Source organism: Sorex fumeus, unplaced genomic scaffold (assembly GCF_029834395.1).
Source record: "Sorex fumeus unplaced genomic scaffold, SorFum_2.1 ptg000178l, whole genome shotgun sequence".
NCBI classification, from domain to species: domain Eukaryota; kingdom Metazoa; phylum Chordata; class Mammalia; order Eulipotyphla; family Soricidae; genus Sorex; species Sorex fumeus.
Window position 1 is genome coordinate 2,365,359 of NW_026606235.1, and position 144,179 is coordinate 2,509,537.

The following is a 144,179-nucleotide window of genomic DNA, read 5'->3' on the forward strand; positions in this document are numbered from 1 at the left end:
TAATTGTCATGTTCATTTTATTTTTTATTTTTTCCTTTTTTAGAATTTTATTTATTGAATCACTGTGAGAGTAGTTACAAAGCTTTCAGGTTTAAGTCTTGGTCATACAATGAAATACATACCCCTTCACCAGTGCCCATTTTCCACCACCAAAAAGCCCAGTATACCCCCCATCCCACATCCTCACACTACCTGTGGGGTAGATGATTTCTACATTACTCTTTCTCTACTTTGACTATATTCAATATTTCAACACCAGACCCACCATTATTATTTGGGCTTTTACCCCAACACTCAGATCTGCCAAAAAGGCAATAGTAGACAATTTGTTTTATATTGCTGGTTATGAATAACATATGATGTCATGTGGCCAAGGGGAATAGGCCAAGGCACGAAATGTATTCCCACCTGGGGTGGCCCAGCACCTGTAACATACTGCAGGGACTGAACGCATTTCAGCCAAAAGCCATTGGGTTTTGAGATTTGTTTCTAAGTCTCCGGGATCATGGCCATTAAGCAGTTCAATCAGGAACCAGAGAGGCCTTGTTTCTAATTATATAGCTGAGCCAGAGGTGGTTTGTGGGTGTGTCTCCCACATACCTCATTTTTGGCTGTTTACTTTCTTGGTAAACTTTGCCCCCAAGTTTTTGGGGTCTGGCTAAAGGCACAGCAGCAATTTTGGTATATCTGGAAGTCTGAAGGCGCCATCAGGCTGCTGATGCACTCACCTTGCAGGTACAGATTGACCTGCAGGCAGCACCATACTCCCTTCCATATTCTTTAGATTGCAAAACCCAGTAAGGAAAGAAAGACATTGAGGTGGTAACAGCAGGCTTTGAAAAAATAGCTGTGGAAAACAGTTCACTTTTCAATATTTGTTTATTCAAGAAAAGGTCCCCGTGTGTGTCGTGGTGTTGGTCTCCTTCTGAAGTACCTTTCCTGGGAATAAGGGCATCTATTGAGAGAGGGTTCTGCACATCAACAGTTTCCTAGGTCTTGACTCCCATTCTTCATCACAGTACCCTGAAACAAATGGTTCAGAGAGAACAAAGATTACTCAGAGCAGCTGCTACTGGATTTCTCAATATTACTCCCAGATGAGATTTGCTTCTGTCACATGTCCCCATGATCAAATATTCTAGAGAAGGTCTCCAAAGAGCCTCCATGCACTTTCATCTTATTTATCCCCCTTCTCCCTGCGCCTACAACTCTGTGACTATCTCTGAACACCATTAGCCCAGCTTATTTCCCAGGACTCATATACTTCTTACATTTTGGGAATCTATTAGAAAAATTCACCACCTCCTAAGGATTTTGAGAGGAGTGTATTAATGTTTCTTATTGTCACCAGGGTCCTGGCCATGTGTGATGTGCAGGTGGCCCCGTCTGCTGACTTTGCCTTTCATGCAGAGCTCTTGGCTTGTCTACCATCCCTACATCACCGCCACACACTTACAGTCAGATCCTTGACTTCTTGTAGATGTAAATGGCAGAAACACCAAGAACCAGCAGCACTTTGGTTCCAATGACGCAGCCCAGGAAGTAATATATGTGTGATGAAGTGGGCAGGTCTGTCTCTGGGCCTGGAAATCAAGAAACAAGAGATTTCTTAAAGGAACCATCAGAAGTCAATTCTGAGGCAACCTGCTTTCTCCATCTGTAATGCCAGGACCCTTAAACATTCTGAAGCTTTTGAGCTTGACTGCTGCTCTAGTTTAGGATAAATTGAGAAATCAAGGTAAAGAAGTTCCTAATCTTTAATCACCTTTGGCTCTTTCCAGACTTCTTGGTTGTCCTCACTGAAAGAGGGGAGGAGAGATAGCATAGTCAGTGAGGAGAATTTGGTGTTTGATCTACTGACTTTATTCTCAGACTCAAGGGAGTGAGTCTTCTCAATGGGTTCCCTTACATGGGTGGTATGGCACGTGAAGGGCACTGGAAAGGCACAGGGCAGAAGCTCCATTCTTTAGCTAAACCCACAGCAAAGAACTTACCAAAGACAGAAATTGTTAAACAGGTCGCTGGAGCAATAGTACAGCGTGTTTGCCTTGCAAGCAGCCGACCAGAGTTCAATGCCCAGCATCCCATATGGTCCCCCAAGCACCACCCAGAGTAATTCCTGAGTGCAGAGTCAGGAGTAACACCTGAGCATCGCTGGGTGCTATCCAAAAAGAAAAAAAAAAAGAAGAAGAAATTGTTAAACAGAATGAGCTCACACTGAGGGAATCTACTTATTGAGAGTCATTAGTGCAGTACTCAGGTCTTAGAATGGTGATTAAGGAATGTTAAAATCGATCAGAAAAAAAAGCAAGTGAAGTTCAGCATAACAGCCCCTCAAAGATGTAATAAGAAAATAGTAACTGTACTAACGTTGTAATATAGTGTGTTAAGTAAAGTAAAGTAAAGGCCCTCCCGTTGATCATCGATTTGCTCGAGCGGGCCCAGTAACGTCTCCATTGGAGACTTTGTTGTTACTGTGTCTGGCATATCGAATACGTCACGGGGAGCTTGCCAGGCTCTGTCATGCGGGCGAGATACTCTCGGTAGCTTGCCGGGTTCCCGTAGAGGGGCAGAGGAATCGAACTCGGGTCGGCCATGTTGGCTGCGTGCAAGGCAAACGCCCTACCGCTGTGCTATCGCTCCAGCCCTAATTAGAGTTTATTTTATTGAGTTGTGATTTATAAAGTACTTGAAAGTATCTAGCAGAGTGCTTGATTCCTGGTTTATGTGTACAATGAAAAGTTTGGGTGTAGCCAACATCCTGAGTTGGTAATGACTGTTGGAAACTTTCCCAAGGTCAGAGGAGGCGTTTCTAGAGGAATTGCAAGGGAAGCAGTGCCACAGTGGGCTCCAGGAAGCTAATCCAGTAGTCTATCCAGAGGGCTTGTACTGGTACCCCTAGTTTCTACCTGAAAAATGGGACAGCAGGCATTTCTCCTTTCCAGGTCTGTAAGGGAGCAATGAATCAAGCAGTAGAAATATTTTGCTTTGAAATAAACAGAAAATGCTTCAGAAAATGAATGAATTAAGCCCCTCAGCTACTCAAACGCATTTCTGTCCAGCACTTTTCTCTTAGTCACTTATGAATTCACTCTTGCCTTTCACATGGCCAGCTCAGGTTTGAAACTGGCCCCACATTTGGTCCCCTGAGCCCTACCTGCAGTGATTCCTGAGCTCAGTCCAGGAGTAAGTCTGAGCATAGTCAGATGTAGCCCAAAACAAAAACAAACAAATTGATCAGTGTGCCACTGTTTTACATTGCTTAAAATTTTTAAATGAGGAAATTAAATTTTAATCTTATAAATGTTCTATAAAACAAAGTTAATAGAGTAAGGAGTTTGTCTATAGATCTGGCTTATGTAGGGGAAAAGGAAGTAGATGAAAGGGATCCTTGGGACATTGGTGGAAAAAAATAGCTACTTCTGTGGTGGGTGTTGGAAAAGGTAAAGGTAAAGGTAAAGGCCCTCCCGTTGATCGTCGATTTGCTCGAGCGGGCCCAGTAACGTCTCCATTGGAGACTTTGTTGTTACTGTGTTTGGCATACCGTTTGGCATATCGGTAGCTTGCCGGGCTCTCCGAGAGGGGCGGAGGAATCGAACTCGGATCGGCCATGTTGGCCGCTTGTAAGGCGAACGCCCGGAAAAATATATCATTAATTGCATTTTAGCTCATGGTACTGCACTGAAAAGAAAAAAAATAATAGGACAATTTAATTATGGGCTCCAATTTTAGCTGGATATACAAACAGAACTGTGCTCCTGTGGACACAACCAAATAACTTCCATGAGCATATTTTTAAAGGAAATTTGCTCATTTCCCTGACCAGAGGAAGAAGACAACACTAGAGGAGATGCTGGATTGATGCTGGGTTTTTGAAAGTGTGTGTGTGTGTGTGTGTGTGTGTGTGTGTGTTTATGTGCTTTGAGCAGAGTTCTCCCAATAATCTGAGTTGATTTGCCTCATGTTGCATGAAGAAAATATAAGATGTATTTGCTCACATAAACGGATAGTGCAAGTCCTTTAATAATGCCACCATAGGGAAGCTCTTCTCTATCCTAAGGGTAATAATCCCTGCCTCAGGAACTCAGGTGACCTGGATTACCTTGGCCCAATCACCTGGTCTAAAGCAGGAAGTCTTAAAACACTCCTCCCTCATTGTTCTTCAAGTATCTTCTGTAAAAGTCTAAACTCAGGGAATGATTGAAGCAGAAAGGAGATTGTAGATGGGAAATAATTTCCAATGGTAAATGTGTGGTACGGTGGCGATAAATGCAGTTACATTGTCACAAACTAAGGACACAGGAAATTCTTGATTCCAATCACCACACACAGGTAACCAGTGAAACTCAACTAGGCAGGGTTTCCTCTGTCTGCACAGACAGAAGGTTCAAGTGTCATCAGGTGATCTTACAAAACAGATAAAATAGTTGAAAAGTTTGGGATGGAATCACGACTAAGTAGGGTTAGAGAACAGGTGGAGGTGAGTTGACTTTATGGTGAAGGGAAACACTCTAAGGAGAAGCAAGTGGGAGGCAGGACCCCATGAAGGATGGGAACCTCAGTGGTTGAACCTTTTCTGAGACTGCAGTGACAGGACTTGCTCTTGAACTCTGCCCTGACTGTGATGAGCGGCCTCTGGACGTCAGATTTCAGGGTACACTTGACCAGTAAAGTCAGAATCCAGGTGGAGCTGAACGTGGGGAAGCTACTCAATGTTTTCCACATTGTTGTAAAGAGATGCCAGGGCTGGGGGCGGGAGGTACCTCCTACCCTCACCTCACATCTATCTGAGATCCGAAGAGGAGAGTGATTGCCTGAAGTCCTTTGTCTTCAGCTCATCCTCGCTGACAGGCAGGAAGCTCCCTGAACTAACACAGCTCATGTGCTCCACGTCACTCATACCCCAGTGCATGTAGCTATGCAGTGAGGAGGGACCATCGCTGACAGGAGGACCCTGACCCCGTATGGAGTAACAGGTGAGAGGTCACAGACACAACCAGGCAGAGCAGGGATGTAGTCCAGGCGAGCGGCTCACCCAGGCTCTCCTCCAGGGCTCAGTGACGCTAGTGATGCTTCCATAGGACTTTCTATGAACTAAAGCCACCACTTCACTGATGAGGAAACTGAGGATTCCAGACACTGAGACATTCACAGCTTTGGGATGACAGGACAACTGCTTATCTGCTGAGGACCAACCCCATGAAGAGAGTGCCACTGAGGATAAAGAAACAAGACAGAAATGAGAGTAGAGCGGGGTCACAGGGCTTAGCGCCCTTTGGACTGTGAGCTGCATCCATTCCCTGTGGATCACATTTATTGCCTTACACCGGGATCCAGAACTGGGGAACAACATTCTTAGCGTGGGAACAGATTCTGAGCCTTGGAGGGGAGCTTGGGTGAGCCGCCTGCCTGGGCTACATCCCTGCTCTGCCTGATTGTGTCTGTGACCTCCCACCTGTCACTCCACACGGGGTCAGGGTCCTCCTGTCAGTGATGGTCCCTCCTCACTGCATAGCTACATTCACTGGGGCATGAGTGAAGCGGAGCACATTACAAGCACAGTTACTCTCATAAGTGCTACTGTGGGTCTGTTTTCTCATACCAAGGCAGTTTGGTCAAGATGGAGCACATACAGGACCATGCCTCAGTGCTTTTCCACATAAGGTCGCACCAGCATTCTGACACAAGTTCCCATTTTTCTGCCCCGCAAAGATCCTTCCTCATCCTGTCTAACTTAACCCTTAGTTCCCAACACCCATCTGTTCTCACTAGGCTCATTGCATCTCGGACCTTCCCAGAAAGATTGGTGGGTTTTAGTCACCTTCTATGTGTAAGGAGACTGATGCACAGGAGGAAGCTGGTTCACAGAACCTTCATCTAGCCCCTGGTTTGGGTCTACTCTGTGATTCTGGGCAACGACATCTCAGATCCTTTCAACTCTCCTAAATGGAGTCAGTTATTATTGCCATTTTGGAGATGAGAAGACTGAGACCTCTGAAGATTGTCTCATGACTTCCCATCATCTCATCAGGCAGCCCTGACTGAGGAATTTTCCCTGGCTGAGACTTTCCAAGGTCTCCTGCTCTTCTCAGAGCTTACAGTGACTATGTGAGTTTCCCTGAATCATAGGAGGGTTTCCTGACAACCCTCCTGAAAGTGGGCAGCCATGGTGACTGTCAGCCTGAGCCGACAATCTCTGCCTTTTAGGGATGCGTTCTCAGTGATGTTTCTCAAACAAAACGAAGTGCAGTCCTGTTCTCTTGCCTGGCTCCTCATAGGAGAGAAGAGGATTTAATCATTTTGGAAAAGAATCTTTCGTCACTGTGATAACCCTTGTTTCCACTGTACTCAGAGCAGAGCTGGGCACATAGTGGGTGCTGAGGAAAGAGAAGATGCTCCACATTGAGGGGATACTTCAGAGAGCTCCCCCCAGGTGCAAACTGCAGGACTGCTGAGACCTCGGTGTTCTCAATCTGCAAAGGCAGGTGAAGTAAACTGTCGCACATCCAATAATGAATACCAAAGCCTCACCTGCCCTTAATTGTTCTCATGAGGGCTGGTCTTTCTGACTGTTGTCACATAAGAGGACAAAGGGCCCCCAAGAGCACTCATCACTTACTGTGACACGGGTGCCTGACCCAGATGTGTTCACCTCTTTGTCAACATTATATTTCCAAAACCTCACACAGTAGTATGTTCCTGCATCCACTGGGCTTATGTTAGAGATTGGATGGAAAAGTCCTTCTTGTCACTCCCAGTGGCATCTGAAGCATTGGGCACTTGTGGGTGTTGGCTGCCTCCTCTGAAGTTATAGATCTCTTCCCAGCTCTTGGGAACCACTTGGTAGTGCCCTCAGGACGCACGGAGTTCATGGAGCAGTGCAGAGTGGCGGTCTCTCCCAGGGCCACCCACACTGACTCAGGCTGGTTCACCTGCAGCTACTGACCACTCCTGAGGGAAACACAAGCAGCTCTTCACACATCCTTGTCAGCCTAGCGGTTTTTCCAAGAGTCTGTAGCAACCAACACCAGTGACTGAGTGTTCAACTTGATGGGCCTTGGGTTCAGCACATTGTTTGAATCTTCACATATTTTTCCCACCATGATCAGCTTGCATCACAGCTTGAGTGTGATGCAAATAAGGAAACTAAGGAACAAGAAGGTTAAGGACATGGCAGAGGGAGAAGTTTAGAAGCCTTCTCTGGGATGTCTGGCCTCAGCCAACACTCCTGTTTCTCCACTGTCTATCTTCAGGGAGTGTTAGATTTTCTCTTCCTTGTATTGTGAGGAACCATGAGACTATTTTGATCAAAGAGTGTGCTCAAAGGGATGGAGGTGCCCCTGGGATATCACTAGTCGGGCAGGGTCTCAGTAAATGCACCCTCGTCTTCCCCAGATGATGCTCCTGGTGGTGTCTGCCCCTTAGCCAGAGTACTGAATGAGAGGAAGGTATAAATTCTAAAATACATCAGGAGATTTGGTTGAATATGGTTTCAAGTCCCTGAGCTTTTCTGCTTTTTTAATTGCCTGATCAGTATATATTGGTATCAGAATTCTGCTGTGACAATTATCCAAAGCTTATTGCCTTAAATAATAGAATATTTTATCAACAGATAAATGAACATAATGTGGTATGTATACAAAATGGAATATTTTCATCCCTACTCATTAATGAAATTCTGATCCAGCCTATAATACTATAATACAATACAAATGAACTTAAAATTCTATGTTAATTGAAATAAATCAAATGTAAAAAGAGAAATATTTTTCTACACATATGAAGTACCTAAAATGGGCAAAATGTAATAGACGATAAAGCCCCTTGAAGGTTGGGAGTGGTAAGATAAGGGGAGTTATTTGGGATACACAATTTCTGTTTAGGTTGTTGGAAAGTTCTAGAATGGTGTGGTACTGATGATTTCACCATTTGAATGTACTGGATTACCACTAACTTTTATACCTTTAACAGGCTAGTTCTTGTTATGTATAATTAACACAATAGCAAGTGTGTCCTAGAAGAAGGCTATTAGTCTTCTGTTTGGGCTAAATGACTTAAGGAAAAAATATATCATGTGTGATACCTGGGAAAGGTAGACTTCTCATAAATGGGTATTTGAATGTGGAGATAGAACAGGCAGGCAAGAGAGCAAGAAAGAGCAAGCTTCAAATTTGTGTTTTGAAAAGAACAGAGTTCTTAGCTTTGCTTGGACAAAATAGCTTAAGAGTTGAGGGACCGTGAGTCATCCATGATTTTTCATACCAAGCGAAGGACTTCCCAGTTGGATTGCCTTCCCAAGGACTAGGCATGAACTGGAATCATACAGAAACACAAAAATGTTCCTTCTGATATGAAGTATCTCATGATTCGGGTAGCAGATCTGCAACAGAGGATCAGACTGTTGTTGGACCACGAGTAAATTCCGTGTTCTTTTTCTGTTTCTTAGACGCTGAAGAGGAGAGATTTGTGGTTCCCCTCTGTATGTGTGAGCTGGTCAAGTGCACCCACCTAGCACATGTGTCACCGGCCTGGCTCCTAAATGGGTGCTGCTCTCACAGGGCACACCAGGCTTGTTACTGTGGTCAGGACCTCTGTCAGTTTGGATTTGAGTTAGGAGAAGATTAGGGACTGCAGAAATAGTACTGGGTACTAGGCCCTCTGCTGACTATGGTTCAATACCCAGGTACTGCATATTGTGCCCTGAGCATTCCCAGAAGTGATCCCTGAGTACAGAGCCTGGACATCACCAAATGTGGCCCCAAACCCAAAACTTTAAACATAAAAATAAGAGAAGATGATTGGACAATGGGAAGCTGTGTGACAAAAGCGACTGTTTATGTGACAAAGTGGGAATAATTATGACTGAACCTTGGAGAGATCAGTAAATTGAATAGTGGAGAGAGGGAAGAAGAGAAACCAGAAGGTTGACAGAAACCAGGCAATGGAGAAACTCTGCCCTCTGTGTATTCATAATTCTCACATTCACACTCTAGGCCAGACCTTTCCCCCCAAATCGGGACTTTGGGTACGAATCTCCTGGGCCTTGATTCTTAGTTGGAAGTAAACATCACACAGTTAACATCTCCAACCTGAATTTCTCATTTCCTCTCATGTTCTCACTATCAGCTTGATTCTCCCAGATCTCAGATAGCAAGCCCTTGGGTTTTTCTCTCCCACTCCAGCACTGTGCACCAGGAAATCCTGTTGACTCCTCATCAGCACGCGTGCCAGAGCCGAGCTCTTCACTTTGTCTTTACCAACTACTGACTTGTCGCCGTCAACTTGTTCTGTGTGCATAAACTCATTGACTTCTGAAATTCTCTAGTTGTTTCTATGTCTTGTCTAGTCCATTCTCAGTTAAATGCAGAATAATTTCATACTCATCTTGGAACAAGTGTCTTCTCTCTGCAAAACCTTGCATTGTCAACCTCATTTTTTTAACACTGCAAAAACAAATGAGCAATATCAAAGCAAAATCAAATTCTTGAGCATAACAGGAAAAATTTCTTCTTAGGGTCCTTGCAGATGTTATTCCCTCTCTCTCTCTCTCTTTGTTTTTAAAAATTTTTATTAGTGAGACATCATGGTGTACAGTTGCAGACTTACACATTTTTGTGCTTGGGTTTCAATTATACAATGATCAAATACCCATCCCTCCACCAGTGCCCATTTCCCACCACCATGGATCCCAGTATCCCTCCCACCCCCCATTCCCCCCATCCCACCCTGCCTCTGTGGCAGGGCATTCCCTTTTTTTCTCTCTCTCTTATTGGGTGTTGTGGTTTGCAAAAGAGGCAATGGGTGACCATCATGTTTGGTCTATAGTCTACTTTCAGCATGCTTCTCCCATCCATCCTGGGAGGATCCTCCCAACACCCTTAACTTTGCCCTCCCTTTTTTGTCTGAGCTGTCTTTTCCCCTAGCATATGCGACTGGCCTCCAAGTCATAGAGTGAACCTCCTGGTACCAATTTCGGCCACTCTTGGGTGTTAGTCTCCTATTTTGTTACTTTATGTTCCCCAGATGAATGCAATATTTCTATGTCTATCCCTCTCTTTCTGAGTCATTTCATTTAACATGATACTTTCCATGTAGTAGAACTTGTATGTAAATTTCATGACTTTGTCTTTTCTAACAGCTGCATAGTACTCCATTGTGTAAATGTACCAAAGTCTCTTTCTTTCTTTCTTTCTTTCTTTCTTTCTTTCTTTCTTGCTTGCTTGCTTGCTTGCTTGCTTGCTTGCTTGCTTTTTGGGTCACACCCAGCAATGCACAGGGGTTATTCCTAGCTCTGCACTCAGGAATTACCCCTGGCTATGCTCAGGGGACCATATGGAATTCTGGAAATCAAAACCAGGTTGGCCACATGTAAGGCAAACGCCCTACCCGCTGTGCTATCGCTCCAGCCCCTATTGCCTCTCACTTTCCCACCCCAGAAATCCTCATGGTCCATTCTGTACAGACTTCTGAGCTTTGCTCAAATCTGCCTTTTCCATCATAACTATCAACTGTTGTTTGAAACACATCTCATCCTTCTTAGTCTTTTACCCCCAAGTATTTTGTCTGAAGTACATTTATATAAATAAGTATGTTTCTATATATAAATAAATATTTACATTTGTATGTTTTGTATAACAAATTATTTTTAAAAATTTATTTACTGGGTCTATGTCACAGTGATTCAATAAAAAAGTCTAAAAATTATTTATTCTATTTTTAATTGAATCACCATGAGATACAATTACAAAGCTGTTCATGGTCATGGTTCCGTCATAAAACATTCCAACACCCATCCCTCCACCAGTCCACATTTCCCACCACAAATGTCCTTCCCTAATTTCCCACCTGCCCCTCTGCCCCTGCTTCCCAGCCTCTCTCTATGATAGACACATTCCTTCTCTCTTCTCTCTCTCTGGCTCTTGGTCTCTGTCTCTCTCTGTCTGCCTCTCTATCTGTCTGTCTGTCTGTCTGTCTGTCTCTCTCTCTCTCTATCCTTTTATGGTTTACATTACAGACAATGAGAGGTATTATGTTTGCTCCTTGTTTTCAGCACACAGTTCATGTCCAGAACAATCACTTTCTTATATATCAGTTTAGTTATCTATTATGACTCTTTTACTCTTTTTTTTATTGAATCAAAATTGATTCATCGAGACAGCCTGCAGAGTGTTCTCCTCAGATAAAAATGCAGGACTCAGTAACTTCAACATCTTTGATCTCTAAAGGCAGGCAAAATGGACTGTGAAGCCAATCCAAGGACAAGCACCAGCTCCTCACCTGGCCTAAGTTCTTGCTCTCGGAAGCAAGGTTGGCCTGACTGACCGTGGTCACAAGCAGGACAACTGACCCCTAGAGCACTCACCTTTTACGGTGACCCGGGTGCCTGAACCAGACTTGAACTCCACATCTTCCACATTCCCCTTCTGGAACTTCACGCAATAGTAGATGCCCATGTCAGCCGGGCTGATGTCACGGATGCGAATGGAATAGTCTAAGTTGTCTCTCTTGGTGGTATCTGAAGTACTGGTCACTCGGGGGTCGTGGCCTTTGCCACCGAAGTTGTAGATCTCCCGCCGGCCACCCACTTTCTCCAGGAACCATACCACTTGGCCCACTGGAAGCAGGGAGGTCACAGAGCAACGCAGAGTGGCCGTCTCTCCCTCAGCTACTGACACGAACTTGTCAGGCTGGATCACCTGCAGCTCCACATCCTGCCCAGTCACTCCTGAGAGAAACATAAGCAGCTCTTCCCTCATCCTTGTTAGTCTGTAGGTTTTCCTAACTCTCTGTTAGCAACCTACACCAGTGACTGAGTGTTCAGCATGATGAGTTCAGCACATGGTGTAAATCTTATATTGCCTCACCATGAACCTCCGAGTGTGAGTGTGCTGCAAAGGAGGAATGTAGGAACCAGGAGCTTAAGGACATGGCATAGAGGGTAGTTTAGGAGCTTTCCCTGGATTGTCTGGAATTAGCAACTCTCCTGTTCCTCCACTGTCTGGCCTCGGGGAATGTTGGACTTTTTCTTTGCATTCTTAGGAACCATGAGACTAATGAGTGTGAGCAGAGGAATGGTGGTGCCAATGAGATATCCCTGAAATATCAGGGCCTCAGTAAATCAATATTTCTCTTCTTCTCTGGTGTCTGCCCTCAGCCAGAGTACTTGGAGGAAGGTGTAAATTCTAAAATACATATAGATATTTATAGGAAGCTGAACATGGTTCCAAGTCCCTGAGATTTATACCTTTTAAATTGCATGATCAGTATATGTTGGTGTCATAAAACTGTTGTGACAATTATCAAAAGCTAATTGTCTTAAAGTAATAGACTATTTTCTCAAATCTCCATGGTCCATCCTATACAATCTTCTAAGCTTTTCTCAAATCTGCCTTTTCCATAATATATCTCAAACTGTTGTTTAAAACACATCTCATCCTTCTTACTCTTCTACTCCTAAGTACTTTGTCCATAGTAATTTGCATTTTTAATTCACAAATTACTTTTTTTCATTTAATTTTTATTAGTGAAACACCATGAGGTACAGTTGTAGACTTACAAATTTTTGTGGTTGGGTTTCAATTATACAATGATCAAATACCCATCCCTCCACCAGTGCCCATTTTCCACCACAAATTACATTTTAAATATTAATTTATTGAGTCTATCTCACAGTATTTCAATAAAAAGTTTAAAAATTATTTACTTTTTAATTAAATCACCATGAGATGGACAATTACAAAGCATTCATGGTCACGTTTCAGTCATCAATATTCCAAACCCATCCCTCCACCAGTGCACAGTTCCCACTACCAATGTCCTTCCCCAGTTTCCTTCCTGCCCCTGTGCTCCCGTTACCAGCCTGTCTCTATGGCAGGCACTTTCCTTATCTCATGTTTCTTTCTCTCTCTGTTTCTCTCTTTGTCTCTCTCTCTCTCTTTGTCTCTCCCTCTCCTTCTCCCCTTTTCTCTCCTTTACAATACAGGTAATGAGAAGTTATTATGTTTGTTCCTTTACCTGTTTACAGCACACAGTTCTTATACAGAACAAACAAATTTCTTATACATAAGTTTAGTTATCTATTGTATCTCTTTATTCTTATTTCCCACCAATAGATAACTCTATAAAAGCAACTATTTTCTCTCTATTATTCACCTGTACACCCCAATTTATTTAACAATTCCTGATACATTGTGTTCGATGAATAAATAACTGCATGTTTACAAATGTGAACAATATGACACTTCCTTGATCCTTGGGGTTTTATTTTAATGATAATTTTAGTGGTGATTGCATAAGAAACTGTTTCCCAAGTAGATAATTTGGTACCAAACAAATGCTGCTTGCATGTGGGCAGGAAATAGAGGGCCACAGGGAGAGAGACCTAGGAGCTTTCTTCTCTACTCTTCACCCCCATTTGGGCAGCAGCTGTAGAGATAACAGGGGCTGAAAGTATCTGTGTAGACTGATGAGTATTGACAAGGGTTAGAGTTAAACTGTGAACTCTAGAATCAGACTGCCTGAGTTCAAGTCACAGGTCTCCTTTTACCTTAAGTGACCTTGAACCCCTATGTTCCTCCTCCCTTTTTTCATCTGTGGGTTAGGGGGGATAATGTTGTTTATTTCAGAGATCATCATTCTAGGAGAGAATACTGTGGCATTTCCAATCGGCAATTCGTGAATGTTCAAGAATGTGAACATGTATCAACATTGTATTTCCTGTGGTGGTGAAGCTTCAAGTGACATAAGAGGATGTCACTATAGATACAAAATTGTTTTTAATAATAATTATGGAAATGAACTGCAAATGGAAATGTAAAAAAATTTTGCACATATTAAATTGTGGAAAGGGATGAGTAAATTTAGAAAAGCAGAATATGAGGTAAGGAAACAGAGAGAGGAGCAAGTAAACCTCTTTTCATGTAAACTGAGAACTACTTTAGTAGAGGCTCAGGGACAGAGTTCTAGTAGAGCGTTGGCCTGTGGTGTGTGAGACTCTGTTTTCAGTCCTTAGTTTTGTAGAGGATGGAGAGGTCAGGGAAAGGGGAGGGGAAGTGGGAAGGAAGAAGGGGAAAGGGATGGGGAAGAGGAAGTGAAGGAGAAGCAAAGGGAAGGGGAAGGGGAAGGAGGGAAGGAAAGGGAACGTCAAGTTAGGAAACAAAGTTTTTTGGGGGATATAAAGAAAGTAGCCACTGAAATTCAGAGCTCAGTAAGAAACTTTCTGTTCTCTACAGCAATATAGACTCCTGTGTCTTTTGAACAATTGTATGAGTTATTTCAGTTAAAATGTGAAACTAATGTTCTTTTTTTTTTGCTTTTTGGGTCACACCCGGCGATGCTCAGGGGTTACTCCTGGCTCATGCACTCAGGAAGTGCTCGGGGGACCATATGGGATGCTGGGAATCGAACCTGGGTCGGCCATGTTGGCTGTTTGCAAGGCAAACGCCCTTCCCACTGTGCTATCGCTCCAGTCCCCCAAATTAATGTTCTTTACTTTGAAAAAATCCCTATATATTAAAGTGGAATTATAGTACCAGGACTAAGTCACTGGCCTTGCATGAAACCAACCCTGATTTGATCTCTGACACTACAAAGGGTCCCAAAATACAGCCAGAAATGATTTGTGAACTTAGAGCCTAAAATAAGCTCTAAGCACTGCCAGGTGTGGACAAAGTACATCCCCACAAAAGTGAAGAAGTTAGTATATATAAATAAGTAAACAATAAAATGTAGGAACAAAAGTATGTGAATATTCAGAGCTAACTGTGATCTTTGGGGATCTCAATTATGGTGGTATCTATTGTTCTTCTTTTCTTCCTGTATTTTCTAATTCTTCTGCTTTCCTCTGAAAGCTAAAGAGAATAAAAAGATGATCTAAATTCAAACAAGATCTGAATCTTCACTACCTGGACTTGATTCTTGACTGATCTACTTACTGACTTAAGTGTGTGTCAGTGCAAAACTTACTTCCACTCACCATCTGCAAATCATAGTCAGTGGTCATAGCATTTGAAAGAAATGGTGTAGGATTACAGAAGGTAACACACACAAAACTGTCATGTTATTTTAGTTGCATTATCTTTTTCACCATCAGTGTTAAAAACTGCAGGCAATGGGTTCACAGAGAAACAATTCTGACCCTTCCTTTCTATCTGAGATAACAACCAGTTCATGACCTTCCTGTGAGTTTAATAAAGACTTAAACATCCACAGAGAACTTTGATAATGGGGACTACATTAGAAGTTGCTTACCTGAGAGTCCCAGCAGTAGAGTCAGCTGCAGGTGGGCAGGATAAAAGTAGAACCAGAAGTCCAGGACTGGCATTCCACCGACCCAAGAAGTCTGCAGTGTTGAGTGTTTTTTTTTCTGGCTTGACCAAATCTGCCTGGTGCAGAAAAGTCCCTCCTTCCCTGACATGAGAGGAAGTGACTCTCACCAGTAAAATGACTTCAAGACAGTAATTGCTCTACATCTAAGCATTTCCTGCTTTGTCATTGTGAAAGAGGAGTCAGGCAGAGAAAAGGGTTGATCCTGAGAAGTTTCAACCAAGTGTTCTCAGTGAGATTTGCTCAAGCCTATTACAGATAATGCTTCCTCCTCACCTTTGGTCCCCTGCTGTCTCCACTTGAACTTTTATCCATCTTGGAGTCTTCATGGAGATTTTCACAATCAGGAGCTCCCAGGTCAAGATTGATGTCTGGCTGTGAGTTTTGTCCCAGACCCTCAAGCTTCGGGATCCTGACTGTGATGCGCTTAAGGTTACATTCTGCACCAGCAGGCATAGTTCAGATTTGAAGAGGATTTAGAGGACCCCCCAACAACTTTGGGATAGACTCATACAGCTTCTGAAAAGCCTCCCTATTCCAACCATTTATTAATGTCACCGGCAACATTTAGTGTTGATGTAACAGTGCAACCTGACTCTAATATTCCAGTGTTCCAAACCGGTGGTATAGGAAGAACCATGAGAATTTCTGGGGGGAAAGTTTTTCTGATCAAAAACAGCAAGTGCTTCATTTTCTCCAAGGTCAGAGGCAGCAGGTTGCAGACGGACCAGACATTGGGATGGCAGCTCCCTGTGTGTGTCTTCCTCTACTGAGCTATCACTTGTCTGTTGTTCTCACTCTACTCTTTCCAAAGGGTTTAGCACTCACTTCTGTTGTTCATCGATTTGCTTGAGGGGGCACCAGTAACATCTCCATTGTGAGACTTGTTGTTATTGTTTTTGGCATATTGAATACGTCTTGGGAAGCTTGCCAGGATCTGCCATGTGGGCGGAATACTCTCGGTAGCCAGTATCAATATAGGTGAAGAGCTTGGAACAATTGTTAAAAGTTCTTCTCTTTGCCTTCTCCCTGGAGGTTCAGTAGCTCCCTTAGGTGTTGAATATGCTCCTTCTGCTGGGAAGTACTTGCCCAGTGCAACCCTGATTAACAAATCCCCAGTTTCATGATCATCAGCAATTTCTCTTCAAGTGGGAGAAATTCAATGGGTCTGCTTTCTCATATAAGGAAGTTGTATGTAAATTCTTCAATTCTGGGCCCTCTGGTGTAGTTTCAGTTTCTCCCTTTGGTTAGAGTCTTCTTGTTCCCATCAGTAGGATCCTCAGGGGGCCTGGGACCAGCTCAGGTGAACAAGGTTGAAGAATGAGTGCCACCATGGATTAATAAGCAAAACAGAAATGAGAGTAAAAGGTGTGGTGTTGGGGGCTAAAAGTTTCCCGGACTGAGAACCCATCTGTCCTTGTAGAAAGTTGTTTGTTGCTTTCCATCAGGAAACCAGAATGAGGAACAACAGTCATTGTTGGTTGGGGAAGGGGACATAAAACTTTGACTCTAAGCATAATTATTCTTTCTTATAAGGACTATTCTGAGCCTTGCTCCTCCATTACTTCATGCCTTGGCAGTTCAGGACAAACATTTTCCTACGGGTCTGCTTTCTCATACAAGGAAGTTGGGCCACAATGGAGCACATACAGGACCTTTTCCTCAGTGATGAACCAAGTCCACCAGCGACAGTTCTAATCACTAAGTCCCTGTTGTTCTGTCCACTCAATCCGCTTCTTTGACTTATCTAAGATAAGCCTTACATTGCAGCACAGATCAGCCATGTATGAACAATAAAAAAAAAGATTTTGAACACTTTTCAATTCTTAAATGTTTTTCAATTTCATGGCAGAAAATTGTTTATGTTTTCACAGATCAGCCATGTATGAACAATAAAAAAATAAGATTTTGAACACTTTTCAATTCTTAAATGTTTTCCAATTTTATGGCAGAAAATTTCTTGTGAAATCACGTTTCTATGATATCAATTTTTCTTAAGAAATTTTTTCATTTCTGAACTGAATAATGGGAGTGACTTGTTTTTGTCTAGGAAAAATTTTTATGCCCAGTTTTATTTTATTTCAATAAAGTAGCACTGTAGCACTGTCCTGTAGCACTGTCCTCCCGTTGTTCATCAATTTGCTTGAGCTGGCACCAGTAACGTCTCCATTGTGAGACTTGTGATTACTGTTTTTTGCATATCGAATACGTCATGGGTAGCTTGCCAGGCTTTGCTGTGCGGGTGGGATACTCTTGGTAGCTTTCCAGGCTCTCTGAGAGAGATGGAGAAATCGAACCTGGGTCAGCCGTGTGCAAGGCAAACGCCCTACCTGCTGTGCTATCGCTCCAGTCCTTCAATAAAGTAGTTCACAATGATTTACCAATTCAGTATTCCAACACCAATCCCGCCAATTACTACCTTCCCACTGCCTTAATTATCCACCACCACTCAAGCCTGTCATGTGGAGTAATGTATAAAAACTCCAGGAATCTGAGATTTTAGATAGGGTGATACAACTTGTCACTCTCTTGAGAGATTTATTTATGAGTCTCTGGATCATGGCCATTAATGAGTTTAAATGGCACTGTAGGTGGTTTGTGGGCTCTGGGAAAACAGGAATATGGGTTGAGGTTGCCCATTCACAATTCCACAAGAGTCTGTAGGTCACATAAGCTGCACACCTGAGGTTTTCAGCAGATTCATTGTTATGTGTGAGGGTCTCAAATGAAGCCTGTGGAGATTGGCCTTAAGTATGGTGGCGATTGGGTTCTGGAGGTTTTCAGCTGCCGGGTTTCTGTTTAGGATGGTGGAAGGTACTCTCCCACCCCATCCAATTGTCCCAAATGAAGTTCAGCCTGGCATGGTATCTGGGGTCATCTCTGCAGCTGTGGGTCTCTTGTGAGATTGTTTGTTTAGTCAGAAAACAAATTTCTTTTTTTTTTTTTGACAGATTGGATCCTGGTTGGATTAGCCTTTTGTATTAGTTCTTTATCTTTTACATAATTAATTTCTAGTCAAGGTTTTTCTTATTTATTCTTGTGCTTAAGTTGGATTTTATATATTGTTATTTTTCTAGTTTATTGGAGTGTGAGGTTAGATTGTTTCTCGTTAGCTTCTTTTCCCTGATAAACAAAAGTATTGATAAGAACTTTCCTCTACTAGAAGAGTAGTGTGTTCATTAGGTTAGGCTAGCTTGTGCTGTTATTGTCACTCATTTTGAGGAATTTTTAATTGTCTTTGAAATCCTCTTTGATCCGGGAATTATTCGATAATGCTATTTTCCAAACATTTAAATTTCTTCTTGCTCTCTTTTTGTGGTTAATTTGTCCCTTTATAACACTATGATCTGAAAAGAGATTGAAGAGCATTTCTGTTTCTGTGACTTGTCTATTTGTCCTCATATACGATCCATTCCAGAGAGATCCCTCTGTGATGAATAATAATGTGTAGTTACATTTTGGGGTACTTGGATTAGATGTGAAGAACCCTGATATCTATTCACAATAAATATTCCAATTCTTCATTGAGGACTTGTGTAGTTATTTCATCCCTCAGAAGCTTAAGACACATTATTTTCCATTGTACATAGGACATTCTCCAAGAAAGACCATGTGATGGGCCACAAAACATACCTCCATAAATTAAGATGATAGAAATTATATCAGCCATCTTTTCAGATCATATGCACTGAAAATAGAAGTGAATCACACACAGAAATAGAGAATCTAATTAAAGATCTGGAAATTAGACAGCTTAATGTTGAATAACAAATGGGTCAGAGGAAATCAAAGAGGAAACTGAAAGATTTCTGTTGACAAATGAGAATGAAGACACAAGCTACTAGAACTTGGGAAATACAGTAAAAGCAGTATCAAGAGGAAAATTGATAGATCTGCAAGTGTTCATCAGGAAAGAAGAAAGGACCCACATCAATAACTTTACCTCACAGCTTAAAATCTTCAAAAATAACCAACAAAAGGAGCCCATACCAAACAGGAGGAAGGAAATAATAAAATATAAAGCCGAAATCAATGAGCTGGAAACCTAGAAAACAATCCAAAAGATCAATGAAACCAAGAGCTTTCTCTTTGAGAAAATAAACAAGATGGATAAACCACTAGTTAGACTCACAAAGAAACACACAGAGAGGAATCTAATAAACCATACCAGAATTGCAAAGGGAACATAACAACATACACTGAAGAAATTCACAGGATTATCAGAGATTACTTTGAAAGTCTTTCCAGCATTAAACAAGAGTACCTTGAAGAAAAGGACAAATTCCTGGATTCTTATACCCTCCCAAGCTGGACCGCGATGATTTGGAATACCTGAACAACATTGAGGAAATTGAAATGGTAATCAAAAGTCTTCCTCCCAAAAAAGTCCAGACCCAGATGGATTCACTGGTGAATTCTTTCAAACCTTTAAAGAGAGCCCATTGTTAATCATTTTCAAGCTTTTCCAGGAAATTGAAGAAACAGAAACACTCCATACAGTTTTTATTAGGCAAAAATCATCCTGATACCCAAAGCTGACAGAGACCCCACAATAAAAGAAAATTTCAAACCAATATCCCTGATGAACACGGATACAAAGATCACCAACAAAATACTAGCAAATAGAGTCCAGTGATTCATCAAAAAGAAAATACACCATGACCAAGTAGGATTTATCCCAAGGATGTAAGGATGGTTTAACATTCGCAAGTCAATCAATATAATATGCCATATCAAGGGGAAAAAAAGAGAGAAATGATCATATCATATGATGCAGAAAAAGTTTTTGACAATATCCAGCACCCATTCAAGTTAAAAACTCTCAACAAAATGGATTTGGAGGAACTACTTCAATACACTCAAAGTCATTTACTGCAAACCCTCAGCAAGCTTTATTGTCACTGTCCTCCCGTTGTTCATTGATTTCCTTGAGCAGGCCCAGTAACATCTCCATTTGTTTTGAGACTTGTTGTTACTGTGTTTGGCATATTGAATAGGCCACGGGTGGCTTGCCAGGCTCTTCGAGCTTTATTATCTATGGGGAAAAAACTAAAAGCCTTCCCTCTAAGATTGGGGACAAGACAAGGTTGCCTGCTATCACCACTTCTATTCAATATAGTACTGTGTAGGATAACATTGCCACAGGGATCTTATTGGTTACACCCATCACAGTGCTCCCTAGTCACTCCCATTCCTCTGTTTATCTGTAAACTCTTCTCTGTGCTCTCCTCCCCAGCCAGTTAATCACCTTTTCTCCCTAATCAGATTCTGTTAGCTTGTAACATCAGATCCTTCTTAGGACACTGAACTTGTATTGTAAGTTATGTCCTTTGCATAGTTTACCTTAAAACAATGTCCTTTATGTATGAACACAGAAAGACAGTTAATATTATGCTTTGTAAGTTGGGAGTTGATTGACTCTGAATAATACTTACTCCTGGGCATCTGCTTTATTGACTCAGTTGCCCTTAGTTCCTAGTACCCCCAAAACAGGATCCCGACAAGGGACTGAATGGACACAAGGAAAGCTGTGAGCTACCCTGGCATTGAAATGGGCCAGGCCAAAGTGCCACGATACTCAACTACAAGTTGCGGGCATGATCATGGACAAATGCTGTCATGATCCAAAAGTAAGTAACAAGACTAGGACCCTGCTGGGGCTAGGAAGACTAACCTGGCCTGAGGACTGTATATATATATATATATATATATATATATATAGAGAGAGAGAGAGAGAGAGAGAGAGAGAGAGAGAGAGATGTCCTCAGGAAGAACCAAACTGTAAGTTTATCTCATACTTTGCTCATACAGAATGACATTGCTAGAAATATTGGAAGTAGACTTACTACAACTATTTAAGTAGATTACTATCTGAGGAAAGAACACACCCTTGTTGGGATCCCACCCTTGAGCAGATCTCCTAGTAATCTGGAATAATCTCTTTAGATGAGATTTTATCCTTGAGTTAATCTCCTCGAGGAGTGATCTTACCTCTCTTTGCTGATTTGTTAATGCAACCCACTTTTTTGCCACCACCCTACGTGATTGCTATATAAACTAAGACTGTAAGATCTAAGGGGGCTTGGGGCTCAAGAGAGCAGAGACTGAGGCTCAGGCTGAGGCTCGGGCTCGGGAGCTCAGGCTCCAGAGGGCAGAGTCAGAGGTGAGAGTGAAGATTGGAATAAACTACAATTGATATCGGCCAGCCTGGCCCTCGCTCGTTCCTTCGCCTGCCCATTGCCATCGACCTCGCCGAGGTGGGGGGAAATGACTCGAGACTACCGAACATGGGTGGCAGGAGAGATAGAGTACCGCCAGACCTTTTGAAAACACACAGTACTGGAAGTACTTGACATAGCAGTTATGGAAGAAAAGGATATAAAGGATATCATATAAGAAAGGAAGAGGTCAAACTCTCCCTATTTGAAGATGACAGAATACTATACTTAGAGAACCCTAAAATCTCTACCAAAATGTTCCTAGAAACAATAGACTTGTATAGTGGAGTGGCAGGTTACAAAATCAATACCCAAAAGTCTATGGCTTTCCTATATGCAAACAGTGAATGAGAAGAAAGTGATATTAAAGAAACAATCCCGTTCACAAAGTGGCACAGGAACTCAAGTACCTCAGAGACATCTTAATTAAGGAGTTAAAGAGACTGTACAAAGAAAACTAAGAAACATTACTTCAAGAAATTAAAAAGACAGAAAATGGAAACACATCCTCTGCTCATGAATTGGGAGAATTAACATCGTCCAAATGGCAATACACCACAAAGCACTATACAGGTTCAATGTTGTCCTTCTAAGGATACCCATGACATTTTTGTAAGAAATTTATCAAACACTCCTGAAATTCATATGGAAAAATAAACACCCACGAACAGGTAAAGCAATCCTTGGGGGAAAAAAGATGGTGGCATGACTATCCCCCACTTCAAACTCTACTACAAAGTGATAGTGATTAAAACAGAATGGTAATGGAATAAAGAAAGAACTGTAGACCAATGGAACAGAGTTGAACTCCTGGCACAGACCTTAAAATATACAATCACCTCATCTTTGACAAGGAAGCAAGAAATATGAAGTGGAGCAAGGAAAACCTCTTTCACAAGTGATGCTGGGAAAACTGAACAGCTACATGTATAAAAATGAAGTCTGACCTCTACTAATGCCATACTCAAAAGTATGATCAAAATGGATTAAAGATCTCAGTGAAAGTCATATTATGCAAAATAAAGCATATTTATTGTCACTTAAAAATTAAAATAAAAATCATTGGTATAAAATAATGATAAATATAAAAATTAATCCTTAATTGTCAATAGGGAACCCCAATAAGTTTGAGGATGAGGGAAGCCAGATCAGATAACTCTTGACTATAGATCAGGGCCTCCCCAGTGCAGTGAATAGGCAATATTTGGAGATGAAAAGATTTGTCTTGTTTTTCACATTCTAATGATTCTTGCTCATGTTCTAGAGAGAGGTCAGGAGTCAATTCTCTGAGTTTGCTCCCATGAACATTGTTCTAAAGTGTGGATGAAATAAAAAAAAAATAGGGTCATCAGGATGGAAGGAGGGTATCAGGGTCTTGTGGATGTCTCAGGAGAGGGAAGGCATTTAAAATGGATTCTGAAGCTTCTTTTCATCCCAACTTCTTTTGGTCACACCACTCAGAAAGTGAAGGTGGTTGCAGAGACTAAGGTGGTAACAACAGGATTTCTAGGAAATAGCTGTGTAAAACAGTTCATACTTCAGTATCTGTTAATTCAAGGAATGCTCCTCTGGTGCTGGTGTCCTGGTGTGGCTCTCCTTCTGAAGTACCTTTCCTGGATATTTGGGCATTTCTTGAGAGAGGGCTCTGCACATCAATGGTTTCCTAGGTTTTGCCCCCATTCTTCATCACTCCCACCCTGTCAGAAAAGGTTTCAAGAGGATCAAGATTAAACACAGCATCTGAAATTGGATTTCCCATAATTATTCTCTGTGAGAATTTCTTGTCTCAAAATATTCTAGAAAAAGTCTCTGATACCCTTCATGCACTGCTCCTTATTTTTATCCCTTTCTTCCTTTGACTAGAACTCTGTGTCTATCTCTGAACACACTTAACCCACTCTTATTCCAAGGACTCATCGTTTTCTTGGATGTTGAGAATCTATTAGAGAACTTCACCATCACCTGAGAAATTTGAGGGCAGTGTGTTGTTGTTTCTTAACTTCACATGGGACCTGGCAATGTGTGACTAGCAAGATGGCCCCTTCTTTTGACTTTTCCCTTGATGGAGATATCTCTACTCTAACATTCCCTCCACGACTTACAATCAGATGCTTAACTTCTTGTAGAGGTAAATGGCAGACACACCAACCACCAACAGCACCTTGAGACCAAAGAGGAAGCCCAGGAGGAAGTGTATGTGGGAGCGATTGTACACGTCTGTCTGTGGCCCTGGAAATCAAGCAACAAGACTTTCTTTAAAGGAACTATACAGAAGTGAATTCTCAGGAAACTCTAATTACATTTGTGATGGCAAAACCCAACAAATTCTGAAACTTTTGAACTTGACTGCTCTTCTGGTTCAGGATCAATTAAAAATCAAGGTAAAGAGTTCCCTTATATTGGGGCCAGAGCCATAGTCCAGGGGGGATGATGCTTGCCTTGCATATAGCCAACCTGGGTTTTATTCCTGGAATTCCATATGATCATCCAAGTACCCCTAGGAGTAATCCCTGAGTACAGAGGAAGAAGTAACCACTTCTGAGAATTTGTGGTTGTTATCCAAAAGCCAGAAAAAAGAGGTTCCTTTATTTCATCACTCACAGGCTAAATTTCCAAGGTTATCTTCATTGAAGGAGGGTGGAGAGAGAGAAAGCATAGTCAGATATCAAAATTCATTATTTAATCTACTGATCTTATCCTCAGACTAGAATGTGAATCTTCTCAATGAGTTCCCTAACATGGGGGATTGAAAAGTCTCCATAGTGGGTGGGTCTGAAACTGCACAGGGTTCAAGATCTGACCTATGAGCAGACAGATCCTAGGGAAGAGCTCCATCGTTTAGGCAATCCCACGGCAAAGGACGGAACAAGGAAACAGAAATTGTTAGACAAAGTGAGCTCACACTGAGGTAATCTGCTTATTGAAAGAGTCACTAGCACAGTGCTCAGGCCTTAGCAAGGTGATTAAGGAACTTTATCGCCTATCAGGATAAAAATGTGAAGTCCACAATAACAGTCCCTGAAATGTAACAAGAAAATAGTAACTGTACTAAAGTATAGGATTCTCTGTGTACACAGAGGAGCTTAACTCTAGCTGGTTTTCTTGAGTTATGAATTATAACGTACTTGAAACTACCCAGCACAGTGCTTGACACCTGGTTTATGTCTACTTGTCAACCCAATGGAAACAGTTGGGTGTAGCCAACCTCTGGAGTTGGGAATGACTGTTGGAAACTTTCCCAAGGTCTGTGGAGGCATTTCTAGAGGGATTACAATGGAAGCAGTGCAACAGTGGGATCCAGGGAGCTGATCCAATGGCCTATACAGAGGGCTGGTACTGATACCCCTAGTTTCTACCTAGAAATGTGATAGAAGGCCTTTCTCCTTTCCAATCCTGTGGAGGAGGAATGAACCAAGTAGTAGAAACATTTAGTTTTGAGGTAAATAGAAGATGCTCCTCAAAGTAAACCAGATCTAATTGGCTCCCTAAATCTACTTCTATTCAGCATCTTTCCTCATACACTTATGAATCTACTCGTGTCTTTTTCACAGCCACCCAGGTTTGATCCTGACACCTCCTATGGTCTCCTGAGCTTCTTCAGGGTACGTTAGGAGCATTGTTGAATGTGGCCCCAAACCAAAACAAATTAATGATTGATGGGTCACTATTTTACATTGTTTAAATTTTTTAAATGAGGAGATTAATTTTTATTACTGTGCATGTTCTATAAAAAAAGTTAATAAAGACTTGATCCATAGAACTGTCCTTATGTAAGGGAAAGAGTAGGTGGATGGAAGGATTTCTTGGCCAGTTGTTGGGAAAAAGTTTCTACCGTGGTATTGAGTGATGGAGCAATATATCCTTACCTTTATTGTAAATTATGGTACTGCAATGAAAATGGAAAACAATATAGGATAACATAGCTATGGGTTCCATTTCTAGCTCGGTGTACAAATAGGACTGTGTGTTTGTATTTGTGTGTGTGTGTGTGTGTGTGCGCGCGCGCGTGTGTGTGTGTGTATTTCAGACAGTTCTCCCAAAAACCTTACTGAATTGGCCTCAGGTTACATGAGGGAGAAACAAAATATATTTATTCACATGACCAGACATTGCAAGCCCTTGAATAATGCCATCACAGGGAAGCACATATCCAAAGATCACACATTAGATTTCAAGGCTACAGTCCCTGCCTCAGGAACTCTTGTGACTTGGATTACTTTAGCCCGATCACCTGGTCTAAAGCAGGAAGTCTTAAAATGTCCTTTCCTCATTCCTCCCCAAATCTCTTCTGTAAAAATTTAAACTCAGGGAATGGTTGAAGCAGAAAGGAGATTGTAGGTGGAAAATAATTTCTAATGGTAACTGTGCAGAATGGCGGTGATGAATGCAGGTCCATTGTTACAAACTAAGGACACAGAAAATCCTTGATTCCAATCACCACACACAGGTGCCCAGTGGAACTCAACTAGGCAGGGTTTCCTCTGTGTCTGCACAGACAGAAGATCCAAGTGTCATCGGGTCATCTTACAAAACAGATGAAACAGATGTAATTCTGGGATGGAATCAAGTCTCAGCTGGGTTAGAGAAAAGGAGGGAGGTGAGCTGAGATGGATGGTGAAGGGAACTGCTGTGAAGAAAAGCAAGTGGGAGTCTGGACCCATGAATTATGACTGTCCTGCTTCCCCACTTTATTTCTTTGTTTTTTTTTTTTAATTGTTGTTTGTATGTTTGGAGCCACACCTGGCTGTGCTCACACCTTACACCTGACTCTCCAGTTAAGGATCACTCCTAGATATCTTGGGGGTGCCATTTGGATTTTATCAGATCAAACATGAATCAGTTGAATGTAAGTCAAAGAGCTACTCATTGAAGTATAACTCAGCCCCTCCCCACTTTATTTTTTAATTTAATTTAATTTTAATTCTTGCTTTTTGAGTCTATCTGGTGATGCTCAGGGGTTAGTCCTGGCTCATGCACTCAGGAGGTACTCCTGGAGGTTCTTGAGGGACCATATGGGATGCTGGGGATTGAACCTGGGTTGGCCACGTGCAAGGCAAATACCCTACCCATTGTGCTATTGCTCCAGCGCCACCCCCCTTTATTTCTTAAGGTTTACTTATGCCAAAAAGCTAACACCAACCTCATCCTAGTGGTTCTTCTTGAAATGCATGATGGAGGCAAAGGTTTGTATAGGCCTGTATAGTCAGTCACTGTCACTTTCACTGTCCTCCTGTTGTTCATCGATTTGCTCGAGTGGGCCCAGTAATGTCTCCATTGGAGACTTTTGTTGTTACTGTGTTTGGCATATCGAATACATCTTATAATATTTAATATCAAAAGTAAGCTAAAGCTGGTGATCTAGATCGGTAGATTTGCACGCCTTACTTACCAGGTTGTTTATTTGAGCCCTGGTCCTTCTGGGATGCAGACACCTCCAGGGTGTATGATTTGCTGAGTGCCGGCTGCCCATCATGCTCCACCTGGCAGGTGAACACCACTTTCTGCTGGTGGTCACAGGAGTTCACCATTAGCCAGCTGGTCCGGTTAAAGGTCCCGTCCTTGTTCTCTAGGAGGAGGAATGTCGTTTCTGTCCGGGACACATTTCCGTTCTCCAGCCAGGTCAGCTGTAGGTTCTGGGGGTAGAACTTCTTCACTTGGCAGGTGAGGTTCACCTGGTTGCCCACCGCAGGGAACTGGGAGACTTCCAGGGTGGGTGAAACTGAAAAATCCCAGGACAGAAGCTCTGATCTCCAGGGAAAGACAGGTCACAGAAGCTGGGATCCAGCAGTTAGATCCCAACACACAGCAGATTCACCTCAACAGCCCCAGGCACACAGAGCTAGCTAGGAGCTTCCATACTGAGAGAGCTCTTTGCACAAGAATAAAACCAATAGCACAGTATCTCACACAAAGTAGGTGTCAGGCAAAGCTTCTATTAGGGGAGAAAAATTTAATGAGCAAAGCCCCTACTCTGCAGTGTGAACATAATAACTACCACCAAAAAGTGAAATAAAGAATGCACATGAGGGTGGTTGATATTAGGTAATTAGGAATTTGAGCTGTTTTTATAAAAATAAATGACATTCTGTACAGTGTGAGAATACAGGTAGGTAGGTTTTCCATGGGAAGAGGCGTGTGTGACGGGCACATCCAGCATGCTGGCAATCGGGACGGGCGGAAGGGAATTAGATTCCAGAACAGTAGAGCAATCTCAGCGGGGCAGGAATGGGACATGAGACGTGGGGGCTGGGGTGAGGGTGTCTACCTCGGATGCTCTCAGCTAAGTTGGCCGTCCCACGGAGAGGAGAGCCCCTGGGCAGGGTGATGTGGGTGACCTCACAGATGATCTGGGAGTGCACGTCCCCCGAGGTCAGCGGCACCCTGGCTGTGCTGGAGATGCTGTAGGAGGTGCTGTCCCCCTGGGGGTCCACGCTGGTCTGGAAGGCCGAGAGTACCTTCCCGTTTTTGAACCACCGCAGGCTGATGTTTCTGGGGGAGAAGCCGTGGGACTTGCAAGTGAAGCTCACTGTGTGCCCGGGCAGGGTCCTCGTCTTGGGGCCTGAGACCTCAGGAGGAGAAGGTCTGGCTACAAGAGAAGTGTTTGGACACAGTGAGCACAGGGAGAGTGTGGCACCAAGGACAAGCACTGTCTTTAGCACATCCTGGCTTACAGGTAGTAACCTCCCTCATCTCACAGAGCTGGAGCACTTCCCAGTGGTCACTTCCCGGTGCACGCTTTTGTGGAGTGAGGAGGGAGTACTGCTGACAAAAGAGGACCCTGGCACTGTTCCTGTCACCCACAGACGGAACGTCAATCCGTCCTCCCAGCTTCCGGTGTTCTGTCAGTTCTCAGCAGTGTTCATCGCGCTCTTCATCTCTGTGGGACCCTGAGCACAATGCTGCGAGGGCTACAAAACGGTTCCCGTTATAGACTGCAGAGTTGCACAGCCACAGTCGAGGGTCTCCGCCTTTACACAAGGTCCCGCAGCCGTATCTCAGGCTGCCCCAGGTTTCTGAACGGCCTCCTCCACTTCTCCACATCTCCAGCTCCAGCAATCCCAGCAGTCCATCGGCTCCCCCGTAGGGAGCTGGCACTGTGTGGACTACACTTCTTACTGAGACTTCTGGAGTCCTGCCACCCTCTGGCCTTCCTCCCTCTTCTTATTCCCAGTCTCAACACTGCAGCCACTTCTGCCCTCTCTGACCTCTCTTCACAGACACCAGATCCCTATATCTTGCCCCAGTTGTGAACCTCAACAGACACCTTCCCTCCCTCCCTCCCTCCACCCTTCCTCCCTACTTCTTTTTCTCCTGCCCTCTAAAAAGAAAAAAATATAGAGAACCCTGACCCCATGTGGAGTGATAGGCCAGAGGTCACAGAGAAAAGGAGGCAGAGCAGGGACATGAACCCAGGCAGGCAGTTCACCAGGCTCTCCCCTGGGGCTCAGTGATGTTAGTGATGCTTCCACAGGACTTTGTAGCCATCTCTATACCTCACAGACCTGAACTAAAACCACCACTTCACTGAGGGGGAAACTGAGGATTCCAGACACTGAGATGTTCACAGCTTTGGGATGACAGCACCACTGCTCATCTGCTGAGGACCAGTCCCATGTAGAGGGTGTTGCCAAGGATTAAGTAACAAGACAGAAATGAGAGTCGATTTGGGTCAGGTGGTTAAGCTCTGTCAGACTGTTAGCCCCATTTTTCCCCCTGTGGATCACATTTATTGCCTTACACTAAGAAACCAGAACTGGAGGACAACATTCTTAGCATGGGGACAGGATGCTTTGATTATGAGCACAACTGCTCTCAGAAGAGCTGCTCTAAACTAAGTTAGTTCTAAGCTAAACATCATGCCTGGTGCAATTCAGGGTGAATACCTTTCTTGTGGACTCTCTCTATGGGTCTGTTTTTTCATACCAAGGCAGTCAGGCCAAGAAGGTGCACATACAGGACCATGCCTCAGTGCTGTTCCACCTAAGTTGGCACCAGCGTTCTTACCACAAGGTACCATTTTTCTGACCCCTAAGGTTCCTTTCTCATCCTGTCTAACTTAACCCTTATTTCCCAACATCCATCTGTTTTCTCACCATACTTATTGCATCTCACATCTTCCCACAAATATTGGTGGATTAGTCAACTTCTCTGTGTAAGGAGACTGATGTGTGGGAGGAAGCTGGTTCACAGACCTTTGGTCTAGTCCCTGGTTTGTGGTCTACTCTGTACTTCTGAGCAATGGCATCTCAGATCCTTTCAACTCTCCTAAATGGAGTTGGTCACTATTGCCATTTTAGAGATGAAAGGACTGATCCTCTAAAGATTGTCTCATAACTTCCCATCATCTCATCAAGCAGTCCTTTGTCACCTAAGAAATTTTCCCTGGCTGAGACTTTTCAAGGTCACCTGCTCTGCTCAGAGCTTTCAGTGACTGGTGAGTCTCTGAACCACTGTAAAGTGGGCAGTCCTGGTGATTGTTAGACTGTCAGACTGAACAGAATGAGTGCTTCTTATCACCTTTTGTCAGTGATGTTTCTCAAACAAAACCAAATGCAGCCCTATTGCTGGCACCTTGTTAGAGGGAATAGGATTCAGAGATTTTGGAATCTGGTCATTACGATGACCCCCTTATCCACTGTGCCCAGAAAAGGACTGGGAACACAGTGGGTACTGAGGAAAGAGAAGATGCTCCATATTGAGAACAGCCCTCAGAGTGTTCTCCTCAGGGGCGAACTGCAGGACTCTGTGACTCCAACATCTTTGATCTCCAAAGGCAGGTGAAATGGACTGTGAAGCCGATCCAAGGACAAGCATCAGCTCCTCACCTGGCCTTAGTTCTTGCTCTCAGGAGCAAGGCCGGCCTGACTGACCGTGGTCACACAACAGGACAAGGGACCCCCCAAGAGCACTCACCACTCACAGTGACCTGGGTGCCTGGCCCAGACATGAACTCCACATCTTCCACATTCCCCTTCCGGAACTTCACACAGTAGTAGGTGCCCGTGTCAGCCGGGCTGATGTCACGGATGCGAATGGAAAAGTCTAAGTTGTCTCTCTTGGTGGAATCTGAAGCATTGGTCACTCGAGGATTGTGTTCTTTTACTCCGTAGTTGTAGATCTCCTCCCGGACACCCAGTCTCTCCCGGAACCACTTGATACGGCCCACTGGAAGCAGGGAGGTCACAGAGCAGCGCAGAGTGGCCGTCTCTCCTGCGGCCACTGACACCAACTTGTCAGGCTGGATCACCCGCAACTCCACTTCCTTCCCGGCCACTCCTGAGGGAAAGGCAAGCAGCTCTTCACTCATCCTTGTTAGTCAGTAGGTTTTCCCAACTCTCTGTCAGCCACCTACACCAGTGAACGAGTGTTCAGCGTGGTGAGTTCAGCATATCATGTGAATCTTATGTTGCTCCACCATGAACCTCCGAGTGTGAGTGTGATGCAAAGGAGCAATCTAGGAACCAGGAGCTTAAGGGCCTGACACAGAGGGTAGTTTAGGAGCTTTCCCTGGAATGTCTGGAATTAACTTCTCCCCTGTTCCTCCACTGTCTGCCCCAGGGAGTGTTGGACTTTTTCTTCTCTGCATTTTGATGAACCATCAGACTTTTCTGATCAATGAGTGTGAGCAGAGGGACGGTGGTGCTAATGGGATATCCCTAACCTGCCAGGGCCTCAGTAAATCCATCCTTCTCTTACCCAGATGATGCTCCTAGTGGTGTCTGTCCTAAGCCAGAGTACTGTGAGGAAGGTGGAAATCCTAAAATACATGTGGAGATTTATTGGAAGCTGACCATGGTTTCAAGTCCCTAAGATTTATATTTTTAAATTTCTGATCAGAATATATTGGTGTCATAATACTTCTGTGACAATTATCAAAAGATTATTGTCTTAAAGTAATAAACTATTGGTGCAAGCCCCCAGGTGTTCCCCAGTGTGCAAGTCCCCAGGCGTCCCTCGGATGCTCGGAGACAAAGCAGATCTGAGCCTCTCTGCCTCTCCCTTTCCACCGCCCTAGCCGAGCTGGTCTCTTCTCCCCACCCAGTCTTTACTCTACAGACACACACCAGGTATCCGTGGGGGTGTGCCACTTTAGAAGTGGCCGTGGCTTTTAAAAAGTGGGCATGGCCTAATTTGGGGCCACAAATAGTTTACTCAAACCAAGAAATCTAAGCCCTACACTTACACACCAACATGAAGAAACAACGCAAATCCTCGCCACAGGGAGACAATGAGGAAACAAGTCCAGAAGCCTCAGTAGGTGCTATCCACCTTAGGAACCTCCTTGACAAGGAATTCAGATATGAAGTCATTAAGATGTTCAATGGACTCAATGAAACAGTCGGACAGATATCCACTAAATTGAAAGAGGACATGAAAGAAACAATCAATCTCACAATCAACAAAATACAGCAAGAAATGAGAGCGGAAATTGGAAAGCTTCACACAGAAAGGGCACGGATCAGAGATTCCATAGATCAAATAAAAAACTCAGTCTGTGCCCTCAAAAAAAGAATGACCACAGCTGAGGAAAGAATCAGTGAGCTGGAAGATCAGCTGCACCAAGCCAACACGCAACAACAAACAGTGGCAAAGGACCTCAAAATAGCTCTACAGAGAATCAGAGTCCTACGAGACGATTCCAAAAGAAACAACATTAGAATCATTGGACTACCAGAAGCTCAGGGAAACAATTCCGATGAAAAAACCATGCTTAAACAAATCACTGCCGAGAAATTCCCAGAGCTCCATAATACAGCCATTCAGATTCAAGAAGCCCGAAGGGTGCCAGCTAAAAGAGACCCTAACAAAAACACTCCAAGACATATTATAGTTAGAATGATCGTTGCTGCCGATATAGACACAATACTGCAAGCAGCAAGGGCAAAAAAGGAAATCACATACAAAGGAGCACCCCTGAGATTCACAGCAGACCTATCAGAGGAAACCCTCCAAACCCAAAGGCAGCGGCGAGATATAGTAAAAAAAACTCAATGAAATGAATGCTTCACCAAGAATACTCTATCCGGCTAAACTCTCAATCCAAATTGAAGGAACGGTACACTATTTTCCAGATAAACAGCAGCTCCAGAACTTCATAGATTTAAAACCAAACCTAAAACAAGGCCTAAAGGGGCTACTATAAGACAAGACAAACCCTACAACCGCAACACACCCTTATAGAAAGATGACACAAAACCCCATACCCATACTCTCTCTCAATGTCAATGGTCTAAATTCACCACTTAAGAGACACAGAGTGGCAAAATGGATACAGAGACAGAACCCAACATTCTGCTGCCTACAAGAAACTCAGAGCAAACACAGACTCAAAGTCAAAGGATGGAAAACAATGCTGCAAGCAAACAGCTCCTGCAAAAAAGCTGGGGTGGCCATACTAGTATCTGACAACATTAATTTCACCTTGAAAAAGATTCGAAGGGACAGTGAAGGCTATTTTCTTTTCATCAAGGGATACGTACAACAGGAAGAAATCACACTCTTAAATGTATACGCACCTAATGAGGGAACAGCTAAATATTTAAAACAACTGCTAACAGATTTTAAGGAGGACATTGCTAGCTACACAACAGTACTTGGAGACTTCAACATCGCCTTATCACCTCTGGACAGATCAACAAGAACAAAACCCAACAAGGAATCATTGACTTTGAAAGAAGAAATAGAAGAGAGAGGGCTTAAAGACCTATACAGGGCTTTACGCCCCAAAAAGAAAGAATACACATTCTTCTCCAGTGCACACAGAACATTTTCCAAAATAGACCATGTGATAGAACACAAAACATACCTCAACAGAATCAGAAAGATAAAAATAGTATAAGCCATCTTTTTAGACCATGATACACTGAGGATAGAAGTGAATCACACACAGACACGGAAAACCAAATAAAACACCTGGAAATTAAACAACTCGATGCTGAACAACGAGTGGGTCAGGAATGAAGTCAAGGACAAAATCAAGAGATACCTGGAAACAAATGAGAATGAAGACACGAGCTACCAGAACCTATGGGATGTAGTGAAAGCCGTATTAAGGGGAAAATTAATAGCTCTGCAAGCATATCTTAGGTTTGTAGAAACGATGCACAGAGACAACTTGACCTCACAACTCAAGATCTTAGAAAAGGATCAACAGAAAGAGCCTAAATCAGGCAGAAGGAAAGAATTCATAAAACTTAGAGCAGAAATCATTAACATGGAAACCAAAGAAAAATCCAAAAGATCAATGAAACCAAGAGCTGGTTCTTCGAGAAAATAAACAAGATAGATAAACCACTAGCAACACTTACAAAGAAACAGAGAGAGAGAACCCTAATAAACCGAATCAGAAATGAGAAGGGGGATATCACAACAGAAACCAAAGAAATCCAAATCCAAATCCAAAAAGAGCATCAGAGACTACTTTGAAAGAGTGTATGCCACGATACAAGAGAACCTAGAAGAAATGGACAAATTCCTGGACTCCTATAATCTCCCAAAGCTGAATCAAGAAGATCTGGAGTATTTGAATAGACCTATTAACATCAACGAAATCGAAACTGTAATCAAAAGTCTTCCCAAAAACAAAAGCCCAGGTCCAGATGGATTTAATAGCGAATTTTTCCAAACATTTAAAGAGGACCAGCTGCCAGTCCTTCTCAAGCTTTTCCAGGAAATTAAAAAAAAGGAAACTCTCCCAAACAGTTTCTATGAAGCCCATATCTCTTTAATACCAAAAGGAAACAAAGACACCACGAGAAAAGAAAACTACAGGCCGATATCCCTGATGAACACGGATGCGAAGATTCTCAACAAAATACTAGCAAATAGAATTCAACTACTCATTAAAAAGATCATACACCATGACCAAGTAGGATTCATCTGGGGGATGCAAGGCTGGTTTAACACTCGGAAATCAATCAACATAATCCACCATATCAAAAAAAGAAAAGATAAAAATTGTATGATCATATCAGTAGATGCAGAGAAAGCATTTGACAAGATCCAGCACCCATTTATGATGAAAACCCTAGCCAAAATGGGGATAGAGGGGACTTTCCTCAATATAGTTAAAGCCATCTACCACAAGCCTACAGCAAGCATCGTCCTCAATGGCGAAAAACTGAGAGCCTTCCCTCTAAGATCAGGGACGAGACAAGGATGTCCACTCTCTCCACTACTGTTCAATATATTACTGGAAGTACTTGCAATAGCGATTAGGCAAGAACAAGATATTAGGGAAATCCAGGTAGGAAAGGAAGAAATCAAGCTCTCACTATTCGCAGATGATATGATACTATATTTAGAGAATCCTAAAACTTCTACCAATAAACTTCTAGAAACAATAGGCTTGTATAGTAAAGTTGCAGGCTATAAAATCAATACCCAAAAGTCCATGGCTTTCCTATATGCAAATAGTAAAAGAGATGAAAGTGTCATGAAGAAAACAATCCGTTTACAATTGTGCCCCAGAAAATCAAATACCTAGGAATCACCTTAACTAAGGAAGTAATGGACCTGTACAAAGAAAACTATAAAACGCTACTTCAGGAAATAAAAGAGAATACGAGGAAATGAAAAAATATCCCCTGTTTATTGATCGGGAGAATTCTTGAACATTCACTAACTGCCAGATTGGAAATGCCCCTGCTATTCTCTCCTAGGGTGAGGATCTCTGAAGTAGACATCTTTATCCCTGCTAATCCACAGATGAGAAAAGGGAAGAGGAACTTAAGGGTTCAAGGTCACTTAAGATAAAAGGAGACCTGTGACTTGAACTCAGGCGATCTGATCTTCAAGATGAGAAAAGGGAAGAGGAACTTAAGGGTTCAAGGTCACTTAAGATAAAAGGAGATCTGTGACTTGAACTCAGGCGATCTGATCCTCAAGTTCAGAGTTTAACTCTAACCCTTGTCAATACTCATCAATCTACACAAATAGTTTCAGCCCCTATTTTCTTTTTTTTTAATTTTTATTAGTGAAACACCATGAGGTACAGTTGTAGACTTACAAATTTTTGTGCTTGGGTTTCAATTATACAATGACCAAATACCCATCCCTCCACCAGTGCCCATTTTCTACTACCATGGATCCCAGTATCCCTCCCCCCCACCTCCCATCCCCCCCAATCTCACCCTGCCTCTGTGGCAGGGCATTCCCTTTTGTTCTCTCTCTCCTTTTGTCAGTCCCTATTTTCTTTATGTCTTTGCCAATGGGTGTGAAGAATAGGAAAGAGAGCTCCTGGGTCTCTCTTTCTGGGGCACTGTGTTTCCTGCACACATGCAAGCATCATTTGTTTTGTACCAAGTCATCTACTTGGGAAACAGTTTCATGTGCAATCACCACTGAAATTATTACTAAATCAAACCCCAAGAATTAAGGAAGTGACATATTGTTCACGTTTGTAATTCACCACACACTGTGTGTCAGGAATTGTTAAAGAAATAGGGATTTACTGGTGAAAAACAAAGAGAAAAGAGTTGCTCTTATAAACTTGGTTATTAGATGGAAATAAGAGTTAAAAGAGACATAACATAACTATACTGATATATAAGAGAGTGGTTTGTTCTTGACAAGAACTATGTGCTTGCTGATAAAGGTAAAGGAATAAACATAATAACCTCTCATCTGTATTGTAAACCATTAAAGGAGAGAGAGTCAGTGAGAGAAAGAGAGAGTGAGAGAGAGGTGAGAGAAGGAAAGTGCTGCCACAGAGACAGGCTTGTAAGGAGGTCATGCACAGGGGCAGAGGAAACTAGGGAAGGACGTTGGTAGTGGGAAATGCACACTGCTGGAGGGATGGGCATTGGAATATTGACTGAAACATGACCATGAAGAGCTTTGCAACCATTTATCTCGGACTGAAGCAATAGTGCAGCGGGTAGAGCGTTTGCCTTGCATGTAGCCAAGATGGCTGACCCAAGTTCAATTCCTCTGCCACTCTCGGAGAGCCTGGAGAGCTACTGAGAGTATATTGCCTGCACGGCAAAGCCTTTCAAACTACCCATGACATATTCAATATGTCAAACACAGTAACAAGTCTCACAATGTTACTGGGCCCGCTTGAGCAAAATCGGTGAACAACAGGAGGAGAATGACAGTGAAGTATTTTTAAAACATTTTTATTGAATCACTGAGATAGACCCAATAAACAAATATTTAAAAAGTAAGTTGTGATTCAAAACATGCAAATTACTATGGACTAAATACTTGGAAGTACAAGAGTAAAAAGAATGATATGTATTTTTAAAAAGTTTGATAGATATTATGGAAAAGGCAGATTTGAACAAAGCTTAGAAGACTGTACAGAATGGACTATGGGGATTTCTGGTGGAAAGTGACAAGGAGCAGTGTGCAAGGACCCTGAGAAAAAATTCTTCCTGATTTGCTCAAGAATTTGATTTTGCTCTGATCTTGCTCATTTTATTTTTGCAGTGCTAAAAAAATGTGTTAGACATTGCATGGTTTTGCTGAGGGAAGCCACTGGCTCCAAGATGAGTATGAAATTATTCTACATGTAACTGAGAATAGACGAGGCAACAGAGATAGAAAAAACTAGAGAATTTCAGAAGTCACTGAGTTCATGCACACTAACCACATTGACATCAACAAGCCAGTAGTTCATAGAGGCAGAGTCAAGAGCTCAGCTCTGGGACGTGTGCTGATGAGCAGTCAACAGGATTTCCTGGTGTACAGTGCTGGAGTGAGAGAAATACACAAGAACTTGGGATCTTCTATCAGAACCAGGAGACACTTCAAATCAGAGAAAACTTTTAGCATTTCTATATTGTTCCAGAACACGACTAGTCTTTGGGGAAGCAATCCAACTGGAAAGTCCTTCACTTGGTGTGAAAAATCATGGATGATTGACGGATCCTCAAATTATAACTTATTTTCTCCAAGCAAAACTAACAGTTTTTTTCTTTTTAGAAAATGAATTTGAAGCTTGCTCTTTCTTGCTTACTTGAATTCTGGTTTCTCTTCACATTCAAATAACTATTTATAAGTAATTTACCTGCCACAGTATCACATGTATTGTATTTTTTCCTAAAATCATTAGTTCAAATCAAAGATTAATGACCTTGTTCTAGTACACACTTGTTACTATGTTAATTATACATAAGATGAACCAGCCTGTTAAAAGTATAAAAGTTGGTGGCTATAGAGCACATTCACAATGGTGAAATCATCAGCAACATACATTTCCAGGACTTTCCAATAAGCTAAACAGAAGTTGTGTACCCCAAATAACTCCACATATCTTTCTGCTTCCTGAGTTCCAAGGTGTTTTTTCCTGTATTAATTGGCCTATTTTGGGTACATTATACATGTGGGGAACTATTTCTCATTTACATTTGATTTCTTTCAATTAACAAAGTATTTATTTTAAGGCTCATTTGTGTTACAGTCTGGATTAGAATTTCATTAATGATCAGGGATGCAAATATTCCTTTTTCTACACGTACAAGATTATGTTCATTCATTTGAGTTTTTTTTTTTTTTTTGCTTTTTGAGTCACACCTGGCGATGCACAGGGGTTCCTCCTGGCTCTGCACTCAGGAATTATTTCTGGCGGTGCTCAGGGACCATATGGGATGTTAGGAATCAAACCCATGTCGGCCGCGTGCAAGGCAAACGCCCTACCAGTTGTGCTATCTCTCTAGCCCCAATTCATTCATCTGTTGAGGAAATAGTTTATTACTTTTTTTTTTTTATAGTGAGACATCATGAGGTTCAGTTGCAGACTTACACATTTTTGTGCTTGGGTTTCAATTATTTTTTTTTCATTCATCATCCTGTTATTTGTCGATTGCCTCGAGCAGGACCCAGTAACGTCTCTTTCATCCTAGCCCTGAGATTATATTCAAGGCTCTTTAGGAGAATGAGACCCATCATTGTTACTGGTATTTGGCATATTTGGTACGCCATGGGGAGTTTGCCAGACTCTGCCCTCTGGGCAGGCAACATTCGATAGCCTGCAAGTTTGTCCAAAGTAGGAATGAGATAATAAGATGTCATAAAAAGATGTCCTAATAAGATGTCACGCAGCCGCAAACGTGGCCGCGCAGTTCCGGGAGCTGGATTTTATAGTCTCTGAGTCTTGGCCGTTGATGGGATTACACGGCGCCAGGGGGCCAGTTGGTGGGTGTGACCCCCGCCTGCTGGAATTTGGAGGATCTGGGTGGAGGATGCTCGACTCCAATCTGAGTAGGCTTGGAGATCTCGGCCCCGGAACCCACGTGGCTTTGTCCCTCTGTCAGTACCTTCATGTGTGCGGAGAGTGGTCTCAGCATGGTGGTGGCTGGTCCTGGAGGTCTTCGGCTACCAGAGCCCTGGTCGGGGCGGGAAGGAAAGCTCAACCCACTCCACTCCAAGGGGCCCCAGCGAGGAACAGCCAGACTCGGGGGCAGGAGACTGCACTGGTCTCGTCCGGGAGCTGAATTTTATAGTCTCTGAGTCTTGGCCGTTGATGGGATTACACGGCGCCAGGGGACCAGTTGGTGGGTGTGACCCCCGCCTACTGGAATTTGGAGGATCTGGGTGGAGGATGCTCGACTCCAATCCGAGTAGGCTTGGAGATCTCGGCCCCGGAACCCGCGTGGCTTTGTCCCTCTGCCAGTACCTTCATGTGTGCGGAGAGTGGTCTCAGAATGGTGGGGGTCCCGGGTTCTGGCCCCTGCCCCCGACTTAGAGTGTCAGGCATGATGTTACACGGCCCGGGGACCCCACCCTTTTCTCCACCTGCCAGTGGAAAGTACTACAGAACCTGAGGCCCCGAAAGGAACCGGTTTTCTACCTGAGTTCGGCTCTCCACACTCTCCTGTCCATCCGCTCTGGGACCCTCCGCTGCCCCACCCCATGGCCCAGAAGCCCAAGGTTGACCCGCACGTCGGGCGGCTGGGGTACCTGCAGGCGCTGGTCACGGGTTTCAATTATACAATGATCAAATACCCATCCCTCCACCAGTGCCCATTTCCCACCACCACGGATCCCAGTATCCCTCCCAACCCCCCATCCCCTCCATCCCACCCTGCCTCTGTGGCAGGGCATTCCCTTTTGTTCTCTCTCTCTTATTGGGTATTGTGGATTGCAAAAGATGCAATGGGTGACAATCATGTTTAGTGTATAGCCTATTTTCCACATGCTTCTCCCATCCTGGGAGGATCCTCCCAACACCTTTATGTGGTGTTCCCTTCGCCATCTGAGCTCCCTTTTCCCCTAGTATGTGTGGTTGGCCTCAAAGCCATGGAGTAAAATTCCTGGTACTAATCTTGGCCATTCTTGGGTGTCAGTCTCCTATTTTGTTACTTTATGTTCCCCAGATGAATACAATCTTTCTATGTCTATCCCTTTCTTTCTGAGTCATTTCGCTTAACATGATATTTTCCATGTAGTACCACTTGCATGTAAATTTCGTGACTTCGTCTTTTCTAACAGCTACATAGTACTCCATTGTGTAAATGTACCGACGTTTCTTTAGCCAGTCATCTGTTCTCGGGCACTCAGGTTTTTTCCAGATTCTGGCTATTGTAAAGAGTGCTGCAATGAACAGACAATTGCAGATGTCACTTCGACTATACTTTTTTGCCTCTCTGGATATATTCCCAGGGGTGGTATTGCTGGATCAAATGGGAGCTCAATTTCTAATTTTTTGAGAATCGTCCATACTGTTTTCCAAAAGGGCTGAACCAGTCGGTATTCCCACCAACAGGGAAGGAGTGTCCCTTTCTCACCACATCTGCGCCAGCACCGGTTGCTTTTGTTCTTGTGGATATGGGCCAGTCTCTGTGGTGTGAAGTGATATTTCATTGTGGTTTTGATCTGCATCTCCCTGATGATTAATGATGTGGAGCATTTTCTCATGTGCCTTTTAGCCATTCGGATTTCTTCTTTGTGAAAATTTCTATTCATTTTATCTCCCCATTTTTTGATGGGGTTGAATGTTTTCTTTTAGTGGAGTTCAACCAGTATTTTGTGTTGAAGCGTCAGATGATGTGAGAGGATGCCACTATAGATACAAAATTGATTTTGATAATAATTATGGAAATGCATCCGTATGGAAATGTAAACATTTTCTTGCACCTCTTAAGAGACTGAGGAAAGGGATGAGTAACTTTAGAAAAGCAGGAAATGAGGTAGGGAAACAGAGACAGGAGCAAGTAAATTTCTTTTAATGCAAACTGAGAACTATTTTAGCAGAGGCTCAGGAACAGAGCTCTAGCAGAGTGTTGGCCTGTGGTGTGTGAGACTCTATCTTCAGGTCTTAGTGCTGTAGAGGATGGAAAGGTAAGGGGAAGGGGAGGGGAAGTGGGAAGGAAGAAGGGGAAAGGGATGTGGAAGAGAAAGGAAAGAGGAAACAAAGGGAAGGGGAAAGAAGGGGAAAGAAGGGAAGGAGAAGGAAGAAGTTAGGAAACAAGGTTGTTTTGAGGATGTAAAGAAAGCAGCCACTGAAATTCAGAACTCAGTGTCTTTCTGTTCTCTACAGCATACTGACTCCTGTATCCTCTGAACGATTGTATGAGTTGTTAGAGTTGTATTTGTTATGTCTTATCATGGTTGTTTAAAAGTAGAAAATGCAATAAATATTCTTTCCTATGAAAAAATCCATATATATAAAAGTATATATATATGTATATATATATATATATATATATAGAGAGAGAGAGAGAGAGAGAGAGAATAGAAGAATGAAGGCACTTGCCTTGCATGAAGCCAGCCCCGATTTGATCTCTTCACCACATAGGGTTCCAAAAGCACAGATTTCTGAATTCTGAGCCTAGAATAAGTGCCGAGCACTGCCAGGTGTAGACTAAATGCATCCCCAACAAAAATAAATTAATATATATATATTTAAAATCAGTAAATAATAAAGTATAAGAACAAAAGTATATGAATATTCAGAGCCAACTCTGATTTAGGGTATATCAGTGATGTGTATCTATTGTTCTCCTTGTCTTCCTGTATTTTCTGATTCTTCTGCTTTCCTGTGAAAACTAAGGAGCATCAGAAGGTTCCAACATGATCTGAATCTGCACTCCGTGGACTTGATTTCTGACTAATCTAGTTACTGACTTAGGTGTGTTTCATTGGACAATTTACTTCCTCTCCCCATCTGCAAACCAGAGAAGTGGGTATAGCAATGACATATGATACTGTGAGGATTACAGAAGTTAACACACACAAAGCTGCCAGATTCTATTACTTGTGTTGTCTGTTTCACCACCAGTGCTAACAACTGCAGGCAATGGGTCCACAGAGAAACAGTTCAGCCCCTCTTTTCCTACTCCAAGATAATGCCCAGTAGAGGACCTTTCTGTGAGATTATAAGAGACTTAAATATTCACAGGCAGGTTTGATAAAGGGGACCACCAAAGGTGGTGCTTACTTGTGAGTCCCAGCAGTGGAGTCAGCTGCAGGTAGAGAAGAAGACGGTACAGCCAGAAGACAAGGATTGCCATCCCAAAGTTTCCAGGAGCCTGCAATGTTGAGTGTGTGGGCCTGCGGAACTCTGCCCTATGCAGAGAAGTCCCGCCTTCCCTTACATGAGAGGAAGTGACTCTCACCAGTAAAGTGTTTGCAAGACAGTAAAATGCTCTACATTCAAGGCATTTCCTGTTTTTTCATTGTGAAAGAGGAGTCAGAGAAGCAGTTAAAGCTGAGAAGTTTACATATCAATTTTGTTTGTTTGTTTGTTTTTTAGTGAAACACCATTAGGTACAATTGTAGGCTTATAAACTTTTGTGTTTGGGTTTCAGTTATATAATGATTGAGTACCCATCCCTCCACCAGTGCCCATTCACCACCACCAATGATCCCAGTAGCCCTCCCACTCCCCCCCTCCCCCCGCACCTCATCCTGCATCTGTGGCAGGGCATTCCCTTTTACTCACTCCTTTCTTTAGGGTATTGTAGTTTGCAGTAGAGGTATTGAGTAGCCATCATGTTTGGTCTATAGTCTACTTCTAGCATGCATCTCACATCCCAAGAGAGTTCTCCAAACTTCCTTTAGTTGGTGTTCCCTTCTCTTTCTGAGCAGCCTTTTCCCACAGCATGTGCTTCTGGTTTCCAAGCCATGAAACAGAACTCCTGGTACTTATCTCAACTATTTTTGGGTGTTTGACTCCCATTCTGTTACTTTATATTCCCCAGATGAGTGCAGTCTTTCTATGTTTGTTCCTCTCTTTCTGGCTCATTTCACTTAGCATGATGCTTTCCATGTAGAACCACCTGTTACATAACAATGTTCTCAGTGAGATTTGCTCAAACCTATTAGAGATAATGCTTCCTCCTCACTTTGGGTTCTCTGCTATCTCCACTTGGACTTCCATACATCTTGGAGTCTTCATGGTGATTTCACCACCTCTGGCTCAGCTATACAAGCTCATTTATTTGCCTAATTTCAGAGAACCATAATAAAACTCAAAAGAGGTCAAAGGCCACAATTAATCCAAACCTGTGCATTGCTGAACACTCTGGGTAAATCAGAGGGTGGCAGGTTGGCCTCGTGACCCACACAAGCAGAGCCCCCAGCAACCACTTGCTTCCACAATTCAAAATTCCTACCATACCTCTGGCCTGAATCCACCATCTCAGGAGGGATCTCACCAAGGTATAATCTGTTGGAAATCCTGGTATATGGGTTTTGTGACTGAAAGCTCCAGGTTTTCTCAGAGTTTGGGTGGGCTTCCTATCCCCACTTCCCAATACACATGGAAGCACTGGCAGCTAGCCCCAAAAACCAACTCCAGCGCCACCATGTAAGCTCTACTACTAGTCTTGCTTCAGAGACCCATAAATAAATCTTGAAAGAGATCAAAAGGCACAGTTAAGTTCAGACCCGTGCATGGCTGAACAGACTGGGATAAATTGAAGCAGGGTGGGATGGGCTACCTCTCCCCAGCTCCCTGTATTTCTGGAATCCTTGGCAGTCATATCCACACCTCAGACCTTCCACCCAATTGAAAAGATACACAGCGGGTAGGGCGTTCGCCTTACACGCAGTCAACATGGCCGACCCGAGTTCGATTCCTCCGCCCCTCTTGGAGAGCCCGGCAAGCTACCGAGAGTATTCGATATGCCAGACACAGTAACAACAAGGTCTCCAATGGAGACGTTACTGGGCCCGCTCGAGCAAATCGACGATCAACGGGAGGGCCTTTACCTTTACCTTACCATCCCAATACAAATAAAGAATGCCTTGAACAAACACCATGACCTCTTGGCACCTGTATTGCAAATCATAATGTATAAAAAGAAAAGGAGAAAGAGAGCAAGAAGGAAGGTGCCTCCCCTATAGGGAGGCTGGGAATAGGGGGTGGGGAGACTTTGGAATGGTGTTGGAAAAATGGGGAACATTGGTGGTGGGAAATATGCACTGGTGGAGGGATGGATGCTGGATCATTGTATGACTGAAACCCAACTATGAACAGCTTTGTAATGTTCTGTCTCACTGATATCCAATTGAAAAAAATTTTTTAAAAAAGTAATGTGGAGTTCATGCCCAATTCAATCAGCTTAATCAATAGAAGAATAAATAGCAAGTACTCCTACATTTTTTAAAAAAGGAAACAAATAGAAACGAGATTATAGAGAGTGGTATCAGGAGGCAAACTCCAATTTCTTTATAGGATCAACAGTCAGTTTCTTTATTGACTCAGCTTATAGTACAGCAAGTAGGGTATTTTCCTTTCACACAATAGATTCAATCCCTAACACCAAAGAGTAAGCCCTGACTACCACAGGGAATGGCCCCAAACAGGAAAGAATACCAAAAAAAAAAACCTTTCAGCTGACTTATGGTCCAACAAGGTCTGAGAAAACACAGAAAAATCACCCAGATTTTTAAAATTGCTGGGTTCACATTGATGTCGGTGGGCCCCACGGGTGACTTATGTGAAGCGGGAGGAGAAAGATGGGTCACTTTCTCCCCAACCACCTCTGCCACCGGGGACCCAGGGTTACTGGGTTCTTGTCTCGCCTCGCAGAAAGGAATTTCAGGAGTAGACAAGCAGTGAAATAAATAGATTTTATTTGGAGAATTTTTAAGGTGTGTATGTGTGTGTGTGTGGGAGAGAGAGAAAGAGAGAGAGAGAAATGTACTCGAGAGAACACAGGCTTGTCCAAGGACTGAGAGAGAGCCCCTACACACATCCTAGCATTAGACACGAAAGCATGAAAGTACACATTTCAAGAGGGGAGATGCGGGCAACACATGTGCTCAGCCCTCATGTGCTTGGCCACGTGGGCGCAAGCAGCACATGGGCTCAGGCAGCATATGTGCCCCCTTCCTTTGTTCAAGGTGGCTTATAGGGTTTCTCCAGCCTGCCCCCACATGAAGCTTCTTCCCAGGTAAAAGTCCATTGCTAAGGTTACCTTGGGGGTTGGGAGTGGTGATGGTCTTTGGGCTGAATCACTAAAGTTAACTGGATTAAAAGGGAGGTCCAATAAGAGGAACTTCATGGGGAGGAGGCCTATATCCTCAGGGTCTGTAGATGGTCTTATCAGGTCTTTGTTTTCTGTATCCACAAGGTGGGTCAGTCTTAGAATTCTTCTTCCAGGAAACTTTGTGAATGGAGTTTCATTCCCAAGGGCCTTTCCCTATCTACCTGCCTACATCATCACTGTAATCTGATGGTGAAGTGATAGTCAAGCTGGTCCTGTTTGTTGACTGCCCAGCCCAGGTCTGTACCTGAGGAATCCAACTTCTAATTTCAACAGGTTCTCACATTCCAGTGTTCCACACAGGTGGCACAGGAAGAACCATGAAAATTTCCGGGGTAAAGTTTCTGATCAAGAAGAGCAAGTGCTGCATTTTCTCCAATGTTAGAGACACCAGGTTGCTGAGGGATTAGACAGATATGGGGATGGCTGCTCCCTGTGTGTGTCTTCCTTAACTGAGCTATCACTTCTTTCTCTTGTCTTTGTCTTTACCCTTTCCAAAGTGGTAGCCAGTATCAATGTGGGTGAAGAGGCTGTAACAACTCTGAAAAGTTCTTCTTTTTCCCTTTACCCTGGAAGTCGCAGTAGCGCCCTTAGCTGTTGAATATGCCCCTCATGCTGGGAACTACTTGCCCCAGTGCTACCCTGATTAACAAATCCCCAGTTTCATGCTCATCAGCAATTTCTCTTCAAGTGGGAATTTCCTTCTTCAGTCTGGGTCCTTTGGTGTAGTTTCAGTTTCTCCCTTTGGTTAGGGTCTTCTTGTTCCATCAGTCAGTCTTCTTGCTCCCATCAGTGGAATTCTTAGGGGCCTGGGACCAGCTCAGGTGAACAGGGTTGAAGAATGAGTGCCACTAAGGATTAAGAAACAAGACAGGAATGAGAGTAAAAGATGTGGCGCCGGAGGAGGGGATTGGGGATGGGGGACGGCTAAGACTGAGAGCCCATCTGTTCCCACAGAAAGTTGTTGGTTGCTTCCATCAGGAAACCAAATTGAGGAACAGTCATCAAGGGGGTTGGTGGGAAGACATAATATGTTGATTGTAAGCATAATTACTCTTACAAGGACTGTTCTGAGCTAAACTACTCCATCACTTCATGTCTCGACAGGGGGACAAAACCTTCCAATGGATCTGCTTTCTCATATAAGGAAGTTGGGCCACAGTGAAGCACATTCTAGACCACTGCCTCAGGTCAGTGTTCCAGGTCAGTCAGTGCCAGTGTCCTTGTTGTTCTGTCCACTCAACCTGCTTCTTTGTCCTATCGAAGATAAGCCTTACTTTGAAGCACAGTGCAGCCGTGTATGAGTAATAAAAAAGTAACATTTTGAACATTTTTCCATTTCTTATAGATCTCCAGTCATGACAGATAGTAGTTCATAATTTCTTGCCAAGTTAAATTTCTGTGCTGTGAATTTTAACTTATGCCCTTTCATTACTGTCAGATTAATTGATGTATCATTTCTTTTGTTTGTCTGTTTGTTTTTGGCGTATGAACAAAGTGTTTACTTTTTTGTATTTTTTGACAGATTGGGTCCTGGTTTCATTAACCATTTGTATTATTTCTTAATTTTTATATCATTGATTTCTACTCAAGTTTTCATCATTTATTTACTTGTGCTTAAGTTGAATTTTACACATTGTTCTTTTTCTGGTGTATTGCAATGTGCAGTTAGATTGCTTCATTTTAGTTTTTTTCCCTGATAAATGAAAATATTGCTAGGAACTTTTCTCTTACGTAGCTTTTGGTGTGTCCCCTACATTTGGATAGCTTGTGCCTTCATTATTACACATTTTAAGGATCTTTTAAATGTTTTGACATCCTCTTCGATCTGAGAATTATTTAATAATGTTTATTTTTCAAACATTTGAATTTTTCTGGCTCCCTTTTTATAGTTACTTTCTACCTGTATATCATTTTGATCTGAGAAGAGACTGCAGAGCATTTCTATTTTTGTGGCTTTAAGTATCCTTGTCTTTTGTACCAGCATGTGTTCTATCTTGAAGATACCTGTGCACTGGATAATAATGTGTAGTTATATATTTGGTACTTTGATAATAATGCGTAGTTACATTTGAGGCACTTGGATTAGATATGGATGACTGTAATATACATTCACTATCTTCTTCCAATTCCTCATTGAGGGCTTGTATATATATATATATATATATATATATATATATATATAATTTCTATCTGATTTTTTTCCACTGATGAGAGTGAGGTAGTGCAGTTTCTCACTTATTGTATTGACATAAATTGTCTCCTCAATCTAGTCGAGTTTCTGTAGTTACTGTTCCTTCATTGGGTCCTGCATGTTGGTAAGAGTTAAGTCCTCCACAAGGACCAGGAATATTGCACCATAGTTGGAAGCCTGTCTCGTGATCTGGGGGAGAAGGCAGCTGGAATAGAGAAGGGATCACTGAAACATTGAAGGTTGGAGGAATTGTTGGGGGTGGGAAATGGGTGCTGAAAGTAGATAAAGGACCAAACATGACCGGCCTCTCAGTATCTGTATTGCAAACCATAATGCTCAAAAGTTCAGAGGCAATATGGGGCAAATTGTCTGCCATGGAGGCGGGAGGGGATGGAAAGTGGGGGTATACTGGGGACATTGGTGGTGGAGAATGTGCACTGGTGGAGGGATGGGTGTTTGATCATTGTATAATTGGAACTCAAATATGAAAGCTTGTAACTGTATCTCACAGCAATTCAATAATAAAAAAAACAGTTAAGTTTTCAATATACTGATCCTTTAGTCAGGATATACTATCTACCCCTAGTTTGAATTAACTTTGGTCTGGCACAAGTATGACCTTTCCTGCTCTTTATGAGTTGTCATTTTCACGTATAGATGTTTTCCAACCTTTTACTTTGAGATTGTGTTTTTAGTGAATTTTTAAGTATGTTTATTCTAAGTGGCAGACATTTTTGCTTCCTGATCTATTCATTCTGTTCCTTTTGAAGAAGAATCATGCCTTATATTCTCAAACTGACTGATTGGATTCCACGGGGTGTCAAAAGACCGCGTGGCCGCCCACCTACCAGATGGTCAGACTTCTTCGTCAAGATCATGAACGATCGGTTTGAGGCCCTTCATGTTCCCGGAGCGAACAGATGCCATTGGGCTACACTAGCACGCGACAGGGACAAATGGAGACGTTAATGGCGCCCGCTCGAGCAAATCGACGACTAACGGGAAGTTAAGTGATTAAGTGATTCTCAAACAGCCACTGTGACCATTGCAGTGGCTTCAGAAGAGAAAATTATATGTGACCATAAAGGAGTAGTGAGTTGGGTTAAGAAATGGGTGGATTTTAAAAAAAGAAAGAAAGAGAGAAAGAAAGAAAGAGGAAGATTATATGCAGATTGTGTGGACATGACCACAGACAGAGATGCACACATATACATATATGTGTTTATATATTTAGCTATCTAGCTCTCTCTCTCTCTCTCTCTCAACATATATATATGGAGAAAGAGAGAGAGAGAGAGAGAGAGAGAGAGAGAGAGAGAGAGAGAGAGAGAGAGAGAGAGAGAGATATACAGGAAGGCATGCAGACAGACACAGACAGGAAATGTCTTTCTGAGTTTGAAGAGCAGAATGCATAAGCATATATGAAGGAGGAAAATATTTCTTTAAAAATAATGATAAAAATAAAGATTAATAAAAATGTATACTTAAGAGTCTTGAGGATGAAGGAATCCAGTTCAGGTGACTCTTGACTGTAGATCAAGGCCAACCCAGAACAGAAGATAAACAATATTCTGAGATGCACAGATTTGTCAAGTTTCTCATATTCTAGAGTGATTGTTTCTCATATTCTAGGGTGATGTCAAGAGTCGATCTGAGTTTGCTCCCATGAACCTTGCTTTAGACTGTGGATAAAGTCCCAGAACTGGGCACATCAGGGTGGGAGAAGGGTATCAGGGGTTTTTGGAGGTCTCAGGAGAGGGAAGTCATCTGGAGAACATTCTGGAAGCTTCTTTTATCTCCATTTTCTTTTGATCACAAATCTCAGAAAGGAAAGGAGGCAGCAGAGACTGAGGTGGTAACAGTCGGATTTGAGGAAATAGCTGTAGGAAACAGTTCACACTTCAGTATCTGTTTATTCAAGGAATACTCCCCTGTGTGTGTCCTGGTGCTGCTCTCCTTCTGAAGTACCTTTCCTGGGAATACAGGCATCTCCTGGGAGAGGGTTTTACACATCAACAGTTTCCTGGCTTTGACCCCCATTCTTCATCACTCCTACCCTGTCACAAGTGGTTCAGGGAGGACAAACATTCCTCAGAGCAGCTGCTACTGAATTTCTCAAAAATTACTCCCAGATGAGATTTGCTTCTGTCACATGTCTCCATGATCGAATATTCTAGAGAAGGTCTCCAAAGAACCTCCTTGCTGTTGCCTCTTATTTATCTTCCTTCTCCCTATGCCTACAACTCTGTGGCCATCTCTGAACCCAGATTATTCTACAGGACTCATCTACTTCTTGAATCTGGAGGATCTATTAGAAAAATTCACCATATCCTAAGGATTTTGAGGGACATGTATTTACTTTTCTTAATTTCACATGGGTCCTGGTCATGTGTGACCTGCAGGCTGATCCCTTTTGTTGACTTTTCCTTCATTGGAGAGAACTTGGCCTGTCTACTACTGCAACATTCCCCCCACAACTTACAGTCAGACCCTCAACTTCTTGTAGACATAAATGGCAGGGACACCAAGCACCAACAGCACTTTGGATCCAAAGAAGAAGCCCAGGAGGACATGTATGTACGATGCAGTGCACAGGTCTGTCTCTGGACCTGGAAATCAAGAAACAAGAATTTCCTTTAAGGAACTGTATGAAGTCAATTCTCAGGTAACTCTACTTCTCCCATCTGTGATGTCAGGGCCCATAAACATTCTGAAACTTTTGAATTTGACTGCTGCTATAGTTTAGGATGAATTCAGAAATCAAGGTAAAGAGGTTCCTTATCTTTAATCATTCTTAGGCACACAGAGCTACTTAGAAGCTTAAACACTGAGAGTGCTCTTGACACAAGAATAAAATCAATAGCAAAGTATCTAGCACAGAGTAGGTGCTTAGGCACAGTTTTAATTAGGGGGAGAACAAGTTAAATAAGCAAAGGTCTAGCAAGCAGTGTGAACAATATAACTGTAATCCAAAAATGAAATAAATAAACCCTTGTGTGGCAGCTGGAACCCAGATACATGGCAGGGTAGCTTTGACAGTCACGCATGTTAACTGAAGCAGGGAGGGCCTCGGGTTACCTTGTTGTGTATCTGGGTCCCAGTTGCTGTTGCAACACACACACTTTTCTAAGAAGGGTTTCCTAGCAGGGAAAGTTGGGTTTGATCAGGGTCTCCGTCTGTTCTTTTCTAGTCCAAACCTTTGGTTGGTAGTGTGCTGGTTTTTGTAATGACGAAAATAACTTGGGACTCCAGTGAGCAGTCACTTCCATATGCACTTCCAAAGTGCCCAAAGTCCCAAAGAGGTGTCTCTGGTGCAGCAGCGCAAGGTAGCACAATTTTCAGTAGAGGGCATCTCTATGATGCTGCAGTGACATTCCTCTTGACTGTGATGAGCAGCCTTTGGAGATCAGATATTCAGCTGCCCTGGCCACACTGCCCAGTTCAGTCAGAATGTGCAGGTGGAGCTGAACCTGGGGAGGTTAGTCAGTGTTTTGCACAATGTTGTACAGAGAAACCAGGGCTGATAGGCACCTCCTGCCCTCACCTCACATCTACCTGAGATCTTTAAGGAGGAGAGTGACTGTTTGATGTCTTCTGGCTTCAGAACATCCTGGCTGACAGGCAGGAAGCTCCCAGCACCCACACAGCTCATGAACACCCCAGTGGTCAGTCCCCAAATGTGAAACTGTGGAGTAAGAAGGGAACATCACTGACAGAGGAGGACCCTGACCCCATGTGGAGTGACAGGTCAGAGGTCATAGAGACAAGGAGGTAGATCAGGGATGTATCCCAGGCAGACGGCTCACCAGGCTTTCCCCTGGAGCTCAGTGACACTTGTGATGCTTCCACAGGACTTTCTACCCATCTCTGCACTTCACAGACCTGAACTAAAGCCACCACTTCACTGATGTGGAAACTAAGAATTCTGGACACAGCTTTGGGATGACAGCACCACTGCTCATCTGCTGAGGACCAGCCACGTGAAGAAGGTGCTGCTGAGGATTAAGAAACAAGATATAAATGAGAGTAGAGTGGGGTCAGGAGGCTAATACTCTGCTATTTGGTCTCATGTTTTCCCATCATCTCATCAGGCAGCCTTTTGTAACCTGACTGTGGAATTTTCCCTGGCTGAGAACTTTCCAAGGTCATCTGGTCTGCTCAGAGCTTTCAATGGTTGTGTGAGTCTTTCTCTGAACCCTTGGAGAGTTTCCTGACAGCCCTCCTATAAATGGGTAGCCCTGGTGACTGTCAGCTTGTCAGACTGAAGAATGTGTGCCTCTTAGAATTGTCTTGTCTTGCTCCATAGTTGGAAGCCTGCCTCATGTGCAGGGTTAGAAGGCAGCTGGAATAGAGAAGGGATCACTAAGAAAATGATAGTTGGAGGGATCGGTTGGGATGGGAGATGTGTTGTGAAAGTAGATAAGGGACCAAATATGATAACCTCTCTGTATCTGTATTGCAAACCATAATGCCTCAAACTACAGAGAGAGTATGGGGGATATTGCCTGCCATGTAGGCAGGGGGAGGGTGGGAAACGGGGTTATACTAGGGAGATTGGTGGTGCGGAATGGGATTGTAGGGATGGGATGGGAGGAATGGGTACTTTATCATTGTTTGATTGTAACTCAAACATGAAAGCTTGTAACTGTATCTCACAGTAATTCAGTAAAAGAAAAAAGAAAGAAAGAATAAAAGAAAGAAAGAAAGAAAGAAAGAACTGTCTTGTCAGGCTGTTTCTCAAAAAACAAAACAAAACAAAACAAAAAAACAAAAACCAAAAGCAGCCCTATTGCTGGGTCCTTGTTGGAGGAAAGAGGATTTAATCATTTTGGAGAAAAACCTCCAGTTATTGAGCTGACCCCTGTTTCCGTGAGCCTAAAGCAGAGCTGGGAACATAATGAGTGCTGAGGAAAGAGAAGAAGCTCCACTTTGAGAAGAGCCCTCAGAGTGCAAAGTGCAGGACTTGGTGACTTCAACATCATTTGATCTCCAAAGGCAGGTGAAGTAGACTGTGAAACAGATTCAAGGTTAAGCATGAACTCTTCACCTGCTGTTAGTTCTTGTTCTCAGAAGCAAGGCTGGCCTGACTGACTGTGGACACACAAAAGGACAATAAATACCCCGCACCGCCCCACCCCCCCACCCCCCGCTGCCAGAGTACTCACCACTTACAATGACCCATGTGCCTAGCCCAGACTTGAACTCCCTATCTTCCATGCTTCCCTTCTGGAACTTCACACAGTAGTAGAGGCCCGTGTCGGCCTTGTTCATGTCACGGATGCGGATGGAAAAGTCCAAGTTGTCTCTCCTGGTTGCATTTGAAGCACTGGTCACTCGAGGGTAGTGGCCTTTGCCTCCAAAGTTGTAGATCTCTCCCCGGTCACCCATTCTCTCCCTGAACCACTTGACAGGGCCCATGGGAATCAGAGAAGTCAGGGAGCAGTTCAGAGTGGCCGTCTCTCCTGTGGCCACTGACATGAACTTGTCATGCTGGATCACCTGCAGCTCCACATCCTGCCCGGCCACTCCTGAGGAAAACACAAGCAGCTCTTCACTCATCCTTGTCAGTCTGTAGGTTTCCACAACTCTCTGTCAGAAACCTACACCAATGAGCATGGTGAGTTCAGCACATTGTGTGAAACTTATGTTGCCCCACCATGAACCTCCACAGCATGAGTGTGATGCAAAGGAGGAAACTGCAACAAGGAGGTTAAGGACATGGCAGAGAGGGTAGTTTAGGAGCTTTTTCTGGAATATATGGCTTCAGCCAACACTCCTTTCCCTCCACTATCTGGCTTGAGTGACTGTTGGATTTTTGCTCCATGGCATTGTGGAAAACCATGTGATTATTCTGACCAGTGAGTATGAGCAAAAGGATGGGGGTTCCAATTGGTTATAACTGATCTGCCAGAACTTCAGTAAATCCACCCTCTTCTTCCCCAGATAATGGTCCTGATGGTATCTGCCACTCAGTCTGAGTACCAGTGAGAGGAAGGTGCAAATCCTAACATATATATCAATATTTATAAGTAATGAACATGATTTTATTTTTTATTGCCTGATCAGTACATATTGGTGTCATAATTCTGCTATGACAATTATCAAAAGTTTATTGCCCTAAAGTGAAAGAATATTTCATCAACAGATGAATGACTGAACATAATGTGATATGTGTACAAAATAGAATAGTTTCATTTCTACTCACTAATAAAATTCTATAACTCAAATAAACTTGACATACATATTAATTGAAATAATTCAAATGTAAAAGGAGAAATATTTCCCCACATTGGCAAGCTACCGAGAGTATCTCGTCCGCATGGCAGAGCCTGGCAAGCTACCCGTGATGTATTCGATATGCCAAACACAGTAACGAACAAAGTCTCCAATGGAGACATTACTGGGCCTGCTCGAAAAAATCGATGAACAACGGGAAGACAGTGACAGTGACATATAAAGTGTAAAATCTTATCACGCCGAAGGTTGTGTGTTCACGGATTCACTGTCTCACCACCTGCGTTCGGTGCTCTTGAGCCACTGTGTGTGGCCTGGATCGGAACGGCTGTTGGCCAAGGGCAGACGGAAGAAGAAACGAGGGCCAGGCCGGTCTATATCAATAGTAGTTTATTCCAATCCTCTTCACGCCTGTCTTTCTCTGTCTCCTTCTCTCCTGGGCCCCAATCTTGGAACCTCTCTCCTTCTGACTCTGACTCTGGATCTCTGGAGCCCGAGTTCTCTTGTTTCTGACTCTCCTCTCTCCAAGCTTACTGTCTTAGTTTATATAGCAGTCACATAAGATGGTGACATAAAGGTGGGTTGAATATTGACGAATCAACAAAGAGAGGTAAGACCACTCCTCCAAGGAGATTAACTCAAGGATGAAATCTCATCTACAGAGATTACTCCAGGTTACTAGAAGATCCGCCCAAGGGTGGGATCCCAACAAGGGTGTGTTCTTCCCTCAGTTAGTAATCTACTTAAATAGTTGTAATAAATCTACTTCTAATACTTCTAGCAATGTCATTCTGTATGAGCACAGTAAGAGATATAAACTTAGTTTGGTTCTTCCTGAGAACATCTCACTATACATTTCGCAGTCCTCAGGCCAGGTTAATCTTCCTAGCTCCAGCAGGGTCCTAGTCTCGTCGTTACTTACGTTTGGATCATGACAGCATTTGTCCATGATCATGCCCTCAACTTATAGTTGAGTATCGTGGCTCTTTGGCCTGGCCCATTTCGATGCCAGGGTAGCTCACAGCTTTCCCTGGGTCCATTCAGTCCCTCGTTGGGACCCTGCTTTTGGGGTGCTAGGAACTAAGGGCAACTGAGTCAAGAAATAAGATGCTCAGGAGTAAATATTATTCAGAGTCAATCAACTCCCAAGTTACAAAGCATAATATTAACTGTCTTCCTGTGTCCACACAGAAAGGACATTGCTTACAATACAAGTTCAGTATCCTTAGATGGATGTGACCTGACAAACCTAAGCTACCTGAGAAAGGACAAAAGAGTGTTATCCTACAATAAAGTACCTACAAATAACAAATTTATAGAGGGAAAGGCAACTTGGAGCTAGGGAGTGGTAAGATAAGGGCAGTTCTTTGGGATACACAATTTTTATTTAGGATGTTAGAAAGTTCTGAAATATGTGGTACTTATGAACTCACCACACTGTGAATGTGCTGGATTGCCACTAACTCTTAACAGGCAGGTTCATGTATAATTAACACAATAACAAGTCTGACCTTGAACAAGGTCATTACTCTTTGATTTTCATTAAATATTTCAAGGGGGAAAAAGAAAATGTGTGGTACGGAAGGCAAGTAGATATTTTAAAAATGAATGTTTTAGTGTGGAGAGAGACTAGGGAGGCAAGAGATCAAGAAATAGTAGGCTTCAAATTTGTGTCTTGAAAAGACAGAGCTATTAGCTTTGCTTGGACAAAATAAGTTATAAATTGATGGACCATGAGTCATCCATGATTTTTCACACCAAGTAAAGACTTTCCTGTTGAATTACCTCCCCAAGGACTAGGCATGTTCTAGAATCATATAAAAACACACGCACAAAAAATGCTCCTACTGATTTGAAGTATCTTATGTATATCTCTGATAGCAGAGACCTGTTGCTGAACCACGAATAAATCCTGTGCTCTTTTACTGTTTCTTTGATGCTCAGTAGGAGAGTTGTAGTTCCACTTTGCATGTGTGAGCTGGTCAAGTGCACCCACTCAGCATCTGTATCACTGGGCTGACTCCTAAGGAGGCGCTGCTCTCACGGTACACACCAGGCTTGTTACTGCTCTCACAGTACACACCAGGCTTGTTACTGTGGTCAAGGCCTCAGGTGGGTTGGGTCTTAAGTCAGGAGAAAAAGATTGGGGGCTGGAGAGACTGTTCAGGGTTCAATGCCCTGGCACTGCATAGAGTCTTGAGCACTGCCAGGAGTGATCCCTGAGCACAGAGCTTAAACATCACTAGACGTGGCCCCAAGTCCAAAACTTTATATATAAAAATAAGAGAAGCTGTTTGACAATGGGAAGCTGTGTGAAAAAATGACTGTTTATGTGACAAAGTGGGAATCATTATAACTGAATCTTGAAGAGACGAGTGAACTGAATAATGGAGAGAGGAAAGAACTGAAATAGAGGGCGAATGAAGAAACTCTGCCCTCGTATCCAAAATTCACACATTCACACTCTAGTCCAAACCTTTCCTACAGATTATGGACTTTTCAATTCTTCTAGGCTGGATCCTTATTTGGAAGGAAACATCACACACTTAGTACCTGAATTCCTAATTTCTTCCCATACCCTTGCTATCAGCTTGATTCTCCCAGATGTCAGATACCAAGCCCTTGGGTTTCTCTTTCCCACTCCAGCACTGTGCACCAGGAAATCCTGTTTACTCCTCATCAGCACTCGTCCCAAAGGTAAGCTCTCAACTTTGTCTCTACTAACTACTGACTTGTCACAGTCCACTTGTTTCATGGTCATGAACACAGTGACTTCTGGAATTCTCTAGTTGTTTCTATCTCTGTTGTTTTGTTTATTCTGAACTAAATGCAGAATCATTTCATATTCATCATGGAGCAAGTGGCTTCCTTCCTTAAAACCTTGCAATATGAAACCTATTTTTTTCAACCACTGCAAAAAAAATATGTGCAAGATATGTGCAAGATCAGAGCAAAATTAAATCTTTGTGCACAACCGGAAGAATTTTTGTTCTCAAAGTCCTTGCAGATGTTGTTCCCTGTCACTTTTCCCCCAGAAATTTTCATGGTCCATCCTACACTGTATTCTAAGCTTTGCTCAAATCTCCCTTTTTTGTGAAGTCCATCAAACTGCTGTTTAACACACATGTCATCCTTCATTCTTCATCTACTCCCAAATATTTTGTCTGGAGTACTTTCTAATTTTTAATTCATAAGACACTTTCTTATATACAAGATTAATTATCTTTTATGTCTATTTTACTGACATTTCCCATTACCCCCAAATACTAAGCATTATAATAGCAACTATTTTGTCTCTATATTAGTCAGTACACTCCAATTTCTTTAACAATCTGACACACAGTGTGAGGTCAGTAAATAACTGTATGTCTACAAATGTAAGCGATGTGGCACTCCCTTGATCTTTGAGTTTTATTTTTAGTGATAATTTCAGTAAACATTGTGCAAGAAACTGCTTCCTAAGTAGATGAGTTCATATAAAACAAAAGCTGCTTTCCAGATTCTGGCTATTGTAAAGAGTGCTGCAATGAACAAACAATTGCAGATGTCACTTCGACTATACTTTTTTGCCTCTCTGGGATATATTCCCAGGAGTGATATTGCTGGATCAAATGGGAGCTCAGTTTCTAATTTTTTGAGAATCGTCCATACTGTTTTCCAAAAGGGCCAAACCAGTCGGCATTCCCACCAACAGTGAAGCAGTGTCCCTTTCTCAGCACATCAGCGCCAGCACCGGTTACTTTTGTTCTTGTGGATAAGGGCCAGTCTCTGTGGTGTGAAGTGATATCTCATTTTGGTTTTGATCTGCATCTCCCTGATGATTAATGATGTGGAGCATTTTCTCATGTGCCTTTTAGCCATTCGGATTTCTTCTTTGTGAAAGTTTCTATCCATTTCATCTCCCCATTTTTTAATGGGGTTGAATGTTTTCTTCTTGTGGAGTTCAACCAGTACTTTGTATATCCTTGTATTAACCCCTTATCGGATGTGTATTTGGCGAATATCCTTTCCCATTCTGTAGACTGTCTTTGCATTTTGGTCACTGTTTCTTTTGAGGTGCAGAAGCTTCTTAGTTTAAGATAGTCCCATTTGTCTATCTCTGTTTTCACTTCCTTGGCCAGCATTGTGACATCTTTGAAGACACCATTAGCTTCTATGTCATGGAGGGTATTGCCAACTTTTACCTCAATGAACCTTATGGATTCCGGTCTGATGTTGAGGTCTTTTATCCACAGATGACTGGTTAAAGAAACTTTGGTACATTTACACAATGGAGTACTATGTAGCTGTTAGAAAAGATGAAGTCATAAAATTTACATACAAGTGGTACTCATGGAAAGTGTCATGTTAAGCGAAATGACTCAGAAAGAAAGGAATAGACATAGAAAGATTGCATTCATCTGGGGAACATTAAGTAACAAAATAGGAGACTAACACCCAAGAATGGCCAAGATTAGTACCAGGAATTTTACTCCATGGCTTGGAGGCCAACCACACATGCTAGGGGAAAAGGGAGCTCAGATAGAGAAGGGAACACCAAATAAAGGTGTTTGGAGGATCCTCCCAGAATGGGAGAAGCATGTGGAAAGTAGACTACATACCAAACATGATTGTCACCCATTGCCTCTTTTGCAAACCAAAACACCCAATAAGAGAGAGAGAACAAAAGGGAATGCCCTGACACAGAGGCAGGGTGAGATGGGGGGACGGGGGATGGGAGGGATACTGGGATCCGTGGTGGTGGGAAATGGGTACTGGTGGAGGGATGGGTATTTGATCATTGTATAATTGAAACCCAAGCACAAAAATGTGTAAGTCTGTAACTGTACCTCATGATGTCTCACTATTAAAAAAAAAAACCACATGGGCATTCCATCTAATTTCCAAAAAATAAAACCTGCTTGCATACATACAGAACAAAGAGGCCCCAAGGGACAAATACACACGAGCTCTCTTCTGTACTCACACCCACTGACAGCAGCTATAGAGATAATATTGGCTGAAAGTATTTGTGTATATTGATTAGTGTTTAACAAGAGTTAGAGTTAAACTGTGAGCTCTAGTATCAGACTCCCTGAATTCAAGTCACAGGTTTTCTTTTACCTTAAATGACCTTGAGTCCCTTTTCTCATCTGTGGGTTAGGAGAAATAAGAGTATTTACTTCAGAGGGCTGGAGCGATAGCACAGCGGGTAGGGCATTTGCCTTACAAGCGGCCAACATGGCCGACCCGAGTTCGATTCCTCCGCCTCTCGGAGAGCCCGGCAAGCTACCGAGAGTATTCGATATGCCAGACACAGTAACAACAAAGTCTCCAATGGAGACGTTACTGGGCCCGCTCGAGCAAATCGACGATCAACGGGAGGGCCTTTACCTTTACCTTTACTTCAGAGTTCATGATCCCAGGAGAGAATACTGGGGCATTTCCAATATGGCAGTTAGTAAATGTTCATGAACATGAACATGTATCAACATTGTATTTCCTGTTGTGTTGAAGCTTCAAGTGGCACAGTAGGATGCCAATATGGGTTAAAAACAGATATTGATAATAATTATCCCAAAGGTACTCCAATATGGCAATGTAAAAATTTCTACTCATGTCAAGAGAGAAGTTTGTATGTCTTAAGATATTGGAGAAAGGGAGAAGTAAATTTAGAAAAGCAGGAAAGGAGGTAGTGAAACTGGAACAGGAGCATGTAAACCTCTGTTCAATGAACACTTCATGTAAACTGAGAACTACTTTAATAGACACTTTACAGACACATAGCTCAGTGGTAGAGTGTTTGCCTGCGTGTATCTGTGAGGTCTTTTCAGTCCATAACGCTGTGGAAGAGAAAAGGAGGGAAAGGGAAGGGTAAGTGGAAGGAATGAGGGGAAGGAATGAAGAAGGGTAAGCGAAGAGGAAGCAAGGGGAAGGGGGACAGAGAAGTAAGTGAAAGGAAGGGAAGGGAGCCCCAAGTTAGAAAACAAGGTTGTTTTGAGGATGTAAAGAAATTAGCCACTAAAATTAAGAACTCGAGACTCACAAAAGAATCACAGAAAATGAGAGCTCACCACAGAGATGTCCCAGGACCCTGTGCTGAGCTGATTTCACTGGGGTGCCTCAGATGTTCTCTCTCTCTGCCTACTCCAGATGAACCCCAGTGGCCTTAACCCTCCAGAAGAAAAACCCAGGTACACGGAATCAGTAACTGAAAGCTCCAGGAGGTGAATATGTGCCGTCCCTCCCCCTCCCCCTGCCCATTCGGGCCTTGGCTGTCACAGCCATGAACTGCCTCCTGGTACCATTTAAGCACAATAATGGCCAAGAACCAGAGACTCACAAGTGAATCTCGGAAGAGAACGCTGCAGAGATGTCTTCGCACCCCAGTTATTTAAAGTTTTAGATCTCCAGGAGCATGTGGCCTCTTTTCTTGACCACACAACATCCTATACTATTCATAACAAGCAATATAAAATAAATTGTTTAGCATCTACCTGTGGGACAGGCATTAGTGTTGGTGAAAAAATGGTGGAGGGAAGGGGTAATGGTGGTGGGATCGGTGTTTAAATATTGAATGTAATCAGTTACGGTGAACAATTTTATAAAAATAAAATTTAAAAAATGAAAATAATAACTCATAAATGGGATCAATTAGTCTTCTCATCTGTACAGAAATATTTATATATGTGTCTTTTCAATAATTGTATGAGTGTTAACATTATATTTGTTATATTTTAAAATGGCTTTCTTTAAACAATAAATGTCCAATAAATGTTCTTTACTTTTAAAAAGAGAAATTCCAATGAACAAAGGTGGTGATACAGTACAGGAGTTAAGGCACTTTCCTTGCACATAGGCAACCCTGATTTGATCCCTGCCACCAAATATGGTCCCATGAGCACAGCCAGGAATGATTTGTGAACACAGAGCTAAGAATAAACCCTGAGCACTGCCTAGTGTTGCCCAAATATATCCCCCACAAGATGAAAGAAATTGCAATACATATTAAAAACTCTGTTGGTGCTAAGCCAGGACATTAGGACGAGCCTCTGGACACTGTCCTGAAAGCAGAAAGTAGAAAGTAGAGGCCCCCTTTTGAGTATAGTGGGCGAGCTAAGCTTGTGAGTCTGGATGATCTAGAAAAGTACAGCATGCTCTCATATGCCCGCTCTCATAGGCTCTCTTACACATACTTAATCTGGTTTTACCTTGAAGTATCAGTATGAGTCTTCTCTTTTGTGTGTGTGTGTGTAACATACCACAAGAATGTGGGGGATGTAATCTGTAGAACCTACGTGCCCAGCTCCATATCTTCCTCTGACATTTTAATCATGACCACATAGCTTTGATAAGACAACGTATACCCTGATGTTCTTTTGATGGATGCTTACCCTATAACTGTTAGTACTCTCGTTAGTGAGTCTTTCTCTGTGATGAGGCCCTTAGGATGCAACTAATAAAAAATAGACTAAAAAGAGGCCTCTAGCAGTCTCTCTTCTCCTGGAGCCAGATCGACGCCTTGGCCCTCCATGCTCTCTACATTCCTCTTATGTGTCTTGTCTCTGGGTCTCCAACTGAAAGAATATTCACGCAACACTCAGTACATAATAAAGTAGATAGGAACAAAAGTATGGGAATATATAGAGCCAACTCTGAACTCTGGAGATCTCAGTGATGCTGATATCTATTGGTCTTGTTTTCTCTCTGTCCTCCTGTTGTTCATCAATTTGCTCGAGCAGGCCCAGTAACATCTCCATTTTTTGAGACTGGTTGTTACTGTGTTTGGCATATTGAATACGTCACGGGTATGCCAGGCTTTGCTGATTTTCTTTCTATATTTTCTTCTTCTGCTTTCCTCAGGGAGCTAAGGGGCATAACAAGATTCAAACATGATCTGAATCTGCACTACCTGGACTTGATTCCTGGATGATCTACTTGCTGACTTAGATGGACAGCTTATTTCCTCTCCCCATCTTCAAATCAGATAAGGTGGTTATAGCATTTACACAAGATGATGTGAGAGTTACACAAGTTAAACACACAAAGCTTACTTCTCAGGTTGCTTTTAGTTGCGTTATCTGTTTCACCACCATTCTTAACAACTGCAGGCAATGGGTTCACAGAGAATCAATTTGTTTCTTTGTTTGTTTAATAAGTTATTTTATTTGATCACAGTGAGACACACAGTTACAAAGCTGTCCATGATAGGATTTTAGTCATAAAATGTTCCAACACCCATGCCTCTACCAGTGTACATTTCCTACCACTAATGTCTCTAGTTTCCCTCCTGCCACATCACCTCTTCGGCCTGTCTCTATGGCTGGCATTTTCCTTTTTACTCTCTCACACTTAGTCTCCTTTTGGGCATTACGGTTTGCAATACAAATACTGAGAGGCTATAATATTTGTTCCTATATCTAGTTTCAGCACCCTATTCTTATCCAGAGTGATCATCTACACAGTGGAATACTACGCAGCTGGAAATTCACATATAATGAAATTCACATATAATGGAAAAACACAGAGAGTATCATGCTGAGTGAAGGAAGCAGAAGGAGAAGGACAGGCGCAGAATGATTATTCTCATTTGTGGATATAAAATAAATGTAATATAATACTAATGCCCAAGAACAGTAGAGAAAGGACAGCTATGACAAAGATAGTTGAAAAGGATCAGAGAAAGAGTTCAAACCTTGCCTTCCTGCTCTGAGAAAATGCCCAGACCCTGGCCTTACTCCAAGTTTACTAGAAACTTAAATATCCACAGGGAAGTTAGAAAAAAGGGAATTCTACCCAACATGCTTCTCACCTGTGAGTCCTAGCAGTTGAGTCAGCTGTAGGTGGAGAGGAAGAAGGTAGAGCCAGAGGAGCAAGACTGACATCCTGGACTCCCAAGGAGCCTGAAGTGTTGAGTGTGTGTGCTGGTGGAACCAACTCTGCTCTGTGCAGATAAGGTTGCCCTGGGCAACCTTTCCTGACATGAGAGGAAGTGACTCTCACCAGTGAAAGAAGTGCAAAACAATAACCTGCTCTACATCTAGGCATTTCTTGATTCTTTGTTGTGAAGAAGTCGGGCAGGGGAGGGGTTAAAGCTGAAAAGTTATACACCAAGTGTTATCAATGAGACTTGCTTAGCCTATTAGAAAAAATACTTCCTCCTCACCTTGGTTCCTATGATGTCTCCACTTGAACTTTCATACATCTTGCAGCCTTCATGGTGATTTTACACTCAGGAGCTCCCAGGTCAAGAGTGATGTCTGGCTGTGAGTTATGTCCCAGACTCCCAAGTTAGGGATCCTGACCATGATGAGCTTAAGGTTACATTCTGCTGGCGTGGTTCAGAAGATTTGAAGAGGATTTAAGGGAACTGGACAATTTGGGATAGAGTCATATGGTTTCTGAAAAGCCTCTTTATTCCAACCATTTATTAATGTCACTGGCAACATTTAGTGTTGTTGTAAGAGTGCAATGTGGATGTTCCCCTAAACGATAAAAGAAGCCAGTTTCTGCTTTGTTCCTGAAGATGACATGCTTAGGACAGTATATGAGAGTCAGAATCTGGATGTGGCAATGTAGTGCCAGGCACAGAGAACATAAATTTTGTGTCTCAGTGAATCAACTGTCAGGCATTATCTTAGAAATGAAAACATTGTCCATAAAACAACCTATGAATTGGCATATGTGACAGTTGTCTGGGGATAATAACCCAACTAGAAATAATTGCAATGTCCACTAAATGTGTGGTTAGACTGGTGTTCTGGAGACCAGTGTGGATGATCAGGATCAAAGCAGGTGAGCCACAGGATTTAGAAAGAAGATAGAAGTGATAGTATAAAGAGTGGGGTCAGGGAGGATGAAGTTCAGTTTTTTTATAGGCTCAACAGTCAGTTTTTTATAGGTTCAGCCTATAGTATAGCTAGTAGGTCCTTCCCTTTCCACACAGTAGACCAGGTTCAATTCTTGTCTTCAAGAGTAAGCCCTGAGCAGCACAGGGTATAGCCCCCATATGAAAAACAATACATGCAAAAAGATATTTCAGCTTAGTTATGGTTCTACAGGGTCACAGTTAACAAATAAAAGCACCAATTTTAAAAACTGTTGGATACATACTATTATGATCTCGAGTGATGGTGAAGCTTGTTCTGTTTGTTGACTGGTCACCCCAGGTTCATACATGATGATTCCCATTTCTGATTTCTTCTTTTAAAAAAAATTTATTTCATTTTTATAAAGTTTTTTATGATGATTTATTGCACTCAAAAGCACTGTCTGTAGCACTGTCCTCCCATTGTTCATCAATTTGCTTGAGCGGGCCCAGTAACGTCTCCTTTGTGAGACTTGTTGTTACTGTGTTTGGCATATTGAATTCATCACGGGTAGCTTGCCAAGCTTTGCTGTGTGGGCAAGATACTCTTGGTAGCTTGCCGGGGTCTCCAAGAGGGGCGAAGAAATAGAGCCTGGGCCGACCAGGTCAACCGCATGCAAGGTAAACTCCCTACTCGCTGTGCTATTGCTCCAGTCCATTGCATTCAATATTCCAACACTAATCCCACCATCATTACATCTTCCTGTGCCTACTTCTGATTTCAACAGACTCTAACATTCCAGCGTTTCACACAGATGGCACAGGCAAACTATGAGGATTTCCGGGGGGAAAGTTCTCCTGATCAAGAACAGCAGGTGCTGCATTTTCTCCAAGTTCAGAGATACCAGGTTTCTGACGGACCTATGGATATTGGGATGGCTGCTCCCCATGTGTGAGTCTTTTTCAACCGAGCTATCACATCTTTTTGTTGTTTCAACTCTAATCTTTCTGAGAAGGCAGCCAATTGCAATGTGGGTGAAGAGCCTAGAACAACTGTGAAAAGTTCTCTTTGCCTTCACCATGGATGTTGCAGATACTACCTTATGTGTTGAATATGCTCCTCATGTACAAAAGTACTTACACCAGTGCTACTCTGAGTAACAAGTCCTCAGAATCCTGCTTAGCAGCAATTTCCCTTCTAGCAGGAATTTCCTTCTTTAATTCCAGGTCCCCTGGTATAGTCTCGAGCTCGAGCGGGCCCAGTAACGTCTCCATTGGAGACTTTGTTGTTACTGTGTTTGGCATATCGAATACTCTCGGTAGCTTGCCGGGCTCTCTGAGAGGGGCGGAGGAATCGAACTTGGGTCGGCCATGTTGGCCGCTTGTAACGCGAATGCCCGGCAAGCTACCGAGAGTATTCGATATGCCAGACACAGTAACAACAAAGTCTCCAATGGAGATGTTACTGGGCCTGCTCGAGCAAATCGATGATCAACAGGAGGGACTTTTTACTTTACTGGTATAGTCTCAAATTCTCCCATCAGTCAGAGTCCCCTTGCTCTCATCAGTCAGACTCTTAGAGGGCTACTGAACTGGGACCAGCTCAGGTTAACATGGTTGAAGATGGGGAGCCTCCAACGATTAAGAAGCAAGACAGAATGAGAGGAAAAGGTGTGAGACCAGGGTGCTAAAAGTCTCCCAGCTTAAGAGAGTATCTGTTCCTGTAGAATGTTGTTTGTTGCCTTCCATCAGGAAACCAGAATAATATTGTTATTGGGAATTGGGTAGTGGAGGAACACACATAATGCTTTGACTATAAGCATAATTATTTTTGTAATAACTATTCTAAAAGCTAAGCCAGTCCATGACTTCATGACTTGACAGTTTGGGACAAACTCCTTCCTGTGAGTCTGCTTTCTCATACAAGAAATTCAGGTCACAGTGGAGCACATTCAGGACCATTGCCAGTGTGTTCCAGGTCAGCCAGCACCAGTGTTCTGACCACCAGGTCCCTGTTGTTCTGTCCACTCAACCTGCTTCTTTGTGTTATCTATCATAAGCCTTATTTTCCAGCACAGGACAGCCATGTATGAACATCTGAAAAAAATACCATTTTGAACACTTTTCATTTCTTACAAGTTCTCCAGCTTCATCGCAGAAAGTTCTTTATAGTTTCTTGTGAAATCATATTTCTTTGATATCAATTTTTCTTATGCCATTTCATTTCTGATATGATTAATATAATTGCCATTTCTTTTGTTTTTCATCCAGTTAAAATTTTTCTCTCTGGTTTTATTTTATTTCAATAAAGCAGTTCACAATAATTGTCCAATTCATTATTCTAAGACCACTCCCACTACCTAACACCTTCCCAACGCCTTTCATTACCTCTCAGCATCCAAGCCTGTCATGTGGAGTGAAGCATAAGAACTCCAGGAATCTGATATTTTAGATAGGGTGATACAACCTGTCGGTTTCTTAAGGATTCATTTTGAATCTCTAGATCATAGCCATTAATGAGTTTAAATGGCAGTGGAGGTCATCGTGGGCATGGCCACTAGGCTCCTGGAAAACAGGGATATAGGTGAAGGTCACCCAGTCCCAACTCCACAAGATTCTGTAGGTCACAAAACCTGCATACCTGAGGTTTTCAGCGGATTCATTCTCATGCATGAGGGTCTCAACTCCAGCCAGTGGAGAATCACAATGAGCGTGAGGGCGATTGGGTTTTGGACGGTTTTGACTGCTGGGGTTCTGTTGAGGGAGGGGGAAAGAGAGTCTTCTGCCCTGCTCCCCCTCCCCCACCCCCCATTTTCCTGAATGAAGTTCAGCCTGGCACGGCATCAGCATCTGGGGTCATCTCTGAAACTTGTGGCTCTCTTGTGAGATTTATTTGTTGAGTCAGAAAGAAAGATTTATTTTTGTTTTGTTTGTTTGTTTCTTTTTTTTTTAATTGATTTTTGACAGATTGGATCCTGGTTTCATTAGCCTTCTGTACTAAGGTAAAGGTAAAGGCCCTCCTGTTGTTCATCGATTTGCTCGAGCGGGACCAGTAACGTCTCCATTGGAGACTTTGTTGTTACTGTGTCTGGCATATCGAATACGTCATGGGGAGCTTGCCAGGCTCTGCCATGCGGGCGAGATACTCTCGGTAGCTTGCCGGGCTCTCTGTAGCCTTCTGTATTATTACTTATTTTTTTTGTCTTCAATTTCTAGTCAAGTCTAATCTAGTTCTAGTCATCAATTATTCCTGTGCATACATTGGATTTTTTTTTTTTTGTAAGGTAAAGGTAAGGTAAAGGCCCTCCCGTTGATCATCGATTTTCTCGAGCGGGCCTAGTAACGTCTCCATTGGAGACTTTTGTTGTTACTATTCCTGTGCATAAATTGGATTTTTTTTTTGTTAGAGTTGGTCAAATCAAACCCTAAAACCAGGTCACTAGAATTTAGTAGATTCCCAAATGAGTGTGACAAAAATATTGTTTATCTGTATCCATCTCTGAAGTTTTTTGTACCCAGACTTCCCCAAGGGCATGCCTTTTTTTTTTTAACTAGTGAAACACCATGAGCTACAGTTACAAATTTTTGTTCTTGGGTTTCAGTTATACAATGATCGAGTACCCATCCCTTCACCAGTGCCCATTCTCCACCACCACTGATCCCAGCATCCCTCCCATCCCCCATCCACCCATCCCACCCTGCCTCTGTGGCAGGGCATTCCCTTTTGTTCTCTCTCTCTCCTTTTGGGTTCTGTGGTTTGCAAAAGAGGCATTGAGTGGCAATCAGGTTCGGTCTATAGTCTACTTTCAGCATGCATCTCCCATCCTGGGAGGATCCTCCCAGCACCCTTCACTTTGCACCCCCTTTTTTGTCTGAGCTGTCTTTTCCCCTAGCATGTGCAACTGGCCTCCAAGCCATAGAGTGAACCTCCTGGTACTAATCTCGGCCATTCTTGGGTGTTAGTCTCCTATTTTGTTACTTTATGTTCCCCAGATGAATGCAATCTTTCTATGTCTGTCCCTCTCTTTCTGACTCATTTTGCTTAACATGATACTTTCCCTGTAGTACCATTTATATGTAAATTTCATGACTTCATCTTTTCTAACAGCTACATAGTACTCCATTATGTAGATGTTATCAAAATTTCTTTAGCCAGTCATCTCTTCTTGGGCACTCGGGTTTTTTCCAGATTCTGGCTATTGTAAAGAGTACTCCAATGAACAATTGCAGATGTCACTTCGACTATAATTTTTTGCCTCTCTGGGATATATTCCCAGGAGTGGTATTGCTGGATCAAATGGGAGCTCACTTTCTAATTTTTTGAGAATTGTCCATACTGATTTCCAAAAGGGCTGAACCAGTCGGCATTCCCACCTACAGTGAAGGAGTGTCCCTTTCTCACAACATCTGCGCCAGCACCAGTTGCTTTTGTTCTTCTGGATATGGGCCAGTCTCTGTGGTGTGAAATGATATCTCATTGTGATTTTGATCTGCATCTCCCTGATGATTAATGATGTGGAACATTTTCTCATGTGCCTTTTATTCATTCGGATTTCTTCTTTGTGAAAGTTTCTATTCATTTCATCTCCCCATTTATTGATGGGGTTGAATGTTTTCTTTTAGAAGAGTTCAACCAGTACTTTGTATATCCTTGAAATTAACCCCTTATCAGGTGTGTAGTTGGTGAATATCCTTTCCCATTCTGTAGACTGTCTTTGTATTTTGGTCACTGTTTCTTTTGAGGTGCAGAACCTTCTTAGTTTAAGATAGTCCCATTTGTCTATCTCTGTTTTCACTTGCTTGGTCAGCATTGTGACATCTTTGAAGACACCATTAGCTTCTATGTCATGGAGGGTTTTGCCAACTTTTTCCTCAATGTACCTTATGGATTCCGGTGTGATGTTGAGGTCTTTAATCCACTTAGATCTTACTTTTGTACATGGAGTTAGGCAGAGATCTGAGCCCATTTTTTTGCATGTAGCAGTCCAGTTTTGCCAGAATAATTTGTTAAAGGGGCTTTCCCTGCTCAACTTCACTTTTCTTGCCCCCTTGTCGAAGATTAGATACTTGTATGCTTGGGGGAGATGTCAGTATATTCAACCCTGTTCCATTGGTCTACAGCTCTGCCTTTGTTCCAGTACCATGCTGTTTTAATTATTACTGCCTTGTAGTAGAGTTTGAAGTTTGGGAGGTCGATTCCTCCCATTTTCTTTTTCCCAAGTATTGCTTTAGCTATTCGTGGGGGCTTATTGTTCCATATAAATTTCAGGAGTGTTTGCTCCACTTCTTTGAAGAATGTCATGGGTATCCTAATAGGGATTGCGTTGAATTTATACAGTGCTTTGGGAAGTATTGCCATTTTGACAATCTTAATTCTCCCGATCCATGGACAGGGGATATTTTTCCATTTCCTCGTATCCTCTTTTATTTCCTGAAGTAGCGTTTTATAGTTTTCTTTGTACAGGTCCTTTACTTCCTTAGTTAAGCTGATTCATAGGTATTTGATTTTCTGGGGCACTATTGTGAATGGGATTGTTTTCTTCATGTCACTTTCTTCTCTTTCACTATTTGCATATAGGAAAGCCATGGACTTTTGGGTATTGATTTTATAGCCTGCCACTTTACTATACAAGCCTATTGTTTCTAGAAGTTTCTTGGTAGAGGTTTTAGGTTTCTCTAAGTATAGTATCATATCATCTGCGAATAGTGAGAGCTTGATTTCTTCCTTTCCTACCTGGATGCCCCTAATATCTTGTTCTTGCCTAATCGCTATTGCAAGTACTTCCAGTACTATATTGAACAGCAGTGGAGAGAGTGGACATCCTTGTCTCGTCCCTGATCTTAGAGGGAAGGCTCTCAGTTTTTTGCCATTGAGGACGATGCTTGCTGTAGTCTTGTGGTAGATGGCTTTAACTGTATTGAGGAAAGTCCCCTCTATCCCCATTTTGGCTAGGGTTTTCATCATAAATGGGTGCTGGATCTTGTCAAATGCTTTCTCTGCATCTATTGATATGATTATATGATTTTATCTTTTCTTTTTTTGATATGGTGGATTATGTTGATTGATTTCAGGGTGTTAAACCAGCCTTTCATCCCTGGGATGAATCCTACTTGGTCATGGTGTATGATCTTTTTGATGAGTAGTTGAATTCTATTTGCTAGTATTTTGTTGAGAATCTTCGCATCCGTGTTCATCAGGGATATTGGCCTGTAGTTTTCTTTTCTCGTGGTGTCTTTGTTTCCTTTTGGTATTAGAGAGATATGGGCTTCATACTGTTTGGGAGAGTTTCCGTTTTTTCAATTTCCTGGAAAAGCTTGAGAAGGACTGCCAGCAGGTCCTCTTTATTTGTTTGGAAAACTTCTCTAGTGAATCCATCTGGGCCTGGGCTTTTGTTTTCGGGAAGACTTTTGATTGCAGTTTCGATTTCCTTGATGTTAATAGGTCTTTTCAGATACTCCAGATCTTCTTGATTCAGCTTTGGGAGATTATGGGAGTCCAGGAATTTGTCCATGTCTTCTAGGTTCTCTTGTTTCGTGGCATACACTCTTTCAAAGTAGTCTCTGATGATCTTTTGGATTTCTTTGGTTTCTGTTGTGATATCCCCCTTCTCATTTCTGATTCGGTTTATTAGGGTTCTCTCTCTCTGTTTCTTTGTAAGTGTTGCTAGTGGTTTATCTATCTTGTTTATTTTCTTGAAGAACCAGCTCTTGGTTTCATTGATCTTTCGGATTGTTTCTTTGGTTTCCATGTCATTGATTTCTGCTCTAAGTTTTATGATCTCTTTCCTTCTGCCTGATTTAGGCTCTTTCTGTTGATCCTTTTCTAAGGTCTTGAGCTGTGAGGTCAAGTTGTTTATGTGCATTGTTTCTACAGAAGTAAGATATGCTTGCAGAGCTATAAAAATTTCCCCTTAATACGGCTTTCGCTGCATCCCATAGGTTCTGGTAGCTCGTGTCTTCATTCTCATTTGTTTCCAAGCTATCTTTTGATTTCGTCCTTAACTTCATTCCTGACCCACTCATTGTTCAGCATCAAGTTGTTTAATTTCCAGGTGTTTGATTTGGTTCTCTGTGTCTGTGTGTGATTCACTTCTATCCTCAGTGCATCATGGTCTGAAAAGATGGCTGATAGTATTTCTATCTTCCTGATTCTGTTGAGGTATGTTTTGTGTCCTAGAACATTGTCTATTTTGGAAAATGTTCCATGTGCACTGGAGAAGAATGTGTATTCTTTCTTTTGGGGTGTAAAGCCCTGTATAGGTCTATAAGCCCTCTGTCTTCTATTTCTTCTTTCAAAGCCAATGATTCATTGCTGGGTTTTGTTCTTGTTGATCTGTCCAGAGGTGATAGGGCAATGTTAAAGTCTCCAAGTACTATTGTGTTGCTTGCAATGTACTCCTTAAAATTTGTTAGCAGTTGTTTTAAATATTTAGCTGTTCCCTCATTAGGTGAGTATACATTTAAGAGTGTGATTTCTTGTACGTATCCCTTGATGAAGAGAAAATGGCCTTCACTGTCCCTTCTAGTCTTTTTCAAGGTGAAATTAATGTTGTCAGATACTAGTATGGCCACCCCAGGTTTTTTGCTGGAGCTGTTTGCTTGCAGGATTGTTTTCCATCCTTTGACTTTGAGTCTTTGTTTGTTCTGAGTGTTGAGAGGAGTTTTTTGTAGGCAGCAGAATGTTGGGTTCTGTCTCTGTATCCATTTTGCCACTCTGTGTCTCTTAAATGGTGGATTTAGACCATTGACATTGAGAGAGAGTATGGTTATGGTGTTTTGTGTCATGTTTCTGTGCGGGTGTGTTGTGGTTGTAGGGTTTGTCTTGTCTTATAGTAGCCCCTTTAGCCCTTGTTTTAGGTTTTGTTTTGAGTCTGTGAAGTTCCTGAGCTGCTATTTATCTAGAAAATGGTGTAGCGTTCCGTCCATTTTGAGTGAGAGTTTAGCTGGATAGAGTGTTCTTGGTGAAGCATTCATTTCAGTGAGTTTTTTCACTATATCTCACCAGTGCCTTCGGGCTTGTAGGGTTTCCTCTGATAGGTCTGCTGTGAATCTCAGGGGTGCTCCTTTGTATGCGATTTCCTTTTTTGCCCTTGCTGCTTGCAGTATTGTGTCTCTATCGGCAGCACCGATCATTCTAACTATAATATTTCTTGGAGTGTTTCTGTTCGGGTCTCTTTTAGCTGGCACCCTTCAGGCTTCTTGAATCTGAATGACTGTATTGTGGAGCTCTGGGAATTTTTCAGCAATGATTTGTTTAAGCATGGTTTTTTTCATAGGGATTGTTTCCCTGAGCTTCTGGTAGTCCAATGATTCTAATGTTGTTTCTTTTGGAATCGTCTCGTAGGACTCTGATTCTCCGTAGGGCTATTTTGAGGTCCTTTGCCACTGTTTGTTGTTGCGTGTTGGCTTGGTGCAGCTGTTCTTCCAGCTGTGGTCTTTCCTCAGCTGTGGTCATTCTATTTTTGAGGGCACAGAGTGAGTTTTTGACTTCATCTATGGAATCTGTGATCTGTGCCATTTCTGTGTGAAGCTTTCCAATTTCGGCTCTCATTTCTTGCTGTATTTTGTCGATTGTGCGATCCATTTTTTTTCATGTCCTCTTTCAAATTAGCGGATATCTGTCTAACTGTTTTATCAAGTGGATTGAAAATCTTAATGACTCATATCTGAATTCCTTGTCAGAGAGGTTCCTAAGGTGGCTAGCACCTACTGAGGCTTCTGGACTTGTTTCCTCAGTCATCTCCCTGTGGCGGGGATTTGCGTTGCTTCTTCATGTTGTTGTGTAGGTGTAGGGGTCAGATTTCTTGATTGAGTAAACTACCTGCGGCCTCGTGAGTGTTGTCCCGCCGAAAATTAGGCCATGCCCACTTTTAAAAAGCCACGCCCACTTCTAAAGTGGCCACACCACCACGGATACCTGGTGTGTGTCTGGGGAGTAAAGACTGGGTGGGGAGAAGAGACCAGCTTGGCTTGGGCAGCGGAAAGGGAGAGGCAGAGAGGCTCAGATCAGCTTTGTCTCCCGGTACAGGGGACGCCTCAGAGCTTGCACGGTGGAATCCAAGTCCTGGGTCTGAGAAATGGTACGAAAACTGACCTGGGGATTGGGGAAGGGAGACCAGCTCGGGTTGGGCACCGGAAAAGGAGAGGCAGAGAGGCGCAGATCAGCTTTGTCTCCCGGTACAGGGGACGCCTCGGGGCTTGCCCGGTGGAATCCAAGTAGAAAGTTTTTTTTTGCAGTCTTTTGCCTGACTTGAATCACAGCCTTCCAAGACTCCTTAGCTTCTACTCTATGGGAATCTCCACACATCTGTGGTTAAACAATGTAATCCACCACAAAATCTTGATGCAGGATAGCACCATTCATCACCTCTTTCTGAATAGTCAGTTTAACTATAAGTCTCTTGGAATGGTTTCAGTCCAAACAAAGCCTGCATCTACAAATTGGACCTTACTCAGAGGGGCTTTGATTTTTTTTTTCAAGCACAAAGCAAGAAGTTCCCTGGATTCTAATGCACACTGTATCCAAGTTCCTGGTGGCTGAAAATATCTTTGGCATTTTTGCAGAAAGAAATAGTGACTAGTTTTGGAATGCCTTGGTCAATGTGTACTTCGCAAACAGGCGACACAAATATTGGCAGGATTTGGACTAAGAGGGATGCTGCACTAACAGCACATGATGTGTGCAGGGGTGTGGACGGTTGATTGGGTTATGTTCTCCATCGCCCTGGATATGCTGGTTTTCAAAGAGAAGAACCATGGGGTTTAACTTAGCTTTCTAGAGTGATAGCACAGCGGTAGGGCGTTTGCCTTTCACGCAGCCAACATGGTCAACCCAAGTTTGATTCCTCCGCCCCTCTCGGAGAGCCCTGCAAACTACCGAGAGTATCGCGCCAGCATGGCAGAGCCTGGCAAGCTCCCTGTGATGTATTCGATATGCCAAACACAGTAACAACAAAGTCTCCAATGGAGATGTTACTGGGCCCGCTCGAGCAAATCGACGATCAACGGGAGTGCCTTTACCTTTACCTTTACCTTCTGCCTCCTCCTACAAATCTTTCCGGCTGGAGCCTCTGTGCTGTACCCGGATGCAAATACAAACTGCAGAGATTCACACGATGCCTAGTCTAACAGGCCGCTGCCATGAAAGTACAGGTCTCGCCTCTGAGGAAAGTTTTAATTGTTTTTGACACCCTCTTTGATCCGGGAATTATTTAATAGTGTTTATTTTCCAACCATTTGAGTTTTTTCTTGCTCTGTTTTTTTGTGGCTAATTTGTACCTTTAGAGCACTGGGATCTGAGAAGAGAATGGAGAGCATTTCTAGTTTTGTGACTTTATGTACACTTGTCTTTCTGTCCTCATATGTGTTCTATCCCAGAGAATATTCCCTCTGTATTAGATAATAATATGTAGTTACATTTTGGGGTACTTGGATTAGGTGTGGAAAACTCTGGTATCTATTCATAATCACATTTCCAATTCCTCATTGAGGGCTTTTGGAGTTTTATTATCCCCCAAAAGCTTAATACACATTCTTTTTCAGTGCACATGAAACATTCTCCAAGATAAAACACATTCTGGGCTCCAAAACATACCTCCATAAATTAAGATGATAGAAATTATATCAACCATCTTTTCAGACAGTATGCACTGAAAATAGAAGTGAATCACACATAGAAATGGAGAATAAAATTAAAGACCTGGAAATTAAACAGCTCAATGTTGTACAACGAGTGGGTCAGAGAGGAAATCAAAGAGGAAATTGAAAGATTCCTGAAAACAAATGAGAATCAGGTCACAAGATTCTAAAACTTGTGATATACACCAAAAGCACTATCATGAGTAAAATTGATAGCTCTGAAAGGGTTTTTTAGGAAGGAAGAAAGGGCCCATATCAATGACTTAAATTCACAGCTTAAGATCTTGGAAAATAACCCACAAAAGGAGCTCAAACCAAGCAGGAAGAAAGAAATAATAAAAGTTAAAGCAAAAATCAATGAGCTAGAACCCCAGAAAACAGTGGAAAAGAACAATGAAAGTGAGATCTGCTTCTTAAAGAAAATAAACAAGATTGAAAAACCACTATCAAGACCAACGAAGAAACAGAGAGAGAGAGAGAGAGAGGAATCTAATAAACTGTACCAGAAATGCGAAGGTGGACATAACAACAGAAAATGCAGAAATCCGTAGGATCATCAGAGGTTACTTTGAAAATCTTTATGGGACAAAACAAGAGAACCTTGAAGAAATAAACAAATTTCTGGATTCTTATATCCTCCCTAGCAGAACCAAGAAGATTTGGAAAAACTGAACAGACCATCTTATCACCATGGAGGAAGTTGAAATGTTAATCAAAATTCTTCCTGAAACAAAAGTGCATGCCCAGATGGTTTCACGGGTAAATTCTTTCAAACTTTTAAAGAGGACCCATTGCTAATCCTTTTTGAGCTTTTCCAGGAAATCAAAGAAACAGAAACATCCTGAAACAGTTTTTATGAGGCAAATATCATCCTGGTGCCCTAAGCAGAGACAACAATCAAATAAAATTTCAAGCCGATAACCCTGATGGACATAGATGCGAAGATCCTCAACAAAACCCTAGCAAATAGAATTTAATGACTCATGAAAAAGATCACGCATCATGACCAAGTAGAATTAATCCTGGGGATGCAAGGATAGTTTTACATTTGCAAGCCAATCAACATAATGCATCTTATCAACAATAGAAAAGAGAAAGCCCCCTATGATCATATCAATTGGTGCAGATAAAGCTTTTGACAATATCCAGCACCCATTCACGTTAAAAATCTCAATAAAATGGATTCCAAGGATCTCTCTCCAATACAGTCAAAGTCATTTACCACAAACTCACAGCAAGCATATCTCTCAATGGGGTAAACCTAAAAGCCTTCACTCTATGATTGGGGAAAAAACAAGGTTTGTCCCTTTATTATATTCAATATTATATTCAATATAATACAATATTATATTCAATATAATACTGGAAGCACCATCATAGCAATTAGGGAAGGAAAGGATACTAAAAGGGCATCCAGGGAGGAAAGGATGAGGTCAAGCTCTCACTATCTGAAGATGACATCATGCTATATTTAGAGAATGCTAAAGTCTCTACCAAAAAGTTCCTAGAAATAATAGACTTGTATAGCAGAGGGGCAGGTTACAAAATCAATATCAAAAGCCCATGGCTTTCCTATATGCATATAATGAACAAGAAGAATGTGATATTAAAGAAACAATCCAATTCACAATTGTGCCACAAAAATACAAGCAAATCTCAGGGACCACCTTAACTAAGGAGGTGAAGGACCTTTACAAAGAAAACTACAAAACATTACTTCAAGAAATAAAAGAAGACTCCCATTTGACCCAGCAATACCACTCCTGGGAATATATCCCAGAGAGGCAAAAATGTATAGTCGAAGTGACATCTGCACTTGTTTGTTCATTGCAGCAGTCTTTACAATAGCTAGAATCTGGAAAAAAACCGAGTGCCTGAGAATAGATGACTGGTTAAAGAAACTTTGGTACATTTATACAATGGAGTTCTATGTAGCTGTTAGAAAAGATAAAGTCATGAAATTTACATACAAATGGTACTACATGGAAAGTATCATATTAAGCGAAATGAGTCAGAAAGAGAGGGATAGACATAGAAAGATTGCACTCATCTGGGGGAACGTAAGGTAACAAAATAGGAGACTAACACACAAGAATGGCTGAGATTAGTACCAGAAGGTTCACTCTATGGCTTGGAGGCCAGCCACACATGCTAGGGGAAAAGGAGCTCAGATAGAAAAGGGAGCACCAAATAAAGGGTGTTGGGAGGATCCTCCCAGGATGGGAGAAGCATGCTGAAAGTAGACTATAGACCAAACATGATTGGTCCACTCAGTGCCTCTTTTGCAAATCACAACACCCAAAAGGAAAGAGAGAACGGAGGGGAATGCCCTACCACAGAGGCAGGGTGGGATGGCAGGGATAGGGGGTGGGAGGGATACTGGGATCCGTGGTGGTGGAAAATGGGCACTGGTGGAGGGATGAGTATTTGATCATTGTATAATTGAAACACAAGCACAGAATTTGTAAGTCTACGACTGTACCTCATGGTGTCTCACTAATTAAAAATTTAAAATAAAGAAAGAAATAAAAGAAGACACGAGGAAATGAAAATACATTCCCTGGCCATAGATTGGGAGAATTTACATGGCAAAATGGAAATAGTCCTAAAAGGACTATACATGTTCAATGCTGTTCCTCTAATGATATCCATGATATTTCTCAAAAAAATTGATCAAACACTCCTGAAATTCATATGGAACAATAACCCCCCCAAAATAACTAAAGCCATTCTTGAGAAAAAGAAGATGGGTGACATCATCTTTTCAACTTCAGACTCTACCAAAAAGCCATAATAATTAAAATAGGATGGTATTAGAATAAAGACAGACCCTCAGACCAATGGAATAGAGCTGAATATGCTGGCTCTGCACTCAGAAATTGCTCCTGGTGGTGCTCGGGGGACCATATGGCATGCTGGGAATTGAACCTGGGTTGGCCGCATGCAAGGCATATGCCCTACCCACTCTGCTATTTCTCCAGCCCCTCTTCCAAACATTTAAAGGGGACCTATTGCCAGTTCTTCTCAAGCTTTTCCAAGAAATTAAAGAAACTCTCCCACGCAGTTTCTCTGAGGCACACACTTCCCTAATACCAAAAAAAAAAAAAAAAGACACCACAAAAAAGAAAACTACAGGCCGATATTCCTGATGAACATGGATGCAAAGATCCTCAAAAATAAATATTAGCAAATAGAATGCAACAACTCATCAAAAAATATCATACACCACGACCAAGTGGGATTCATCCCAGGGATATAAAGATAACTTAACATTCAGAAATCAATCAACATAATCCATATCAACAACAAAAAAGATAAAACCATATAATCATATCAATAGATGCAGAGAAAGCATTTGACAAGATCCAGCATCCGTTTATGATGAAAACTCTCACCAAAATGGGTTTTGAAGGAACTTTCCTCAATATAGTCAAAGTCATCTACCACCACCCTATGGAAAACATTATCCTCAATGGGGAAAAACTAAGAGCGTTTCCTCTAATATCAGGGACAAGACAAGGATGCCCACTCTCACCACTTCTGTTCAATATAGTACTGGAAGTACTTGCAATAGAACTTAGGCAAGAAAAAAGGTATGAAGGGCATCCAGATAGTAATGGAAGAAATCAAACTCTCACTAGTTTCAGATGATATGATACTATACTTAAAGAACCCTAATGATTCCAACAAGAAACACTTAGAAACAATAGACTTGTATTGCAAAGTCACAGGCTATACAATCAATACCCAAAAGTCCATGGATTTCCTATACACAAATAATGAGAGAGAAGAAAGTGACATGAAAAAAAGCAATCCCGTTCACAATCATGCCTCAGAAAATTAAGTACCACAGAATCAGCTTAACTAAGGAGATAAAGGACCTGTACAAAGAAAAATACAAAATGCTACTTCACGAAATAAAAGAGGACATGAGGAAATGGAAACAGATCCCCTGCTCATGGACTGGGAGAATTAACATTGCCAAAATGGCAATACTCCCCAAAGCATTATACAGATTCAATGTGATCCCTAAAAGAACAAAAGCAACCGGTGTTGGTGTGCATGTAGGAAGAAAGGGACTCTCCTTCACTGCTGGTGGAAATGCTAACTGGTTCAGCCCTTTAGGTAAACAGTATGGACGTTTATTTCTCAAAAAATTAGAAATTGAACTCCCATTTGACCCAGCAATACTTCAGGGAATATATCTCAGAGATGCAAAAATATATAGTAGAAATGACATCTGCACTCGTATGTTCATTGCAGCACAGTTTACAATAGCCAGAATCTGGAAAAAAACTTGAGTGTCCGAGAACAGATGACTGGCTAAAGAAACTTTGGCACACCTACACAATGGAACACTATGTAGCTGTTAGAAAAGATGAAGTCATGAAATTTGCATATAAGTGGATCAACATGGAGAGTATCATGCTAAGTGAATTGAATCAGAAAGAGAGGGACAGACATAGAACGACTGCACTCATTTGTGGAACATAAAGTAACAGAATGGAAAACTAACACCCAAGGATAGTAGAGGTAAGAACCTGGAGGATTTCTCCATGGCTTGGAAGCCAGCCTCAGAGCTGGGGGAAAAGGCAGCTCAGATAGAGAAGGGACCAACAAGTAAATGATGGTTGGAGGGTTCAGTCAGGATAGGAGATGCATGCTGAAAGTAGATTATAGACCAAACATGATGGCCACTTAATACCTGCACTGCAAAGAACAACACCCTAAAGGAGAGAGTTAAAAGAAATGTGCCTGCCACAGAGGCAGGGGTACGGGGTTGTAGGGGTGATGGGAGGGATACTGGGAACATTGGTGGTGGAGAATGGGCACTGGTGAAAGGATGGGTACTCAAACATTTTATGACTGAAATGTAAGAACGGAAGTTTTTAACTCTATAACTGTAACTCACTGTGATTAAAAAAAGAAGAAGAAAGTCAAATAGTGCAAAATGAAGCATATTTATTGTCATTTAAAAATTCAAATTAAAAATAGTTAGCATAAAAATAATAATAAATATAAAAATTAATGCTTCATTGTCAGTAGGGAACCTTAATAAGTTTGAGGATGAAGGAAGCCAGGTCAGATAACTCTTGTCTGTAGATCAGGGCCACCCCAGTGCAGTGAATGAGCAATATTCTGAAATGAAAAGATTTGTCTTGTTTTACACATTTTAATGACTAGTTCTCATATTCTAAGTGATGTCTTGAGTATGCTAAATGAACATTGCTTCAAAGTGTGGTTGAAATCCCAAAACTGGGGCATTGGATGGAAGAAGGATATCAGTGTCTTGTGGATGTCTCAGGAGAGGGAAAGCATTTAAAGTAGATTCTGAAGCTTCGTTTCATCCCAATTTCTTTTGGTCACACCACTCAGAAAGGGAAAGTGGCAGCAGAGAATACTCCCTGTGTGTGTTCTGGTGCTGCTCTCCTTCTGAAGTTCCTTTCCTGGAAATATGGGCATCTCCTGAGAGAGGGCTCTGCACATCAACAGTTTCCTAAATTTTGACCTCTATTATTCATCACTCCCACCCTGTCAGAAAAGGTTTCGAGAAGATAAAGATTCCTCAGAGCAGCTGATACTAGATATCTCAAAATTACTCTCCATGAGAATTCCTTGTCTCACTTCTCCATGATGAAATATTCTAGAAAAAGTCTCTGATAACCTCCATGTAGTTACTCTATTTTTTTTATTCCCCTTCTTCCTGTGCCTAGAACTCTGTGGCTATCTCTGAACACTCTTAACCCAGTCTTCTTCCAGGGACTCATCTATTTCTTGGATGTTGAGAATCTATTAAAAAATCCACCTTTGTCCAAAATTTTGACTGCAGTGTGTTAATGTCTCTTAACTTGGCCTGGGTCCTAACCATGTGTGACTTGCAGGGTGGCCCCTTATTTTGCCCTTGAAGGAGAGATCTCCACCCCAATATTCTCCCCACAACTTACCGTCATATTGAACTTCTTGCAGAGGTAAATGGCAGACACACAAAGCACCAACAGCACCTTGAGACCGAAGAGGAAGCCCAGGAGGAAATGTATGTGGGATGGCTCTGGAAATCAAGGCACAAGAGTTTCCTTAATGGAGCTATACAGAAGTGAATTCTCAGGAAACTCTACTTCTTCCGTTTGTGATTATAGGAGCCAAAATATACTGAAACTTTTGAACATGACTGCTGTCCTAGTTCAGGATCAATTAAGAAATCAAGGTAAAGAGTTCCCTTATATTGGGGCCAGTGCCATGTCCAAAGGGGATGGTGTTTGACTTGCATGCAGTCAACACAGATTTGATTCCTGGTATTCCAGATGATCATCCAAGTACCACTAGGAATAATTCCTGAGTTCTGAGAACAAAGTAACTACTGAGAATCTCCTCTGTGATCCAAAAACCAAAAAAAAAAAAAAAAAAAAAAGAGGTTTCTTTATTTCATCACTCACAGGCTAAACTTCCAAGGTTGTCCTCATTGAAGGAGAGTGAAGAGAAAGCATAGTCAGATATCAAAATTCATTATTTAATCTACAGAATTGATCCTCAGACTAGAATGTGAATATTCTCAATGGGGTCCCAGGCATGGGGGATTGAAACGTCTCCATAGTGGGTGGGTCTGAAACTGCACAGGGTTCAAGCTCTGACCTGTGAGCAGACAGATCCTAGGGAAGAGCTCCATCATTTAGGCAATCCCACGGCAAAGGACGGAACAAGGAAACAGAAATTGTTAAACAAAGTGAGCTCACACTGAGGGAATCTGCTTATTGAAAGAGTCACTAGCACAGTGCTCAGGTCTTAGCAAGGTGATTAAGGAATGTTATCGCCTATCAGGATAAAAATGTGAAGTCCACAATAACAGTTCCTGAAATGTAACAAGAAAATAGTAACTGTTCTAAAGTATAGGAATCTCTGTGTACACAGAAGAGCTTAACTATAGTTGGTTTTCTTGAGATATGAATTACAACATACTTGAAACTACCCAGCACAGTGCTTGATACCTGGTTTATGTCTACTTGGCAATCTGCTTGGAAACAGTTGGGTGTATCCAACGTTCTAAGTTGGGAATGACTTGGAAACTTTCCCAAGGTCAGAGGAGGTGTTTCTAGAGGGATTACAAGGAAAGCAGTGCCGCAGTGGAATTCAGACAGCTGATCCAACGGCCTATCCAGAGAGCTGGTACTGGAACCCCTAGTTTTTACCTGAGAAATAAGACAGCAGGAATTCTCCTTTCCAGTCCTGTGTTGGAAGAATGAATCAAGCAGTAGAAATATTTAGCTTTGAGGTAAACAGAAGATACTTCACAAAGTAAACAAAATTTATTTGGCACTCCCATTCCTTTATTTATCTGTAACCTCTTCTCTTTGCTCTCCTCCGCAACCAGTTAATCCAGTTAATCAGCTTTTCCCCTAATCAGACTCTGTTATCTTGTAAAGTCAGATTCCTCAGAAATCTATGATTTTATATGTATTATATTTATATGTGCTCGAGCAGGCCCAGTAACGTCTCCATTGGAGACTTTGTTGTTACTGTGTCTGGCATATCGAATACTCTCGGTAGCTTGCCGGGCTCTCCGAGAGGGGCGGAGGAATCGAACTCGGGTCGGCCATGTTGGCTGCGTGCAAGGCAGCCTTTCTCCTCTCCTTATATCTTTTGAATAGTTTACTTTAAAGTAATATCGTTTTTGTATGGATGAAGGAAGACAGTTAATATTATGCTTTTGTAACTTGGGAGTAAATTGTCTCCAAACAATCGGCACTCTGGGGCATCTGTTATCTCGACTTAGGCCTCAGTTGCCCTTAGTTCGTAGCACCCCAATAGCAGGGTCCCGACGAGGGACTGAATGGACCCAGGGCAAGCTGTGAGCTACCCTGGCATCAAGATGGGCCAGGCCAAAGTGCCACAATATTCAACTATTAGTTGAGAGCATGGTCATGGACAAATGCTGTCATGATCCAAAAGTAACGATGAGATTAGGACCCTGCTAGGGATAGGAAAGACAAATCTGGCCTGAGCACTGTAGTCTGAGATCGAGATGGCCCCAGGAGAGCAATTCTATAAGCTTAATGTATCTCTTACTGTGTCCATACAAAAATGATTAATACTATGAATGTTTATATGTTTGTTGGACAAGGACAGGAGAAACACACCCATGGGATTCAGCTTTTGGGTGGATTGTCCTCCTGGATGAGAATCTGTCCTAGAAGAAGCTTCCCCTAGAGAAAGACTTTATTTCTGTATGACCACACCTATGTGTAATTATTAACCCAAGCCCTCATGCTTTGGAATTTAACTAAGGCTGTAAGAAGGGGCTGGGAATTCTGGAGCCAGAAGGAGATTGAAGTGGGATCCAGAGGAGAATGAAGTAGTATGGGGGAAGAAGAAGCAGGAGGAAAATCAGAGGAGAATGGATATGGGAATGGAATAAACTGCAACTGAGACCAACCAGCCTGGCCCTCATTCCTTCCTTCACCTGCCCATCTCCATCAGCCTCACCAGGGTGGGGGAAGCGGCATGAGATTACCAAAGGAAAGTGACAGGAGAGAGAGAAAGCTGATGCACGAGGCCCCTTCATAATTTATTTTTAGTGAATATACAGTAAAAATGGAAAACAATAATAGGACAATATAGTTATGGGCTCCAATACTAATTGGACATACAAAAAGTACTCTGATCCTACAGGCACAATCAAGTAACTTTTGTGTGCATATTCTTTAAGGAAATTTGCTCATTCCCCTGACCAGATGAAGACAACACTAGAGGGCATGCTGGAATGATGCTGGGTCTTTGAAAGTGTGTGTGTGTGTGTGTGTGTGTGTGTGTGTGTGTGTGTGTGTGTGTGTGTTTCAGAAAGTGCTCCAAAATACCTTACTGGATTAGCCTTATGTTACGTGAGGGAGAAATAAGATGTATTTCTTTACATAAAGAGACACTGAAAGCCCTTGAATAAGGTGCTATAGTGAAGCACATCTCCAACAATCATGGGAGGTGTCCAGGGTAGTGGTCTCTGCCTCATGAACTCAGGGACCTGGATTACTTTAGACCAATCACTTGGTCTAAGCAGGAAGTCTTAAAATATCCTTCCCTCACTCCTCCCCAAATCTCTACTGTAAAAATCTAAAATCATGAGATGCTTGGAGCAGAAAGGAGATTGTAGATGGAAAATAATTTCCAATGGTAAATGTGCAGCTGGTGATGAATTCAGGTCCTTAGCCAAAAACTAAGGACACAGGAAATCCTTGATTCCAATCACCACACACAGGTGACCAGTATATCTCAACAGGCAGGGTTTCTTCTGTGCATGCACAGACAGAAGGTCCAAGTGTCATTGGGTGATCTTGCAAAATATATGAAACAGATGTAATTCTGGGATGGAATCAAGTCTCAGTTGGGTTAGAGAACAGGAGGGAGGTGAGATGAGTTGGGTGGTGAAGAAAATCGCTGTAAAACAAGTGGGAGGTAGGACCCATGAATTATGACCTTCCTTCTTCCTCACTTTATTTCTCTGTTTGCTTGTTTTTATTGTTGTTTGTTTGTTTGTTTGGGCCCACACCTGTCTCTGATCACAGCTTACTCCTGACTCTGCTGTTAAGGGTAACTCCTAGATAGCTTGGGGTATCAAACACCAATTTGGGTTTTAGGGTATCAAACACGAATCAGTTGAATGTAAGTCAAATAGCTACTCACTGTAGTATATCTCAGTCCCTCCCCACTTTATTTCTTAAGATTTATTTATGTCCAAAACCTTTACCAACCTTATCCTAGCGGTTCTTCTTGGAAGGCATGATGGAGGCAGAGTTTTCTAAAGGTCTGTACAATCAATATAATTACAATATTTAACATTCAAAGGAAGCTAAATCTTATGGTCTAGATCAGTAGTTTTGTATTCTTACCAGTTTGTTTGATTGAGACCAGGGTGTGTGATTTGGTGAGCACCGGCTGCCCATCGTGCTCCACCTGGCAGGTGAAGGCTACATTCTCCTGCTTGGCAGAGGAGTTCACCAGGAGCCAGCTGGTTCGGTTAAAGGTCCCATCCTTGTTCTCTAGGAGGAGTGAGGCCGTTTCTGCCCGGGGCACAATTCCGTTCTCCAGCCAGGTCAGTTGAAGTTTCCGGGGATAGAACTTCCTCAACTGGCAGGTGAGGTTCACCTGGTTGCCCACTGCAGGAAACTGGGAGACCTCCAGCATGGGTGGAACTGAAAAAGCCCAGGACAGAAGCTCTGATCTTGGGGGACAGACAGGTCACAGGACCTGAGATTTAGCACGTAGACCCCAACCCACAGAAGGGATTCACCCCAATAGCCCCAGGCACACAGAGCTAGGTAGGCAATCCACACTAAGAGAGCTCTTGGCACAAAAATGAAACCAACAGCACAGTATCTGACACAGAGTAGGTGTCAGGCACAGCTTCTACTAGGGGAGAAACAAGTGGAATAAACAAAGTGTGAACATAATAATGTCACCAAAAACTGAAATAAAGAATGCAAATGGAGGTGGTTGATATTAGGTAATTAGGAATTTCAGTTGCTTTCCGTAAAATAAATGAGATATTCTTTACAGTGTTAGAATACAGGTAGGTTTGCCATGGAAAGAGGCATGTGTGACGAGCACATCTAGGATGCTGGCAATCAGGAAGCATGGATGGGAATTAGATTCCAGAACAGTAGAACAAAACTCAGGAGGCAGAAGAGGCAAGAAGACACAGAGTCTGGGATGAGGGTGTCTACCTCGGATGGTCTCAGCCAAGCTGGCTGTCCCATGGAGAGGTGGGCCCTCACGCAGAGTGATGTGGTTGAGCTCACAAATGACCTGGGAGCGCACGTCTCCCGAAGTCAGATGAACCCTGGCTGTGCTGGAGACACTCTAGGAGGTGCTCTCCCCCTGGGGGTCCACACTGGTCCGGGAGGCTGAGAGTGCATTCCCGTTTTTGAACCACCTCAGGCTGACATTTCTGGGGAAGAAGCCATGGGACCTGCAGGTGAAGCTCACGGTGTGCCGGGACGGGGCCCTCTTAGTGGGGCCGGAGATCTCTGGACGAGAAGGTTTGGCTACAAAAGGAGCGTTTGGACACAGTGAGCACAGGGCGAGTGTGGCACCAAAGACAAACACCTGTGTTCAGCACATCCTGACCTACAAGGCAGTAACCTTCCTCAATTCACAGAACTCGAGCACTTCCCAGTGGTCACTCCCCCATGCATGCTTTTGTGTGTTGAGGAGGGAGCACGGCTGACAAAGGGTGACCCTGGAACTGTTCCTGCCGCTCGCTCACTGACAGAACATCAGTCCGTTTTCCCAGCCTCATGTGTTCTGTCCCATCTCAGCAGTGTTCATCGTGCCTTCATCTCTGCCAGACTCTGAGCCCAATGCTGCAAGGGCTACAAAATGGTTCCCATTATAGACAGCACAGTTGCACAGCCACAGTCTAGGGTCTCTGCCTTTACCCATGGTCTGAATCCAGGTATTGGGAGTCCCAGGTTTCCGACTGTTCCACATGACCTGACATGTCTCCAGCTCCCTCGAATTCCGCACTCCCTAGACTCCACTTCACAGAGCCAGCACGGTGCATACTACACTTCTCAGTGAGCCTTCTGGGGTCCTTCCACCCCTCTCCCCTGGCCTTCCTCCCTCTCCTTGTCCCCAGTCTCAACACTGCAGCCATTTCTGCCTTCTTGACCTCCCTGCACAGATACCAGACCCACATGTCTTGCCTCAACTGTGAACATGAACAGATATCTTCCCTTCATCCATTCTCCCTCACTACCTCCCTTTCTCTTTCCTTCCAAAAAGAAAAAAAAAGAGGACCCTGGCCCCACATGGAGTCATAGATCAGAGGTCACAGAGATGAGGAAGCAGAGCAGAGACATGAGCACAGGCAGGATGCTCACCAGTCTCTCCCCTGGGGCTTAGTGATGATAATGATACTTCCTCAGGACTTTGTACCAGTCCCTACAACTCACAGACCTGAACAAAGCCACCACTTCACTGATGGGGAAATGGAGGATTCCAGACACTGAGATGTCCACAGCCTTGGGATCAGAGCACCACTGCTCATCTGCCAAGGACCAGCCCCGTGTAGAGGGTGTTGCCGAGGATTAAGAAATAAGACAGAAATGAGAGACAAGTGGGGTCATGTGGCTAGTACCCTTCAGACACTGAGCCCCATTTGTCCCCTGTGGATCATTTTACTGCCTTACACTAAGAAACCAGAACTGGAGGACAACATTCTTAGCATGGGGACAGGAGACTCTGATTACGAGCACAACTCCTCTTAGTGGAGCTACTCTAAACAAAGCTAGTTCTAATCTAAACTTCATGTCTTAAGCAGCTCAGGGTGAATAGCTTTCTTGTGGTCTCTTTCTATGGGTCTGTTTTCTCATACCAAGGCAATCAGGCCAGGATGGAGCACATACAGGACCATGCCTAGTGCTGTTCCACATAAGTTGGCACCAGCATTCTCAACATAAGGCCCCTGTATTCTGCCCCCTAAGGCTCTTTCCTCATCTATATAACTTAATCCTTGGTTTCCAGCACTTATCTGTTCTCTCACCAAGCTCATCGCATCTCACACCTTCCCAAAAAGATTGGTGGATTAGTTACCTTCTATGTGTAAAGAGACTGATGCACAGGAGGAAGTTCAGTCACAGAACCTTGATCTAGCCCTTGGTTTGGGTCTACTCTGTGCTTCTGGGCAATGGCATCTCGGATCCTTTCAACTATCCTAAAAGGAGTCTGTTATTATTGCCATTTTGGAGATGAGAAGAATGAGTCCTTAAAAGATTGTCTCAAGATTTCCCATCATCTCATCAGGAAGCTCTTGTCACCTCACTGAGGTATTTTCCCTGATTGAGACTTTCTAAGGCCACCTGCTCTGCTCAGAGCTTTCAGTGATTGAGTGATCTTTCTCTGAACCACTGGAGGGTTTCCTGACTACCCTCCTGAAAGTGGAAAGTCCTGGTGACTGTCATCCTATCAGACTGAACAGAGTCTGTGGTTCTTACTGCCTTTTGTCACTGCTGTTTCTCAAATAGAACCAAATGCAGTCCTAGGGCTGGCACCATGTTGGAGGGAATAGGATTCAGTGATTTTGGAGCAAAATCTCTGGTCATTACGATGACCCTTGTTTCCACTGTGCCCAGAGCAGGGTTGGGCACTCTGTGGATACTGAGGAAAGAGAAGATGCTACACATCGAGAACAGCCCTCAGAGTGTTCTCCTCAGGTGCAAACTGCAGGACTTGGTGACTTCAACATCTTTGATCTCCAAAGGTAGTTGAAGTGGACTATGAAGCAGATCCAAGGACAAACACCAGCTCATCACCTGGCCTTAGTTTTTGCTCTTAGAAGCAAGGCCAGCCTGACTGACTGTGGTCACACAAAAGGACGATGGACCCCCCTCCCCAGAACACTCACCGCTCAAGGTGACCTGGGTGCCTGGCCCAGACTTGAACTCCACATCTTCCACAAACTGCGCCTGGAACTTCACACAGTAGTAGGTGCCTGTGTCGGCTGGGCTGATGTCACGAATGTGGATGGAAAAGTCCAGGTTGTCTCTCTTGGTGGCATCCGAAGCATTGGTCACTCGGGGGTAGTAGCCTTTTTTCCCGTAGTTGTAGATCTCCTCCCGGCCACCCACTCTCTGCCGGAACCACTTGACAGGACCCATAGGATGCAAGGAGGTCACAGAGCAGCGCAGAGTGATTGTCCCTCCCACGGCCACCGACACAAACTTGTCAGGCTGGATCACCTGCAGCTCTGCATTCTGCCTGGCCACTCCTGAGGGAAACACAAGCAGCTCTTCACTCATCCTTGTTAGTCTGTAGATTTTCTCAACTCTGTGTCAGCAAACTACACCAGTGACTGAGTGTTCAGTGTGAGGAGTTAAGCACATTGTGTGAATCTTATGTTACCCCCCCCACCCCCCCACCCCCCCCCCACACACACACCAACCTCCATAGTGTGAGTGTGGTGTGATGCAAAGGAGGAATCTAGGAACTAGGAGCTTAAGGACATGGCATAGAGGGTGGTTTAGGAGCTTTACCTGGAATGTCTAAAATTAGCAACTCTCTTGTTCCTACAGTCTGACTCGGAGAGTGTTGGACTTTTTCTTTGCATTATGAGGAAGCATGAAACCAATGAGTATAAATAGAGGGACAGTGGTGCCAATGAGATATCCCTGAAATGTCAAGGCCTCAGAAAATCCATCTTTCTCTTCTCCAGATGATGCTCTTAGTGGTGTCTGTGATCAGCCAGAGTACAGAGAGAAGGTAGAAATCTACCACTCCTGGGAATATATCCCAGAGAGGCAAAAATGTATAGTCGAAGTGACATTTGCACTTGTTTGTTCTTGCAGCACTCTTTACAATAGCCAGAATCTGGAAAAAACCTGAGTGCCCAAGAACAGATGACTGGTTAAAGAAACTTTGGTACATTTACACAATGGAGTACTATGTAGCTGTTAGAAAAGATGAAGTCATGAAATTTACATACAAGTGGTACTACATGGAAAGTATCATGTTAAGTGAAATGAGTCAGAAAGAGTGGGATAGACATAGAAAGATTGCATTCATCTGGGGAACATAAAGCAACAAAAAGGGAGACTAACACCCAGGAGTGGCTGAGATTAGTACCAGGAATTTTGCTCCGTGACTTGGAGGCCAGCCACACGTGCTAGGGGAAAAGGAAGCTCAGATAGAGAAGAGAGCACCAAATAAAGGGTGTTGGGAGGATCCTCCCAGGGTGGAAGAAGCATGTTGAAAGTAGACTATAGACCAAACATGATTGCCACTCAATGCCTCTCTTGCAAAACACAGGACCCAAAAGAAGAGAGAGAGAACAAAAGGGAATGCCCTGCCACAGAGGCAGGGTGGGATGGGGGGAATGGGGGGCGGGAGGGATGTTGGGACCCGTGGTGGTGGAGGATGGGCTCTGGAGGAGGGATGGGTACTTGATCATTGTATAACTGAAACCCAAGCACAAAAATCTGTAAGTCTATAACTGTACCTCATAGTGTTTCACTAATAAAAAAAATACACATGAGATTTATAGGAAGCTGAACATAGTTTCAAGTTCCTGAGATTTATACTTTCTAATTTCTGATCAGTATATATTGGTGTGGTCATTCTGCTGTGACAATTATCAAAATCGTATTATCTTAAAGTAATAGGCTCCTTTCTCAATAGATGAATTAATGAACATAATCTAGTACATGTACAAAATGGAATATTTGCATATTCATTAATGAAATTCTGATTCAATCTGTAATACAAATGAACCTTAAAATAAATACTGTGTTAATTGAAAGAAATCAAATGTGAAAGAGAAATAGTTTCCCACATGTATAATGTACCTAAAATGGGCCAATTCATAAAGGTAAAAACACCTTAGAGCTCGGGGAGCTGAAAGATATGAGGAGTTTTTTGGGGTACACAACTTCTATTTAGCTTGTTGAAAAGTTCTAGAAATGTGTGATGATTTCACCATTGTGATTGTGCCCTATTGCCACCAAGTTTTATACTTTTAACAGGATCGTTCATTGTATGTATAATTAATATAATAACTAGTGCGTACTAGAATAAGGTCATTAGTCTTTGATTTGAACTAATGATTTAAGGAAAAAATATAACATGTGATAATGAGGCAGGTAAATTACTTATAAATAGATATTTGAACGTGAAGAGAAACCAGGAATACAAAGAATTCTGAAGCAGATATTTTTCTTATAAATAGATATTTGAATGTGGAAATAGATCAGGGATATAGAAGAGCAAGAAACGGCTGGTTTTAGATTTGTGTTTTGAAAAGAACAGAGCTGTTAATTTTGCTTGAACAAAATGAGTTATGAATTGAGGGACCATGAGTCATTTCATGACTTTTAATACCAAGTGAAAGACTTTCCAGTTGGATTGCCTCCCCAAAGATTAAGCATGTTCTGGAATCATATAGAAATGATAAGTGGTTCCTCTAATTTGAAGTGTCTCATGGTTCTGGTAGCAGATCTGCATCAGAGAATCAGCATGTTGTTGGACCACAAAAAAAATCCCATGTTGTGAAGTCTTGCTCCCCTCCTACAATACTTAGCCTTGCTTAGCATCCTCGAAACAATTTTGTAAAAGCAAAGTTTTTGCCAGTAACTTTCAGTTGAGCCAGATAACACCCATTTATGGGGCTCAGCTGTAAAAGCAGAATTACTCCTGTATGAAGTCAGCGGAGATAACCACCAAATCAATCAAGGAAAAGGTCATCAGGAAGTGGCAAAAGATGGTCAGGGAAACCATTTGAATTCTTAAAGTATAAATAGATCCTGGAGTCAAGGGGAGGGGTCACTCTCCCACTAGAGGGTTTGGCTGTGACCAGTCAGCTTTCTAAACTCCATACTTGTTTGACTTGTGCCAAATAAAATGTTACAATGCAAAGCTCATTGCTTTGTGTGGTCCTTGGGACTCCGGACCCTAACAATGTTCTTTTTCTGTTTCTTTGTGCTCAACACAATATAGAGTTGTGGTTCCTCTTTTCATATGTGAGCAGGTAGAGTGCACCCACTCAGCACTTATGTGACCGGGCTGGCTCCTAAGGACTCACAAGACACACACTTGTTACTGTGGTCAGGTCATCTGTTGGTTTGGACTTAAATCAAGAGAAGAGGATTGGGGGCTGCAGAGATAGTTCAGGCTTCTAGGTCCTTGGTTGACTATGACTCAATGCCCTGGCACTGCATATGGTTCCCTGAGCACTGCCAGGAGTGATCCCCAAGCACTGGACGTCATCATTTGTGGCCCCAAACCAAAAACTTTAAAGCATAAAAATAAGAGAAGATGACTAGACAATGGAAAGCTGTGTGACAAAAGTGAAATTTTGTGACAAAGTGGGAATAACTATAACTGAATCTTGAAGAGAAGAGTGAACTGAATAGTGGAGAGAGGGAAGAAGAGAAACTAGAGAGTTGACAGAAACCAGGTAATAGAGAAACTCTGCCCTCTGTGTATCCATAATTCTCACATTCACATTCTACACCAAACGTTACCCCCAGATTCTGGACTTTTGTACAATTCTTCCAGGCCCTGATCCTTAATTGGAAGTAAATATCAAACAGTTAACATCCCAGACCTGAATTCCTCATTTCCTCCCATGCCCTCGCTATCAACTTGATTCTTCCAGATCTCAGATCCAAGTGCTTGGGTATCTTTCTGCCACTCCAGCTCTGTGCACCAGGAAATCCTGTTGACTCCTCATCAGCACAGGTCCCAGAGCCGAACTCTTGACTTTTGTCTCTACGAACTACTGGCTAGTTGCAGTCACTTGTTTTGTGTGCATGAACTCAGTGACTTCTGAAATTCTCTAGATGTTTCTATCTCTGTTATCTAGACCATTCTCAGTTAAATGTAGAATAATTTCATACTCATCTTGGAGCAAGTGGCTTCCCTCAGCAAAACCATGCAATGCCAAACACATTTTTTAACACCGCAAAAATAAAATGAGCATGATCAGAGCAAAATCAAATCCTTGTGCAAAACAGGAAGAATTTCTTCTCATGGTCCTTGCACACTTTTCCTTGTCACTTTCTCACCAGAAATCCCTATAGTTTATACTGTACAGTCTATTAAGCTTTGCTCAAATCTGCCTTTTCCATAATATCTATCAAACTTGTTTAAAACACATCTCATACTTCTTACTCTTATACTCCCAAGTATTTTGTTCATAGTACTTTGTATCTTTTAAGTCACAAATTACTTTTTAAAAATTTATTTATTGCGTCTACCTCACAGTGATTTAATTAAAAAGTTGGAAAATTATTTATTTATTAAATCAGCATGAGATCAATGGTTACAAAGCTGTTCATGGTCACATCTCAGTCATCAATATTGCAACACCCATCCCTCCAAAAGTGCACATTTCCCACCATCAACTTCCTTCCCTAGTTTCTCTCCTGCCTCTGTGCCCCTCTTCCCAGCCTGTCTCTATGGAAGCCACTTTGCTTCTATCATCTCTCTAAATTTCTCTGTCTCTGTCTTTCTCTCACACTCTCTCTTACTCTTTCCCTCTCTATCCTTTTATGCTTTACAATCCAGATGATGAGAGGTAATTATGTTTGTTTCTTCACCTTTTTTCAGCACATAGCTCTTGCCCAGAACAAATCACTTTCTTATATATCAATTTAGTTTTCTGTTATGTCTCTTTTACTCTTATTCCCCCAATAGATAACGTTATAAGACTAACTATTTTGTCTCTATTATTGATCAGTACACCCCAATATCTTTCACAATTCCTGACACATAGTGTGTCTTGAATAAATAACTGCATGTTTACCAATGTGAACAACATGCTACTTCTTTAATCCTTGGGGTTTGATTTAGTGATAATTTCAGTGGTGACTGCAGAAGAAATTGTTTCTCAAGTAGATGACTTAGTACAAAACAAATGCTGCTTGCATATGTGCAGGAAACAGAGCACCCTAGGTGCAGAGACCCACGAGCTCTCTTCCCTACTCTTTACACCCATTGGCGGAAGACAGAGAGATAATATAGACTGAAAGTATTTGTGTAGATTGATGAATATTGAGAAGGGGTAGAGTTAAAATGTGAAATCTAGGATCAGACTGCCTGAGTTCAATTCACAGGTCTCCTTTTATCTTAAGTATCTTTAACCCTTAAATTCCTCTTACCTTTTCTAACCTGTGAGTTGGGGGGGATAAGGGTGTCTACTTCAGAGATCATCATCCAAGGAAATAACAGCTGGGGCATTTGACGAGACCCCGAGTGGCCACCCACGAACGGCTCCTCCAGCTCCTGAATGACCATGATCCCAGAGGCACACAAACCAATCTCAAACCCAGCGGCTTTTGGCAGAAACTCCTTCGAATTTAATTACTAAAATATCAAAAATCCAAAATCGTGTGGCCACAATGGCGGCTGTGTGACATCATATGCTCTTCATAATCAGCAAAAGAAAACAAATTATCTAATGATACCTTTTCTACAGGTCTTATTGTTGCGGGGAATTCCAAATAATAATGGTGGGTCTTCTGTTGAAAAATTAAATGTAATCTTGCAGCACTGTTTACAATAGCTAGAATATGGAATAAACCTGAGTGCCCGAGAACAGGTAACTGGTTAAAGAAACTTTGGTACATCTACACAATGGAGTACTATGTCGCTGTTAGAAAGGATGAAGTCATGAAATTTACTATATGGAAAGTATCATGCTAAGTGAAATGAGTCAGAAAGAGAGGGACAGACATAGAAATATTGCATTCATATGGGGAACATAAAGTAACAAAATAGGAGACTAACACCCAAGAATAGCCGAGATGAATACCAGGAGGTTTACTCTATGGCTTAGAGGTCAGCTGCACATTCTAGGGGTAAAGGAAGCTCAGCTAGAGAAGGGAGCACCAAATAAAGGGTGTTGGGAAGATCTGCCCAGGATGGGAGATGCATGCTGAAAGTGGACAATAGACCAAACATAGTTGCCACTCAATGCCTCTTTTGCAAACCACAGCACCCAAAAGGAGAGAGAGAACAAAAGGGAGTGCCCTGCCACAGAGGCAGGGTGAGATGGGGGATGGGGGAGTGGGAGGGATACTGGGATTAGTAGTGGTGGAGAATGGGCACTGGTGGAGGGATGGGTACTCGATCATTGTATAACTGAAACCCAGGCACAAAAATTTGTAATTCTACAACTGTATCTCATGGTGTTTCACTAATAAAAATTTTTAAAAAATTAAATGTAGTCAAAGTGGAGAGAGAATAAAGTGGAACTCATCTGACACACAGGCAGGGGGAGGGCTGGGATAGGGGGGACACTGGGGTTCTTGGTGGTGGAAAATGTGCACTGGTAAAGGGATGGGTGTTTGATCATTGTATGACTGATATTTAAACCTGAAAGCTTTGTAACTGTTCTCACATTGATTCAATTAAAAAAATAGTTGGGGCATTTCCAATCTGGCGGTTAGTGAATGCTTATGAATATGATCATGTATCAGCATTGTAATTACTGTAATGATGAAGCTTCAAGTGACATGAGAGGATGCCAATATAGATACTAAATTGAATTTTGATAATAAATATGGAAAACAGTGCAACATGGAGATGTAAAAATTTTCTTCTATGTCTTAACAGATTGGGGAGAGGGATGAGTAAATTGAGAAAAGCAGAACATGAGGTAGGGAAACAGAGACAGGAGCAAGTAAACCTCTTTTTATGTAAACTGGGGAGTACTTTAGCAGAGGCTCAGGGGCAGAGCTCTAGTAGAGTGTTGGCCTGTGTGGTGTGTGAGACTCTGTCTTCAGTCCTTAGTGCTGCAGAGGATGGAAAGATAAGAAAAAGAGGAAGGGAAGTGGGAAGGAAGAAGTGGAAAGGGATGGGGAAGAGGAAGCGAAGAGGTAGCAAAGTGAAGGGGAAGGAAGGGAAGGAAAGGGAACATCAAGTTAGGTTTTATTTAGGATATAAAGAAAGTAGCCACTGAAATTCAGAGCTCAGTCAGATACTTTCTGTTCTCTACAGCAATATTTACTCCTGTATTGTTTGATATGGGAGTATGAGTTGTTAAAATTGTATTTGTTATATCTTAAAATGGTTGTTCAAAATTAAGAAATATCAAATAAATATTATTTCCTTTGAAAAAAATCCCTATATACTAAGCTGAAGTATAATACAGGGATGAAGGCACTTGCCTTGCACAAAACCGACCCTGATTTGATCTCTGACACCACATAGGGTCCCAAAAGCACAGTCAGGAATGGTTCATGAACTCAGAGCCTAGAATAGACCCTGAGCACTGCCAGATGTAGACTAAATACATCCCCCCCCAAAATAAAGGAATTAATATATATATTAAAAAACAATAGCACTGTAGCACTGTCCTCCCGTTGTTCATTGATTTGCTCGAACAGGCACCAGTAATGTCTCCATTGTGAGACTTGTCACTACTGTTTTTGGCATATCGAGTATGCCATGGGGAGCTTGCCCAGCCTCTGCCATGCGGGCAGGATACTCTTGGTTGCTTGCCAGGCTCTCCGAGAGGGATGGAGGAATCGAACCTGGGTTGGCTGCATGCAAGGCAAATGCCCTACCCACAGTGCTATCGCTCCAGCCCCAAAAGAGTAAATAATAAAATATAGGAACAAAAGTATGTGAATATACAGAACCAACTGTGATCTTTGGGAATATCAGTGTTGTGGTATCTGTTGTTCTCCCTGTCTTCCTGTATTTTCTAATTCTTCTGCTTTCCTCTGAAAGCTAAGGAACATAACAAGGTTTAAACATGATCTGAATCTGCACTCCCTGGACTTGTTTCCTGGCTGATCTACCTTCAGACTTAGGTGGGTGTTACTGGACAACTTACGTCCTCTCCCCATCTGCAAATCAGAGACAGTGGTTATGGATTCACATGAGATGCTGTGAGGATTACAGAAGATAACAGACACAGAGCTGCCAGATTCTTTTAGTTGCGTTATGTTTCACCACCAGTGCTAAACTGCAGGCAATGAATCTACATAGAAATAGTTCAGAACCTTTCTAGCTACTCTGAGATAATGCCCAGTAATTGACTTTCCTGTGAGTTTGCTAGAGACTTAAATATCCAGCAGATTGGATAAAGGGAACCACCAAAGATGATGCTTACCTGTGAGTCCCAGCTGTAGAGACAGCTGCAGGTGAAGAGGAAGAAGGTACAGCCAGAAGACCAGGACTGGCATCCCGAAGACCCAAGGAGCCTGCAGTGTTGAGTGGGTTGGCTGGCAGAACTCTGCCCTATGAAGAGAAGCCCCACCTTCCCTGACATGAGAGGAAGTGATTCTCACCAGTAAAGTGATTGCAAGACAGTAACCTGTTTTACATTCTAGGCATTTCCTGTTTCTTTATTGTGAAAGAGGGGTCAAACAGAGAAGGGGATGAAGCTGAGAAGTTTGCTAGAGACTTAAATATCCACATCAAGTGTTCTCAGTGAAACTTTCTCAAGCCTATTAGAGATGCTTTCTGCTCACTCTGGTCCCCCTGCTGTCTCCACTTAGACTTTCCTATGTCTTGGAATCTTCATGGTGATTTTACACTCAGGAGCTCCCAGATCAAGAGTGATGTCTGGCTGTGAGTTGTGTCCCAGACTCCCAAGCTTAAGGCTCCTGATTGTGATGGGCTATGGTTACATTCTGCACCAGCAGGCATGGTTCAACAGATCTGAAGAAGATTTAGAGAATATGTACAAATTTGGGATACAGTCATATGGTTTCTGAAAAGCCTCCCTATTCCAACCATTTATTAATGTCACTGGCAACATTTAGTATTGATGTAAAAGTACAATGTGGATGTTCCTCTAACTGATAAAAGGAGCCAGTTTCTGCCTTCTTCCTGAACACGATAAGCTCAGTTCAGTCTATGAGTATGAGAGTCTGAACTTGGGACAGTACTGGAGTGTTCTAGGCCAGAGAACATGTGTTTTGTCTCAGGAGTTATAATCACAGGCTTTTATCTAAGAAAAATAAAACCTTGTGTCCATATAACCGTTGATGAATTAGCATATATAGCAGTTGTTTGGGGGGTAATAACCCAAATAGAAATAATTAGGATGTCCACTAAGTATGTGGTTAGCCTGGTGTCTTGGGGACCAGTACTGGTGAACAGGATAGAAGCAAATGCTCTATGAAGATTAAAAATCAAGGTAAGGTAAAGGTAAAGGTAAAGGCCCTCCCGTTGATCATCGATTTGCTTGAGCGGGCCCAGTAACGTCTCCATTGGAGACTTTGTTGTTACTGTGTCTGGCATATCGAATACTCTCAGTAGCTTGCCGGGCTCTCCGAGAGGGGTGCCGGGCTCTCCGAGAGGGGAAATATTTAGCGCATCTCCTTCGAGCCGGAAAAATCAAGGTAGAATTGAGATTATAGAGAGTGGGATAGAAGGGGAACTTCAATTTCTTTACAGCTCAACAGTCAGTTTCTTTATAGGCTCAGCCTATAAGTACAGCAACTAGCCATTCCCCTTACACACAATCGATTCAGTCCCTGTCACCAGAGTAAACCATGACTACCACAGAGTATGGCCCCAAACAAGAAAGAATACAAGCAAAAAACCTTTCAGCAGACTTATGGTCCAACAAGGTCCCAGGAAACACAAAATCACTCAGACTTTTATTATTGCTGGGTTCATATCACTGAAATCTGATGGTGAAGTCAGGGTGAAGCTTGTCCTGTTTGTTGACTGCCCAGCCCAGGTCTGTACCTGAGGAATCCAACTTCTGATTTCACTGGGCTCTAACAGTCCAGCGTTACACACAGGTGGCACAGAAAGAACTATGAGGATTTCTGGGGGGAAAGTTTCTGATCAAGAATAGCAAGTGCTGGGCTGGAGCAATAGCACAGTGGTAGGGCGTTTGCTTGCACACCGCCAACTGGTTGTTCTGAGTTCGATTACTCTGCCCCTCTTGGAGAGCCCGGCAAGCTTACAAGAGTATCTCGCCAGCATGGCAAAGTCTAGCAAACTACCTGTGACATATTCAATATGCCAAACACAGTAACAACAAGTCTCACAATGGTGACGTCACTGGGCCCGCTCGAGCAAATTGATGAAGAATAGCAAGTGCTGCACTTTCTCCAATGTCAGAGACACCAAGTTGCTGAGGGACCAGACAGACATTGGGATGGCCACTCCCTGTGTGTTAGTCTTCCTTAACTGAGCTATCACTTCTTTCTGTTCTTTTAACTCTACTCTTTTCGAGCAGGTAGCCAGTATCAATGTGGGTGAAGAGCCTGGAACAATTGTGAAAAGTTCTCCTCTTTGCCTTCCCCCTGGAGGTTGTAGTAACTCCCTTAGATGTTGAATATACTCCTCATGCTGGGAAGTACTTGCCCCAGTGTTACCCTGATAAACAAATCCCAGACTCATGCTCATCAGCAATTTCTCTTTTAAGTGAGAATTTCCTACTTCAATTCTGTGCCCTCTGTAATTTCAGTTTCTCCCTTTGGTCAGAGTCTTCTTGTACCATCAGTCAGTCTTCTTGTTCCCATTAATAGGATTCTTAGGGGGTCTGGGACCAGCTCAGGTGAACAGGGTTGACGAATTTGTGCCACCAAGGATTAAGAAGCAAAACAGAAATGAGAGTAAAAGGTGGGGCCAGGGGGATAAGAGCTTCCCACATTGAGAGCCCATCTGTTCCCACAGAAAGATTTTTATTGCCTTCCATCAGGAAACCAGAATGAGGAACAATAATCATTGTTGGGTGGAAGGACATAATACTTTACTATAGCATAATTATTCTTATGAGGTCTGTTCTGAGCTAAGCTACTTCGTTACTTCAATTCCTTGGTGTTTGGAACAAATCCCTTGCTATGAGTCTGTTTTCCCATACAAGGAAGTCAGACCACAGTGGAGCACATTCAGGACCATTGCCTCAATGCGTCCCAGGTCAGCCAGCACTAGAGTTCTGACCGCAAGGTCCCTGTTGTTCTGTCAACTCAACCTGCTTCTTTGACTTATCTAACATAAGCCTTATTTTGCAGCTCAGTGCAGCCATGAATGAGCAATTTAAAAAATAACATTTTGAATACTTTACATTTTTTACAGGCTATTCAGCTTCATGTCTTTATAATTTCTTGTGAAATCATAATTGTGATATCAATTTTATTTTAATTTTTAATTTTTTTGAATAAATGTGAGATAAAGTTACAGATTTACAAACTTTTGTGATTACGTTTCAATCATACAATGATCGAGTACCCATCCTTTCACCAGTGCCCATTCTCCACCACCAATGTTCCCAGGATCCCTCCCGCCGTCCCCCAACCCCTGCCCCACCTCTGTGGCAGGCACATTTCCTTTTACTCTCTCTCTCCTTTTGGGTGTTGTGTTTTGTAATACTAAGTGGATATCAATTTTGTGGATCATCCAAGTTGAGGCTTCTGGACTCTTCATCCAATCCTCGTGGTTGGGGTTTGCGCTGTTTCTTTGTGTTGTTGTGGTAGTGTGGAGGTGGGACCCTCCAGTTCACTGTCAGTGTACCCCTCTCACTGCAATAAAGGATTTTGGATGAGTTCAGTATATCGTGGCCACCTTTTCCCCCTTCTAGAGTACTACCTTCCTCTTTGGTGCTCCTCTGTGAATTTTGTGAGGCCTCGACTAAAGCTTCAGAGGGTGTGTTCTTTTATATTTGTCTTTTTCAGTTTCTTGTGTTCACCATGATTTTGGTGAGATTGAAATAGGCTACTGGACTATTGTCCTGTTGTGATTGGGATAGCCAGGATGTTCTTCTAAGAATTAGGTGACAGAGATTAGATGTGAGTCCAGAGCTCTGAGAAAGGGGAAAATAACTGCGGCCACCGCCCTGGAGGTCGCGCCTGTGATGTAGTTGGCCACATCATTGTCCAAGCCGAATTAAAGTCCCACTTCTGATGCAGTCCTAATGCTTTTTGGGGAGCCTCTCTGGCCCGGGTGCTGGGGGACACCTTGACCCAAGGGGGATATTCTTGCATTAGTAGGATTCTTAGGGAACCTGAGAGCAGATCAGGTGAATAGGTTTGAAGAATGTGTTCCACAGAGGATCAAGAAGCAAAACAGGGGCTAGAGTGATAGTCCAGCAGGTAAGTTGTTCGCCTTGCATGCGGCCGACCTGGGTTTGATTCCCAGCATCCCATATGGTCCCCTGAGCACCACCAGGAGTAATTCCTGAGTGCATAAACCAGGAATAATCCCTGTACATTGCTGGGTATGCCCCAAAAAGGAAAAAAAAAAAAGAAGCAAAACAGAAATCAGAGTAAAAGGTGTAGCATCCGGGTGCTAAGAGCCTCCCTGACTCCCATTTGTTCCTGCAGACTGTTGTGTGTTGCCTTCCATGAGGAAACCAGAATGAGGAACAATCATCGAGGGGATTGGAGGGGAGACATAATACTTTGACTTTAAGCATAATTATTCTTATAAGTACTGCTCTGAGCTAAGCTACTCCATTACTTCATGCCTTGGCTGTTTTGGACAAACACCTTCTTATGGGTCTACTTTCTCATACTAGGAGGTCAGGCCACAGTGGAGCACATTCAGGACGATTGTCTCAGTGTGTTCCAGGACAGTTAGCGCCAGAATTCTGACCAGCAGGTCCTTGTTCTGTCCACTCAACCTGCTTCTTTGCTTTATCTAAGATAAGCCTAACTTTGCAGCATGTATGAACAATAAAAAATCAAATATTTTTCATTATGTATAGATCTCCAGATTCACGACAGAAAAGGTAAAGGCCCTCCCGTTGATCATCGATTTGCTCGAGCGGGCCCAGTAACGTCTCCATTGGAGACTTTGTTGTTACTGTGTCTGGCATATCGAATACTCTCGGTAGCTTGCCGGGCTCTCCGAGAGGGGCGGAGGAATCGAACTCGGGTCGGCCATGTTGGCCGCTTGTAAGGCGGACGCCCTACCCGCTGTGCTATCGCTCCAGCCCCACGACAGAAAGTTGTTTATAATTTCTTGTGATGTTATATTTCTGTGCTGTAAAGTTTGACTTATGCCCTTTCATTTCTGATCTGATTAGCTGATGTATCATTTCTTTTGGGTTTATTTTTTTGGTCTAAGAATAAAGTTTATAATTTTCTGTATTTTTGACAGATTGGGTCCTGATTTCACTAGTCTTTTGTATTACTTCTTGATTTTTATATTATTGATTTCTACTCAAGTTTTCATCATTTATTTCCTTGTGTTTAAGTTGGATTTTATATGCTGTTATTTTTCTAGTGTATTGCAATGTGAGATTATATTGTTTCATTTTAGCTTTGTTTCCCTGATAAACAAGAATATTTCTAGGAACATTCCTCTTAAGTAGCTTTTGGTGTGTCCCCAAGGTTTGGATAGCGTGTGCCTTCATTATTGCGCATTTTGAGGATCTTTTAAAATTTTTGACAACCTCTTTGATCTGAGGATTATTTAATAATGTTTATTTTTCAAACATTTGAATTTTTCTGGCTCTCTTTTTGTGGTTAATTCCTACCTTTATAACATTGTGATCTGAGAAGAGACTGGGGATCATTTCTATTTTTGTGACACTATATACACTTTTTTCCTATTTTTGTGACTTTATGTACACTCAGCCTGCCCTTTGTCTTATCTAAGATAAGCCTTACTTTGCTGCATGTATGAACAATAAAAAAAATTTTGAACATTTTTCCATTAGCGATCTTAGAGATCTCCAGATTCATGAAAGAAAGTTGTTTATAATTTTTTGTGAAGTTATTATTTTTCCCCTTTTTATTGATTCACAATCTTTCATGTTTGAGTTTTGATCTTACAATCATCAAACACCCATCCCTTCACCAGTGCACATTTTCCAACACCAAAATCCCCAGTATCCCTCCCACCCAACCATTCCACACCTACTCCTGCCTATGTGGCAGAGAATTTGCACAATACTTTCTTTCTCTACTTTGGTTACCTTCAATATTTTGAGACCAGTACTACCACGACTCATATCTACCAAGAAGGTAATGCTAGACAATGTGTTTTGTATTGCTTGTTTTGGATACAATATAATGTCACGTGGCCACTCTAGGGCTGGAACGATACCACAGTGGTAGGGTGTTTGCCTTGTAGTGCAGCCAGCCCAGCTGACCCGGGTTCAATTCTTCCGGCCCTTTCGGAGAGCCCAGCAAGCTACCAAGAGTATCTCGCCCACACAGCAAAGCCTAGCAAGCTACCCATGAGGTATTCGATATGCCAAACACAGTAACAACAAGTCTCAAAATGGAGACATTACTGGGCCTGCTCGAGCAAATCGATGAACAATGGGAGGACAGTGTTTGTTTGTTTGTGTTTGGCCACTCTAGGAATTCTAAAATTTTAATAATTAGGATATGGAGAGATCGCTGCAGCAAGTGGTTTGGGTCCAAGATTTGTTTGTGTGTTTCTGGATCATGGCCGTGTGGGACCTTAAGCAGACAGTAACCATATGTGGGTGTCATCTCAGAGTCCCATGGAGAGGGGAGGGAGAGAAGGACCGACTCCTCCCCTGTCCCATGAGGTCTGATGTTTCCTGCCACCACTACCCCATACCTGGAGCTTTTCACTGAGATCTAGAAGTTGGTGACCGCTGGGGTTCCTAGAGGGCAGGCAGATGGACGGCACCTGCCCCCCTTCTGCAGTGGCCCGATGAAAATGGCCTATTGCAAAGTCCAGAACCATCTCTGCAGCAAGTTGCTCTGGTTGGAGATTCATTTTTGTGCCTCTGGATCATGGCTGTGTACATTTGTCTTTTGTTCCAGTATGTAATCTATCCTGAAGATATCTGTGCAATGGATAATGATATGTCGTTAAATATTGTGTACTTGGATAATAATGCGTAGTTACATTTGGGGCACTTGGATTAGAAGTGGAAGACTCTAATATATATTCACAGTCCTCTTCCAAGTCCTCATTGAGGTCTTGGATATTTTTTTAAATTTTCTTTATGATATTTCACCACTGATGAGAGTGAGGTATTGAAGTTTCTCACTTATAGTGTTCCCATCAATTATCTCCTCAATCTACCCTAGTTTCTGTAAATAGTTTCTGTAAATAGTTACTGCTCCTTCATTAGGTTCTACATGTAAGAGTTAAGTCTTTTAACGTATCAATCCTTTAGTCAGGATATAATATCTACTGCTAGTTTGAATGGTTTTTGGTCTGACACTTTCCTGCTCTTTATGAGTTACCATTTTCATGTATGGACGTTTCCCAACCTTTTTCTCTGAGATTGTATTTATAGTGAATTTTTAAGTGTGTCTGTTCTAAGTGGCAGACAGTTTTGCTTCCTGATCTACTCATTCTGTTACTTTTGAAGAAGAATGATGTGACTTATATTCTCAAACAACCACTGTGACTGTTGCAATGACTCTGGAAGAGAAGATGGTGTATGACCATAAAAGAGTAGTGGGTTGGGTCAAGAAATGGGAAAATTATAGGCAGATTGTGTGAACATGAACACACACACACACACACACACACACACACATATATATATATATATATACATATATATATATATATATAGTCTGGAGCAATAGCATTTGCCTTGCATGTGGCTGACCCAGGTTCAATTCCTCTGCCCCTCTCAGAGAGCCCGGCAAGCTACTCAGAGTATCCCACCCGCATAGCAGAGACTGGCAAGCTCCCCGTGGTATATTCGATATACCAAAGACAGTAACAATAAGTCTCACAATGGAAACATTGCTGGTGCCCACTCGAGCAAATCGATGAACAACAGGAGGACAGTGCTACAGTGCCTATATATACATACACTATATATATATACAGAAAAAAAGGCCCTCCCGTTGATCGTCGATTTGCTCGAGCGGGCCCAGTAACGTCTCCATTGGAGACTTTGTTGTTACTGTGTCTGGCATATCGAATACTCTCGGTAGCTTGCCGGGCTCTCCGAGAGGGGCGGAGGAATCGAACTCAGGTCGGCCATGTTGGCTGCATGCAAGGCAGACGCCCTACCCGCTGTGCTATCGCTCCAGCCTATATATAGTATTCAGTGCTATAATGCATAAGCATAGATGAAGGAGAAAAGCATTTCTTTTAAAATTATTGATACATATAAGAATTTATGCATAAGCATCATTAGAGAGCTTCAGTAAATTTGAGAAGTAGAACACATAGGCATAAATGAGGAGAAAAATGTTTCTTTAAAAATAATGATAAAAAATAAAAATAAATAAAAATTTATACTTAAGAGTTTAACAGAACCTCAATAAGTTTGAGGATGGAGGAATCCAGTTCAGGTAACTCTTGACTGTAGATCAAGGTCATCCCAGAGCAGTGGAAAAGCAATATTCTGAGATGCACAGATTTGTCTAGTTTCTCATATTATAGAGTGATTGTTTCTCATATTCTAGGATGATGTCTAGAGTCGATCTCTGAGATTGCTCCCATAAACCTTGTTCTAAACTATGGATAAAGTCCCAGAACTGGGCACATCAGGGTGGGAGAAAGGTATCAGGGCCTGTGGACGTCTCAGGAGAGGGAAGTCATCTGGAGCACATTCTGGAAGTTTATCTTTTTTTTTTTCATTTTCTTTTGATCGCCAAGACTCAGAAAGGAAAGGAGGCAACAGAGACTGAGGCGGCAACAAAAGGATTTGAGGAAGTAGTTGTGGGAAACAGTTCACACTTCAATATCTATTTATTGAAGAAATAATCCCTTGTGTGTGCCCTGGTGCTGCTCTCCTTCTGAAGTAACTTTCCTGGGAATACAAGCATCTCCTGGGAGATGACTCTGCACAGTAACTATTTCTTAGGTCTTGACCCCCATTCTTCATTACTCCTATCCTGTCACAAGTGGTCAGGGATGGCAAAGATTCCTTAGAGCAGTTGCTACTAAATTTCTCAAAATTACTCTCAAATGAGAATTACTTCTGTCACATGTCTCCATGATCAAATATTCTAGAGAAGGTCTCCAGAGAACCTCCGTGCACTTGCCGCTTATTTATCCCTCTTCTCCCTGTGCCCACACTCTGTGGCCATCTCTGAACACCCGGAGCCCAGCTTATTCCACAGGACTCATGTACTTCTTGGATGTTGAGAATGTGTTAAAAAATCCACCACCTTCTTAGAATTTTGAGGGGACCGTGTTAAATTTTTCTTAACTTGGCCTGGGTGCTGGCCATGTGTGGCTTACGTGATGGCCCTTCTGTTGACTTTTCCTTTCATGAAGAACTCTTGTCCTGTCTACCACCCCAACATTTCCTCCATACACTTATAGTCAGATCCTCGACTTCTTATAGATGTAAATGACAGACACCAAGCACTTACAGCACTTTGGTTCCAAGAAAGAAGCCCAGGAGGAAATGTATGTGGGATGGAGTGCACAGGTCTGTCTCTGGGTCTGGAAATCAAGAAACAAGAGTTTCCTTAAAGGAACTATACAGAAGTCAATTCTCAGGCAATCTTCTTCCTCCATCTGTGATGCCAGGGCCCATAAACATTCTGAAGACTTTGAACTTGACTGCTGCTCTGGTTTAGGATGAATTCAGAAATCAAGGTAAAGAGGTTCCTCATCTTTAATCACTCTTAGCCTCTTGCCAGACTTCCCAGTTGTCCTCATTGAAAGAGGGGAGGAGAGACAGCATAGTCAGTGAGGAGAATTTGGTGTTTGATCTACTGACTTGATCCTCAGACTTGAGGGAGTGAGTCTTCTCGATGGGTTCCCTTACATGGGTGGTAGGGACACCTCCATCGTGGATGGAAATGAACTACATAGGGAAAAAGCTCTGACCTGTGAGCAGTGGAGTCATAGGGCAAAAGCTCCATCACTTAGCCAACCCCACAGCAATGAATTTACCGAGGACAGAAATCATTAGACAGAGTGAACTCATACTGAAGGAATCTGCTTATTTGAGAGTCACTAGTGCAGTGCTCAGACATTTGAAAGGTGATTAAGGAATGTTAGAAACTATCAGGAAAAATACAAATGAAGTTGAGAATAACAGAACCCCAAATGTAGTAAGAAAATAGTATCTGTCACGTTCATGGTCCTCCCATTGTTCATCCATTTGCTCGAGCGGGCCCAGTAACGTCTCCATCGTGAGACTTGTTGTCACTGTGTTTGGCATATTGAATACGTGATGGGTAGCTTGCCAGGCTCTGCCATGCGGGCGAGATACTCTCAGTAGCTTGCCGGGCTCTCCAAGAGGGGCGGAGGAATCAAACTCGGGTTGGCCATGTTGGCTGCATGCAAGGCAAACACCCTACCACTGTGCTATCGGTCCAGCCCATGTTTTATTAAATTGTGCACAGGAGAATAATTAGAGTTGATTTTATTGTATTGTGATTTATAAATTACCTGAAACTACCTAGCACAGTGCTTGATTCTTGGTTTAAATCTACATGGCAGCCCAATAAAGACAATTGGGAGTAGCCAAGTTCCTGAGTTGGAATGACTGTTGGAAACTTTCTGAAGGTCACAGATGGCATTTATAGAGAGATGATAAGGAAGCAAGGCCACTACTGGATCTAGGGAGCTGATCCAATGGCCCATCTAGAGGGCTGGTACTGGTATCCCAGTTTCTACCAGAGTAAACGGGACAGCAGGCATTTCTCCTTTCCAGGCCTCTGCAGGAAGAATGAATTAAGCAGTAGAAACATTTGCTTTGAAATAAACAGAAAATTCTTCACAAAGTAAACCAGTTAAGCTCCTCTGGCACCCCAAACTTATTTCTGTCCAGCACTTTTCTCTCAGTCACTTATGAATTCACTCTTGCCTTTCACATGGCCAGCTCAGGTTTAAAATTGGCAACTATTTGGTCTCCTGAGCCCTGCAGTGATTCCTGAGCTCAAGACAGGAGTAAGCCTGAGCATTGTCACATGTGGCCCAGAACAAAAACAAAGTGAGCAGTGTGTCACTGTTTTACATTGCTTAAAATTATTAAATGAGGAAATTAAAATTTAATATTATATATGTTCTATAAAACAAAGTTAATAGTGTGACTTTGGTTTATAGAACCGGCCTTATGTAAGGGAAAAAGAAGTGGATAGTAGGGGTCCTTAGTATATCGGTGGAAAATATAGTTACTTCTGTGGTGGGTGTTGGAACAATATATTATTAACTGTATTGTAAATCATGGCACTACAGTGAAAAAAAATAATAGGAGACTATAATTATAGGCTCCAATTTTATCTGGATGTACAAACAGAACTGTGCTCCTTTGGACACAACCAATTAACTTTCATGAGCATGTTCTTTAAGGAAATTTGTTCATTCCCCTGAACAGAGGATGAAGACAACACTAGAGGGCATGCTGGAATAATGCAGGGTCTATGAAAGTGTGTGTGTGTGTGTGTGTGTGTGTGTGTGTGTGTGTGTGTGTGTGTATTAAGGAGAGTTCTCCCAGTAACCTGAGTTGATTAACCTCATGTCATATAAGGGAGACATAAGATGTATTTGTTCACATAAACAGATAGTGCAAATCCTTTACTAATGCTGCCATAGGTAAGCACATCTCTAACTATCACAAGTCCAGGCTAATAGTCCCTATCTAAAAATTCAGGTAATCTGGATTACCTTATCCCAATCACTTGGTCTAAATCAGGAAGTCTTAAAACACCCCTTCCTTATGTTCCCCAAGTCTCTTCTGTAAAATCTAAACTCAGGAGATGGTTGAAGGAGAAAGGAGATTGTAGATGAAAAACAACTTCCAATATTAAACGTGTAGAATGGTGGCAATGAATGCAGCTCCACTGTCACGAACTAAGGACACAGGAAATCCTTGATTCCAAACACCACACACAGGTGATCAGTGGAACTCAACTAGGCAGGGTTTCCTCTGTGCTTACACAGACAGAAGGTTCAAGTATCATTAGGTGATCTTACAAAAGATGAAACAGATAAAAAGTCTGGGATAGAATCAAGTTTCAGCAGGGTTAGAGAACAGGAGGGAGGTGAGCTGAGTTGACTGGTGAAGTGGATCACTGTGAAGAGAAGCAAGTGGGGGACAGGACCCCATGAAGGATGGAAATCTCAGTGGGTGAACCTCTTCTGAGACTGTAATGACAAGATTCACTCTTGAACTCTGACCTGACTGTGATGAGCAGCCTCTGGAGATCAGATATTCAGGGCACACTTGACCAGTTCAGTCAGAATGTCCAGGTGGAGCTGAACCTGGGTAAGCTAATCAATGTTCCCCACATTGTTCTAATGACAGATCAGGGCTGACAGGCACCTCCTACTCTCACCTCACAACTACCTGAGGCCTGAGGAGGAGTGTCTGACCTAGCACCTTTGGCTTCAGAGCATCCAAGCTGAGAGGCAGGAATTCCCCTGAGCTAACATAGCTCACCTTCTCCATGTTGCTCACTCCCAGGTGTGTGTAGCTCTGGAGTGAGGACGAGGTATTCAGTGACTCTGGCCCCAGGTGGAGTGACACTTGAGAGGTCACAGAGATCAGGAGGCAGAGCAGGGACATGAGCACAGACAAGTGGCTCACCCAGGCTCTCATCCAGGGCTCAGTGACGCTAGTGATGCTTCCACACAACTTTCTACTGCTCTCTGCATCTCATAGACCTGAACTAAACTTCACTTATGGGGAAACTGAGAATTCCAAACACTGAGACATCCACAGTTTTGGTAAGACAGTACCTCTATTCACTTGCCAAGGAGAATCCCCATGAAGAGGATGCCAATATGGATTAAGAAACAATACATAAAAGAGATCTCCAAGCCTACTCGGATCGGGGCTGAGCATCCTCCACCCAGATCCTCTGAATTCCAGTAGGCAGGGATCACATCCACCAACTGGCCCCCTGGCACCGTGTAATCCCATCAACGGCCAAGACTCAGAGACTATGAAAACCAGCTCCCGGAAGAGAACAATGCAGTCTCCTGCCCCCGCGCCTGGCTGTCCTCACCGGAGCCCCTTGGAGGGGAGCGGGTTGAGCTTTCCTCCCCGCCCCGACCAGGGCTCCGGCAGTCGAAGACCTCCAGGACCAGCCACCACCATGCTGAAACCACTCTCTGCACACCTGAAGGTACCGGCAGAGGAACAAAGGCAAGCAAGTCCCGGGGCTGAGATCTCCAAGCCTATTCCTGGAACCGCGTGACATCTTATTATGACATCTTATTATCTCATTCCTACTTTGGACAAACTGGCAGGCTACCGAATATAACCTGCCCACACAGCAGAGTCTGGCAAACTCCCCATGGCGTACCCAATATGCCAAATACCAGTAACAATGATGGGTCTCATTCTCCTAAAGAGCCTTGAATATAGCACTTTCTTAAAAATCTCAGGGCTAGGATGAAGGAGACGTTACTGGGGCCTGCTCGAGGCAATCGACGAAAAACTGGATGGTCGTGATTCGTGATTCGACATAAAAGAGTATGATTTGAGGTCACAGGGTTAACGTCCTTTTGACTGTGATTCCCATCAGCTCCCTGTGGATCACATTTATTGTCTTATACGAGGATCCAGAACTAGGGGACAATATTCTTAGCATGGGGAGAGAATATCCTGATTAGAAGCACAACTGCACTCCTAAGAGCTATTATAGTTCTGTTTTCTCATACCAAGGCAGTCAGGCCAAGATGGAGCACATGCAGGTCCATGCCTCAGTGCTGTTCTACATAAATTAGCACCAGCGTTCTTACCACAAGGTCCTGTTTTTCTGTCCTCTAAGACTCTTTGCTCATCCTATCTAACTTAACCCTTAGTTTCCAACACTGATCTGTTCTCTCACCAGTCTCATTGCATCTCACACCTTCCCACAAAGATTGGGGAATTAGTCACCCTCTGTGTGTCAGGAGACTGATGCGCAGGAGAAAGCTGGTTCACAGAACCTTGATCTAGCCCCTGGTTTGGAGTCTACTGTGCTTCTGGGAAATAGCATCTCAGATCCTTTCAATTCTCCTAAAAGGAGTCAGTTATTTTTGCCATTTTGGAGATGAAAATACTGAGTCCTTTAAAGATTGTCTCATCTCTCATTTGACCCAGCCATACTACTCCTAGGAATACATCCCAGAGAGGCAAAAAAGTATAGTCGAAATGACATCTGCGCTTGAATGTGCATTGCTGCACTGTTTACAATAGCCAAAATCTGGAAAGAAAAAAAAACCCGAGTGCCCAAGAAGAGATGACTGGTTAAAAAACTCTGGTACATCTAAACTATGGAATACTATGCAGCTGTTAGAAAAGATGAAGTCATAAAATTTGCATATACGTGGATCAACATGGAAAGTATCATGTTAAGTAAAATGACTCAGAAAGAGAAGAACGGTCATAGAAAGATTGCACTCCTCTGTGGATATAAAGTAACAGCATGGGAGGCTAACACCCAAGAGTAGTAGAGATAAGGACCAGAAGGTCTGCTCCAAGGTTTGGAAACCAGCCTTGTATGCTGGGGGAGAAGGCAGCTCAGATAGAGAAGGGAACACCAAGTAAAGGGTGTTTGGAAGATCTGCTTGGGATGGAAGATGCATGCTGAAAGTAGACTATAGACCAAACACAATGGCCACTCAGTACATCTATTGCAAACCACAACACCCAAAAGGAGAGAGAGAGCAAAAGGGAAGCCCTGCCACAGAGGCGGGGTGGGGTGGGAGGGGTTGGGTAGGGGTAGTGGGAGGGATATTGGGATCATTGGGGGTGGAGAATGGGCAGTGATGGAGGGATGGTTACCCAATCATTGTATAACTTAAATGTTTGTAAGTCTACAAATGTACCACATGGTATCACCAATAAAAATTTATAAAAAATAAAAATAAAAATAAAGATTTTCTCATGACTTCCCATCATCTCATCAGGCAGCCCTTTGTCATCTGACTGGGGAATTTTCTCTGGTTGAGACTTTCCAAGGTCACCTGCTCTGCTCAGAGCTTTCAGTGACTGTATGTGTGTCTCTCTCTGTGTGTGTGTGTGTTTCCATGAATGATAGGAGGGTTTCCTGACAACTTTTCTGAAAATGGACAGCCATGTGACTGTCAGCCTGTCAGACTAAACAGAGTCTGTGCTTCTTATCACCTTTTATCACTGCTGTTTCTCAAACAGAACCAAATGCAGCCCTTGCTGATACTTTGTTAGAGGGAATAAAACTGCAGGACTCGGTGACTCCAACATCTTTGATCTCCAAAGGCAGGTGAAGTGAACTGTGAAGCAGATCCAAGGACAAGCACCAGCTCCTCATCTGCCCTTAGTTCCTGCTATCAGAAGTGAGACTAGCCTGACTGTGGTCACACAACAGGATGAAGGGCCCCTCAGAGCACTCACCACTCACAGTGACCAGGGTGCCTGACCCAGACTTGAACGTTACCCTTCCAGAACTTCACACAGTAGTAAGTGCCCATGTCGGCCAGGCTGATGTCACAAATGCGGATGGAGAAGTCTGTGTTGTCTAACTTGTTGGTATCTGAAACATTGGTCATTTGGGGGTAGTGGCCTTTGCCTCCAAAGTTGTAGGTCTAATCCCGGCTACCCATGCTCTCCCAGAACCACTAGACAGTTCCCACGGGATACAGGGAGGTCAGGGAGCAGCACAGAGTGGCCAGACATGAACTTGTCAGGCTGGATGACCTGCAGCTCTGCATCCTGCCCAACCACTCCTGAGGGGAACACAAGCAGCTCTTCACTCATCCTTGTCAATCTGTAGGTTTCCTCAACTCTCTGTCAGCAACCTACAGCAGTGACTGAATGTTCAGTGTGAGGAGTTCAGCACATTGTATGAATCTAATGTTGCCCCACTATGTACCTCCACTGTGTGAGTGTGATGCAAAGGAGTTTAAGGACATAGCATAGAGGGTAGTTTAGGAGTTTTCCCTGGAATGTCTGGAATTAGCACCTCCCCTGTTCCTCCACTGTCTGGCCTCAGGGAGTGTTGGACTTTTTTCTTATTTGTCTTATGAGAAACCATGAGGTTTTTCTGACCAATGAGCATGAGCAGAGGGACGATGGTGCCAATGGGATAGCCCTGATCTGTCAGGGCCTCAGTAAATCCATCCTTCTCTTCCCCAGATGATGCTTCTGGTGGTGTCTGCCCTAATCCAGAGTACTGAGAGGAAGGTGCAAATACTACCATATACATGGAAATTTCTAAAAAGCTGAACATGGTTTCAAGTCTCTGAGATTTATACTTTTTAAATTGCCGGTCAATATATATTGGTGTTGTCATTCTGCTGTGACAATTATCAAAATCTTATTGTCTTAAAGTAATAGAATATTTCCTCAACAGATTAATGAAAGAACATAATCTAGTATGTGTGAAAATGGAATATTTGCATCCCTACTCATTAATCTCTGTATCTTCGGCGTTCGCCTTACAAGCAGCCAACATGGCCGACCCGAGTTCGATTCCTCCGCCCCTCTCGGAGAGCCCGGCAAGCTACCGAGAGTATTCGATATGCCAGACACAGTAACAACAAAGTCTCCAATGGAGACGTTACTGGGCCCGCTCGAGCAAATCGACGATCAACGGGAGGGCCTTTACCTTTACCTTTACCTTACTCATTAATGAAATTCTGATCCAGCCTATAATACAAATGAACCTTAAAATAAATACTGTGTTAATTGAAAGAAATCAAATGTAAAAGAGAAATATCTTCCCACATATATAATGTACTGAAAATGGACTAGTTCATAGAGGAAAAAACACCTTAGAGCTGGGGGTGCGGGAAGATATGAAGAGTTATTTGGTATACACAATTTCTGTTTAGGTTTTGGGAAAGTTCTAGAAATGTGTGGTGCTTTTGGTTTCACCATAGTGAATGTGCTCTATTCCCACCAATTTTTATACTTTTAACAGGATGGTTCATCTGACATATAATTAACATAATAACACGTGCATACTAATAAAAGGTCATTAGATGTTGACTTGAACTAAATGAATTAAGGAAAAAAGAAAACATATGTAATATTGAGGATGGTGTAGCACTGTAGCACTGTCCTCTGTTGTTTATTGATTTGCTCAAGGGGGCACCAGTAACGTCTCCATTGTGAGGATGGAGTATTTCTTATAAATAGATACTTAAATGTGGAAAGAGAGCGGGCATACAAGAGAGCAAGAAATAGCTGGCTACAAATTTCTTTTTGAAAAGAAAGGAGCTGTTCATTTTGTTTGGACAAAATGAGTTATGAGTTGAGGGACTGTGAGTCATCTATGATTTTTCATACCAAAGAGCACTTTGCAGTTGGATTTATTCCTAGAGACAAGGCATATTCTAGAATCATATAGAAATACTAAAAGTTTACTCTGGTTTGAAGTCTCTCATGATTCTGGTAGCAGATCTGCACCAGAGGATCAGCCTATTGTTGGACCATGAGTAAATCCCATGTTGTGAAGGCCTACTCCCCTTCTACAATACTTAACCTTGTTTGGCATCCTCAGAGCCATTTTGGAGAAGCAAAATTTTTGCCAGTAACTGTCAGTTACTATGGGAATCAGCTGAAAAAGCAGAATTACCCAGAATGAAATCAGTGGACATAAATACCAAAACAATCAAGGGAAAGGTCACCATGGAGTGGCACAAGATGGTTAGGGAAGCCCCTTGAGTTTTTAAAAGTATAAAAATACCCTGGAAACAAGGGGAGGGGTCACTCTCCTACTTGAGTGGACAGCCCTGACATGTCAGCTTTCTAAACTCCATACTTGTTTGACTGTGTCAAATAGAATATTACACTGCAAGGCTCATTGCTTTGCGTGGTCTTTCGGACACTGGACCCTAACAATGTTTATTTTTATGTTTCCTTGTGCTCAACAGGATAGAGCTGTCATTCCCCTTTTCATAAGTGAGCAGGTAGAGTCCACCCACTCAGCACCTGTGTAGCAGGCCTGGCTCCTAAGGAGGCGCTGCTCTCACAGGGCACACCCGGCTTGTTGCTGTGGTCAGGACCGACCTTTGTTGGTTTGGATTTAAGTCAGGAGAAGAAGATTGGGAGCTGCAGAGATAGTACAGGGTTCTAGGCACTTGGCTGACATGGTTCAGTGCCCTGGCACTGAACATGGTGCCCTGAGCACTGCCAGGAGTGATCCCTGAACAGAGAGCCTGGACATCACCAGGTGTGGTCCCAAACCCCAAACTTCAAATATAAAATAATAGAAGATGACTGGACAATGGGAAACCGTCTGACAAAAGTGACTGTTTCTGTGACAGAGTGGAAATAACTGTGACTGACTCTTGAAGAGACGAGTGAACTGAATAGTGGAGAGAGGGAAGAAGAGAAACCAGAAAGGTGACAGAAACCAGGCAATAGAGAAGCTCTGCCCTCTGTGGATTCATAATTCTCACATTCACACTCTAGGCCAGACCTTTCCCTAGAATTCTGGACTTTTTGTACTGTTATCTTGGGCCGTGATCCTTAGTCAGAAGTAAACATCACACAGTTAACATCCCGGATCTGAATTTTTAATTTTCTCCTATGCCCTCACTATCAGCTTGATTCTCCTAGATCTTAGTTCCCAAGTCCTTGGGTTTTTCTCTCCCACTGCAGCACTGTGCACCAGGATATCCTGTTGACTCATCAGCACGCATGTCAGTGCTAAGCTTTTGACTTTGTCTCTATGAACTTCTGGCTTGTTGCTGTCAACTTGTTTTGTGTGCATGAACTCAGTAACTTCTGAAGTTCTCTAGTTTTTTCTATCTCTGTTGTCTAGTCCATTCTAAGTTAAATGTAGAGTAATGTCATACTCATCTTGGAGGAAGTGGCTTCCCTCTGAAAATCCACACAATGTCAAACATTTTTTTGCACTACAAAAATAAAATGAGCAAGATTAGAGAAAAATCAAACCCTTGAGCATAACAGGAAGAATTTTTTCTCAGGGTCCTTGCACGTATTTCCTTGTCACTTTCCACCAGAAATCCCTATAGTTCATCCTATACAGTCTTCTAAGCTTTGCTCAAATCTTTTCCATAATATCTAACAAACTTGTTTACAACACATTTCATTCTACTTACTCTTGTCCTCCTAAGTATTTTATCCATAGTACTTTGCATTTTTTAAATCACAAATTATTTTTTAAAAATTTATTTATTGGGTCTATCTCATAGTCATTCAATTAAAAAGTTACAAAATTATTTCTTTTTTAATTAAATAACCACAAGATAAACGGTTACAAATCTGTTTTATGGTCATGTTTCAGTCATCAATATTCCAATATCCATCCCTCCAGCAGTTCACATTTCCCACCACCAATGTCCTTCCTCAGTTTCCCTCCTGCCCCTGTGCCCTCCTTCCCAGCCTCTCTCTATGACAGGCACTTTTCTTCTCTCATCTCTCTCTGTTCCACTCTCTCTCTCTCTCTCTCTCTCTCTCTCTCTCTCTCTCTCTCTCTCTCTCTCTCTCCCCCCTCTGTCTCCCGCTCTCCCTCTCTCTCCTTTTATGGTTTACAATACAGATAATAAGAGCTTTGTACGTTTGTTTCTTTACCTTTCTTCAGCACATGGTTCTTGTCCAGAACAAAAAACTTTCTTATGTATCAGTTTAGTTATCTGTTATGTCTTTTTTACTCTTATTCCCTCCCAATAGATAAATTTATAAGAGCAACTATTTTGTCTGTATTATTCACCAGTACACCCAATTTCTTTAATAACCCGACACATAGTGTTTGATGAATGAATAACTGCATATTTACAAATGTGAGCAATATGTCACTTCCTTAATTCTTGGGGTTTGATTTAGCGATAATTTCAGAAGCTGTTTCCTAAGTAGATGATTTGGTACAAAACAAATGCTGCTTGCATATGTGCAGGAAACAGAGCGCCCCAAGAGCTCTCTTCCCTAATCTTCACACCCATTGGCAGGAGAGTTCAGATAATATGGGCTGAAAGTATTTGTGTAGATTGATGAGTATTGACAAGGGTTAGAGTTAAAATGTGAACTCTAGGATCTGACGGCCTGAGTTCAAGTCATGGGTCTCCTTTTACCTTAAGTGACCTTGAACTCACTCCTATGTTCCTCTTCCCTTTTCTCATCTGTGGGTTAGTGGGGAGAAAGGAGTCTACATGAGAGATCATCATCTTAGGATAGAATAGCGGGGGCATTTCCAATCTGGCAGTTAGTGAATGTTCATGAACATGAACAAGTATCAATATTGTATTTCCTGTGGTGGTGAAGCTTCAAGTGACACAAGGAATACCAATATAGATATAAAAATGATTTTTATAATAATTATGGAAACACACTTCAATATAAAATGTAAAAAATTTCTTGCATGTCTTAAGAGATTGTGGAAAGGAATAAGTTTAGAAAGGCAGAAAATGAGATCAGGAAAGAGAGAAAGGAGCAAATAAACCTCTATTCATGGAAACTGAGAACTACTCAATTAGAGGCTCAGGGACAGAGCTCTAGTAGAGTGTTGGCATGTGTTGACTCTGTTTTTCAGTCCTTAGTGCTGTAGACGATGGAAAGGGAAAGGGAAAGGGGAGGATAAGTGGGAAGGAAGAAGGGGGAAAGGATGGAGAAGAGGTAAGTGAAGAGGAAAAAGGGAAGGGAAAGGGGAAGGAAGGGAAGGAAAGGAAAGAAAGGGCATATCAAGTTAGGATACATGGTTGTTTTGAGGATATAAAGAAAGCAGCCCCTGAAATTCATAATTCAGTCAGATACTTTCTGTTCTCTACAGCCTGTATCTTTTGAACAACTGTATGAGTTAGAGTTGTATTTGTTATATCTTAAAATGGTAGACTAAAAATAAGAAATGTCAAATAAATATTCTTTCCTTTGAATAAAGTCCCTATGTATTAAGCTGGAGATATAGTACAGGAATGAAGGCCCTTGCCTTGCATGAAGCCAACCCAGATTTGATCTCTAACAACACATAGGGTCCCAAAAGCACAGCCAAGAATAATAAGTGATCTGAGATCCTAGAATAGGCCCTGAGCACTGCCAGCTGTAGAATAAATACATTCCCAACAAAAATAAAGAAATTAATAAATATATTAAAAATCAGTAAATAATTAAATATAAGAACAAAAATATGTGAATATACAGAACCAACTGTGGTCTTGTGGGATCTCAGTGATGGTGGTGTCTATTGTTCTCCTTGTCTTCCTGTATTTTCTAATTGTTCTGCTTTCCTCTGAAAGCTAAGGAGCATAACAAGGATCAAACATGATCTGAATCTATACTACTTGGACTTGATTCCTGGATTATCTACTTACTGACTTAGGTGGGTGACAATTTTATTTCTTTCCTGATCTGCAAATGAGAGTCAGTAGTCATAGCATTCATACTAGATGCTGTGAAGATTAAAGAAGTCAACACACACAAAGGTGACAGATTCTTTTAGTTGCATTATCTGTTTCATCACCAGTGCTACCAACTGCAAGCAATGGCTCCACAGATAAACTATTCAGAACCTTCCTTCTTACTCTGAGACAAAGCCCAGTAATTAGAGTTACCATCTTCCTGTGAGTTTACTAGTGACTTAAATATCCACAGGCAGGTTTGCTAAAGGGGGGATCACTGAAGATGCCACTTACCTATGAGTCCCAGAAGTAGAGTCAACTGCAGGTGGAGAGAAAGAATGTACAGCCAGAAGACCAAGACTCACATCCCAGAGACCCGAGGAGTCTGCAGTGTTGAGTGTGTGGGCTGGCAGAACTCTGCCCTATGCAGAGAAGCCCCGCCTTCCCTGACACAAGAGGAAGTGACTCTCACCAGTAAAGTGACTGCAAGACAGTAACCTGGTCTACCTTCTAGGCATTTCCTGTTTCTTCATTGTGAAAGAAGAGTCAGGCAGAGAAGGGGTTAAAGCTGAGAAGCTACACATCAAGCTTTCTCAGTGAGTCTTGCTCAAGCATATTAGAGATAATGCTTCCTCCTCACCTTGGGTCCCCTGCTGTCTCCACTTGGACTTTCATACATCTTGGAGTCTTTTTGGTGATTTCACACTCAGGAGCTCCCAGGTCAAGAGTGATGTCTGACTGTGAGTTGTGTCCCAGACTCCCAAGCTTAGGGTTCCTGACTGTGATGAGCTTAAGGTTACATTCTGCACCAGCAGGCATGGTTCAAGATCTGATGAAGATTTAGAGAACCTGTACATCTTTGGGATAGAGTCATATGAAAGCCTCCCTATTCCAACCATTTATTAATGTCACTGGCAGTACTTAGTATAGATGTAAGAGTGTAATGTGGATTCCTCTAAATGATAAAAGGAGCCAGTTTCTGCCTTGTTCCTGAAGATGATATGTTAGGTCAGTATGTGAGTCTGAGAGTCAGAACTGGGCCAGTAATACAGTGCTCTAGTCCAGAGAACATGAATTTTGCATCTCAGCATTTAGATTCTCAGACTTTTATCTGAGATAAATAAAACCTTGCATCCATACAACCATTAATGAATTAGCATATATAGCAGTTGTTTTGGGGTAATAACCCAAGTAGAAATAATTACAATGTCCATGAAGTGTGTGGTTAGACTGGTGTGCTGGGAACCAGTACTGGTGAACAGGATTGAAGCAAGTGGGCCATGAGGATTAAGAAACATGGTAGAAGTGAGATCATAGAGAGTGGGATTGGGGGAGAACTTCAATTTCTTTATAGGCTCAACAGTCAGTTCAGCCTATAGTATAGCAAGTAAGACATTCCCCTGAAACATGGTAGAGTCAATCCCTGTCACCAAAGAATTATCCCTGACTACCGCAGGGTATGGCCCCAAATAAGAGAGAATACTAACAAAAAACCTTTCAGGTGACTTATGATCCAACAAGATCCCAGGAAACACAAAATCACCCAGATTTTAAAATTGCTGGGTTCATATCATGGTGATCTGATGGTGAAGTGATGATTAAGCTTGTCCTATTTGTTGACTAGCCAGCCCAGGTCTGTACCTGAGGATTTCAACTTCTGATTTCAATGGTTCTAACATTCCAGTACTGGTGAACACAAAAGTGGCACAGGAAGAACCATGAGGGCTTTCTGATCAAGAACAGCAAATGCTGCTTTTTCTCCAAATTCAGAGATACCAGGTTGCAAGAGGTACCAGACAGAGGTTGGAATGGCCGCTCCCTGTGTGAGTCTTCCTTAACTGAGCTATCACTTTTTTCTGTTATTTGAACTCTACTCTCTTCGAGGGGGTAGCAAGTAACAATGTGGGTGAAGAGCCTGGAACAACTGTGAAAAGTTCTTCTCTTTGCCTTCACTCTGGAGGTCACAGGAGCACCCTTAGGTATTGAATATGCTCCTCATGCTGGGAAGTACTTGCCCCAGTGCCACCCTAATTAACAAATCCCCAGTTTCATGCTCATCAGCAATTTCTCTTCATGTGGGAATTTCCTTCTTCAATTTTGGGCCCTCTGTTGTAGTTTCAGTTTCTCCCTTTGGTTAAACTTTTCTTGTTCCATCAATCAGTATTCTTGTTCCCATCAGTGGGATTCTCAGGGGGGCTTGGATCAGCTCAGGTGAACAGGGTTGAAGAATTTGTGCCACCAAGGATTAAGAAGCAAAACAGAAATGAGAGTAAAAGGTGGGGCCAGGGGGCTGAGAGCCTCTTACATTGAGATCCCATCTGTTCCCACAGAAAGATTTTTATTGCCTTCCATCAGGAAATCAGAATGAGGAGCAACAGTCATTGCTGGGTGGTGGTACATAATACTTTGACTATAAGCATAATTATTCTTTTAAGGACTGTTCTGCGCTAAGCTGCTCCTTTACTTCATGACTTGGCAGTTCGGGACAAACACCTTCCTATGGGTCTGCTTTCTCATACAAGAAAGTCAGCCACAGTTGGAGCACATTCAGGACCATTACCTCATTGTGTCCCTGGTCAGCCACCGCCATTGTTCTGACCAGCAGGTCCCTGTTGTTCTGTCCACTCAACCTGCTTCTTTGTCTTATCTACCATACTTTGTGGCACAGTGAAGCCATGTGGGAACAGTTTTTAAAATAACATTTTGAATACTTTTCATTTATTACATGTTCTCCAGCTTCATGTCAGAAAGTTTTTTATGATTCCTTGTGCAATCATATTTCTGTCGTATCAATTTTAACTTATGCCCTTTCATTTTTGATCTGATTAATGGAATATCATTTCTTTTGTTTTTCATCTAGGAAAAACAATTTCCCCCCTTTTTTCATTTCAATAAACTAGTTCACAATAATTTACCAGTTCAGTATTCCAACACCAATCCCACCACCTAACATCTTCCCACCACCTTTAATTACCCACTCCTCCACCCCCAAGCCTGTCATGTGGAGTGGAGTATAAGAAGTCCAGAAACTTCAATTTCGTGGAAAAGCTTAAAGAGGATTGAGAGTAAGTCCTCTTTAAAGATTTGTAAGAATTCACTAGGGAATCCATCTAGGCCAGGACTTTTGTGCTTGGGGAGACTTTTTAAGACTTTATCAATTTCCTTGATGGTGATAGGTCTTCTTGGTTCAGCCAAACATGAAAATTTGTGATTCAATAAAATTAAAAATAAATGGTGCTGGAGCTGGTTTGTGGGCATGGCCACTGGGTTCTAGGAAAAGAGAAATATGGGTGGAGGTCACCCATTCAAAACTCCACAAGAGTCTGTAGATCACAAAAGCTGCATACCTGAGGTTTTCAGCAGATTCATCATACATGAAGCCTGTGGAGATTGGCCTTGAGATTGGGGGCAATTGGGTTCTGTTGGTTTAGGCTGGTAGGGTTCTGTTGAGGCAGATGGAAGGGACTTTCCAGCCCCCCGTCCTATTGTTCCTGATAAAGTTTCATTTGGCGGGGGTAACCTGGGGTCATCTCTGCAGTTTGTGACTCTTTTGTCAGATATTTTTGTTGAGTCAGAAAAAACAATTTATTTTGTTTCTTTTCTTTTTTGACAGATTGGAGCCTGGTTGCATTAGCCTTCTTTATTACTTCTTAACATTTTATATCATTAATTTCTAGTCAAGGTTTTATTATTTATTCCTATGCTTAATTGAATTTCATATGGTTTTTTTTTTAGTTTATTGTAGTGTGATGTGAGATTGTTTCTCTTTAGTTTCTTTTACCTGATATACAAAAGTATTGCTAGAAACTTTCCTCTTCTACTAGTTTTTTTTGTGTGCCCTATAGGTTAGGCTAGCTTGTGCCTTCATTCTCATTCATTTTGAGGAATCTTTCATTATTTTATTTTATTTCTTTTTGAGCTATGACCAACAATGCTCAGGGATCACTCCTGGTTCTTCACTCAGGAATTACTCCTGGCAGTGCTTGGGGGACCATGTGGGATGCTAGAGATCAAACCCGGGTCGGCCGTGTACAAGGCAAACACGCTATCCACTGTACCATCTCTCCAGCCCTGAGGAATCTTTTAACTGTCTTTGACATCCTCTTTGATCTGGGAATTATTAAATAATTTTTATTTTCCAAACATTTGAATTTTTACTTGCTCTCTTTTTTGTGGTTAATTCCTAACTTTGTAGCATTGGGATCTGAGAAGAGACTGGAGAGCACTTTCATTTTTGTGACTTTATGTGCACTGGTCTTTTTGTCCCTATATGTGAACTATCCCGGACAAAAACCCTCTGTACTGGATAATAACATGTAGTTACATTTTTGGGTACTTGGATTAGGTGTGAAGAACCCTGGTATGTATTCATAATCACTCTTCCAATTTCTCATTGAGGGCTTGTGAAATTTTTTCATCCCCCAAAAGCTTAATACACATTCTTCTACAGTGCACATGGGACATGCTCCAAGATAGACCACATGCTGGGCCACAAAACATACCTCTATAAATTAAGATGATAGAAATTATATCAACCATCTTTACAGACCATATGCACTGAAAATAGAAGTGAATCACAGATAAATAGAGAATCAAATTAAGCACCTGAAAATTAAACAGCTCAATGTTTAACAACGAGTGGGTCAGGGAGGAAATCAAAGAGGAAATTGAAAGATTCCTGGAAACAAATGAGAATGAGGACACAAGACTATTAAAATGTGTGTGATTCAGCAGGAGGAAAGTTGTTAACTCTGCAAACGTTCTTCAGAAAAAAGAAAGGACCCACATCAATAACTTAACCTCACATTTAAGATCTTAGAAAATAATCAACAAAAGGAACCCATATCAAGCAGGAGGAATGAAATAATAAAAGTTAAAGCAGAAATCAATGAGCTGGAATCTCAGAAAACAATCCAAAAGATCAACGTAACTGAGATCTGCTTCTCTGAGAAAATAAACAACATCGATAAACCACTAGCGAGACTCACAAAGAAACAGATAGAAACTGCAAAAATCCATAGGATCATCAGAAGTTACTTTGAAAATATTTATGGTACGATATAAGAGAAACTTGAAGAAATGGACAAATTCCTGGATTCTTAATACCCTCCCAAGGTGAACTAAGAAGATTTGGAATACCTGAACAGACCTATCACCATTGAGGGAATTTAAATGGTAATCAAAAGTCTTCCCCAAAACAAAAGCACAGGCCCAGATGGAATCACTGGTGAATTCTTTCAAACCTTTAAAGAGGATGCATTGCTAATCCTTTTCAAGCTTTCCCAGGAAATTGAAGAAACAGAAACATTCAGAAACAGTTTTTATGAGGCAAATATCATCCTGATATCAAAGCAGACAGTGACCCCAGAATAAAAGAAAATTTCAAACCGATATTCCCTGATAAATACAGATGTGAAGATCTTCAACAGAATACTAGCAAATAGAATCCAAAGACTCGTCAGAAATATCATACACCATGACCAAGTAGGATTCATCCTGGGGATACAAGGATGGTTTAACATCGAAAGTCAATCAACATAATACACCATACGAACAAAAAAGAGAAAAACCCATATGATCATATCAATATATGCAGAAAAACCTTTTGACAATTTCCAGCTCCCATTTATGTTCGAAACTCTCAACACAATGTATTCGAAGGAATTTTCTTCAATATAGTTCCAGCCATTTACCATAGACCCACAGCAAGAATTATTCTTTTTTTTTCCTTAAAATTTTATTTGCTCTAGCGGGCCCAGTAACATATCCATTGGAGACTTTGTTGTTACTGTGTCTGGCATATCGAATACTCTCGGTAGCTTGCCGGGCTCTCCGAGAGGGGCGGAGGAATCGAACTCGGGTCGGCCATGTTGGCCGCTTGTAAGGCCAATGCCCGGCAAGCTACCGAGAGTATTCGATATGCCAGACACAGTAACAACAAAGTCTCCAATGGAGATGTTACTGGGCCCGCTCGAGCAAATCAACGATCAACGGGAGGGCCTTTAATTTATTTAATTAATTTAAAAATTTTATTAGTGAAACACCATGAGGTACAGTTGTAGACTTACAAATTTTTGTGCTTGGGTTTCAGTTATACAATGATTGAATACCCATCCCTCCACCAGTGCCCATTCTCCACCACCACTAGTTCCAGTATCCCTCCCACTCCCCTTCTCCCCATCCCCCATCCCACCGTACCACTGTGGCAGGGCATTCCCTTTAAGAATTATTCTTAATAGGGAAAAACCAAAAGCCTTCCCTCTAAGATTGGGTACAAGGCAAGGTTGCCCAGTATTGCCACTTATATTCAGTATAGTACTGGAAGTACTCATCATAGAAGGGGAAAAAAGGAGAGTAAGGGCATCCAGATTGGAAAGAAAGAGGTCAAGCTTTCACTATTTGCACTTGACATGATACTATACTTAGAGAATCCTAAAATCTCTACCAAAAATTTCCTAGAAATAATAGACTTGTGTAGTAGGGTTACAGGTTACAAAAGCAATCCTCAAAAGTCCATGGCTTTCCAATATGTAAATAATTAACGGAAAGAAAGTGATATTAAAGAAACAACCACATTCACAATTGTGCCTCAGAAAATGAAGTACCTCAGAATCACCTTAACTAAAGACGTAAAGGACCTGTACAAAGAAAAGTACAAAAAGTTACTACAAGAAATAAAAGTAGACACAAGGAAATAGAAACACATCTTCTTGCTCATGGATTGGGAGAATTAACATGGTCAAAATGACAATAGTCCCCAAAGCACTGTACAGGTTCATTGTGGTCCCCCTAAGGATACCCATGACATTTCTCAAAGAAATTGCTCAAACACTCCTGAAATTCATATGGAACAGTAAACCCAGACAAATGCCTAAAGCAATCCTTGGGAAAAATAAAATGGGTCGTATGACCTTCCCCCACTTTAATCTCAACTATAAAGCCATAGTAATTAAAACATCATGCTACTGGAAAAAGGACCAATGGAATAGAGTTGAATATCCTGGCACAGATCTTCAAATATATAATCACCTCATCTTTGATAAGGGAGCAACAAATATGAAGTGGAGCAAGGAAAGCCTCTTTACAAGTGGTGCTGGGAAAACTGGACAGCTACATGTAAAAAAATGAATTTTGACCTCTAACGACATACACAAAAGTGTTTTCAAAATGGATTAAAGACCTCAATGTCATACCTAAATCCATAAGATACACTGAAGAAAATATAGGCACAAACCCAGACACTGAACCTCAAGTCATCTTCAAAGTTGAAACACTGCTAGCCAAGCAAATGGAAGCAAAGGTTAACAAATGGGACTACATTAAACTAAGAATTTTCTGCACTTCAAAAGAAACAGTGACCAAGATACAAAGACAGCCCATGGAATTGGAAAAACTATTTACCCAATACCCATCTGATAAGGGATTAATATAAAATATATATAAGGCACTGGCAGAACTTTTATTTTGAATCATCATTGGCAACACTTACAAAAGCTTTCATGTTTGAGTTTCAGTCATAGAATGATAGAACACTCATCCCTACACCAGGTGGAATGGAACACCCATTCCACAACCAATGTTCCCAGTATCTCTCCCTTGCCATCCCCCCCTCCACCCTCCCACTATGGCAGACAATTTCCCCCATACTCTCTCTCTCCTTTGGGGCATTATGGTTTGCAATACAGAAATGAGAGGCGTTTAGTCTTTTATATATTTTCAGCACACATCTACCATACCAATTGATCCCTGTAACCATCATTGATTCAGTGATCCCTACTCTATTCCAGATGCCTTCTCTCCTAGCTTATGAGGAAGGCTTCCAACCATGGAGCAATATTCCTGGCCTTTTTCTCTATAGTTCTTGGGTATCAGTCTCCTATGATGTTATTTTATACTCCACAAATGAGTGCAGTCATTCTAAATCTGTCCCTCTCTTTCTGACTCATTTCACTTAGCATGATACTCTCCATGACCATCCACTTATAAGCAAATTTCATAACTTCACCTACTTCACACTACTTCCACTACCCAGCCGTCGCCACACTTCAGGACGCTTTCTGGACCCGCTTTGCGGCCGCGTGACACATCATAAAACACTAAATACCCATCCTCCGGAATTGTCGTACCGTATTTGATAGGGTTCAAATATGGTAACACCTACAAGGGTGATTAGAGGTCGCCCCAAAAGCCTCTATCCCTCTCGGAAAGACTGGCAAGCTACTGAGAGTATTCCGCCCGCACGGAAGAGCCTGGCAAGCTATCCGTTGTGTATTCGATATGGCAAAACCAGTAACTACAACTGGTCTCATTCACCTGACCCTGAAGGCTTCACCGACATGGCAGCACTGAGAAGGATGAGAAAGGAGAGGCCGACAAAATCTCAAGGCTGACCTAGGCTGCCACAATGAAGGAAGACAAAAATGATTGTCCGTACTTTCAATGCACGTACGCTAGCATCAGATGCATCCATCGAGGACCTGATGGTACAAGCGCGAATGATCAAGTACGACATCATTGGTCTGACCGAGACAAGAAGGCACGAATCTCACCATGCCGTTTTCGACACTGGAGAAGAAGTTTTCCTCGGAACATGCGATAAAAGAGGTGTTGGAGGCGTCAGTGTCCTTGTTAACACAAACTTGGCCAAGAGCATTGATTCATTCGAATGCCTAACAACCCAAATCGGACGTTTACATTTGAATAGATGTGGCTCACTGCCTGCAGTTTCTATCTTCGTTGTCTACGCACCAACATCTCATTATGATGAAAGAGAAATCGAGAAGTTCTACATGGAGCTAGAGAAGTTCTATAACGAAGACCACAACTTCTACAAGATCATTGTGGGTGATTTTAATACCAAGATAGTACTGAGAAGATCAGCTGAAGAACTTCACATCGGGACCCATGGCCTAGAATGAAACGAACAGGGTGAGAGACTGTCTGAGTTCATCATGTCGACCAAGACCATCCATGGTAACTCACAGTTCCAGAAGGCAGAATCTAAACGATGGACATGGGAGTCTCCCGGTGAACGATTCCACAACGAAATAGACCACATCATATTCAATCGACGGTTTTGCTTGACTGATGTCGCTGTTGTCCCAAAATTTCGAACGGGATCGGACCACCGTCTCCTTCGTGCAAAATTCTACTTCACAGAGTGGGGAGAAAGGGCTGCAAAGTTCAAAAAGAGAACTCCCAGAATGACCACCAACTGGGAACTCTTTGGTACTATTGCGGCAACATGGGAAGATGCCATTGTTGACAACACTGACGAGGAATACGATCGACTGGTTCAACACCTTCATGAATGTGCGAGGAGAGAGATAGCCACAAAAAATCGCCTATCTTCGAAAACTCTTGAGCTAATTCGCCAGCGTGGTTTGGCGCATGCCTCAGGCAACCGCAAGCTAACGTCCGAGCTCGCAAAGCAGTGCAGAGATGCGATCAAGGAAGACCTCAAAGAGAGAAGAGCAGAAGTACTGGTAGATGCGGCAGAAGCCGGGAAAAGTATTCGTAACGCCCGCCTGTCCTTTGCCAACTACAAGACCAAGATGACTGCCCTCCGACATCCTGATGGATCCATCACTTCCTCCAGAACGGCAATGGAGAAGATTATCCATGACTTCTACTCAAATCTCTTCGACAGCCATGTCCACTTGCCGACATACCAAATTCCACAGGATGGATATGTCGTTCCCAACGTTCTCCCTTCCGAAATCCGACACGCCATTTCGTCGGTAAAGAAACAAACAGCACTCGGCCCAGACAAGGTCAGACCTGAACACCTGAAAAACCTGCCATCAGTACTCAATACACTGGCTCGGCTCTTCACTCGCTACCTGTCTGAATGCAAGGTTCCGTCCCAGTGGAAAACCAGCAGGACCGTACTACTGTTCAAGAAGGGAGACATCCATGACATTGGCAACTATCGCCCGTTCTGCCTATTGTCTGTCATCTACAAGTTGTTCACTCAAGTCATCCTAAATAGGATTGGCAGAACACTAGATGAAGGACAACCATGTGAGCAAACCGGGTTCCGCAAAGGATTCAGCGCCATCGATCATATGCACACAATAACCAAGCTCATTGAGGTTTCTCAGGAGTTCAAGATGCCGCTCTGTTTAACGTTCATTGATTTAAAGAAGGCCTTTGATTCTGTTGAGACAGAAGCGGTCATTGAAGCCCTAGCCAATCAGGGCATTCAAGCCCAATACATCAGGATCCTCCATGAGCTGTATTGCCGATTCACTACCAGGATCTCACCATTCTACAAAGAAGTGATCGTTGATGTCAAGAAAGGGGTGAGGCAGGGTGATACCATTTCACCGAAACTCTTCAGTGCCACCCTCAAGAACATCATGCGACGACTGGAATGGGAAGGAATGGGAGTGAAGATAGATGGTCGGCAATTACACCACCTCCGCTTTGCTGATGACATTGTTTTAATAACACCAAACATCAGCCAAGCGGCACAAATGCTGCCTGACTTTGACCGTGAGTGTGGAAAGGTAGGACTACAGCTGAATCTTACGAAGACAATGTTTATGAGAAACAGCCTCGTTCCTGACGCCCCATTTGCTCTCAACGGAACGACCATCTCCGAATGCAACAGTTATGTGTACCTAGGTCGAGAGGTCAACATGACAAATGACCCGGCACCCGAGCTGCGCAGGAGGAAGAGAGCGGCTTAGAACGCTTTCAAGAACGTCAAAGAAATAGCTAAGAGGATGAAGAACCTCCGGCTCTGGGATGTCAAAAGACCGCGTGGCCGCCCACCTTCCAGATGGTCAGACTTCTTCATCAAGATCATGAACGATCGGTTTGAGGCCCTTCATGTTCCCGGAGCGAACAGATGCCATTGGGCTACACTAGCACGCGACAGGGACAAATGGAGACATTACTGGCACCTGCTCGAGCAAATCGATGACTAACGGGAAGTTAAGTGATTAAGTGACCTTAATAGCTGCATAGTATTCCATTGTGTAGATATTCCAAAGTTTCTTTAACTGATCGTCTGTTCTCAGGCACTTGGGTTGTTTCCAGAGTCCGATTATAGTGAACAGTGCTGCAGTGAACATACAGGTGCAGATGTCATTTCTACTGTGTTTTTTCTCTGTACCCTTGGGATCTATTCCCAGAAGTGGTATTGGGGGGTCATATGGAAGCACAGTTTCTAGTTTTTGAAGGAATGCCCATATTGTTTTCCCAAAAGGCTGGACCAGTCAGCATTCCCTCCAACAAGGAATAAGGGTCCCTTTCTCCCCACATCTGTGGCAGCAATGACTGTTCTTGTCCTTTTTCATATGTGGGCACTGGCAGAATGTTACAAGAAAAAAAAGAATACCCAAACCCATCAAAAAATGGGAAGAAGAAATGAACAGAAACTTCCTCTAAGAAGAAATTTGAATGGTCAAAAAGCACATGAAAAAGTGCTCTTCATCACTAAACATCAGGGAGACGCAAACTGAAACAACAATGAGATATCCTCTCATGCCTCAGAGACTGGCACACATACAAATGAACAAGAACAACCAGTGCTGGCTTCGGATGTGGGGAGAAAGGGACCCTCACTCATTGCTGGTGGGAATGCCTACTGGTCCAACCTTTTTGGAAAACAATATGGAGAGTCCTCAAAAAACCTAGAAATTGAGCTTTCATTTGACCCAACAATACCACTCCTGGGAATATACCCTGAGGGTCTAAAGACAAACCGTAGAAACACCACCTTCACTTCTATGTTCATTGCAACACTATTCACAATAGCCAGAAGCTGGAAACAACCTGAATGCCCGAGAACAGAAGTATGAATAAAGAAACTATGGTATATGCACAATGAAATACTACACCACAATTAGGAAAAGTGAGGTCATGAAATTTGCCTTTAAATGGATAAACTTGGAGAGTATCATATTGAATGAAATGAGTCAGAAGGAGACGAACACATATAGAATGATTGCATTCATGTGTGGGATTAAAAGAAAAACAGTATGACACTAAAACCCACTGCCAGGGAAAACAGACCAGGAGAACTGGTCAATAGTTCTTTAGTGGTGTGGGAGATAGATGGTAGTTGAGATAGAGGAGGATCCATTATGATATTATTTGGAAATTATCATCTGGATAAGAACTAAGTCTTAAAAGCAGGTAAAAGTAGGTAAGCTTTCAGGATCTGTATTCAAATACGATGCCTAAAATGAGAGAGAGAAAGAGAAAGAGAGAAGAGAGGTATCTGCCATAGAGGCAGAAAGGGGGTGGTAGCTTGGAGGGGTGGGAAGGAAACTAGGGACACTGGTGCTGTGAAATTACACCTGGTGGAGAGATGGGTGTTTGAAAATTATATGACTGAAACACAATGCTAAACAATTTTGGAATGCTCTATCTCATGGTGGTTCAATTAAAAAATACATAGAAAATAAAAGATGAGATGCAATAAAGAGGATAATGGAGTCAAAAAACAATACCCTAAGTGAGAAATTCAGAAAATTCCAGTGGCATTGATTCAAGTGGATAATTTGCATTTCACCCAATAGTGCAAAATAAAGCATATTTATTGTCACTTAAAAGTTAGATTAAAAATTGTTTGTATAAAAATAATGACAAATATAAAAATTAATGCTTCATTGTCAGTAGAGAACCTTAATAAGTTTGAGGATGAAAGAAGCCAAATCAGATAACTCTTGAGTGTGGATCAGAACCACCCCAGTGCAGAAAATGAGCAATATTCTGAAATGAAAAGATTTGTCTTGTTTTACACATTCTAGTGATTCAATCTCATATTCTAAAGTGATGTCAGGAGTCAATTCTCTGAGTTTGCTCCCATGAACATTGCTTCAAAGTGTGGATGAAATCCAAAACCTGGGGCATCAGGATGGAAGAAGGGTATCAGGGTCTTGTGGATGTCTCAAAAGAGGCAAGGCATTTAAAGTAGATTATGAGGCTTCTTTTCATCCCAATTTCTTTTGGATCACATCACTCTGAAAGGGAAGGTGTGAGCAGAGACTCTCCCTCCTATCACTCTCCTTCCTCCCTCCCTCCCTCCCTCCCTCCCTCCCTCCCTCCCTCCCTCCCTCCCTCCCTCCTTCTCTCTCTCTCTCCCTCCCTCTCTCTCTCTCCCTCTCTCCCATCCTTTCATCTTCCCTCCAAAAAGATAAAAAAAAAAAAGGAGGACCCTGACCCTGTCCCATGTGGAGTGACAGGTCTCTGGTCACAGAGACAAGGAGGAAGAGCAGGGACATGAGCCCAGACTCTCCCCAAGGGCTCAATGACACAAGTGACCAGGCTGACTCCTAAGGAGGAGCTGCTCTCACAGGGCACACCGGGCTTGTTACTGTGGTCAGGGCCTCTGTTGGTTGGATTTAAGTCAGGAGAAGAAATTGGGGGCTGCAGAGACAATACAGGGTTCTAGGCACTTGGCTGACTGAGGTTCAATCACCTGGCATCTGGTACTCTGAGCACCGCCAGGAGTGATCCCTGAACACACAACCCGGACATCACCACATGTAGCCACAAACCCAAAATTTAAACATAAAAATAAGAGAAAATGACTGGACAATGGGAAACTGTGTGACAAAAGTGACTGCTTCTGTGACAGAGTGGAAATAATTATGAGTGAATCTTGAAGAGACGAGTGAACTGAATAGTGGAGAGAGGGAAGAAGAGAAACCAGAAGGTTGACAGAAACCAGGCAATAGAGAAGCTCTGCCCTCTGTGGATCCATAATTCTCACATTCACACTCTAGGCCAGACCTTTCCATCAGACTCTGGACTTTTTATACAGTTCTTCCTGGGCCTTGATCCTTAGATGGAAGTAAACATCACACAGTTAACATCCTGGATCTGAATTCCTCATTTAATCCCTTGCCCTCGCTATCAGCTTGATTCTCCCAGATCTCAGATCCCAAGTCCAAGTTTTTCTCTCTCACTGCAGCACTGTGCACCAGGAAATCCTGTTGACTTCTCATCAGAGCCAAGCTCTTGGTCTCTACTAACTACTGATTTGTCAGAGTCAACTTGTTTTGTGTGCATGAACTCAGTGACTTCTGAAATTCTCTAGTTGTTTCTCTCTCTGTTATGTGTGTAAACTCAAAAAGAAGAGGGCAGCAGCAGCAGTCTATTTCTCCCGCCGCCACGTTCGGTAGTCTCATGCCAGTTCCCCAGCCCTGGGGAGGTCAATGGCGATGGGCAGGCGAGGGAAGGAACGATGGCTAGGCTGGTTGGTCTTAGCTGCAGTTTATTCCAATCCTCTCTTTATTCATTCCTGTTTCTCTCCTCGGCCTTCCCTCTTGCCTTTTCTTCCCCCTTGCTACTTCATTCTCCTTCTTGATCCCCCTTCATTCTCCTTACTCTGGAATCTGGATCCCCTTTCTTCTCCTTCTAGAGTCTGGATCCGGATCCCCCTTTCTTCTCCTTCTGGAGTCTGGATCCAGATCCCCCAGCCCACTCTTACAGTCTAGTTAAATCCCAAAGCATGAGGGGTTGGGGTAACAATTACACATAGGTGTGGTCACAATCAATAGGGGTAAAGTTCTTTCCCTCAGGGAAAGCCGCTTCTAGGAAAGATATTCTCTCAGCAGGACAAGCCGCCCTAGAAGGAAATCCCCTGGGTGTGTTTCTCCTCTCCTTGTCCAACAAACATATAAGCATTCATAATATTAATTATGAATGTTTATATGTTTGGAGCGATAGCACAGCGGTAGGGCGTTTGCCTTGCATGCAGCCAACATGGCCGACCCGAGTTCGATTCCTCTGCCCCTCTCGGAGAGCCCAGCAAGCTACCGAGAGTATCTCGCCTGCACGGCAGAGCCTGGCAAGCCACCCATGATGTATTTGATATGCCAAACACAGTAACAACAAAATCTCCAATGGAGAGGTTACTGGGCCCGCTCGAGCAAATGGATGAACAACGGGAGGGCCTTTACCTTTTACCTTAATATTAATAATTTTGTATGGACACAGTAAGAAATACATTAAGCTTATAGAATTGCTCTCCTAGGGTCATCTCAATCTCAGACTACAGTGCTCAGGCCAGATAGTCTTTCCTCTCCCTAGCAGCGTCCTAATCTTGTTGTTACTTTTGGATCATGACAGCATTTCTCTATGATCAAGCTCATAACTTATAGTTAACAATCGTGGCACCTTGGCCTGGCCCATTTCGATGTCAGGGTAGCTCACAGCTTTCCCTGGGTCCATTCAGTCCCTCGTCGGGACCCTGCTTTTGGGGTGTTAGGAACTAAGGACAACTGTGGCTTAAGTCGAGAAAACAGATGCCCGGGAGTGAATAATATTTAAAGCCAATTAAATCCTAAGTTACAAAGCATAATATTAATGGTCTTCCTATATATATATATATATATATATATATAAAGGACATTGCTTTAAAGTAAAGTATTCTAAAGACATAAGGAGAGGAGAAAGGAAAGGCAATACAATTAACTTACAATGCAATTTCAGTGTCCTAGAAGGATCTGATCTTACAAATAATTAACAGATTCTGATTAGGGGAAAAAGCTGATTAACTGGTTGGGGAAGAGAGCATAGAGAAGTGGTTACAGATAAACGAAGGAATGGGAGTGACTCAGGAGCACTGTGATGGGTGTAACATGATAAACCTAAGCTCCTTGTGGCAAGGGAGAAAGGACAAAGCAATGTCATCCTACAGTTGTGTAATCTATTCTCAACTAAATGTAGAATCATTTCATACTCATCATGGAGCAAGTGGCTTCCTTCCTCAAAATCTTGCAATATCAAACCCATTTTTTTTAACAATATAGCTTATAGTCAAGTTTTAATGCATGCCTATAAAAAACATTCTTCTAAGTATATGAGCATTTTACATTCACATCAAACAATAATGCACACTACTGCATTTTCATACATGCTGGCTGAATTAAAGATTTTGAAGTACAGATCGATAATAGAGATAATAGCTAACATTTGTACATGTTGCTTACCCTGACAGTGTTCGATTCCTTCGCTTCACAGCCCCCTTTGAGGTAGATACATTTTTAACCCCCATTTTTGGATAGATCCTAAGGCATAGCGAGGCTATTTGCTTAGAGCTACGGTGGAGCAAAGGCACAGCTGAGACGCATAAGTCCAGCCTAGGCGGCCCCGTCACCCCCCTATCTGCCTGTCATGCCCCTCAGACAGGGTTGACCAACAGTGGTGCCTTGGCTTTATGTCAGGAAAATATAAAATATAAAAGGAATCATTTTGAATACCAAGATAGAGAACCCATTTTTTTTTTTGATGCTGCAAAAAAGTGTACAAGATGAGAGCAAAATTAAATCCTAGAGCACAACAGGAAAAGTTTTTCTTAGGATCCTTACAGATTTCCTTCCCTGTCGCTTTTCCCTTAGTAATCGTCATGGTCCAACCTGTACTATCTTCTAAGCTTTGCTCAATCTCCCTTTTTCTGTCCATCAGACTGCTGTTTAAAACACATCTCATCCTTCATTCTTCATCTACTCCCTGTTAGAACCCACTTAGCCAGAGAACAGCCATGACAGGATCTGAGTAACTTAGGCCTCTTCCAGGAACAAGAAAAACAGAAAAACCAGATGCTTTTGTCAAAGACTACATCCCTGGAATAAGATTAGCTCCCTTAAATGTAACTGTCAGGGAGGTGGGCTGAATGTTGCAGGCCAAAACAACAACAAAAATATAGGTGTACTCTGTAGGTAATAGAAAATTGCTGAGTAATGCTTACTTGTCAAAATGAAAGTATAAGAACTTGCTGAACCTAGTACTCAGGGTCCTTGTTGAAGCCCGCTGCACCTGGCGGATACTTGGAACCCAGCTAGCTGGAACAATAAACCTTGCTACGTGATTTGCATTATCAGCTTTGTTCTCTGTCCTTGAGGGGTCATCGACTCCGGACTCTAACATCCCAATATTTTTGTCTGCAGTACTTTCTAGTTTTTAATTCACAAAACACTTTCTTATACATAAAATTAATAACCTATTATGTCTATTTTGCTGTCATTTCTCCCCAAAACTAAGCATTATAAGAGCAACTCTTTTGTCTCTAATATTTATCAGTACACCTCAATTTCTTTAACAATTTTTTTTAAAGAAAATTTTTAATAGTGAGACATCATGAGGTACAGTTGCAGACTTACACATTTTTGTGCTTGGGTTTCAATCATACAATGATCAAATACCATCCCTCCACCAGTGCCCACTTCCCACCACCACAGATCCCAGTATCCCTCCCACCCCTCATCTCCCCATCCCACCCTGCCTCTGTGGCAGGGAATTCCCCTCTGTTCTTTCTCTCCTTTTGGGTTCTTTAACAATTTTTGACACACAATGTGAGATCAAAATAAGTGTATATCTACAAATGTGAATAATGGGACACTTCCTTGATCCTTGGGATTTAGTTCAGTGATAATTTCAGTGGACATTGCAGAAAAAAGTGTTTCCTAAGTAGATTACAGTCACAGCCCTCCTGTTATTCATCGATTTGCTCGAGCGGGCCCAGTAACCTCTCCATTGTGAGACTTGTTACTGTGTTTGGCATATTGAATATGTCACAGGTAGCTTTGCTGTGCGGGCGAGATACTCCCGGTAGCTTGCCGGGCTCTCCTAAGTAGATGAGTTCACATAAAACAAAAGCTGATTGCATACGTGCATGAAAAAGTGGGTCCCAGGGACAGAGACTCCCGACTCCTCTTTCCTACTCTTCACACCCATTGGAAGCAGCTGTAAAGATAATATTGGCTGAAAGTATTTATGTAGATTGATTAGTATTTGACAAGGGTTAGTGTGAACTTTAGGATTAGAATCCCTGAATTCAAGGTACAGATCTTCATTAACCTGAAGTGACCTTGAACCTCTATGTTTTGCCTCCCTTTTCTCATCTGTGGGTTAGGGGAAATAAGAGTATTTTTTTCAGAGTTCATGATCCCAACAGAGAACAGCTGGGGCATTTCCAATCTGGCAGTTAGTGAATGTTCATGAATATGAACATGTATAGACATCGTATTTCCTGTGGTGGTGAAGCTTCAACTGACACAAGAGGATGCCAATATAGATACAAAATAGATATTGAAAATAGTTCTCCCCAAGGTGCTCCAATATGGCAATGTCAAAATTTCTACTCATGTCAAGAGAGAAGTTAGTATGTCTTAAGAGCTTGAGGAAAGGGAGAAGTAAATTTAGAAAAGCAGGAAAGGAGGTAGTGGAACTGAGACATGAGCAAGTAAACCTCTGTTCAATGAGCACTTCATGTAAACTGAGAACTACTCTAATAGACACTTTACAGACACATAGATCAGTGGTAGAGTGTTTGCCTGCATGGATGTGTGAGACCTTTTCAGTCCATAATCTTGTGGAAGAGAAAAGAAAGGGGAAAGGAAGGGGAAGTGGGAAGGAATGAGGGAAAACCATGGGGAAGTGTAAGCAAAGAGGGAGAAAGCGGAAGGGGAGGAGAGGAAGTAAGTGAAGGAAGGGAGCATCAAGTTAGAAAACAAAATTGTTGTTTTTAAGGATGTAAAGAAAGTAACCACTAAAATTAAGAACCCGAGACTCACAGAAGAATTGCAGAACGGCAGCTCACCACAGACTTGTCCCCAGACCCTGTGCTGAGCTGATTTTACTGTAGTACCTCAGATGGAGCAAGTGTTCTCTCTCTCCACTTACTCCAGATGAACCCCTGTGGCCACAAGCCTCCAGAAGAAAGCCCCAGTTACACGAAACCAGTAACTGAAAACTCCAGGCCACATGGAGGCGGGTATGGGCCTTCCCTCCACATCTTCCCTCCAATCCACCAATCCAGTGTCCTGGCTGTCACACCCACTAACTGCTTTCTGGCCATGTGACATCTTATCATCTCATTCCTGCTTTAGACAAACTGGCAGGCTACCGAATGTAACCTGTCCACATGGCAGAGCCTGGCAAACTCCCCGCGGCCGTACCCAATATGCCAAATACCAGTAACAATGAAGGGTCTCATTCTCCTAACTCTGAAAGAGCCTTGAATATGGCACTTTAAAAAAAAAATCTCAGGGCTAGGACGAAGAGACGTTACTGGGGCCTGCTCGAGGCAATCGACGAATAACAGGATGGTTGTGATTGTGATTGTGAACCCAAATAAATGAAATGTCCACTAAGTGTGTGGTTAGACTGGTGTGATGGGGTCCAGCACTTATGAACAAGATAAAAGCACTGAGCCATGGAATTAAGAAACAATCTAGAAATTAGTGTATAAAGATGAGGTTAGGGGGCAAAGTTTGGGGTTTTGTTTGTTTGTTTCTTTCTATCTTTTTTTTTTTTGACAGATTGGATTCTGGTTTCATTAGCCTTCTGTATTATTTCTTGATTTTTTATGTCATTAATTTCTAGTCAAGGCTATTCTAGCCTAGTCTAGTTATCAATTATTTCTGTGCTTAAGTTGGATTTTATGCATTGTTCTTTTTCTAGTTTATTGCAGTGTGGTGGGCTGGAGCGATAGCACAGCGGGTAGGGCATTCATCTTGCATGCAGCCAACATAGCTGACCCGAATTCGATTCCTCTGCCCTTCTTGGAGAGCCTGGCAAGCTACCGAGAGTATCTCGCCCACAAGGCAAAGTGTCACGATGGAGATGTTACTGGGTCCGCTTGAGAAAATCGATGAACAATGGGAGGACAGTAATTTCAGTGTGAGGTTAGATTGTCTCTCTTCAGCTTTTTTCCCCTGATAAACAAAAGTATTTCTAGGAACTTTCCTCTTCTAGTAGCTTTTAGTGTGTCACTTAGGTTAGGCTAGTGTGTACCATCATTCTCATTTATTTTGAGGAACCTTTTAATTGTTTTTGACATCCTCCTTGATCCAGGAATTATTCAATAATGTTTATTTTCCAAAAATTTGAATTTTTCTTGATTTTTTTTTGGGGGGTTAATTTCTACCTTTAGAGCTTTGGGATATGAGAAGAGAATGGAGAGCATTTCTAGTTTTGTAACTTTATGTACACTTGTCTTTTTGTCCTCGTATGTGATGTATTCCAGAGAAGATTCCTCTGTATTAGATAATAATGTGTAGTTACATTTTGGGGTACTTGTATTAGGTGTGGAAAACTCTGGTATCTGATATCAGTGGGCCCCACGGGTGACTTATGTGAAGTGGGGAGGAGAAAGACGATCACTTTCTCCCCACCCATCTCTGCCACCCAGGACCCAGGGTTACTAGGTTTTTGTCTTGCCTCGCAGAAAGGAATTTCAGGAGTAGACAAGCAGTGAAGTAAATAGATTTTATTTGGAGGATTTTTAGGTGTGTTAGGGAGCGGATTGTGATCTCCCTTTAACGACAAAGAAACTCCAGAGACTGCAAACAGCAAGCAAGGTTTATTGTAAGACTGGCTAGCCAGGGTCAAGCCGCCTACACAGACACGCAGGTCAGTTAGGTGAGGCAAGACCCCGAACCTCTTCAAAGGGAATCTTATATAGGCCTTCACTGGCCGTTACAGCAAAGCCCACACATTTCATAGCCAATAGATTTGTAACAACATATGCTTTCCTAACCAATCCAATTAAGGGTACATCACTTCTTAGCCTATAGTTTAAAGATCAGCATTTTGCGTCGGTGCTTAGGAACTGACAGGTTTTTAAGGCAGTCCTGGGTCTTGCAACATGGGTCTTGTGAGAGACATCCGGTTATCTGGTCTGACCCCACCCTTCGAGTACCTGTTTCTGAATTCCTTGCTCAGGGGCAGAAAAACCAGTTATTTTGCAGGGTAGGCTCCTATAAAGCAGATCTGAAAAAGCTTATCTAGACCTGTTCCTTGAAAAACAAGTGATTTTGCAACGCAGGTTCCTATTAAGCTAAGCTAAATTAATTCTGGTGGTAGTCCATTTTGGGCCTGTCCCTTACATTCCTCCCTTTCTCCACTTCATACTGAGGAATCTTCCTTAGCAGGCTGTAAAATCTGATACTGTTGTTTTAGTACCAGTAGCTGGACAGTGTTATTTTGGTGCCTAACAAAGTTCACAAAGCAGTTGAGGACCCAGGGACCAACAGTCACCACGAGCAAGGGGATGACAACCAGTCTGCGTGGAAGCAGGATGGCGGCGGCCTGAGTGGGCCAGCTGGGCGTCTGGGTCACCACAAAGCCATCTCTTCGGAAGTGTCGACGGCGTTGTTGGACAGCAGCTTTGGGCCACTCTGCTGGGGGACTGCGGGTGCACAGCTCCTGCCAGGCCCAGCCGACCATGACCTGCAGACTGGCTCCACTCGGCAGCCCGCTTGCTTGCTGCCTCTGGCTCCTGGAGCTCGGCCTATTGATGCGCACCTTTGCACAGCCTGCCAATCACTCTTCTGCTCAGGACCGAGCCAGCAGAGATGAGCATGAGACCCTGCCCCCCAAGCACCTGTCCGGGGTGAAGCTCGAGCTGGACGGGCACCTCAGCCAGGACTTCCATCAGGAGGTGTTCCTGGGGATGGACATGGACGAATTTGAGGAGGACACCGAGCCGTGCTGGAGCAGCGGGAGCTGATGGTCATCTTCTCCAAGTTGGAAGCTGACACTGACAGGAGGGTAGCTAGCCAAGGAGACTGGTTAAACCAGGACTTGTGCCAGCTTTCCTGGGCCTCCCTTTCTCTTCAGCGCTGCTCAAGGCCCTCCCCGAGCTTGGCCGTGGAGTCTCAACCACCCCTGTGTAATCAGTATAGAGAAGCAGCATTTTTCTCCCAACACCACACATAAATCCCCATTCTTCATTGCCTTGGGAGGGGGCCTTCCCTGTCTACCTGCCTACATCCTATTGCCCCCCCTAGAGATTCCACCACCTTGAATCTTTAAGGGAGAATGGCAGAAGGTCCATCTTCTGGAGCTGCTTCATGCTGTCAATGGGGCGCTGGCCCTGCCTACACAAGGGGTGAAATCTCATGCTACTTCATCTTTTTAGTGGCCCTCAGCAATGAATTGGTTGGGTTCCTGAAAGAAAAGATCAGTTCTATTAGACTGAGGGATATCACTTTGAAATGGTTAGACCCTGGAGGAGTAGAAGTTCCTTTCTGACCCAGTAAGGACAGAGTTCTCTACCCACAGGTTTGGCTGATAGAAAAATGACTTCCTGTGTCCAGATTTTTCTACTGGACACAGAAACACCAAGCCATTCTCTGGCTTTCTCAGTGCAGACTGGAAAAGCTTCTGCCCATACACTGAAGCTATCAATAAGAACCAACAGGTATTTATACCTTGAACATATGAGCATTTGATCATTTGCATAAAGTCAAGCTGCGATCCTCCTCTAAGTTCCTTGATGCTGAACAGGTGTTAGGAGAGGAGAATCAAGATTTCCACTAGGTTCATTAATGGCACAGAAAGCACAGTTCTGAGTTACTTCTACCTTACTTGCTACTGAGTCCCTTTAATAATATTCCACTGCATTGGTCCAGGAGTTAGCAACTTTCCTTGTTGGTAAATCATCCATCATCTTCCTTTTGGAAACCTCCAATTTCCATCGTTCCTCTTCTGCAGAGCATTTTGGCTTAGAGGAAACATTCTCTGGTGTTAATCCCATGATTAAAAATTAAGAGCTGTTAACATCCTTGTTCTCTCCAAATGACTGTTCACAGAAAATGAGATGCAATACAGAAAGTATAGAAAGAAAATTCACAGTATTTTAGAACTAGATATTAATCCATTCTAATTTAACCATTTTAGATGCCCTTTCTTGACACTTTGGCCAATTCACAAACTGGGGGAAAGCAATTCTGCACTTTGAGATGAGCTTCACCCTAGTAAGGCTCTGGCTTCCAATGCTCTGATCAGACAAGTGACAGCATGTATAACATTGAATTCCTTTATAGAATAAGCTGTTTTCCTACAGAGAGTAAATCAAGTTTTATCTAAATTTCCCCAAAGGGGGTAACTTTTTGATCAAGATTAGGATACATTTATTCAATCACCTCTGTAGAATTAGAATCTGATTCTTACAAAAAGCATGTTACTGAAACATGGTTTTCTCTCCACCTTCATTTTAAAACTTTGCAAGATAGCTTAACAAATCTGGCTTGTTCCTTTGCATAAACACAGTAAGATTAGAGAACTCTCCATTTGGGATACCCCATTATTTACTGAAAGTCCTGGGGATCGGCTAAAGACAGAAGACACACCAAAAGTGGCATTAATCTTATCTGGCACATCAGAGCTACCCAGGCCTGGCCAGAAGATGCCCGCGATGAACTGGATGTATGGCCTCGAACCTTCAGGTTGAGCTAGATGTGGCTTTGGTCCTCGTTTTCCACAGAGATGTCCTGGCAGAAAGGAACCCATCCCATCCCCTCTTCAGGGCTGGGAGAAATCCTGATTTCCAGGTTTTTCCTTGCCGCTGAGAGTAGGCCCAGACTGAGTTCGTCATTGCAGAGTCCTAGATTCCTCATTCTTCATAGCAGTGATGATTTCCACTTCTTTCCTCGAGCCGGCCTGCCTCTAGGGTCGCCCTGAGGTTTGTAGGGTACTTGAAACAGTACCCGTTAAATCCCTACTCCTGTCATTTAGACAGATCCCCTGACTGTTTCCCTGAAAGAGGGCTTTGGGGTCCCATGGCTGGTTTTTCCTGTCTGCATGAGGGATAGACCCTATTACAGAGAGGAAAGACTTATCTGTATTTATGCAAACCAACGTAGTGCCATAAAGCATCAAAAACATCTGAAGGTACAAAAGAAGAGAAAAGCAAGCTTTTCACCTTACTCACAGTGAGGTGTAATACACCCATTTGCTGTGGGTTCTAGTCAAAATAAGCTTAAATCTGTAGCGATAAAGGGTACAATTTAGCAGCATTTTTAAACCTTGACTAACCATTTAAACCTTGACTTCCCATTTTCTAAGAGCACTGTACCAGGAGTCTGGACAATCTGTCCAATATCTTTTCAATAAGAGCTTACCAAACAGGCACCAGAAAAATTCTGCAGGTGTAATTTAAAGTTTCTTATAACAATACAATTTGATCAGTTCCTTTTCTTAAAACACAACCCCAAACCCTCTGCACATTCCTTAACATTCATTCTGTCCTGTAACTTTCCTTCATCTCATTTCAAAACCATCTTCACTTTAACAGGATCCCTTTCCTTTTTCCCACTGACGATATCTCCATCCATTATCTTTCTGACTTATGACATACATCTATAGTAGTACAATGTACAATGTGATCTCCCAAATTTAGACACAAGTTACCAACCATCTCACTTAACATGACAAAGCTGTACTCTGCATTGCTATTTCAGAAGCATTAGATCAGTTCTATAGATATTCAAAAAGCCTTTAAAATGCTCCCAATTAAAGCTCTTACAAGGTATATTCTCTGGGCAAAAGATCACTTTACATTAGAAATTAACCAGGAGACATCTTAAAATTCTGATTTACAGGAAAACACAAATACAAAAAGATTAAAACACTCATAGATTATCATGAAACAGAAAGCATTTCACATTTAGGTACAAAGTTCTCAGGTCAGGACTAGGTTGATATCTGCAGACAAAGCTTGGCATGAAATAAAATTATCAAAATAATAGCATGCACTTTTAAGCAACAGACAGGCTGATTAACAACATAGTTAGTAAAATTTCCCACATTTTCCATGCAATTCTCCATTCTCAGAAACTATTACAGAAGGCTGACATCTGAGGTGAACCCATTTTATAACTCTTAGTAGTTCTAGAAATTTTAGTTACCAAGAGTCTCAGAGATCATATAGAGCACTGGTAGGACAAACTTTGCAATCAATTTTATAACTCTAGAAACTCAAGTTTAAACTAAACCATTACTTTTTGAACCTGTTTTCATGTGTCATAGTTATTTTAACTCCTTCTAGGTCAAATATTCTAATCCAATGCAGATACAAATATGTACATTAACATAATAGCATAAGACCTATAAACAATCAATTTTTATAAAACATGATAAAACTTTCTTTGGCTTAATTTCAATAGTTCTTGTACCTTAATTATTTAAAATCATGAGCTCTCTATACCAGACATTTTTAACAATTCCACAAAAATACAAACATGCTTACAGACACAGAAAAAGCCCTTTGGATTTTTTTTTTTTACCAAACTTTGATATCAGCATAAGAAAATATTTGAATTGCTGTGTGAGCACAAAAAGGATGGCAACAATCTATCTTTCCCACCGCCCGCGTTCGGTAGTTTCCCCCACTCCAGGGAGGTAGATGGAGATGGGCAAGAAAAGGAAGGAAATCTTATGGCCAGGCTGCTTGATCTTAGTTGCAGTTTATTCCAATCCTCTCTCCATTCACTCCCGTATCTCTCCTGCCTCTCCTAGCCGCCCATTCTCCCATTCTTACAGTCTCATTATATCCCATAAAAGGAACTCAGGTTCTCTCAAGCATGTTTTCCCCTGTTCTCTCAGACCTAGTAGAGAGCCCCAAAATCTCCTGGTACTTCTAAAGGGGCAAAAAGGAGAAAGAACATTGAGGCAGCAAAACATACATTGCTTCTTTACATCTGCAGGCCAGTACCAAAGACTAGCCTGGCTAGAGCTGGGAATCTACATCCCAAAGATCAGGCCTGGCTAGAACCTGAGATCTGCTCTGTGAGATAAGGGAAGCTGCCTCTTGCAGTATACTGAAATTATTTACTGAAGGCAGTTTGAAAGGGAAAAATGTTTAACCTCATCCAAACTAGTCAGGACATTCTTTTAGGACAGATTCTTACTTAACAGATCGACTCACAATTTACAATACAAGTTCAGTGTCCTGGAAGGATCTGATCTTACAAAATAACAGATTCTGACTAGGATGAAAGCTGATTATCTGGTTGGGGAGGAGAGCATAGAGAAGTGGTTACAGAAAAACAAAGGAATGGAAGTGACTCAAGAGCACTGTGATGGGTGTAACATGATAAACCTTAGCTCCTTCTGTCAAGGAGGAATGGACAAGTCCAATTGTTATCCTATAAATTGCCACGGTTTAGGAAAACAAGGAAACTTAATTTTTTTTCCCTTTATTTTATTTTATTTTATTTTTTGCAGTTGTAGATTTACAATTTTTTGTGCTTTGGTTTCAATTATACAATGATCAGATACCCATCCCTCCACCAGTGCCCATTTTCCACCACCATGGATAATATCCCTCCCACCCCCATCCCCCCCTCCCCCCTGTCTCTGTGGCAGGGCAATCCCATGTTCTCTCTCTCCTTTTGGGTGTTGTGGTCTGCAAAAGAGGCATTGAGTGGCAAACATGTTCAGTCCATAGTCTACTTTCGACATGCATCTCCCCTCCTGGGAGGATCCTCCAAACATCCTTTATTTGGTGCTCCCTTCTCTATCTGAACTGCCCTTTCCTCTAGGATACCCGGCTGGCCTCTAAGTTATGGAGTAATCCTCCTGGTGCTGATCTCAGCTATTCTTGGGTATTAATCTCATACTTTGTTACTTTATATCCCCCAGATGAATGCAATCTTTCTATGTCTATCCCTCTCTTTCTGACTCATTTCGCTTAGCATGATACTTTCCATATTGTACCACTTGTATGTAAATTTCATGACTTCATCTTTTCTAAGAGCTACATAGTACTCCATTGTGTAGATGTACCAAAGTTTCTTTAACCAGTCATCTGTTCTTGGGCATTCAGGTTTCTTCCAGTTTCTGGCTATTGTAAAGAGTGTTGCAATGAACAAACAAGTGCAGATGTCACTTCGACTATACATTTTTGCCTCTCTGGGATATATTCCCAGGAGTGGTATTGCTGGGCCAAATGGGAGCTCAATTTCTAATTTTTTGAGAATTGTCCATACTGTTTTCCAGAAGGGCTGAACCAGTGGACATTCCCACCAACAGTGAAGGAGTGTCCCTTTCTCTCCACATCCATGCCAGCATCGGTTGCTTTTGTTCTTTTGAATGTGGGCCAGTCTCTGAGGTGTGAGATGGTATCTCATTGTGGTTTTGATCTGCATCTCCCTGATGATTAATGATGTAGAGCATTTTCTCATGTGCTTTTTTGCCATTCGGATTTCTTCTTTGAGAAAGTTTCTGTTCATTTCATTGCCCCATTTTTGGATGGGGTTGGATGTTTTCTTCTTGTGGAGTTTAACCAGTATTTTGTATATCCTGGATATCAACCCCTTGTCAGATGTGTATTCAGTGAATATCCTTTCCCATTCTGTAGACTGTCTTTGTATTTTGGTCACTGAGGAAACTTAATTTTAATGGCTTCTGTACATCTGTAGTTTGTAAAAGCGGCCTAATTTTTCATTAAAGTTAGCTGAGGCTTATAAGATAAGGTCTTGCTTTCTCTGAACTCTTATTTCACTTAAGTTTCAGGCTCTAGTTCCATAGCTCTTCTAGATAGTACAAGATTCTTAAGTTCAAAAGGATTTCAACTGTTAATCACATAATCATTAATGTTCTCCTACCAAGAAATTTAGATTGAGAATTCTACTCTCTCTGTTGGCTTAACCTTCTGATAAGGATTCTTCTTTAAACCCTTGTCTGACAGGTTCCAAAAACAACTGCATTTTTTTAAGTCACTGGGTTGCATATCACTAACTTCTCAAGAATTTCTACTCCTGATTTCAGCCTGGTCCCAACACTCGAGTGTTCCACATAGAGAGACAGATAGACAGACACAGACAGACAGACAGACAAGACAATGAACTGACTAAAACACCACACATACATGTGCACACATCTGTAGTTGATCGATCAATCTGACCCTTCAAAAAATGGCAGGGAGAAACTGATGGACTGAGAAAGGAAGGGACTGTCCCCAGGGCGAAGAAACCTTATTGCTGATTGGGAACTCTGCTCCCCATTTCCCAGCCTGACTA

At 42.5% G+C, this 144,179-nt stretch overlaps 2 protein-coding genes across 2 annotated transcripts; both read right to left on the minus strand.

Moving 5' to 3' along the window:
• Nucleotides 1-902: 902 nt before the first annotated feature.
• On the minus strand, nucleotides 903-15,360 carry LOC130017157 (signal-regulatory protein beta-1-like). Its single transcript, XM_056107868.1, has 4 exons — nucleotides 15,250-15,360; nucleotides 11,363-11,725; nucleotides 1,457-1,583; nucleotides 903-1,023 (listed from the first exon to the last, which is right to left on the minus strand). The coding sequence occupies exons 1-3, from the start codon at nucleotides 15,320-15,322 to the stop codon at nucleotides 1,459-1,461; spliced, it is 561 nt and encodes a 186-aa protein (XP_055963843.1). The 5' UTR covers nucleotides 15,323-15,360; the 3' UTR covers nucleotides 903-1,023; nucleotides 1,457-1,458.
• A 7,808-nt stretch (nucleotides 15,361-23,168) lies between these two features.
• On the minus strand, nucleotides 23,169-110,658 carry LOC130017179 (signal-regulatory protein beta-1-like). The gene is made up of 6 exons (XM_056107887.1): nucleotides 110,547-110,658; nucleotides 87,224-87,586; nucleotides 27,808-28,128; nucleotides 26,932-27,261; nucleotides 23,645-23,771; nucleotides 23,169-23,239 (listed from the first exon to the last, which is right to left on the minus strand). Exons 1-5 carry the CDS (start codon nucleotides 110,656-110,658, stop codon nucleotides 23,647-23,649), a joined length of 1,251 nt encoding a protein of 416 aa, XP_055963862.1. The 3' UTR covers nucleotides 23,169-23,239; nucleotides 23,645-23,646.
• Nucleotides 110,659-144,179: the final 33,521 nt, after the last annotated feature.

Bases quoted from the DNA above. Each gene is read 5' to 3' on its own strand.
- LOC130017179 (XM_056107887.1), bottom strand. From the start codon at position 110,658: ATGACCAATGTTTCAGATACCAACAAGTTAGACAACACAGACTTCTCC. The intron at 28,129-87,223 runs GTGAGTGTTCTG...CTTCTCTTGTAG, and splicing joins CACCCAGGTCACCTTGAGCG to CCAGACCTTCTCCTCCTGAG. The intron at 23,772-26,931 runs GTAAGTAAGGCG...CTTGATTTCCAG, and splicing joins GGGCTCAAATAAACAACCTG to GGCCACAGACAGACGTGTAC.
- LOC130017157 (XM_056107868.1), bottom strand. From the start codon at position 15,322: ATGCCAGTCCTGGACTTCTGGTTCTACTTTTATCCTGCCCACCTGCAG. The intron at 11,726-15,249 runs GTAAGCAACTTC...TGTTTCTCTCAG, and splicing joins TCTACTGCTGGGACTCTCAG to GAGTGACTGGGCAGGATGTG. The intron at 1,584-11,362 runs GTGAGTGCTCTA...CTTGATTTCCAG, and splicing joins CACCCGGGTCACCGTAAAAG to GCCCAGAGACAGACCTGCCC.